This window comes from Chelonia mydas, chromosome 1 (genome assembly GCF_015237465.2).
Source record: "Chelonia mydas isolate rCheMyd1 chromosome 1, rCheMyd1.pri.v2, whole genome shotgun sequence".
Taxonomy (NCBI): Eukaryota; Metazoa; Chordata; order Testudines; family Cheloniidae; genus Chelonia; species Chelonia mydas.
This window is the reverse complement of record NC_057849.1, coordinates 70128457-70272635: the sequence shown is the minus strand read 5'-3', so window position 1 is coordinate 70272635 and position 144179 is coordinate 70128457.

Here is a 144179-nt window from a genome sequence, read left to right as displayed (position 1 = left end):
AAGGGAATGAGTTAGGGAAATGGACAGGATGGAAGAACTGAAGGACCTGAATATTGCAGAAGCTATCTAAAGCCTGCATCCCAAGCAAGGGGAAAAATTTTGTAGAGAAGTGTTGCAGACCACACTGTATGAGAAAACATCTCAAACAGGTAATTAAGAGAACGTGGAAAACATACCAGGCATGGAAGATGGGAGGGATCAGAAAAGACTAATACTTTCCCTCCGTTTTTAATGTGGTTAATGAGGAGCTTACAGATAGTGTTAGGGTGGTTAATGGAAATGAGGATATGGAAGTAGAAATTACCACATCCAAGGTGGAGGTCAAGCTCAAACAGCTTAATGGGACCAAATTGGGGTGCCCAATATTCTCCAGCCAAGAATACTGAAGGAACTTGCACATGCAATTGCAAACCCAATAGCCACGATTTTACATGAATCCATAAACTTTGGAGTTGTACCCTGTGACTGGAGAATTGCTGATATAGAACCTATTTTTTAGGAAAGGTAAAAAGAAGTGATCCAGGAAACCCCAGGCATGTTAGTTTGACTTTAATTGTGTGCAAAGTCTTGAAACAAATTTTAAAAGAGAAATGAATGAAGGACATAGAGGTAAATGGTAATTGGGATAAAATACAATATGGTTTTACAAAAGGTAGATCATGCCAGATCAGATCTCTTTCTTTGAGAAGATAACTGATTTTTTAGACAAAGGAAATTCAGTAGATTTAATCTACTTGGATTTCAGTAAAATATTTGATAAAATTCCAAGTGGGAAATTATTAGTTAAATTGGAGAATATGGAGATTAATATAAGAACTGAAAAGTGGATAAGGAACTTGCTAAAGGGGAGACTACAAAAGGTCATAATGAAAGGTGAACTGTCATGATGTAGGAAGATTACGAGAAGAGTTCCTCAGGGATTGGTTTTAGGATTTTAATTTTCATTCATAACTTTGGTACAAAAAGTGGGAGTGCTAATAAAATATGCAGATGACACAAAGTTGGGAGGCATTGATGGTATGGAGGAGGACCGGAATGTCATATAAGAAGATCTGGACAACCTTGAAAACTGGATTAATAGAGATGGGATGAAATTTAATAGCGCAAAGTTCAAAGTCATGTATTTAGGGACTAACAACTAGAATTTTTGCTAGGATGTTGGAAACAACAGAGGAGGAAAAATACTTGGATGTACTAGTTGATCACAGAATGACTATGAGCTGCCAATGTGATGTGGCCATGAAAAAGGCTAATGCAATCCTAGGATGTATCAAGGGACATATCTTCAGTAGACATAGGGAAGTGTTAGTGCCATTATACCAGGCACTGGTGAGGCCTCATCTGGAATAATGTGTGTAATTCTGGTTTCCCATGTTTAAGAAAGAGGAGTTAAAAATGGAACAGTTTGCAGAGAAGGGCTAGGAAGATCAGATGAAGGGAAAAGCTACCTTACAAGAGGAGACGCAAGGAGCTTGGCTTGTTTAGCCTAACCAAATGAAGGCTGAGGGGAGATATGATTGCTCTCCACAAATAAATCAGAGGGATAAATATCAGGGAGAGAGAGAGGAGTTATTTAAGTTAAGTGCCAATGTTAATTCAAGAACAAATGGATATAAACTGGGCCTCAATACGTTTAGGCTTGAAATTAGATGAAGATTTCTAACCATCTGAGGAGTGAAGTTCTGAAACAGCCTTCCAAGGGGTGCAATGGGGACAAAAAGCTTAACTGATTTCAAGACTGAGCTTGATAAATTTATGGAGGAGATTGTATGATGAGATTGCCTACAATGGCATGTAGCCCATGTGTGACTTCTACTAGAAAATATCCCCAATTGCTGGGGCACTAAATGGGGAGGTGTCTGGCTGGTGGGTGTTGCCAACATGCTGATGATCTAACCGATCACCACATTTGGGTCGGGAAGGAAAGAAACGTCTGAAGGCGGGGGGGTTGCCTTTCTCTGCAGCATGGGGCACAGGTCATTTGCTGGGTTAAACTAGAGTAAATGGTGGATTTCTCTGTGACTTGAAGTCTTTAAATCATGGTTTGAGGACTTCAGTAATTCAGCCAGAGAGGTTAGGGGTGTATTATAGAACTGGGTGGATGATGTTCTGTGGCCAGCAACGTGCAGGAGATCAGATTACATGAGCATGATGGTCCCTTCTAGCCTTAAAGTCTATGAGTCTATAATCATTGTTGTCAGTAGCTGCTTCTCCCAAGGGAGTGTGGAAGGACAATCTGTGTTCTTCCGTCCCTCGTTCTCTGGATGTCAGAAACTTATAAAACATTCTTTAAAATATCAGATCATGTTTTCCACACCAGTAACAGTACTTCTGAGAGTTTAACCATGGTTTAAGGAGGAATAAGAGAAATGACCGATGACTGATACAAACAGTATTTTTGAAGTATTCAGTGCAGTTGCAGCCATGTCAGTCCCAGGATATTACAGAGACAATGTGGGTGAGGACTAACTTCTCCCTGAAGAGGAGCTCTGTGTAACCTTAACTGCTTGTCTCTCTCACCAACAGAAGCTGGTCCAATAAAAAGATATTACCTGACCCACTTGGTCTCTCTAGGATCTAGCATAATTTTCTGTGTTGCATAATTATGACTTCATTTGGAATACTCCTGTGAATAAGTACAGTAGAAACAGGCCCTAAGTAGAGCTGGTCAAGAATTTTTTGACAAAACATTTTATTTTGTTGTGGGTTTTTTTATCAGAAAATGCCTATTCATCAAAATGGAGAGTTCATGGGAAAGGGTCCCTTTTGATGAATTTCCCATTTCAAAATATATATATATATTATATATATATAATGCCAGTTTTAGTTTGAAGCAACTTTTCATTTTGAAATGTAAATTAATTTATTATAGTAAAATGTAATACAAATAAAATAGTCATAATAAAAACCTTTGAAATTATTAAAATAAAATGATTAAACAGATCCAACTGGATTTTTTGTTTGTGGAAAAAAATTGAGATTTTGTCTTTTTGTCCTGATTTGTGTGGGGAATTTTTTTTTTCAAAATCTCAACAATTCTTGCAGATGGAAAGAACAATTTCTCACCCATGTCTAGCTTTATGTGTTAGGAACAGCCATAAGTGGCACTGGATAATTGAACTCCATACAACAAAGAAACAATTTTTTTTGAAAACTGAAAATGTATTGAAAAAAAATACAGGAAGAAAATTTAATTACACTTTATCTTAAGATGATACCCCAAAACATAGTTAAAAAAAAACTACTTAATATTAAGCATCATAACACCATATAGCTTGCCTGATACTTTTCATGAAATATCATGGATGAACACACTGTGCATGGTTTAAATGATACCACCTTTTATAGTGTGCTGTATAACAGCTTTTGATGACATAATCTGGTAGACATTTATAAATAATGCATTTTCTAACATGCTTTATGATAAATTATTAAACAATGTAGCTGCATCCCCTAATTATTTCATAAATATGAATATGAAAACATGTATAAATGTCACCTTCATTTTGAGCTTTGAACTGAAAATGCACTATTCTAAATTGCCAACCTGTGCATATTTGCTTTATCATTCACCACAAAGTTCAGATGTGTTAGTGTTAACCCATAGGAAACCAGCTGGTATACATGGGGAATGGCTTTTTTTCTTGGTTTGAATCCTGACCCTGTCACATTCTATAACATGGAACTGGCAGGAGCTCCATGTCCTGGCTTAACTCCATGAACTCTGAGGGGGAACGAAAGCTCATCAGGGACATCTGCATAGCAGCCATATGGTTTTCAAATCCCACTCCCTGTCCAGAGGCCTATGCTTGTGACTAAACTCCCCCAGCAGACCCTTGGAGGATAAAACCAGAGCGATTGCCAAATCCACCCCAGGGGAAAGGTTGATCTCAGCTGCTGTCAGTCAGCCCTGGAGTAATTTTAAGGTTCTGTGCACCTTGAACAACAGTACAAGCTGATAGGGCCACTAAATGTCCATACGGTCAACATAAGTTCTCCAAAGCCCCTGATTCCTCCTTCTGCAGAAACTCTAGCCCTCACAACACTACTGACCAATGCTGCTTGGAAGATTAGTTGTGGAGCCAGAAGGTATGGCAATTTTCTTTAGAACCTTAATGGCATTTCTTCCAAATTTTCCAGCACTCTTGTGTTTGCCGGTCTAAGAAGTATAATGCACTAGGCAATTTAACTAGCAGAGTGATTGGCCAAAAATCTGATAGAGCAGGAGTCTTAGGGCACAGCAGAGAGGCTGCAAGATTTGCTACTGCCTCTATCTATCTCTAAAGATAGATAAAGTAGACAGGAGCCACAGGGAGTGTGAGAAACAGCAAGGAGTACGGAGTTAGAGAAAAGGGAGCTGGAGTCCAGGACAACTTCACAGGGAGAGTAAAAGCTAGTCTTATGCCTTTTAGAAAGATTGTGGTCAGAGAGGAACAGCTTCCCGGTGTTTGGTTACATTCAGATAAGCATCTGGAAATTTGGATGCGCACCTGAACAAAACCAAACCTCCGAACCTTTTGAAGTTCATCCTTCACTAGTTTACGCAGTAGAATCTTACAGCTCTTGATACCAGTGACAAATGACCTTCATCAGAAGTACTTGCTTTGCATATGCATAATGTAATTTGAGTACTAATGCTTGTGGCTACTGGGAATTCTTGATATAATTATGTTAATTTCCAATATGTTTCTCAATGTTCTTTCAATACCAGAGATTGCTGAAATGAAAGTTAATATATTACATTTAAAATGAAGTGTAAAATTAGATGTACATTGCAGAGTGTTTTATATAAGCTACAGTATATTAGAAAACATGATTACAAATTCTGAGATGTGTTTACTTCTTGTGGTTTATTGGTGTGCATTAATTTTAAGTTCCCAGTCCTTACTCTGATTTACCTCAGAACAAACATACCATAACATTTCCAGGACAGACACATCATTAATTTATTTATACTATATTTGTTAGTCAGCTAAAATCAGTGATGGGCAAGACATGATATACCAGATAGTGGTTATGCATCGAGGCTAATATCATATTCATATTCATTCTGTGCTTTGGAGTCAATTTCAATACATGGATATGAATAATACTAACATCAGCTGCTCCCACTCTCTGCTTCACAAAAAGATAATGTGGAACCCACGTTTTGTAAAACAGACACAATAAACCAGCTCTCCCTCCCTTACAAATAACCCTTCTGGTCCCCCTGAACCTTCTGACCTCCAAATTTTCCTTGTTTCTGGGACATGCATTATATTAAATATTATTGACCAAATCCTTTCCTGAATTACACCTGTGAAAATGCTTTGATTTCAATGTATACTGGACCTTGTGTCATCCACAGGGGCTTGTGCCTTCACCACCACTGATTCCTACTTTTGTCTGTCTAGTCAACTATCATCGAATCATCTGCAGCAAAAGTAGCTGCCCAAGGAAGAATATACTACAATTCCCGGGCACTTTAATAATAGTGTTTATTGTGACTATACCCACTTGCTGATGGAAGATGTAGAAAACTCCTTGACAGCTAGCAAAGGCAACCAAATAGTAGGTGACAGGGGACTGACAGAGGATTGGATGAATAGTTGAAGGGGATATACAGTAACAGAAATTATGTGTCAACATTTTAGCTTATCTCATTCTACAGTGCTCACACAAGTAAAGGTATTTTGGGGATGCAAAGTAGAAATTTGAAGGGGTATTTTGCTGAATGGCTGCAGTTTTTGCATGGAAAATACAACAACATTAAATTGTGATTCAGGAAATTGTTTGCAAGATTAACCAGTCTCTCTTTTTATTCTTTTTCATGTTTGGCTTATTATTAGGATCCAACTCATATTAATCCCAAATGAATCAAGTATTTGCAGAACCCCCCCTCCCCCACCTCCACACACAAACACACCCTCCCCACAGAAAACCACACACACAGATGGATTCATATTCAGATCTGATTGTGAAGTACAAACCTACTAATACGTATTCTAACCTCTGTTATCTGGGCATTTTCCAGTCTTTGGGGATCTAACACTTCCACATAATTTTCATCACCGTAAACTTCACTTACTCAAGAGTGCAGATAAGAACAAAGCCAAACTGGTAGTAGTACGTGTAGCTATTATAAAAATCAAGTTGATAGTGTCCACTGATTTATAGATAGATCATCTAAAAAAGAATACTCCAGGATCTCCAAACAGCCAGTTTTGGAACAGCATCAAAACTGCCCATTTCAATGTAAGATGTGTTTTATCTGCAGATGCCTCTTTTATTTATTTTCCCATACTGTACCTATGGGTAATTCATCTTTAAAATGTAAATATTTTCATATTTTCTGGCTACAAATCTCTCATAACTCTGTCTTGTGGTCTGTACTACAAGAAATGCCCTGTCTAACTCAGTGTTTGAGTAGAAGAGGGAAGAATTGTCAGCATCAATTTCTACATTATAAACTTGACTTCTCTTGATAAACTAATAAAACATAAGGTCATAACTGAGAAGAATTAGATCAGATTCATTTCCAGAGTGCCCCTTTTATATCAACAAATTGACAGAGAACTCATCATTCAGCTGATCACATTCCACTTCAGATTTGCAAATTCCAAGGTGTGAACCAATGTCAGCAAAGTGTTAAAAAATGACAGTTACGGCTACTGGGCAAGCAGAATGTTACATTTTGCAAAAAGAGTCAATGAGAGGGAATTTAACTTCTCAATCTTATAACCTCCTGCAATAAAGGATGTTAGTCATTTTAGTGATTGTTATTTATTTATTTTTCACTTTGTGGATCCATCCTTATTTTTTTATTTTATTTTTCATCTTACAAAAGAGAAATAAAAAGGGTGGCATGAAAGAAGCCTGAGCACGCTAAATTTCAAGAATTTTTAAAATAAATTAATAAATTATTTTTTTTAAATATAGGATTATGTCTGGATAATGAGCACCATCTTTATTAAACTCCCATTGTGCGCCTGGCATGGCAAAAACACAAATACAATCCCTGCCCTGAAGAATTTATGTTCTACTATGTATTGACTCTATCTATCTATCTATCTATCTATCTATATATAGTACCAACAAAATGTCTTATATAAAATACATAAACATATATACATACATATACATACACACACACATCATCATCATCATCAGGGAAAGAAAGTAAGTAAGCAATCTTTTAATCTTATGTTATAGCCAAGAGCTTAGACGGGGAAAAAAAAAATCTTGTCTGTCTCCACTAAGTTGTACAACTAAGAAAGATAATGCAATGATACTTCATTTAATTTAATATAATGACCACGTGGCACATGTTTTGCTGTTGCTCGCTCTAGATTTACAAGGCTTAATTCGGATCATACACCAGGGAATAGGAGTGAGGGAGAAAGAGAGAGAAATATGTTTTGCTGTTATTAGTACAGGCTCAGAATGGAGTTTCAAGTTCATGTGAAGCTAAAGGGTTTGAGAACACTTGCAAATAAAACTGTTAAAGTAGGTTTGTGACACCCTCATGAACTAAAATGGATGGTTTTCACACAATTCAATTTCATTCACCCTTTGACTTCTTAGGACCAGATTCCGATATACTGACTAGCAACTTACTCCATGAGTAATACAATCAAAGTTGATGCAACTAACTGCTAGTAAGGTTCTATTCAGTGTAAGGGTATCAGAGTCTGGACTACATGGTACTTTTTTATACAACATCTCCATCATCTACATTATCATTCAAGTGGAAATATGTTCCACAATTTCCCCCTGCTCCATCCATTTGTTCATTCAAAAGCACACCTACAATTTCTTTCTAACCAGTTTCAAGCTCATCTAGTAAACCCTGTTAATTTACTTAGCAGCTGATACTTTCACAGAATAGCCACAAAAGATGACTGAGGGCACTTTCAGAAGTATTCTTAAAAAACGAGCACACATGCACAAGTACAGCACTCAGTCTGCTTCCAGAATCAGTCTTTTTCTTTCTTCACTCCCACTTGGCACTGGCAGGATTGCAAAGATGATGAACTATGTTGACTCACACACCTTCAGTTTCATTTCCAGCTCCTGTAACAAACACGTCAGCTACTTGGTGACACCCAAAGTCACATAATCACAAACAGGAAAGTAGTTCACAGAGTCACGAATTACTGGGTTCCTTTCAACACAGTTTACTTACACTTTGCTTGAGTTCAGCCACAAAGATATATGCATTGGGTAACCAGGCCCAAATACATCCTCACAATGCTATAGTCTTCGCGAGCTTCAAACTCATACAGTATGCATAGAGTTATCACATACCTGTCTTACTTTTCCTTTTTTCCGAACACCAGTTACTTTATCCCAAAATATTATAAAAATATAAATAATTACTAGCGTTTTTTTTTAAATCTTCCTTATCTATTTCAGAGTAGCAGCCGTGTTAGTCTGTATCTGCAAAAAGAAAAGGAGTACTTGTGGCACCTTAGAGACTAAATTTGTTAGTCTCTAAGGTGCCACAAGTACTCCTTTTCTTATTTGTGTTGCCGATCAAAGACGTTATGGGTGAAATCCTGGCTGCCTTGAAATCAATGGCAGAACTATTATCTTGACTAGAACCTAGGCTTTCACTCCATGGCCTTTGATTACAGCTTTACTCTGGTGTGTACTAGACTCTACAGACTGCTAGGACAGTTCATACACAAACCCCTTATACCAGCAGAACCCAAACTGTGGGTCACAACCCCAAATGTGGTCATGCCATCAGTAGATGGGGTTGTGGGTCTGATGAACCAGACCAGGGTTGGAAGGGACCTCAGGAGGTCATTTCATCCAACCCCCCTACTCAAAGCAGGACCAATCCCCAACTAAATCATCCCAGCCAGGGGTTTGTTAAGCCTGACCTTAAAAACCTCTAAGGAAGGAGATTCTACCAACCTCCCTAGGTAAAGCATTCCAGTGCTTTACCACCCTCCCAGTGAAAAAGTTTTTCCTAATATCCAACCTAAACCTCCCCCCTTCAACTTGAGATCATTATTCCTTGTACTGTCATCTGGTACAATTGAGAACAGTCTAGATCCATCCTCTTTAGAACCTCCTTTCAGGTAGTTGAAAGCAGCTATCAAATCCCACCTCATTCTCCTCTTCTGCAGACTAAACAATCCCAGTTCCCTCAGCCTCTCCTCATAAGTCATGTGCTCCAGTCCCCTAATAATTTTTGTGGCCCTCTGCTGGACCCTTTCAAATTTTTCCACATCCTTCTTGTAGTGTGTGGACCAAAAGTGGGCAGAATAGTCCAGATGAGGCCTCACCAATGGCAAATAGAGGGGAATGATCACACCCCTCGATCTGCTGGCAATACTCCTACTTATACAGACCAAAATGCCATTGGCCTTCTTGGCAACAAGGGCACACTGTTGACTCATATCCAGCTTCTCGTCCACTGTAACCCCTAGTTCCTTTTCTGCAGAACTGCCGCCTAGCCGCTTGGTCCCTAGTCTGTAGCAGTGCATGAGATTCTTTTATCCTAAATGCATGGGATTCTTCCATCCTGATGCCGTTTGCACCCTAACATGTCCAGACCAACTTCACAAACACCGTGCCAGAGGCCTCTATTTTGATCTACAAAATGGCAGCCTCTGTGCAACATGACCTCTCACATAGGTCTGTGCAAGGTCACACAGCACAGATGCTGGCCTTTTGTAAATCAAAATGACAGCCTTCTGGTGTGGTGTTTTTGGAGTAGGTCCAGACAGGTTGGCTGATGCCAACTTTGCCATTTGCCCCATCCAGCTCTGCAAGCATCCATCTGCGATATTTGAATCCAAAAGTTCCTTATCTCTGGGCAACAGCCTTATCAACAAAGCATCCTTTCTTGCTGAGCTGGAAGGAGCCTGTGCTAGCCTTTATTGAGGTGGTAATCTGCAATGGCTTGTAAGCTCCTTAAGGCAGGGTTACCAGCTTCTTTTATACCACCCTGAGTACTCAGTTGGCACTCAATAATGAATCATTGTAAGTCACTGTCTTTGTACTGCTGCTCTATTATCACCACACTGGGCCTTTATAAGTTCTGTTGTTATTTGCTTAACAGTGAATTCCTGTTTCTTATTTATTATAAGAGGCATAATGGACTCATTTTTGTGCAGACTAGCTGCTTCAACCTCCAATGAGTCTACTGATGCAGTTATGAAAGAAAAACAAGAGTGCAAGAAATGTGCTTACACATATGATAAGGCTTTCTCTAGGTATGGCTTCAAAGAAGTTTTTGTCAAGAAGAAAGGCTAAAATGCCTGCAATATGACATGGTGTTATCGAGTGACAGCATGAGACCTATTAAACTTAAAGAACACTTGGAAACCCATAACAAAGAACACATAGGAAAACCCAGGTCATTTTTCAGACCTGAAAGAAGAACTTTAACATCAACAAGTGCAATTCAAGAGACCCACATCCATCTCTGACCATTCTCAAAAGGCATCATTCGAGGTGTGTAACCACATCCCACTGGCCAAGAAGCCTCACACAGTTTGAGAGACTTTCCCTTTTTCTGCTGCAATTGATAAGGTGTGGATAATGTGTGAAGAAACCATGGCAAACAAACTCAATGCTATACCACTCTCCAACAAAACAGTGAAGTGAAGGATAGCAGCAGCTCAGGAAAATACATTGGTGGAGTGTCTGAAAACATGAATGCCTTTGATCTTTAAGTTGATGTGAACACTGAGGGTCATGATGCATATTTCTTGGGTTTTGTGAAATATAAAGGGAGGGTGCAGGTCTTGAAGACATTCTGTTCTTCTCCCTCTTTTTGGACACAAGGTGGTATAAGGAATGTTTGGTGTGATATCTGGCTACATGCAAGACAAAAATATCCCATGTGATGTCATGGTGAGCTTTTGCACAGATAGAGCTCCGTCTACGACAGGCCACAAAGCAGGTCTTTGTACCTTGGTAAAGAAAGTAGCTCTGTCTGCTATGTGGACTCACTGCATGATTCACAGAGAACATCTAGCATCTAAATCTCTGAGTCCAGAGCTAGGTGAAGTTTTGAAGCAGTTTTCCTCTGTTTTGAATTACATCAAGACTCAGCCCCTTCACGCACATCTGTTTGCAAAACTGTGTAAAGACATGGGGTTCAATCTTGACGTGCTCATGTTCTACTACTGGGATGATTTTTTTTAATAGAGAGACAAGGTATGTGCCTATGCAATGGAATGCAAAAAGTGTGAATTCATTGATTTTTTATGGGACCAAAGGAAGGTATGCCTTCTTGTCTATGTCACAGATATAGTTGGGAAACTGAATAAATTGAGTACAGGTCTGTAAGGAAAGAACACCCATATCCTTCAGCGGAGTGATCAAATCACAGGATTAATGAAGAAAAGTGTTTTCTGGAACAATAATCTATTAAGACAAACTATGAATCCTTCCCACAGCTTTGCAAGTTCCTGGCTGACAATGAAATTATTCATCTTCCCACACAGGTGATAGCTGAGCATTTCTGCCAGATGGAGGAACAGTTTGCATCCTTTTTCTCCAATTTGGACAAGACAAAGTATGATTGGGTGCAAAAACCCTTATAATACAAGTCTGATGCCATGGATTTGCCAGCAGCTGAAATCAAACAGGTCATTGAAATTTCCTGTGATCAATTCTTGCGAGGAACATATGCCCAACATTTTTTTCTGGTTCTCTGTTGATAATGAATATACTGCACTCTCTATACCTGCCTTGAAACTGATGGTGCCATTTGTGGGCACATATTTGTATGAAGATGGATTCTATGCACTTGTGTTCATCATATCTCAGTTCTGATCTAACATGGATGTCACATTGCAGATTAGATGTGCAATTTCTCCATCTTGCCAGACTTTGAGACGCTATGATACAACACTCAAGGTCATTTGTCACATTGAGAGCATTAAGTAACATACTCAATGTGTAAATTCCTTGGATTCCTTGGTCGCTATGTAGCTTTGTTGTAATCTGGGATCATAGGGAAGAAGTAAGTCTCAAAATGGGGTCATGCAGACAAAGAGTTTGGGAACTCCTCTCTTATGTGTTAGGATATAGATATTCAGGCCTGTCTGTAAAGGCCTATACTCTAAGAATTTAGGTGTATTCTTATCACTTGACTATAAAAAGATATATAAGAGATATAAAAGAAACAATTAAAATCACGGTCTGCCAGTGTAAGGTCCTTCTCTTGCTGTGACAGTCTGAGGCCCTGTTCTTAGCCTAAAGCCTTTGGCTAAGCAGCAGAGGCAGCCATAAACTGGGAAGCGAACGGTCATATCCTCACATTCCAAACTAGTCATATTGAAAGAAGGTGCTATTGGGCTGTTAGGAATACAATCCTGTCCTGATGATTCCTATCGCCTCCAGAGAAAGGGAAGTGCCTAGAAGATGTAAAGGAGACTTAGTTTGATAGCATCCTGTCTGGCAAGAACTCACTTATCAATAGCTGGGATGTGAAATCCTCACTTCTATATTGTTTTGTCATTATATTTCCCACTTGGCTATTGTTTGTCTGTATAATCTCTGTCTGGTTCCGTGATTGTTTCTGTCTGCTGTATAATTAATTTTGCTGGGTGTAAACTAATTAAGGTGGTGGGATAGAATTGGTTACATAATCATGTTACAATATGTTAGGATTGGTTAGTTAAACTTCAGGAAAATGATTGGTTAAGGTACAGCTAAGCAGTCAATCAGGAAGTGAGTAGGTGTGGAGGGGAAATGGGAACAGGGAATGGGGGTGTAGAATTGGAATCATGTTTTGCTAAGGGAGGGAATGGGAATGGAATAGGGATGGGGAAATTGGAATCATGTTTGGCTAAGGGGGGCGGAAATGGGAACAGGGCCACAGGTAGGGCTCTGTGGTGTCAGAGCTGGGAAGGGGGGCACTAAGGAAGGAAACTGGAATCATGCTTGCTGGAAGTTCACCCCAATAAACGTAGAATTGTTTTCACCTTTGGACTTTGGCTATTGTTGCTCTCTGTTCATGCGAGAAGGACCAGGGAAGTAAGTGGGTGAAGGAATAAGCCTCCTAACATCATGCACTATATTTTGACCAACACAGCACTTTTTGATGTACTATATAAAGCAAAAGCAAAGGACATGTTATGCTACACACACATAGCTACAAAAGTGATTTTAGCCTCCATACTCCTAATGTAAACCTCTCATATATTCCATGTACCTTCCATTTATTCATCTGCACAATAGTTGTCAATAGTACAGATAGAAGATGTGAATGAATTAAATGGACCCAATTTTGCTTTAGCAGCCTCTGAATAACTCCCATTTACCTTAATTGGGGGAATATGTCTAAATAACTGAAATCTCAGGAAGCCCGTGGAACTGGTTCTGACATCTAAGGCAGCTGGACTGACACAGTTTGATACAGACAGATATCTGATCTGTCAAAGGTACACTATATTCAGTACACATTTTCCATTAGGCTATTTTCCATTTCTTCCCTTTCACTACTCCCTTTTTAATAGTCTCTATTTGTTTTTTCCCCTCTATTTTTCAGCCTACATTTTCTCTCTATTTGTTTCTCTCCTTTTTCTTCTTTGGTACTTTTTCAAAATTTCTCTTAAATTAGAATGTGAACTCAATAATGCTCAAGTCTGAGTTGGGCTTTTGAACCTACAATGTTTCAGAGAGTTTAAAATTAGGCAAAACTAATTCACCATCTCTAATTGATTTATATAAGATCTGACTCAAGCCTTAGATGCACAAAGTGCAAGCCAAAAAAAACTCCAGTAACATAATGTAATATTAATGTTATAATTTCTTTTAATTACAAACAATAAAAATAAGAAATAGACATATTTTATTTAGTTAGCTTTAAGTTTCATGGAAGCAGGAAGGTTCTATTTAAATTTACATTCTCTCCTATTTTTCTCCCGTAGAGAGCTTTCACAGATTTTCATTTGTGTTTTCATCAAGATTTCCCCTGTAACATAAAACTTTCCATTTGCTAGAATGAAGATTCCACAGAGTAAACTTCTGAGAAAGACAGTGAGAGTGTTAATCCCCGCTGGCAAACGTGGATTTCCCCTCCCTTTTTGTTTACAGCGTAGCTGAAATGTTCATGACTCTTTTCAGCTTTGCTCGATAACTTAATTGTCTTTGAATTATCATCACAGATGATGAAATCTGGTTTGTCAGTTAAAGCATGCACCCTTTATTGTCTGCTTAGTAGAGTATGCAACACTGCAGAACCTGCACATAGAATTATAGGCCACAATTCTCCTTTGTCCTATACCACAAGTAGTTGTTGAGGTTGCAGGGACAAACCATCCCGATGAGTCGAAAGAATAGTAAATATGGCAGGCGACCAGCTTGGCTTAATGGTGAAATCCTAGCGGATCTTAAACATAAAAAAGAAGCTTACAAGAAGTGGAAGGTTGGACATATGACCAGGGAAGAGTATAAAAATATTGCTCGGGCATGTAGGAAAGATATCAGGAGGGCCAAATCGCACCTGGAGCTGCAGCTAGCAAGAGATGTCAAGAGTAACAAGAAGGGTTTCTTCAGGTATGTTGGCAACAAGAAGAAAGCCAAGGAAAGGGTGGGCCCCTTACTGAATGAGGGAGTCAACCTAGTGACAGAGGATGTGGAAAAAGCTAATGTACTCAATGCTTTTTTTGCTTCTGTTTTCACTAACAAGGTCAGCTCCCAGACTGCTGCGCTGGGCATCACAAAATGGGGAAGAGATGGCCCGCCCTCTGTGGAGAGAGAGGTGGTTAGGGACTATTTAGAAAAGCTGGACGTGCACAAGTCCATGGGGCCGGATGAGTTGCATCCGAGAGTGCTGAAGGAATTGGCGGCTGTGATTGCAGAGCCATTGGCCATTATCTTTGAAAACTCGTGGCGAACGGGGGAAGTCCCGGATGACTGGAAAAAGGCTAATGTAGTGCCAATCTTTAAAAAAGGGAAGAAGGAGGATCCTGGGAACTACAGGCCAGTCAGCCTCACCTCAGTCCCTGGAAAAATCATGGAGCAGGTCCTCAAAGAATCAATCCTGAAGCACTTACATGAGAGGAAAGTGATCAGGAACAGTCAGCATGGATTCACCAAGGGAAGGTCATGCCTGACTAATCTAATCGCCTTTTATGATGAGATTACTGGTTCTGTGGATGAAGGGAAAGCAGTGGATGTATTGTTTCTTGACTTTAGCAAAGCTTTTGACACGGTCTCCCACAATATTCTTGTCAGCAAGTTAGGGAAGTATGGGCTGGATGAATGCACTATAGGGTGGGTAGAAAGTTGGCTAGATTGTCGGGCTCAACGGGTAGTGATCAATGGCTCCATGTCTAGTTGGCAGCCGGTGTCAAGTGGAGTGCCCCAGGGGTCGGTCCTGGGGCCGGTTTTGTTCAATATCTTCATAAATGATCTGGAGGATGGTGTTGATTGCACTCTCAGCAAATTTGCGGATGATACTAAACTAGGAGGAGTGGTAGATACGCTGGAGGGCAGGGATAGGATACAGAGGGACCTGGACAAATTGGAGGATTGGGCCAAAGGAAGTCTGATGAGGTTCAATAAGGATAAGTGCAGGGTCCTGCACTTAGGACGGAAGAACCTAATGCACCGCTGCAGACTGGGGACCGAATGGCTGGGTGGCAGTTCTGCGGACAAGGACCTAGGGGTGACAGTAGACGAGAGGCTGGATGTGAGTCGGCAGTGTGCCCTTGTTGCCAGGAAGGCCAATGGCATTTTGGGATGTATGGGTAGGGCATGGCGAGCAGATCGAGGGACGTGATCATTCCCCTCTATTCGACATTGGTGAGGCCTCATCTGGAGTACTGTGTCGAGTTTTGGGCCCCACACTACAAGAAGGATGTGGAAAAATTCGAAAAAGTCCAGCAAAGGGTAACAAAAATGATTAGGGGTCTGGAACACATGACTTATGAGGAGAGGCTGAGGGAGCTGGGATTGTTTAGTCTGCAGAAGAGAAGAATGAGGGGGGATTTGATAGCTGCTTTCAACTACCTGAAAGGGGGTTCCAAAGAGGATGGCTCTAGACTGTTCTCAATGGTAGCAGATGACAGAACGAGGAGTAATGGTCTCAAGTTGCAATGGGGGAGGTTTAGATTGGATATTAGGAAAAACTTTTTCACTAAGAGGGTGGTGAAACACTGGAATGCGTTACCTAGGGAGGTGGTAGAATCTCCTTCCTTAGAGGTTTTTAAGGTCAGGCTTGACAAAGCCCTGGCTGGGATGATTTAACTGGGAATTGGTCCTGCTTCGAGCAGGGGGTTGGACTAGATGACCTTCTGGGGTCCCTTCCAACCCTGATATTCTATGATACTATGATTCTATGATAGTTATTTAAACCAGTGCAAAATAGATGTAAAAATCTATTACATCAGAATAATTGACATTCACTTTTCACTGGTGCACTTACACAATGATGTACTAGGCCCACAGAAATTAAAGATTGATCTTTAAATCCCAAAGAAACAGTTCTCACAAAAAAATCATTGTTCACTATGCCGCACCCAGACTGCATCTTCAATACTGTGGCTGCTGCATGGTCTCTGTGCCGCTGTAAAGAACGTACTTGGTTTAAATTAGGTTTTGGGGTAACAGTGTCTAGATGGCCCATTTTTAAGTTAGAGTCCCTTTAAGATAACCTGCTTTGATATGGGTGCATAAATGGATTGAGGCACAAGAAACTATATACTCTTAATTATGCTTTAGTTCTTCCCCATATAACATTTACCCCTAACGTTAAGAATAGTATTTTTCTAAAAAGTGTGTGTGGGGGGGACTCCTATTGACTTTACTGGTCTTTTTCAGGCCCTAAATCCACAATACCAAACTCATTTCTGTTAAAGATCTCTCCCTCTCTAAGGCAAAAAAACTGGCAATAATTTACTATGCTTATATTCTTTAGCCCAAACTCATATGCAAGTCACTTGCTATTATCCATTGCTTAAACATGCTTGGGGCTTGTTTTACATTTTTCTCAGCTGACATATTGTTGCAGATCATTGCTTTTTCCAACAGACAATTCTTAAATAACTTGTACTAGTTTTGCAAAAAAGCAGATCCAGGATCAGATTTATTCCCCATCAATCATTTAAAGGGCTTTTCAAGCCCTCTAGAAATGTTGCTTCTTTGCCAGGATAGAAGAATTGTGTGGCATATAAAAGAAGGGAAAGTTCCATAGTAAATTAAAATTCTACCCAATAGAAATGTTTACCTTTTTGCTAGTGTTTACCAGCTAAAATCCAGTTATGCCAATTACCCTGTTAAATGTCTGGGCTTCAAACCAGAGAAGATGTATGTATGTAACTTGAATTATGTGAAGTTTTGTATGGTTTCATAGTAAACTCTTTATATCTTAGTATCACAGACAAAGGGACAAATCAATTACATCACAGACAGGATTATAAACTAAGAATGTATTTACTATGAGAGAGAGGGCCTGATTCTGCTCTTTCTTACACCAGGCTATGTCATGCACAGGGATCCTAGTAATCCATTTGTCACGGAAATATGTGGAATTTGCAGTTTGACAGAGAATCTTTAGTTTTTACATTTTGTGAACAAATAAAAACATATATTACTAAATTTTACTGAAAGTACCAGTGTCATTTATTCCAGTGGTGCCCAACCTTATTACACAGGAGGGCCACATAAACCTAAGCACAACCTTGTGTGGGCCAAACAGATACTATATATTTTTAAAGATTTCAGCTGACAATAGGAGCTCCGCCACCTGGGGCTGACAGCGATTCACCAAAGCTGTGACCCCCTGCAGATGGAGGGAGGAGGTATATTTTCAGGCAGACCTTGGTCTTTGTAGGCCAGTGCAGGGTGGGAGTATGGACTTATCTCCTCCTTTTCCTTATCCTGCTCTCCAGGCAGAGGAGGGTTGATCAGAACTTGAGAGCCCCAGAGTGTAGCACTTGCTTTTGTAAATAGCCCCTGAATTGTCTGACGGTTTTCTCACAATGTGGGCCTACATATATGGATAGACACCTTTAGCTAAAACACCAAGTCAGGTCACTAATTACTCAATCTTTGAGTCCATCATGATTTAACATCTCATCACTTCATTTGAATTTACTCTTTGTCTGTGTCTGCCATTTCCCCAAACAGATAAGGATAGACATAGGGTAGTAACAGCAAGTGACTTGTCACCTCCCGAGTCATGGGGTGATTTTTTTTCTTCCCAGATTCAGAAGCTCATGTCCTCCCAATCAATCCCATCAGATCTCAAAAATGGAACCATCCATATTAATTCAGAAGAAGTGGATACCCTCTTTGGATCACAGGTTTTCAGTATTGTACACAACTCCTCATGACCCTTTTACATAATGAAGGTCAAATTCTGCCCTCAGTTACACCTGTGCAACTGTTAACATGGGTGTAGTTGTATGAATGAGCACACTGAAGGAGTTAAACTTCAGTGAAGAACCAAAACCAATTAATCATTGGGACAATAAAAAAATAAAAATAAATACTTTAAGAATTAAGGATAACATTTTCAAAAGCATTTTATTGAGATTAAGTCACATTTTCAAAAGTGAATTAGGCATTTAGGAGACTCAATCCAATTGACTTTTTATAAGAGATGGGCTCCTAAATTCTGAAATCACTTTTGAGAATGGGACTGAGTCTCCTAAATCATCTAGGCCATTTTTGAAATACTCTAAAATACTCAGTTGCACTCAAGAAAGAAATTTGAAATACTGTATAAAATCCCAACAGTTTGCTTCAGGGATCAACACTGAAATAATACCAAAGATGACAAACAGCAGAGAGATCCAAGAACCTGTTGAGGTTGGCAGAACACCATGAAATACCCTCATGTATTTCTCAGACCTATCTCTCAACCTCTTGAATATATTTTAGAACCAAATTGTTCAGTTTCTTTTTTATATTTTCTACATTTTATTGACAGATGGCACAAGTATACAAATATGAATATTCATGATCTAATTGACATTCTAGACTCCCTACTGGGAACGTTCACCTTTGAATAGATCAGTCATTGCACTTTGTTTACATGATCAAAATATGCAACTATTGTCTTTGGAAAAGAAATATCAAATGAGAAAGCCTGTTTTATATTATGAAAACCCCAGTTCCCTGTAGGGATCTTCTGGAGCTTCCTTTTGAAATGTGAAAATTATTGAAGGAGAAGTTTTTGTTTGTGCAGATACTTTTTCGGGACCTCTACTGTGAAGTCTTGACAAATGTCTCAAAATGTTCATTCAAAGACAGAAGCTAACTTTGGATTTTTGTGAGAAACTTGCAAAGCTTTATAAAGGTTGTTAGAGGCAGAAAAGATACTTTTAGCAAACAAGAATGCCCCCCCCCCCCCCATGCCTCTTGTCATACAATGAACTGAACATGTACAACACATTGTATTAAATTTAGAAGATGACGTTTGTTCCCTCTGCTTCTATTCTTGGTTTCCTGCCTTCCTGACCCTCACTTCCCCTTTAGTTTAGGGCCCTGTGACACCAATCTCAGAAATGTACTCTATGTGGATTATGACATTCACATAAGCACTGAAATGAGGAGTTTATCCGTAATGGCATGATGACAAGTACAGCAAAAAGAGACTTAGTGGTTGCTTCCATCTTCAGCTCTTTTGAGATTCTCAAGGGGGAGGTCAAAAAGTAGGGATGTTCAAAAGTCTTCTTTCATTTGGGCTGAGTCACATACCTCTAGGCTTTGCAGAATTTTATATATATATATATATATATATATATATATATATATATATAATTTTGATGGATAATATTGATGTTTATTTTCCACATGTTTCTGGATTTGTATCAACTTCACATTTTCACAGTTGCAGGAAATAATGGAGGAGGATCAGACACTAATTATTTAATGACAGTAGGTGTTGAAATCAAAACATTAAACTATTAAAACACAAATTGTCCACATCACATGTCAAAATGTTCAAATAAATACCCATAAATCGAGCTCTAATAAGTTCTCAAGCAGCATTTTTCTTGCTTTGCCTATTTGTAAAGATTGAATATTATCTATGGAAATATTTTTAATCAGTTTCTGTGCATGGTAAAATTGACACCTACCAACATTCACCATTAACAATTGAATCTGCCAAGCTCAGATATAACCATATCCAATAGACAGCTGCTTCAGATCATTTATGATTAGCATTTTCTGCTATTGGTCATAATCTTGTATCTGACTTCAAAATGCCATTTATATTTAATGACCTTGCATTGTGGGAGAACATAGATTTCCGGATAAGAATGTCTTAGAAAAAGAGAAGCTAAATGGAAAACCATGCCTAAATATGATATTCCAGTTAGAGCTGGGTGAATAATTGTTTTGGGTTGTTTTTTTTTCAGTTTGACTGCCCTGCACCATTAAGCAGGGGGGTGTTTGGCTGGCTGGCCAAATAAAGGGAATAGAGCTTTAAGGATGGAGCGGCGGGGAAGATGAAAACTATTGAAAAGGGGACAGTGTGGTTGCTGACCCGTCCCCTAGGAATACAGGGTTTAGAAGGGGCACACTTGTGCCTTAAGCTCCCTTTTACATGGAGCAGTCTGAAGCAGGATCCACCCTCCCTCCCCTTTATGTGGTAAAATACCAGGTTTGGTCAAGACATGCTGTGGGCATTACACTAGCCACCCCTTTTTACAGGTTTCAGAGTAGCAGCTGTGTTAGTCTGTATCCGCAAAAAAAAAAAAAAGGAGTACTTGCGGCACCTTAGAGACTAACAAATTTATGTGAGCATAAGCTTTCATGAGCTACAGCTCACTTCATCGGATGCATGCAGTGGAAAATAGAGTGGGGAGATTTATATACACAGAGAACATGAAACAATGGGGGTTACCATGCACACTGTAATGAGAGTGATCAGGTAAGGTGAGCTATTATCAGCAGGAAAGCGGGGAAAAAAAAAACCTTTGTAGTGATAATGAAGGTGGGCCATTTCCAGCAGTTGACAAGAACGTGTGAGGAACAGTGTGGGGGTAAGGGGGGTAGTTGGGAACTAATTTTTCCCTTACCACCATATTGACTTGGGTGCAGTTCGGGTTTTCTTGCCTTCCCCACAGCAGGTTCAGGAAGGGCTCTGTTCTTGCATGGCATGAAGGCCATTTGTCACAACTCATTATTTAAGTGTAGGGTGGATGTCCAGTACAGGTACTCCATAGGAAAGGTATACAATGACTGGATAAATGGCTTGGAAAAAGGACTTAAAAGGTGGTATTCATTAAAGAAACAAATGGGGGGTGGTTGGGTACTCCTATGATTGGTCCCGCAGGGAGTCAACCCCACATTCTTATAGCCCACCTTAACCCTCCTATGAGTGGGGTGGATGGTAAGGTCCCAGCAATGGAATTGCTGGAGGGCCTGGGTGGAAAAAGAGGAGAGCTAGTAAAAGCCCCCTAGTTAATTATGGAATAAACATGGGGTTACTGCACTGTATACTGTTATCTGCTGGGTAGTTCCAGACATCTAATAATAAAGTTGTGGCCCAATTAATCCCGTGTCAAATGTCTCCGGTCCTTCTTTTGGTATAGCCAGACAGTGGTGGCCAAACAAACAAACAAAAAAATCTGGAAAATAGTCACTTCAGGTTGACCTGAAAAAATAATTTTCAGCTTCTCTTGCTGAAATGAAAAATCAAAGTTCATGTTTAATGAAAAAAGTTATGTTCAGTCCAAAAAAAGATGTTTTTAGGGTTTTGGGCGGGGGTGGTGGTGGTGGCAGAATTTTGTGCCTTTTTTGTGGGGGGGGGGGGTTGTTTTTTGTTTGTTTGTTTCATTTTTGTTTTTGCTTTAGTTAAATCTAGCTACATTTCAAAACAAAACACTATTTCAAAATGAAAAGTCAGAACATTTAATTTTTAAAATGTTCCAACTTTTTCAGAATTCCTCCTCTCCCCCTTTTTCAGGAGGGGCAGAAACTATTTGTCAGTTCCACTCAAATACATGAAAAGGATTGGTCAATCCTAAACTGTATTTTTGAGGAATACTTTATTCACTAGAGAGAGAAAAAAAATTCGGCTAGCTCTAATTCCAGTTACTGTTTGCTGCTGCAGTAAAAATGTGTACTATTCAAAAATGCTATTTATATTTCAGTTGCTTGTGTATTTTTCTTCTACATTTATCATAGGGTATCATTGACAATTATCAGAGGCAGTGTGGCCCAGTTAATATAGCATTGGACTGGGAATCAGGAGACCTGGATTCTATTCCTGAGTTTGTCACTGATCTGCTGTGTGAACTTGGGCAAGTCATGTAAACTCCCTGCCTCTGTTTCACCCCCATCCTTTTTTAGTCTTGTCTATTCACACTGTAAGCTCTTCACAGCCAGCACTTTCTCTTGCTATGTCTTCATACAGCACCTAGTATGAGGGTCCCTGATCTCACTTACTGCCTGAGGTGCCACCATAGTGCAAATAAGCCTCTCTCTATATATGCATCCAATAATAGTTTAATTTATTAAAATTATGCACTATATTTGCAACTAACATTAGCTTTACCATAGGATGTAGGAGGAGCTTGAGTTTTGCCTGGTTTGAGTTTTTGTTTTAAAATTTATACTGAGCTTATAGATCATATGCAGATTTTTACAGATTTTCAGCTTCTGTTATTTCTTACTAGGACTGGTCTATAATACAATTGTAACCATTTCAGGGACCAAATTGCAATGGTTTCCTCTGAGTCATTTGAAATAGAGTTCCAATTTGTAATGGAGTTGGCACTTAATCTTTTAATTGTGGCTGAGAAATAGTGAAGTAGTAAGTACCATGCTGCCCTCTGCGCCTGGAATACTGTTGCAAAACAAAACAACAACACTTGCTTCATTTAAATCTCTCTGGTTCTACAAAGTCTACAGTAAGTAATCTAATCAAACTAATTTGCCAGAAATATATACACTAAATGTACAGAAACTAACAGAATCACCCACATGACTGTACTTAAGTAACTCTATCTTACCCTACACAGTCTATCCTTTGTTTGTTTTCACCTTTTGCAGTTTCTGCATGATGTCTAAAATCTAGATTGTAAACTACTGGGGCAGTGACATTTTCTATTATCTATTCTGTGAGACTCCTGGTATATTTTTAGCGCAATAAACATAGTGAATATTATTATTTTTTTATACTTGTACTTTGTGTTCCAGGTTGATTGACCTCACAGCATTTACCATACAACAGCTACTGGAAAAGAACCCCAAAAATAAATTACCAAAAATAATAATTCAGAACATGTTCCTCCCCTGCCCTTCTCACAATAGTCTGTTGCTTCATATCACTACTTATTGAGGTGTTTCCCTTTGTTTCTGAGTCCCTCTACTCTGCTGCTTATGCATGTAAGATCAGATGGGAAAAGTGAACAGATATGACAATGTAGCCAGTGGTTACAACTGGTTAGAAAATTTTCATTGAAAATGCCATTTTTGACTACTTTTTAATGCATGAAATCATATCAATGTTGGCATTTCATTTTGAAAAAGATGGAAAAATGTTTTTTTAAATATTGACATTTTTGGTATAAGAAATTTTGATTTTTTTGTTTTGATTTTTTTTCATTTTGAAATTTATTTTATTTTATATGAAATAAATAAAAATAAAAACTTGAAATCAAAATAATATATTTTGATTGGCCTCAACTGATTTTTTTTTTTTTAGAATTTTGTTTTGTGACAAATTTTGAAATGTTGGCTTTTCAATCTGATTTGGAACCTTGAAATTTGTCACCACTGAAAATCCATTTTCTGTCCAAGTCTACCTGTCATGACTCTGGAAGCAAAGAAGAATCTGGGCTAAAGAAAATGCAAACTCTAGATTCTGATATAATATTTCATCATGATAAGTCTCTCTTTTTTCAGGAGCTACAAACATGTTATAATCATAATAGAAATAGAGTAAGTTTCCAAGAAAATTTGCTTGTCATCATGTATTCATTACTTCATTTTAATCTCTTCATTTCAGTGGTCCATGCTGGTATTCCCTCTTTCTACTTGGCTCCCCAAGAGCTCAGTTCAACTCCAGACTTCCTCACTCAGGCATCTTTATTTGGCATATGGCAGTGCTATGCTGAGTTGATCAGACTGAAAAGCAAGGGGGATGGATGCAGGGTACATCACAGCTCCAAAGTTATACAGAAACCTTCTCCCTTTATATATATTACATTAATATATATATATATTACCTCTCCATGGATCACCACCTTGTAGTGGTGGGAGGCTTGTGTGTCTCAATGGCCCTGAGAGTGATGCTGCCTGGAGTCATGTACTCCCTTAGAGCGACCCATAGCAGAACGGTCAAGGGCAAGGTTCCAGACAAAGTGTGATCCAAGAAGTCCCTAACGGAAGAGCAGACAGAGGATAACTGCACAATGGAGCTTAAACTGTTGTGTAATGTTACAACGGCTGTGAAGGTGGATGAAGGCTGCAGCAGATAGAGGATCTCCAATCATCATGGTGTCCATGCCACTGGTTTTGAGTCCTCTATCTGTCAAGGATAGCGTGGTGACTGTTGTACACCAGTCTCCCCACTTTAAAAGAAGTCCTGCACAGGCAGTTCCAGTTTTGGGAAAATAACATTTTCACAAGTCAAAAGTCCGGTAGCGATCAGTGAGTGGTGACGGGAACAGGACAATGAAATCCGGAAGTTCCTAGTCACAGACTGACACACAGATGGTGAGTGTGTGATACAGTCATCTTGCTCGAGGATTGAGGCGGGTTGAGCATCTCGGCAGCTGCACCCACGACTGAGCAGTCCTCTTTAGGATCCACTCTGCTCACCCCACATTGGAGGGGGTTGGAAAAGATACCCTAAAAATAGCCTTGCCTCTGTTTTTCCTGGCTGTATAGCTGCATCCAGCAGGATCACCACCTCAGCAGCTGAAAATGTAAGAAACTTTTCAACTTTGGAACTTGGAAAGTACGTACCCTGATGGACAACTCAAACAGCGACCACCCAGAGCAGCGTACAGCCATTATTGCTCATGAATTGAGTCAGTTCAACATCAATATTGCTGCTTTGTCCAAAACTAGACGAGCTGATGAAGGACAGGTGAGGGAGGAGAAAGGAGGCTACACCTACTTCTGGAAGGGAAAGTCTATAGATGAACCCTGATTGCATGGAGTGCTCTTTGCGATAAAGAACAAGCTCATAAGATGCTCTCTGAGGTATCAATTGGCATCAATGAGAGGTTTATGACACTCTGATTGAGGCTCACCAAAAATCAACAGGCAACTATTGTGAATGCTTCAGAGTAACAGCCGTGTTAGTCTGTATTTGCAAAAAGAAAAGGAGTACTTGTGGCACCTTAGAGACTAACCAATTTATCTGAGCATAAGCTTTCGTGAGCTACAGCTCACTTCATCGGATGCATACTGTGGAAAATACAAAAGATGTTTTTATACACACAAACCATGAAAAAATGGGTGTTTATCACTACAAAAGGTTTTCTCTCCCCCCACCCCACTCTCCTGCTGGTAATAACTAATGTAAAGAGATCACTCTCCTTACAATCAGAGTAACAGCCGTGTTAGTCTGTATTCACAAAAAGAAAAGGAGTACTTGTGGCACCTTAGAGACTAACCAATTTATCTGAGCATGAGCTTTCGTGAAGTGAGCTGTAGCTCACGAAAGCTCATGCTCAAATAAATTGGTTAGTCTCTAAGGTGCCACAAGTACTCCTTTTCTTTCTCCTTACAATGTGTATGATAATCAAGGTGGTCCATTTCCAGCACAAATCCAGGTTTTCTCCCCACCCTCCCCAACAAACCCACTCTCCTGTTGGTAATAGCTTATCTAAAGTGATCACTCTCCTTACAATGTGTGTGATAATCAAGGTGGGCCATTTCCAGCACAAATCCATGGTTTAACAAGAATATCTGAGGAACGCGGGGGGGGGGGGGGGGAAGGGGTTTGGGGGGGGGTATTGTAGTTGTAAGAATGCTTGATAGAGATCTTGCAGGTGTTTGTCTCTGTCTGAGGGGTTGGAGCAAATGCGGTTGTATCGCAGAGCTTGGCTGTAGACAATGGATACCCACCTGCTGAAGTGAAGAAACAGATTGATAGAGCCAGAAGAGTTCCCAGAAGTCACCTACTACAGGACAGGCCTAACAAAGAAAATAACAGAACGCCACTAGCCGTCACCTTCAGCCCCCAACTAAAACCTCTCCAACGCATTATCAAGGATCTACAACCTATCCTGAAGGATGACCCAACACTCTCACAAATCTTGGGAGACAGGCCAGTCCTTGCCTATAGACAGCCCCCCAACCTGAAGCAAATACTCACCAGCAACCACATACAACACAACAGAACCACTAACCCAGGAACCTATCCTTGTAACAAAGCCCGTTGCCAACTGTGCCCACATATCTATTCAGGGGACACCATCACAGGGCCTAATAACATCAGCCACACTATCAGAGGTTCGTTCACCTACACATCTACCAATGTGATATATGCCATCATGTGCCAGCAATGCCCCTCTGCCATGTACATTGGTCAAACTGGACAGTCTCTACGTAAAAGAATAAATGGACACAAATCAGATGTCAAGAATTATAACATTCATAAACCAGTCGGAGAACACTTCTATCTCTCTGGTCACGCGATTACAGACATGAAAGTTGCGATATTACAACAGAAAAACTTCAAACCCAGACTCCAGCGAGAGACTGTTGAATTGGAATTCATTTGCAAACTGGATACAATTAACTTAGGCTTGAATAGAGACTGGGAGTGGCTAAGTCATTATGCAAGGTAACCTATTTCCCCTTGTTTTTTCCTCCCCCCCGCAAACCACCCTAACCCCCCCATTCCTCAGACATTCTTGTTAAACCCTGGATTTGTGCTGGAAATGGCCCACCTTGATTATCACACACATTGTAAGAAGAGTGATCACTTTAGATAAGCTATTTCCAAAAGAAGAGTGGGTTTGTTTTTTCGGGGGGGGGGGGGGGGGGGGGGGGTTGGGAGAAAACCTGGATTTGTGCTGGAAATGGCCCACCTTGATTATCATACACATTGTAAGGAGAGTGATCACTTTACATAAGCTATTACCAGCAGGAGAGTGGGGGGGGGGGGGCGGAGAGAAAACCTTTTGTAGTGATAAACACCCATTTTTTCATGGTTTGTGTGTCTAAAAACATCTTCTGTACTTTCCACAGTATGCATCTGATGAAGTGAGCTGTAGCTCAGGAAAGCTTATGCTCAAATAAATTGGTTAGTCTCTAAGATGCCACAAGTACTCCTTTTCTTATTGTGAATGCCTATGCACCAACACTGGATGCAGATGAGAATGTAAAGGAAGATTTTTATTCTCAGTTGGAAATCTTTTTATCAGAGACCCCTACAGAAGACAAGATCATCCTTCTGGGGAATTTCATTGCACGTGTTGGAGGGGACTCAGACCTGCAGAAAGGAACAATTGGGAAAGAAAGAGTTGGCAAAAGTAATTCAAATGGAATTCTGCTCCTGACCAAGTGTGCTGAACATGAACTTATTATTACGAACACTCTTTTCCAACAAAAGGAAAAGTTCAAAACATCTTGGAGACACCCACAGTCAAAGCACTGGCCTCTCCTTGACTACAGCATAGTTTGTGCCCGAAATCATAGTGAAGTACTTCTCACAGGAGCAATGACAAGTGCTGATGAATGTTAGACTGATCATCGCCTTATTCAATCCACAATGAAAATTAAGATCACTCCCAAATGGAAGCTGCAAAAGAAGCAGGTCAGGCATAAGTTGAAGATTCAAGTTTTGAAGAACCCTATTAAATGTGACCACTTCCAAGCAGTCCCAGAATGAACCTTTTAAAGTACAAACAGGAGTCAAACAGGGCTATATCATTGCTCCAACCATGTTTGTGTTTTTTATCACCATCATTCTTTACCTAATTGCTGGGAAGTTTACAGCCAGTGTTGAAATCATTTACGGAATGGGCGGAAAGTTGTTCAGGCTTAGCAGGATGAAAGTCAAGAGTAAGATCTCCACAACATCTATTGTGGAAATTCAGTATGCTGATGACAGCGCAATCTTTGCCCACTCTGAGAAAGATCTTCAAACTATCTTGAATGTGTTTGCCGATGCTTGCGCATGTCTTGGTTTCACTCTTGATATCAAGAAGACTAAAGTGCTCTTGCAGTCCTCTCCAAATAAGGTATTATATGCCCCATCTATCAAAATCAATGGAGTGGCACTGAAGAATGTTGATCATTTCCTCTACCTTGGAAGTCATCTTTCATCCAAGACAAATATTGATGCAGAAATTCAACGTTGCCTGAGCTGTGCCAGTGTAGCTTTTTCTCATTTATGGCACAGAGTTTTTGAAGATTACGACATTCAAAGAGATACCAAGCTTCTTATTTATCAAGCCATTATTCCCCCAACACTGTTGTATGGGTCCAAAACTTGGACACCCTATAGACACCACTTGAAAGTCCTTGAGAGGCACCATCAACGCTGCCTTCGTAAGATTCTGAAGATCAAATGGGAAGACAGACAAACCAATATTAGTGTTCTGGAAGAGGCAAAGACCACCAGTATCAAGGCAATGATCATCCATCAGCAATTCCGCAGGACTGGACACATTGTCTGGATGCCAGACCATCACCTCCCAAAACAGGTCCTGTTCTCTCAGCTGAAAGAAGGGTACCGTAACGTGGGTGGACAATGGAAGGGTTATAAGGACAACCTACAAAAGTGTAATATTAACACTTGGGAGACACTTGCCCAGGATTGGTTAAAATGGAGTGAAGTCCTACGTGATGGTCCCCTGCATTTTGAACTTGCTTGCCAACAAGCTGAAGAGGAAAAGAGGCATAGGAGGAAGGAGAGGATGGCTTCCAGTCATGGCCAACAGCCTCCTGCTGAGACTGAAAACATCTGACCACATTATAATAGAACTTGTGGTTCAAGGACTGGCCTTATTTGCCACCCGAGGACCCATAACTCCCATGGAAGATGATCATACTCGGTAATGAGTGATCACCAATCATCATCATCATCACATTAATTTCATTGCATTTGCTATACATTGCATCACACATTTTTGTCCTGGCTTGGTTACTTTTCAGGAACCAATTCCTGTGCAATCCATGCATTGACCATGGTTCGACTTCCTCTTTATCTCATCTCCACATGCCTAACTTCCCTTGTTATCTAGTTCATAGTACATAGTTCCTTGCCTGTTCTCCCTTTTATCCTGATGAAATGCATCCTAGAATACTCAAGGAGCTGACTGAGGAGATATCTGAGCCATTAGCAATTACGTTTAAAAAGTCATGGAGGAAGGGAGACATTTCAGAAGACTGGGAAAGGGTAAATATAATGCCCATCTATAAAAAGGGAAATAAGGATAACCTGGGGAATTACAGACCAGTCAGCTTAATTTCTGTACTCGGAAAGATAATGGAGCAAATAATTAAGCAATCAATTTGCAAACACCTAGAAGATAATAAGGTGATAAATAACAGTCAGCATGGATTTGTCAAGAACAAATTGTGTCAGACCAACCTGATAGCTTTCTTTGACAGGGTAACAAGCCTTGTGGATAGGGGTGAAGTGGTAGATGTGGTACATCTTGACTTTAGTAAGGTTTTTGATACTGTCTTGCATGACCTTCTCATAAACAAACTAGGGAAATACAACCTAGATGGCGCTACTATAAGGTGGGTGCATAACTGGTTGGAAAATCATTCCCAGAGAGAAGTTATCAGTGGTTCACAGTCAAGCTGGCAGGGCATAATGAGTGGGGTTCCACAGGGATCGGTTCTGGGTTTTGTACTGTTTAACATCTTCAAAATGATTTTGACAATGGCATAGAGAGCACGCGTAAAGTTTGAGGACAATACCAAGCTGTGAGGGATTTCAAGTGCTTTGGAAGATAGGATTAAAATTCAAAATTATCTGGACAAACTGGAGAAATGGTCTGAAGTAAATAGGATGAAATTCAATAAGGACAAATGCAAAGTACTCCACTTTGGAAGGAACAATCAGTCGCACACATACAAAATGGGAAACGACTGCCTAGGAAGGAGTACTGTGGAAAAGGATCAGGGTGTCATAGTGGATCACAAGCTAAATATGAGTCAACAGTGTAATGCTGTTGCAAAAAAAGCAAACATTATTCTGGGATGTATTAGCAGGAGTATTATAAGCAAGACATGAGAAGTAATTTTTCCGCTCTACTCCTCGTTGATTAGGCCTCAACTGGAGTATTGTGTCCAGTTCTAGGCGTTACATTTCAAGAAAGATGTGGACAAATTGGAGAACGTCCAGAGAAGAGCAACAAAAATAGCTAAAGGTCTAGAAAACATGACCTATGAGGGAAGATTGAAAAAATTTGGGTTTGTTTAGTCTGGAGAAGAGAAGACTGAGAGGGGACATGATAACAGTTTTCTCAAGTACATAAAAGGTTGTTACAAGGAGGAGGGAGAAAAAATGTTTTTCTTAACCTCTGAGGATAGGACAAGAAGCAATGGGCTTAAATTGCAGCAAGGGGGTTTAGGTTGGACATTAGGAAAAATTTTGTAGATGTCAAGGTGGTTAAACACTGGAATAAATTGCCTAGGGAGGTTGTGGAATCTCCATTGTTGAGGATTTTTAAAAGCAGGTTGGACAAACACCTGCCAGGGATGGTCTGGATCAGGGATCAGCAAACTTTGGCACGTGGCCCATCAGGGAAATCCGCCGGCGGACTGGGAGGGTTTGTTTTCCTGCAGCATCCACAGGTTCAGCCAATTATAGCTCCGACTGGCCGTGGTTCGCTGTACCACGCCAATGGGGGGCTGCAGGAAGCAGCGTGGTCCGAGGGATGTGCTGGCAGCCGCTTCCTACAGCCTCCATTGGCCTGGAATGGTGAACTGCAGCCAGTGGGAGCTGAGATCAGCTGAACCTGTGGACGCTGCTGGTAAACAAACCATCCCGGCGCGCCAGTGGATTTCCCTGATGGACCATGTGCCAAAGGTTGCTGATCCCTGGTCTAGATAATACTTAGTCCTGCCTTGAGTGCAGGGGACTGGACTAGATGAACTCTTGAGGTCCCTTCCAATTCTATGATTCCATGAGTCTATGATCTTTGTTGGCTCAGACATTCTGTCTTCTTGGCCTACTGACCTATTTAATTATCTTATTTAGCACAAAAATTCTATTTTCAACCTGATGATTCATGTTCTTCACTAATTCTCTCTTCCAAAAAATGAGGCCTTCCTTCCTGTGTTAATTACTCATGCTAGGTGAGGGGTCAGCTACTGTACATGGTGCTGTGTCACTGTTTGTCAACAGATGGAAATGATTTTTATTGAAACCTGAAATCACTTTGAATAAAAACCCCAGTGCTACAGGGTTTAAGATTTCTGTACTAAAAACCAAAGTTGACTGTATGAATCCTCATTGGCTTTCTACAAACAGCTTGCTGAAAATAAAGAAGACTTTAAATGGAAAAGACTGTCTCGTTTTTTTCATTTTTTACCTTATAAACTATGATGGAGAGTGATATACAAAAATATTAAATATTCAATGTTCATTATTCACAATACATTGAAAACGAGAATCCATAAATCTTTAGCACACAGCTGCTATAAGTATTTAAAAATACAAACCTGAAATGAAATGTGTGTCAGCTTAATGACTGGTATGAAGCAGAATGATCTTAAAAATACTCTTCTGTGATTTTCACCCTGACAGTTTACAATGATTGATACTGAATGCGTTGGTCTTATTTCCATGAATTGTGAACATTGATAAATAGTATGTCCTTGTGCTCTCCTTCAGGAAATGGAACATTGCTGGACCCTCCCCCCCCCAAAAAAAAAAAAAAAAAAACTTGAAATCAATCATAGAATGAATCTCCATTAGCAGAGTTTACCTCAGAATTTGCATTCAACCATTGAACTTGTCTGTCAAATCTAGTTCCCAGATGCCTTCATTTAGTCACTATTTCACTGAGAAAGGTTTTAAGGTCCTGATTTAGCAACCCATTCCTATTCAATAGAACTCTTTGACTCCAATGGATTTTAAGCATGTGAAAATGCATCATTACTTGTAATCATTTAAAATCTATCTTACTGTAGTTAATAAACTCGTAATATTGTTTTATCTAAACCACTGTGTGTTTGGATTGAAGTGTTTGGGAAACTTCATTTGAGATAATAATGTTTGTGCATATCATTTTCTCTTAATGAAATGAAGGACTTTCTGTGAGCTTGTGTTCTCCAAGAGGGTACTTGGCAGTACAAGACACACATTTTTAGGGACAAGTCTGGGACTGGGAATTTGCTGGTGTCTCTCTGCAATATAATTCAGGAGTGGCTGGCTAAGAATGCTGGGAGTAATTTACATGCTAGAGGGTGTGTGAGCAGGCTAGGAGTGGTTACTTTCCCAGCAAAAATAGTGTAAAAGGCACCCCAGGCTGGAAAATTGAGGGAACACAGCTGTCCATCAGTCCAGATTTTACCCTGGATAATGTCACAATGTGAAAAAAGAAAAGGAGTACTTGTGGCACCTTAGAGACTAACCAATTTATTTGAGCATAAGCTTTCGTGAGCTACAGCTCACTTCATCGGATGAATAGAGTGCAAAATACAGTGAGGATGTTTTTATACACACATACCATGAAAAAATGGGTGTTTATCACTACAAAAGGTTTCTCTCCCCTCACCCCACTCTCCTGCTGGTAATAGCTTATGTAAAGTGATCACTCTCCTTACAATGTGTATGATAATCAAGGTGGGCCATTTCCAGCACAAATCCAGGTTTTCTCCCAACACCCCCCCCACAAACAAACCCACTCTCCTGTTGGTAATAGCTTATCTAAAGTGATCACTCTCCTTACCATGTGTATGATAATCAAGGTGGGCCATTTCCAGCACAAATCCAGGGTTTAACAAGAACATCTTGGGGGGGGCGGGGGCGCGTTAGGAAAACAAGGGGAAAGACTCCAGCGAGAGACTGCTGAATTGGAATTCATTTGCAAATTGGATACAATTAACTTAGGCTTGAATAGAGAATGGGAGTGGCTAAGTCATTATGCAAGATAACCTATTTCCCCTTGTTTTCACATTTGCACAATTTAATTATGAAAACCTAACCAAGCAAACAAACAGGCAAACAAAAAACAGCTAAAGAGAGTCACTGGTGGGGAGAAAAAGCCTGGAAATCAAGACACAGTTTAATATAAGATTTTTAGTGTTAAATAAAATGTAAATACATTTTATAATATTTGAAAAAAGCCATATATATTATCAAATCACATTCTGCTTACAGAATTTACTTCTATAGTCAAAGGAGTGCAAAATAGAAAGTTCATCAGCTCTCCAGCAGAAATATAATGTCATATTTTGCCTCAAATTTATTTTCACAAAAGATACATTGCCAACTTGAGATCTAGTCAACTTTTAGAAAATAACTTTTAAAGAGTTTCAGGTCTCCCTCATTAACTCAATTTCAGTGGTTTTCCGATCATATTTTACTATTTTTAAATGTGATTTTTTATTCCTATTTTGCTAAGTGAAAGTTTCACACATGTAATAGGGAAAACTGAATGTCAGAGAAACAATGAAACTGACTATAAATAAAGTGCTGTCAAATGCACAAACTACCACAAATTCACTGAAAAAAACATAGGAATATATGTTTATTTCTTCCATTGTTTTTAAATTATATTAGTCTTAGGTACTGCCTTTAACAATTGTAGGTAACATATTTTAAGAAAGAGGAATGCTTCTTAAGATGGGTTTCATGTAAGATTAATTTCCTTTTCTCTTTCCATGTTTTTTTCCTACTTTAACCATTGCATTATTTCTAAGACTATATAGCTAGGATTTACCATACTGGCTCTAACCATTCATCCATCAAATCCATTGTCAAGGTTCCTTCCCCACTCTGAACTCTAGGGTACAGATGTGGGGACCTGCATGAAAGACCCCTAAGCTTATTCTTACCAGCTTAGGTTAAAAACTTCCCCAAGGTACAAACTTTGCCTCGTCCTTGAACCCTCTGCTGCCACCACCAAGCGTGTTAAACAAACAACAGGGAAAGAGACCACTTGGAGACGTCTTCCCCCAAAATATCCCCCCAAGCCCTACGCCCCCTTTCCTGGGGAAGGCTTGATAAGAATCCTCACCAATTTGTACAGGTGAACACAGACCCAAACCCATGGATCTTAAGAACAATGACAAATCAATCAGGTTCTTAAAAGAAGAATTTTAATTAAAGAAAAGGTAAAAGAATCACCTCTGTAAAATCAGAATGGTAAATACCTTACAGGGTAATCAGATTCAAAACACAGAGAATCCCTCTAGGCAATACCTTAAGTTACAAAAAGACACAAAAACAGGAATATACATTCCATCCAGCTCAGCTTATTTTACCAGTAATTAAATAAAAGGAAATCTAACACATTTCTAGCTAGATTACTTACTAACTTAACAGGAGTTGTAAGACTGCATTCCTGATCTGTTCCCATAAAAAGCATCACACAGACAGACAAACCCTTTGTCCCCCCACTCCAGATTTGAAAGTATCTTGTCCCCTCATTCGTCATTTTGGTTCAGGTGCCAGCAAGGTTATCTTAGCTTCTTAACCCTTTACAGGTAAAAGGGTTTTGCCTCTGGCCAGGAGGGATTTTATAGTTCTGTACAGAGAAAGGTGGTTACCCTTCCCTTTATTTCTATGACATCCATAATCACAGATAGTGTATAGAAAGAGTAAGCTCAGACGGACTATCAGATCAGCTAGTTCAGGGGTTCCCAAACTTGTTTCATGGCTTGTTCAGGGTAAGCCCCTGGTGGGCCACGAGATGCTTTATTTACCTGAGCGTCTGCAGGGACAGCTGCTCTCAGCTCCCAGTGGCCGCGGTTCGCCATTCCCGGGCAATGGGAGCTGCGGGAAGTGGCCACTGGGAGCTGCAAGCAGCTGTCCCTGCAGACGCTCAGGTAAATAAAGCATCTCGTGGCCCACCAGGGGCTTACCCTGAACAAGCCACGAAACAAGTTTGGGAACCCCTGGTCTAGTTTAACCTCCTCTATATCACATGCAATAGAATTCCACCCACCTGCTCCTATATTGAACCCAATTACTTTTGTGAGACCAAAACAGGCATAAAGATACTGTAACGGTGGTTGCTGTACAAGAATCTAAATAGATATGATAGATATGACAGAGAAAGGAAGAGAGACTCCAGTTGTGGCTAGTACCTGATGATCCAGAGTAAGACAATCCAGAGTAAGACAACCCCCCGCCGCCCCCTCCAGATAAAAAAAACCTGTGAACTAAGCTCTCAAGCTTTGGGAAAGTGTGGATCTACATCTAAAATTTGTTGCTGACTCTAATATCTATAACTGGCAGAAGCGAGGCCCAGGTTTTAACATACCCAAACTTTGGGGAAGATACATTCCTGTATCACATTTTTGGTTTTCAGGTTTAAGGGGCCAAAGCTGAGACCAACTGCATCTTTCCAACCTTATTCAGAGACTTTGCTGTTAACAAAGATAGAAACTGACTGGTAAAGATTGTCCACCCACCAAAAAAAGAAATAATGGAAAGTGAATAGTGGAAATGAATAGTGACTGGATAAATGTAGAAGGTACTTTGTCAATAGCCACATGAAACAACTATCAATTGAACAGTCTAATGTTATCTTTTACAGCCTATAAGAAAAGCTATAAATGTGTTCTTGAATTCATGCAAGCAAACACTACAATCCATCAAACAATTATACAGTTTTCCTGCTACTCTATAGTCTACTGAATATACAGAAGTTACAACATCAACATGAAATGTGGTTTAGTTGAAAAGAGTGAGTTGAGCAGACGGGTTTATTTTCAATCAAGGAAAGCAGTTTTTCAATTTCAAAAACTACTAGCATAGTCCAAAACACATGAAACGAAACAGGTAATCAATAAGCCCCAATGATCAGATACTTCACAAATCACTATAATAAAGCAAACCATGAGTTTATAACACATATAATGCCTTGTTCAGAAAAAAAAATTGCTTCTCTAGGCGCTGGTTATGCAGCATTTGCTGATTCCCAAAACTTAACACAATGCCTGTTTTTCATTCAGAAAATATTTATGGCAGTGGTCAAGAAATAACAACTTTGGTATTTTCAAAAATAGAAGCCTACAGGTAGGCATTTAAATCTATATTTAGGCACCTACACTTATGAAAATCAGGCAAGTGTCTTATTGTAGAATTTAGGAGCATGATTACAAAATCTTATTTTCTGAAAGTTTTGGCCTTGGTTACCATGATTTTGTATACCTTAATAACCACATATGTGGGGTTGCTAACTTTAATTCATTTCAACACTACCGAATATAGTATTTACAGGCGGTCTCCAATGTTCATACTGTGGCAAGAGGAGAGGTGGGAAAGTATCACAGAAAGCTCACTGAGACCAGCAGAAACCAGATGTCTGAGAAGCAGCCTCAGAAATCATTAAAGAACTTTCCTTTCATGTTGTACAGAAGAAATATGATGCCTGCAGTTACATATTATGTTACTATTGATTTATAACCTGATAGATGAAAAAGAAAGGTCTTACGGAAAAAAAGATAAATACATTTTTAAAGATTCAGATCAGAACCCGTCTGGTGTCCAGTTTGGAACAAAAAACAATTACTTGAAGTGGGATAAGTGTGTTACACTACATTCCTATGTTTAGGATAATCACGTTTAAGATTATAAAGTAAATTTCTACTTGGTGTTATCATTCAAGCCTTTCTGTCATGCAGTATAATGGTTTTGTTGCTGGTTCAATTTTAAATTGTACTTTTTAAATAGTGGGATCCAAGTGGTTGCATTAATGACTTCAGTGACAAGGATGGTGATCATATGTGAAAGATTTCTACCAGTTTGAAAGCTTTTCCTGGTCCCAGCAATATTTCTTATACAATAGACCTAGATTCTGCCCATATTTTGTGTGTACGCTATGTAAATGTCAGGCAGAGTTGCACTCCATACATTCTTATGATGTGTAGAGGATTCTCTCCCCTACTTCCCAGTGCCCAAAATGTGATGGGGACATAGGTGGCTGATGAGACTATTCTTTGGGGGACAATTGTGCTCCTGTCCTGTCGGGATCCCTGCTCCAATCTGCTGGCTCACACTGCTTTCAGATTCAAAGGAACCCACCACAGTGTCACTGGATGAAAATGTCCATGCATAGGTGGGGACCAACCCTCATGATGACCTACCTCTCACTCTTCCTGGTGCTGCCAGATACAGGATGTCAGCATCTCTCCCCTTCCCCCCCACAAATCACCTCAGCATCCCCTTTCCCCTGGTTCTGCCCTTCCCCACCATCACTTCAGGATCTCCCCACTTCCCCAGGGACTCCTATCCTATCCCAGAAATCCTTCCTGAACACTGTGCTCAGGAGTTAGCAACCACTGCCAGACTGATGAATCTAGCTCCTGCCAAGAACCGAGTGCACAGGCGGGGCCCTCCCTGCCTGACACCTGGCCCCTCCTGGCTCGGGTGCCACTGGACATGCATATAGGCAGGGTGGCTCAGAAAATATATTGCAGGGGGGCTAGCCCTAATCACCCATTGCCTATGGATGGGGAGGAAAGGAGACAAGGCCATGGCCCCACTCCATGTCCACTGGCAAATAGAACTGGCTAGCCAAGCCTGGAGCATGCCAGAGGCAGAGGCTGCATGCTAAGGATCTCTAGGGTACATTTTTCAGAATGTTCTGTAGTATTCCTCCTGAGTTGCTGCAGCTCCACACCACATCCAAGGATTGCATCAAAATGAGGCATAACAATACAATTGGTAAAATCTCTCAAAGCAGTGGAAATGTTTCAAGTGAGAATAGTGTATAGGAGTGAATGATGGCAGAATTTGTCCCTGGCCAGGTGTAATGTTTGGAGAAAGGAAAACCATGAACTTCCATTGTGGGCCAGTAATGTATATGTTTACTCATATTAAAGAGCACCTTACTACATAAATAGTCCCACCAAAATCAATCTGTTTTGTTTAATATGAAATACACAGTGATAGATGCCTTTAAGGAATATATTGCCAAATATTCTGCAGACATTTTCATGAAATCAATTTCTGTTCTTATAGCTTCATGCCCATTGAAGTTCATGCCACTAAGTTCTTTTTTGAAAAACATATAGTTCTAGATTCTAATGCTCTTACTCACATTAAATTGACTCTGTCCTATAATATTACACACACACACACACAAAATATGTGTGCATGCGTGCACACACACAAACAAAGTGTATTGAACATTTTGCAAAAAAAAAAAAAAAGGAATAAAACAAAAAACAAGCTGTCACTTTAAATTTCAGGGGATTTCCTGCTCCTGCTTTCAGGCCAAGGGACACAGTAGAGAAGTTGCTGATCAGGGCTTAGCAGCACCGGTCAGTTTGGAAAGAGACAGCTTAAAGAAAGGAGGAGTGAGTTCTGTCTTAGGGAGCAGCCTGTTTTTTCTTTCTGTGGTTTTTTTTGTGTGTGTTTTTGTGTGTTTTTGTTCTGAATTCCAAGGAATATAGAAGCATTATTCTTAAACCTTCCAGCAAGAGCATTTATATGTTTTTTATTTAATTTGTTTGTATTCTGGGAACAAAACAATACACACATCAGAGCTAAATTCATGAAGGGGACTTAGGTGCAGTGTCTAGTGATAGTCACAGCTCTGAGTTAGGCACCCAGGCTCCCTGTACAATGTGTGGGGAGACCTAGGGCCTAAATGAACAAAAGGACTTAGGTATTCTGATGCTGAGCATTACACTGCCAACTGCTGGTGGCTAAAAATCACAGGCACAACTTGGGATGCTGAAAGCCTGAGTTAGGTGTCTAGGTTCCCTGTAGAATGAAAGGGAGGAGTTAGGCACCTTAGAAAGTCAAGTTCAAAGGTAACCCAGATGAGCCGGGACCTGCTCAAGCCAGCCTTGAAGCTGGCAGGCACAAGACACACACACACACACACACACCACTCACACACCCCCACTCACACACACTGCTTCCAATGGTTGAGTGAAAAATAGGCTCAGTCAAAGTCAGTTCTAAGGAGCTTCTCATGTTGAAAGCACAAGGACACACGCACTAACTTCTGAAAAGAACTATCTTAAGAAATGGATTCCAAGGACAGAGACTCAGCAGAAACTTACTCCTCTAAAAATCTATAATTTCATAGGCCCCTCAAGATATCCACGGGACAATATTCACCCAACACAACTGCTCCCAGGACTCTGGACATAGAAGCCACAGACAGCGCAGAAGATGAGTTTAGCACTCCCACTCCCTCCGAAGGGAGGTGGGTGGTCCAAGCAAGGGGAAGGGAGGAGAGAGCAGAGCTGTACTGTCACACACACACAGATGCCATATTCCTTTTTCACAGGCTCAGGGACCTGCCAGACCCTGTCACCCTCAATCACATTCCAGAGCACATCAACATGGGTATATGCCCTAGAACTCCCCAGAACTCATCCACACATGGTGAGGACCAGTTTCATACTATGGGAGCCAAAACAGGGCTGCCCTTCCCCTGGGCATCATTACCTCCCTACAGGGCATGGTGATCCAAACGTATTCCAGGGTGCTGCTGGCCACTGGGAAAAAATTAGATCCACTATAAACATTTTCCTCTGCTGACACTCTAGGACCAGACAGCAGCCCTGATCCAGCACTGAAGACAGCATCCCATTCCCCCACTTCACTCACCAAAACAATGCCTGCTCACCCCTTCACCATCCCGAATCGTGCCACCTAACCACTACCCTCCACAACACACAGGTCTAACAGAACAATATCAAAGTATAGAAAACACTTGAAATGCATCCAGAGGCCCTGACTTCCTGAGTTACTGGAGGAGTGCTCAACCCTCACTCTGCCCCAGGTAATTAACAACCATATGCTACATTGCACAGGCAAGGACCACAGCCATAAGGCAGCAAGATTCTATTTTTCTTCACCCTCTGCTGAACCCCCTGCCTTCCCTTCCCCTTCCAAATCCCAGGAGAGCAGGTCTTCAGGGGGATCTTCAAGGTCAGCACTCTGGGGCCTCTGGTGAAGGTGCACACCTCTGAACAGAAAATTGTAAGTAACACTGGCTTTTGTTCACATGCAGCACGTCATGAGGTGACAGCTCCCATCTAAAGAGAGAACCACCCTACACTAGCCAGACTACACTTATCAGACCCTCACCCACACCTGGACCCACACCTCAATGCTCACTGGAACCTCTGGGGGTACGCAGATGTCTTCCAGGGGGTACATCAACTCATCTAGATATTTGCCTTTAACAGGCTACATAAAGAGCCCTAGTGAAGTCAGTACAAACTAGAATTTCATACAGACAATGACTTATTTATACTGCTCCATATACTATACACTGAAATGTAAGTACAATGTTTATATTCCAATTGATTTATTTTATAATTATATTGTAAGAATGAGAAAGTAAGCAATTTTTCAGTATTAGTGTGCTGTGACATTTTGCATTTTTATGTCTGATTTTGTAAGTAAGTAGTTATTAAGTGAGGTGAAACTTGGGGGTACACAAGACAAATCAGACTCCTGAGGGGGTAATTATTCTGGAAAGATTGAGAGCCACTGACCTAAGCTATCCAGCATAAAATGCAGAGGAGACCAGTGTGGCCTAAATCCCACCCCCCTCAAAGGGAAATAAGCATCTACATTGAGGTTGGAGAGAGGTGTCTATTTCCAGTCAGTATTCACAGCTATGAATCCTCCTCTCGAGTTAGATGCCTAAATCATGCAACTTCATGAAGAGAGAACAATAGCCTAGTGGTTAGCACACTCATCAAATATGTAAGATGTTCAGACTCCTCCTCTGCTTGATATGCAGCGGGGCCTTGAACTCAGGTTCTCCACCTTTGAGGAGAATGCCCTGTTCAGTGGGATATAGGATATTTTGGAGTGCATTTTCTCCTGTGAGGTGGAAAACCTGGGTTCAAGTTGCTGTACTATGATCTGAATCTAAGCTTCTGGGGTGATTGCTCTAACAACTGGGCTATGTGTCAGATTAGGCATGCCCTTTGCCTACCAGGTTGGGGGAATGACTAGTTTGTGAATCATGCCAGGGTTTAGGCCTAAAATAGACACACTAAACAGCCTGGCAGTACCAAGACTTCGGTAGTTGTGTGCTTTCTCAGCAACAGAGATGTTGGGACTTTACCAATGGAAACTTAGGTGCCCATAAGCTTAGGAAGCATCTGAACAGTGGTTTTGTAAATGCCAGCGATACCTAAATATTAGACCTAGCTACTGAAAGGGGTAGTTAGGCACATAAGTCCCTATTATGAATCTAGCCCCTAAAGCCTCAGTGGCATAAACAGAGTGACTTGAAGGAATTTAAAACCAAATTGGCTTAGAGGACTACATGGGAATATTTTCAGCTATTTGACAATACGTTTCGTCAACCCATCTATCACTGTATATGTATCAAATGAAACTAAATAGATTGTTGCACAGTTGACATGTGTATAAAGAAATATGAAAGGGAAAATGAGAAGTCAACATTTCAATCAAAGAACAGTCTACAGCGTACTTTAAACCTTTGTATTATTAAATGGTTTGCCATTTCTTTTGTTGACAGAAAGAAAGCCGTTTTTCACACAATAATGTGTATTTTCATGAATTAACTAGTACATAATGGATGAAACACGGACTTGTGTTCAATTTCATTCCTAATGCAAATCAGACATGAGCATTTCAGTGATTTACAGCAAACTAACCATCTCTCTGATATTTGTAGACCTAGCTGACTGAAAGAATTAAAAAACAAATGTAAACTAGAAGAAACCCTAAAACAAAGATTGAAACATTTTCAATTCCTCAGGTCCCAATTCTATCTTTCCACTGAAATTGCTCTGATAGATTGGTTATTACAGCTGGGTGAATTTTTTTGGCTGAATAATTTATTCCTCCCAAAATATAATTTTGGGTCAACTGAAACTATTCATGAATTCACAGCGAATTTTCAGCCAAAAAAAGTTGCATTTTAAAAAAATATTGTTAAAGCTGAAATACGTTATATCAACATCTTCAAATGAAACATTTAAAAATGAATTTAGCTAGATTTTAAAAATACCCCCCAAAAGCAGTTCATTTTGGGTCAAATGAAGCATTACATTTGACATGAAACAATTTTTTTACAAGAAAAAAAATCTGTTTTGGATCAGCTCAATACCATTTTAATTATTTTAAATGTCTGGTTTGGCCACTAAACTAAAAAAAAAAACATATTTGTTCAGTCTTAGTTATTATAGGCAGGACAGAAAGAGATACCTCTGGTTAAGGTTGTCTTACACTTTTCATTATAAGACAGTTTTTTCAGTTGATTATAACTTTGCAAAAAGTAAACTGCTTGAACTGAATTTGGCCATGCTAAGTGACTGTTTATGGCTTGCTTTTTAAGGCAACCTTAATTGACATTTCCTAACAGTTGAGGGCTTGATTTCGCAATGTTATATTCTCTTTTAATGGAGTGGGGTTTTTTTTTGTTAGGTTTTTAGATATAATATCTCAGTACAAGTCATTTTGAGATAGACTTTGCTTCAACCTCATACAGGTGCTAAGTAAGGCATTTTCCATCCCTTTCTTAGTTTGTCCTGGTCTATATAAGAACAAGGCAGAAATGCAGTCTCACTCAGAATGGAGGGACTACTGCCTAATTATTCTGAAAAGTGCAGGGAGTAGACTGAACAATGGTTCCTTACTCCATCCCCTGGCTGGTTGAGTTGGCCATTGGTGCACACCTCATGAAGGAGGAAGCTGTCAGCACACTACCCCCTGTGCGTACTCTTGGCAGCGCTTCCAAGATACAAACATACAAGATACAAGATACAAAAGGAATTTGCAAATAATAATTTCAGAATTTCACAAACCAGTTTGTTCACAAGTCAACGGAAAAGCAAAAGAGGTGAAATTCAACATGTGCATTATTCTGTACATACAATTCATCCAGGTCTAATCAGGATACCACCTCAGTTAGGATGTTCCCATAACAAACACTAGGAATCCTCAGAAACATATGACCTTGCGAATTCAAACAATTCAACAATCTCACCTTCAAGACTTTGGACTAGAGCTGGGTTGAGGAAGCTGGATTTTGGGAGCAGCTTTGATTTTGCTTAGCTTGTCTGTTAGATTTTGGATCTGAATTTCAGTATCCTGATCCCTTTTATTCCCTTTTCTTGCATTTGTTGGTCATACTAATTTCTTGTGTCTTGCCTCCAATCAGACTGTACATCTTTGAGGCGGGTTTCAGAGTAGCAGCCCTGTTAGTCTGTATCCGCAAAAAGAAAAGGAGGACTTGTGGCACCTTAGAGACGAACAAATTTATTTGAGCATAAGCTTTTGTGAGCTACAGCTCACTTCATCGGATGCATTCAGTGGAAAATACAGTGGGGAGATTTATATATACAGAGAAAATGAAACGAAGGGTGTTACCATACACACTGTAAGGAGAGTGATCAGGTAAGGTGAGCTATTACCAGCAGGGGAGCGGGGGGGCGGGGAGGAGGGCATTTTGTAGTGATAATCAAGGTGGGCCATTTCCAGCAGTTGACAAGAACGTCTGAGCAACAGCGGGGGGGGGGGGGGGGGGGGGGATAAACATGGGGAAATAGTTTTACTTTCTGTAATGACCCATCCCCTCCCTCTCATTACAGTGTGTATGGTAATACCCGTTGTTTCATGTTCCCTGTGTATATAAATCTCCCCATTTCTACTGAATGCATCCGATGAAGTGAGCTGTAGCTCACGAAAGCTCATGCTCAAATAAATTTGTTAGTCTCTAAGGTGCCACAAGCCCTCCTTATCTTTGAGGCAGGGACTGTGTCTTCCTGCATGGTTATACACCATCTAGGACACTGGGCCCTCAATCTTAACTTGGACATCTAGGTATGAACACAGTACAAACAATACTAAGAATAAGAACAAAGTAAGAAGTTGTGACTCTTAGTGCACATAAGGAACAGATCTCCTGAGTAAAAAGATGATGCTTTTCCATCATCATATTTCGAAGCAGAACTGTACTTTAACTACTCAGTGAAATTACCGGCAGCACATGTATTTATTTATTTTATCTTTTTAAAAAAACTGGAGGAATGTTTCACTTTTCACTTATCCAGGTTTCTGAGTTCATCATCAAAAGGTTTATCCTGAAGCCCTTATTCAATAAAAGATCACACTGAAATCCCTACATATTCAGAAGTAGATTTCCTGCAAGAAAAGATAAAAGTCTAGTCCTTTCTCTTACTGTTAATAGATCATGCAAAAAGGACAAAAAGGGGGAAATACCAAGTATTCTGCTTGATAAAGTTTCTGAATGCACTGTATATCCATTCCAGATGTAAATGGTTGGGAGTATTTTGACACAGATTTGAAATCAATACTTGGAGCTAAGGACCTAGCATCACCTGCTGTTTTGGGACAAGATATTACATCACTTAAACTTGACTGTATCTGCAAACTCACTGAAATGCTCTTTATAGACAATTCTTGTAAGGTGTTTGGAGCCCTCTAGAATTAGAATTGGTAAGCAATTTTTAAAGCTGTGTAGACAATTCACAGAGAACAAAGTATTCAGTACTTTTTTCCCCTATTTGTCAAGAGTCTAAGAACACACTGACATTTTTTATAAATGTGATAGTTATAAAATATTTTGGAAAAATGTCTTGGTATAAATGAATTTCTAACTTTTGTTTACTTACCAATGGTTCAGTGTTTTCCTTCAGTCATTTAATATCCAGGGTTCAATTTTCCAGTTGAATTATTGGTCATGTAAGTCACTTGGCATCATTTGCACTTCCTGATTGAATTGCCTAACCTTTATCAACTAGTTCCGCCTGGAGCAACGAGTACATTTTGTTTTCTGAATGAACAAAACTTCCCTACAAACTAAAAAACAAACAAACAAACAAAAAACAAACAAAAAACAAACACAAAACACTTTCTTTGAACGTTTTTACAAATAAAACTTGCTGACACAAGTGTTCATGGAAATCAGATAAAGCTGTGGATACAGTCAGTGGTGAGCTGGAGCCGGTTCGCACCAGTTCGCTAGAAATGGATGGGACAACCGGTTCTAAAAGAGCGGAGGTGAGCTGGGGCGGGCGGGGGTGGTGTGCGAGGAGGGCCGTCTGCACAGCAGCAGGTAACACCGGGGGTGGAGACTCCCTGCCCCAGCTCACCTCCGCCCCAGCTCACCTCCACCTCCCTGGGCCTGAGCGCGAAGCCGCTGCCTGCTTCTCAGCCCTCCCAGGCTTCCTGCATGAACAGCTGATTCGCGGGAAGCTGGGGGGAGGGGGTGAAGAAGCAGAGCTGGGCAGCGTGTTCAGGGGCAGAGGCGGAGCGGAGGTAAGCTGGGGCTAGGCATGGGGCGGGGAGCTGCTGGTGGGTGCTCTGTACCCACCAAATTTTCCCCGTGGGTGCGCCAGTCCCGGAGCACCCACAAAGTTGGTGCCTAAGGTGCCACTTTTGATGTGATCAGTGGGGGGAGTGGCCGCTCCCACCCTAGCTATGCTCCCCTGCCCCTAGGAGCCAGAGGGACCTGCCGGATGCTTCCTGGGAGCTGCCCCAGGTAAGCACAGCTCGGACTCCCCACCTCGCCCCCTGGCAGGTCTCTCTGGCTCTTAGGGGTGGGGTGGCCACCCACTACGGTGGCCCATGAGACCCTCCTGCCCAGCTCTGGGGGCAGTCAGCGGACAGGGGAGTGGGGTGGATGGGGCAGGAGTCCCCGGGGGGCGGAGGTGGGCCATGACCCCCTCGTGGGGTGAGGGGGGAACTGGTTGTTAAGATTTTGGCAGCTCATCACTGGATACAATTGTAGCAAAATTGTATTTAGAAATTGCCACTATATATATATATATATATATATATATATATATATATATATATATATATATATATATAATTTTTCCTCACTGTTTGTGTCACTGCTGATTATTGTAGATATGCACCATGGCATTTACAGGGCCAGACCTCTGGTCTAAAATCTATAAGGTAGGCCACATTCTCCTCCACTTCTGCTCTCCCTCCTGCCCCATCCATTTTGTGTGGATTCCAGCATGAGCCACCACCATTCTTGAAAGAAAAAACTTATGCATCTGACTCCAAGAGAGAGTTCCTCACTTTGGATCACAAGCAGAAATAAGCATCTCTGTGGGTGCGCCAGTCCCGCCCAGATTTAGACACCTAAGTCCCTGACTCTTCTGCGTGGCATCTGCTACAGGATACCTTAGATGACTCCCCTCTCAGTGTGCTGACTTTTGTAGATTCCATTTTTAGGCACTGTCTAGGGGTCCTAGGCACTTAACTCAGGGTTTGTGGATTCCACTGAATATGTCAATAAAAATCCCATGGCAGCAAGTCTCAGAACCTGGGTCAACCGATTTGTGTTTGTGCTATGTGACTGAGTAGAACAGTGTATATTTGGGCAGGGGATTCAGAGCCTGAGTTCCAACCCAAGCCCAAATGTCTACACTGCTATGTTTAGCCCTGCTGCCCTACTCCCATGAGATTGAGTCAGCTGACCCAGCTCTGAGATTTCCTGTCACAGGTTTTTGATGCACTGTAGACAGAGTAGCTGGGTGCTAAAAATTGGGAGTTGCAATGCCCAAGTCCTTTTGTAGATTTGGGCCTTGCTAATCATCCAGACAGGGAATAAGATAATGCTATAAATATGTCTTAATTGATCAATCCAGCACAACTACACTTCTCAAGTTTCAAATATTTGTGATCAGGTCATAGTGTAAAAAAAAAATCAATACATTACTTAGGAAATATATGTGAATAATGAATGTTTGAGAGAAATTTTATTTGTGTGTAGGTATTTCTGGAACAGAAAGAGTAAATTTGACAAATAAATTATTTGTTACAAATTATTCTCTTAGCTTTAGTGCAGACACAAGATAATTTTTAAATTAAGGTATTGATCGAATGAGTGATCGAGAAGAAAATCAAAACAACTCAGAACTTTTAAGTTGATACATTGATGAATTTTCAGGTAATCATTGTCACAAAATTGTGCCTTTAGCTGTATCTGAAATATGTATTTAACTAAGTGCTAAATTACACAATTTTAGATTACTATAATTATTTAATTAGGTTTTTTTTTTACTTTCTCATTCTTCATAAAATTATAGTCACGATCTTCAATATGCTACTTTTTACAGAACTTTATTAACGTGTCTTCCACAAGAGTAAATGTTAATTGTCTATATTTTGCATGTCCGGTGTGTCAAGCATGCAAACTTGTATTTTATTTTCTTAACTCTTCTCCAAGCCACTGTTGTAAACACAATGGCTAGACTGAAATATTATGGTTTAGATTTTTACCTAGCTTTCAATATTCAGAAACTAATAGTTTCAGTGTTCCAAAAAAGAAACAGGATTCTGTATACTTTTTTTAATTAGATGAACAGTCTTCCTTTAGGGACAGCAAAGCAATCCTGAAGCAGCCTACTCTCTTATCAGAAATTGATTATCTAGAGATGAGTCTTTTTTTCCCCCCTGAGATTCCTTGGGCATAGCAATTACAGGGGAGCTGATCTTGTGATTTGGCAATGGAAGAAAAATCAAATGAATCCGTTATATTATATTTTAGACTTCACACAGAAAATTAAAATCAATGTAATTGGCAAAAGAAAGGCCTATATGAGTTCTTTTATATTCTATATATTAGTGAATTATTAAACTACCCTTTGCTCTTACTAAAATTATTTTTGAGACAAACTGTAACAATTAAAATGTCAGTCTACGTGACTCATTGGACGACTTTAAAGTTAGCAACCACAGTCTTATCTAAAATGAGGAGGATTTGGAATTCATGCAAAATAGGCTTAACAGAACAATGGGGCAAATAGTGCAAGAAATTATTCTCTTGCATTTTATTAGTTCTGAATTGCATTTCAATTCAGCCATGCTCAAGGTTCTTTATATTTGCTTTTCCATCAGCTTTCATGCAACATTTTTTGTTTGTTCATAATATTGTTCAGGGAAGGTTCCTGTGCCTCTGTTAATATTTATTCTTGTGAGATCAGTATATTTATGAACATTTACACATTGTCATGCGAAAATATAAACTCGCATTTTATGCCCTCGTCTAGCCTTGGGGCATAGAGGTTTGGGACTGAGGGTAGTAGGAGGAGTCTGTGACAAGGAGTACTTGATAGTTAAAACAAAACAAAAAAGATAAATCTGATCACTATAGAGCTGACTCAAAAGGCACTGAAGTCAGTTGAAAGAATGAAGTAGACTTCAGTGAGCTTTGGATAAGGCCATATAAGAAAAAGGGAGGAGACAGTGGGAGGAAAGAGGGCTAGGGGCATGAGTACTTCAAAAACAGAAAGGTCTCTTACCTGAGGCCCCCCTGCCCATGTTCCAGCTGCAGAGAATATAGTTAGATATCTGGGATAGAGCTATATTAAGTACATTCAGATGGAAGCATCAGCAGAATAGAGAATTTCAGACTCCAGATCCAGTATCTTTCACAAATACCAATATCTCTCACAGTACTTAGTCAAAATCAGACTCGAATGAGTATAATCTGTCAGACACTTGTAGTTACTATTAATTGTTCATTTAAGTAATATTATCATGATTATAATCCTCATCATGTAGACCTGCAAAATTAACTAATTGTGCGTCTACATTTAATCTGGATATTTTATAAAAAAGTGTCACACAAAATAGAAGCATATGTTTACTCATCTTCATTATTAAAATGATGAAAAGTTGAATAATAAGTAAGACCATACAATAAAAACATAAAATACACCAAGGTCAAATATTTATATATGGCAATAAAGATAAAACTTCCAAATCCAGTATTTCATATAGTAACATACTGATCACTATTGAAACCTGCCTGTGCTATTATATGGGTTTTTTTTAATAAAATTATCTTCAAAACCATTATTAAAGAATGTTAGGGAAAGGAAAATGGGTGGTCTTGCCTAGTGGTTGTAACGGAAGTTATGCTTAGTTGTCAGAGGAGGCTTCCAATGTCGGGAAACAGAAGTGAGGTGCAGTACCAGAGTCAGAGATCAGATGCCAGAGCCAAGGTTCAAGGCACAGTCAGAATCAGAGGCAGGAACGAGGCTGAAACACAGAAGGAGCAGAAACTAAGGTAGCCAAGGGCAAATGCTCTGAACAGCCAGCATGCTGCTACTGCAGTTGGGTTTAAAGGCAGGTGTGCTCATCCTCTCAGCCAATCAGGCAGTTGTGCCAATCAGGTAGCTCAGTTGGGGCCCAGCTAGCAGGTAAGAAGACTGTCTGTGGGCCCTTACTACAGACGAAGGATATGTTAGTAAAGGAAGTGTGGCCTGCTGGATGGAGCACTGGCCTGGAGCTCAGGAATCATGGATTCTTGTTCTGGCTTTGCCACAGGCCTGCTGAGTGACTTTAGGCAAGACATTTCACTGCTGTCTGCTTCAGTTTCCCCATATGGAAATGGGGATAATTATACTGACCCTCTTTGCAAAGCACTTTGAGATAACAGTATATATGATCTGAGTAATATTACATATTGAAGGAGTTAGACAACTAAAGATTACACTTTTGTCCACCACATTGAAAGATACACAACATAATAATAAAACTAAATCTTGCTCAAACAAATGTCAAGTAAAGAAAAAAATTATGGAAGGACAATTGTGTGTGCATTAGTCATTAGTTTAATATTCCAATGCTCTATTACTGACTAACATCTTTTGTTCATACAATACAATGGTATGATTATATAGTTATTCTATTTAGCACTGACTGGGACATAACATAACCTAAATATTGCTAAGAGCCTGATCTGATTTAAGTCAAAGGAATAGCTTCCATTGACTCTAATGGGAGCAGCACCAGGCACTAACTGTGCAAATGGGTAGCACAGAAATATATTTTCTCCAGGGCAGTTTGTGCTCCAGAGCAAGGTCTCATGAATAACATCAGTGATAGCTCAAAGACTATGGCTTAGCTTGTTCCACATTATTATTGTGCATCAGAGTTCATCAAGAAAAGATAGCTAATGAAGATGCAGTTGTTAAAGAAAGTCATTCAATTGTAAATACCAGGTGACCAATATACACCCATGAGAATTCATGTCTTCTCATTGACATATCTATCTTACTCACAGAACCGATCCTGGTTAAAGACCAGATTATTTTCTGCAAAACCAGTCATCCTAAAACACTATAAAGACATATGAGAAGTAGATTTCATTAGTAACTCATATGGCAATATGTCAGGGAATGATGTGTTAAGAGATCAGATCTATTTACGGGTAGGAAGAAATCATTCATGAAATATATGAATAGAAAAAGACCTGATTGCAATGATACACAAAAATAATAGGTTATTTTGAACCAGATTTTCAGATAAATACATAAAGTTTGAAGGATATGCGGGGACTCCATTGGTTGTAAACTGTCGGTTGTGATTGTTAACAACATTAGATGTCATACATCTTGTTATAAATGACAGAGTATAGTATATTGCTTAGAGTCAGGGATTGTGCATTCTTTTCCTCACATTACTACTCACTTGATGTGTGTCCTTAGGCTACCCACCTAACCTTTCTCACCCTCTATTTACCCATCTGTAAAATGGGTGTAGTTAGACTTACCTACATATTACAGGCACATTGCAAGTATTAAATCAATATTTATTTTAAGGATGATTTGATATCCTTGAATGAATGGTGCAACAGAATTGCAATATGTTGTTATCATAAAGAAGTTCTGAAAATCTGTCGTAAAGTACATGAAGAGTATTTTCTAACTAAGAAAATGAAAGTTTGTTCCCTGGGGAAGAGTTCTGTTGGCTCATTCAGTAGAGCAGCTGCCTATGTATCACAAAGATAATAGGTTCAACTCTCACAGTGATAACCTGCAAGATACAAATATGGAATAGTTATTCCATCTACCTTTGGGGACTTTTAATTAGATACAACCATTCTAGTGTTTAGCCAACAGTTGGGAGGTAAAACAGCTGACAGGAGTATGACCTGAAATAACTTAAAGGCACTTCCAAAACATGAAAATAAATGACAAAACATTCTTAACAAAACTAGTAATAGAAAATTATGTATTAGTTGAGATAGTCATGCTGGAAAGCAACAGAAAAAAAAAGAAGTTATCCGACTAGTATCTAAGTGTATGTCTACACTGGGGGATGTGATTGCAGCATGCATAAACATATCTTAGTTTACTTTAATCTAGCAGTTTGGGTATCAATAGCAGTGAAACTGTGGCAGTATGGGCTTCAGCACAGCTGAAGAAATCCAGCCCACACCCTGAGTGCTTACTTGGGTAGCTAGCCCACGATGAACTCTGTGCTGCCATGTCTTCTCTACTATTGGTACTTGTTCTAGCTGTTGGTACACATAGGAATCATAGGGTTGGAAGGGACCTCAGTAGGTCATCTAGTCCAACCTCCTGCTCAAAGCAGGACCAATCCCCAATTTTTGCCCTGATCCCTGAATGGCTCCCTCAAGGATTGAGCTCACAACCCTGGGTTCAGCAGGCTAATGTTCAAAACATTGAATTATCCCTCCCCCACACATGCTGCAATTAAGTCTCCTTCTGCAGTGTAGACATACCCATAGTTGCTTTGTCACAAGAGAGCATAAGCATGGCATAATATGAAAATATATAATGCTGACTAACTTTGGATAAATGCTGTTGGATTTGGTTCTATATGTTCTCCCATTTTTTAAAAAAATCATCAAATTACAGAGCTTCAGTACTTAAAGTTACCAAACTTCTGAGATATCAATGTGTGACAAAGACAGGACTAGACCTAAAAATGTGTGGCAAGGGCTCACAGAGTATGGTATTGCTACCATTAAAGTCAATAGAACTTTGCCATTGATTTCAGGGGGAGAATTATTAGATCCATAATGAGAAACTGTGTATAACAAACAAGAAAACAAACAAACAGCAGAAGAGAAGTTTGAAAGTGATGTGCAGTTCATTTTGTAGTACTGTATGAAAAGTTTTCATCCTTTCAATGATATCTACAATGGTATTAAAAATCAAGAGATGATGGTCAATTTGGGTTCTGAAACGTAGTCCCTAATAAGATATAATTTAGAGTCAAGCTAGCTGACAATTGTGGTATTACTTGGAAAGGTTAGAGTCACTGTTCAAGGTGTCTGATAAAGGGAATATAGCAAGGAGGTGACAGTCTGTGTGAACAGGAAGTAAAGAAAGTCTTACCTTCACTCTGACTTTGGTGTCATTGGTCTTTGTAATTTGTACACCAGTTATTCACCACATCTCTGTCGGCCCCTGTGCCATCCTGCTGATGTCACAATGTTGGATATGGCCTCTGGAAGATAATTCTTTTTCACCATTCTATCTTATTTGGAACAACTGTGTTTTCATCTACCTGAAATTAACAAGATGAAAAACTAAACAAATGATAATTTCACTGGCAATTCTTTTCATGAAAGTTCTCAAATAGGTTATTGCTTCAAATCATACCCCTGCCCCCCACCATATTGTCATTTAAGATGGGTTGATATTTAAATTCTCTACTGCTCAATGTGTCTATAGGTCCATTTAATCCCTTCACATTCCATTTTACTGGATAAAGTGTATATGCTGCAAAGAGTCCTATTCACATTACAGTTCAAATTCTGATCACACTTACATTGGAGTAAATCTAAAATAACTCCACTGAAACTACTTCAGAGTTATACTGAGGTAATTGAGAGAAGAATCTTGTCCCACATCTTCCTAATTCACTGAGGCATTTTGAAAAGAAGGGCGCCTGGTGGGAATAGTTTGGCTCTGACAGGGTTAATAACAGTGTCTGATTTGCTAGATTGATTTTATTTTAAACTCAGGACAATAGTTTAACTGATGCAAGCAACTTTGTGGCAACTTTTTTTTTTTTTTGCAGTTTTTTAAACAGTCTGTTCCCTCCAGTGATTTCACATGCTTTCCAGTGGGAAAAGCGTTAGCAATTTAAAGCAATGTGAATTCGAGCAATCAGAAAAATATATTGGATGATATGGCTGCCATTATAGAGAGTCACTGAAGGACGAGTGTAATGAATCATTCTGATAAATTGTGATTGGCCCTTAAAAAGACAAGGAAAAGAAGTAAATTCAAATCGGTTAGGGAATGCTCACAGTACTAGATAATATTAGATTGTAGCCTTCTACTGTATATCCTTCTGTGAAGCTGATCGCAAAGTTGGGATGTCATCAGGGAAAAGATACGTTTTCTTTCAAAAGTATATTTTAAAAAAAACTATTTACAAAAAAGTAAGTTGTGGCCTTAAAGTGAAAAAAAAACCCAAGTCACTGGTGACAATAACAATATTTATAATATAGGGCACGGTCATCAATTCATAATCTGTTCACAGAAGGGGCCGCTCCAAGAGCAGATCTACTAAACACTGCCCACCTGCGCAGGAAGGGAAGCAGTTACCTCACAGAGGCTGCTCTCCCGACAGAGCTGCTAGCGATGATACAGATAGTGTGCGTAACACCGACAGACCCCGGTCATCGTCAGGATCGAACCTGGGACCTTTGGAGCTAAATGCATGAGCCTCTACTGCATGAGCTAAAAGCCATGTGGCTGTAGCAGACCCATTAATCTCTCTCTAAGTGGTCTTGGTGCCACTAAAATGGACAGAGCACCACACTCAGGAGGTGTGTGGGTTACACGTGCACTTGGCAGTAAGGAGGTGCTGGCCTCATCTTCCCCTGTGCTAGTGTGTAGGGCAAGTAACAAGCTCATCCATCATTATACGACAGCTTTAACCCAAAGACTACTAAACTATTTTATGAACTCAGGATCAGGTTGAGGCTCTAAATCACTGACTACCATGGGGTATGGGCCACCAATGAGGGGCTGAACACCAGTGAGAACCTCCAGAGGAATACTGGCCAGAGTGAGCCTTGATTTTTATTGGGTGGATCGATATTCCCTACTCCAAACTTAGCTGACTAAAAACCCAGCATGGTCACATCTCTGTGCACAAGGCCAGTTCAGGATTTTAGGGACAGGTAGCAAGGCTATTCTTTGTAGGTATATCCCAAACTTTACTGACTTGTTTTACATGAAAAGCATGTGTGATTGGAGAATGCTTAGGTTTCATCCAGAAGCTTCTACTGGAAGGGGAGCTCAGCTGTCCTGTGTTGTGATCAATGTGTAGTTGCCAATGCCCCCAAAAAGTTTTGAAATGGACATTTGTACAAAAAGCTTGGGGAGCACTGTGTCTGCGGCTCTCTCCAATCAAGGGGGGGGGGGGGAGGGAGGGATTCTGTTTATTCTTTTTAATTTTAGCACATATGCTGGTGCCTTACTTAATCTCTATGCCTATCTCTGTGTCATAGGTTAACTGTATTTTTCCCATTATACATCAAGCTTATATGAATTGGCCAGGGCCACAGGAAAATACACTACCAGAGCTGACATTAGAATACAGGAGTCCCATGTTCTTAGTTGCATGCTTAGTCTACTAGACCATATATCAAGAACCCTTCTCAGATAATTTATTAACAGGAAAAAGGGGCCAAACTGACAAAAAAGAGAGGAAAAAGCATTGCAAATTGTTCATTCAACTCTACTCACCTTTGCTACCTCTGCTGATTTCTCTGCAGCATATGTTTGCTAGCTGCTCACATATTGAGATATTTAAACAGAATGGAAAGGACACTAGGAAATATACTGGTAACAAATATCACTGATAGGGCTGTGAGGAATAGAGAGATGACTCATATGCCTTCCCCATTTCTGATTCCTATCATTCCCCAGTTATATGAAGTGAATTGGAAAACCAATGAATAAGAAAATTCACAAAAGGATTAAGGGATATTAGCCTTGATTCTGCAGTCCATCTGAGCTGCAATCAGGAAATGTGGATATGAGATGCCTGCAGAGAGTTGGTTGTGATCCCTTGCTTTAGGACCTACAGTACCAGTGCAAGGGTTAGTCTTCAGGGATTTTATGTCAGTGGAGTTCTGCTCTACCATGCCCCCTCGGTTACCTGATCTTTCCAGGCTCCTGACATTCTGGGGTGGGGGGCAAGATTTCGGCAGGCAAAAAGTTCCCCTGCCAGAGTGAATTACCCACTAGTAATTACCCACTAGTTATTACTGAATTATCCACTAGTTATTTCTGGCTAGTTTATGGCCACTTTTACTTTTAGACAAGCAGAGTCCAGCCCAGAAGACACACACAGTTTACTGCTCTCTTTTTCTCTTCTCCCTTTTCACCAGAAGATGCTGATGTAAGATCTAAGTCACTGCCAATCTAGTCATAGTAATAATACTTGATGAGCTTGCTAAGAATTAGTTTCCTACCTTCCTCCTCACACCTCCTTTAGGTTATATTTATTTGCGTGGAAGGGAATACTTATATTTTACAGACCTAAGAAAAATGTGTAGTGAAATAATATAAATGTATACTGATATGCTATCTCTAGTCAAGGCTATCAAAGCGCTATACAAAATAAATTTAGCTTTGCAGAACACTTGTGAGGTAGGTAATTATTATTATCCCAGGTTTAAATTTGGAAAAAAACCACAAAGGAAGAGAAATTGTTCACAATAGAAGTTCTTGACACAGCCAGAAATAAGAATCCAGATCTCTTTTGATTCCTAGGTTTTGGCTTTAACCAAAATATCAGACTTCCTCTCCTCATAGTGCTGGACTTTTTGGACATTCCTGCCAATAATATTAATGAACAGGTGACAGCCCAAATATGGCCTACCTTTATTTGTTTTGCAGCTATGGGATGGCAGGGTAAATCATCCTCTTTTCTCAATAAACACATGATATTTTCGGTTCTTGATATACACCATCCTTCTCAAGTAAGTAATCATTGATATCAGGAACCTTTGCCATTTGTTGGACTGGTCTAACTGAAGCTTGCATTCATTTTATTTTTGTTTCTTGCTCATGGAGGTAGAGTTAGAAATATACTCAGAAATATATTGTGATTCTCAAAGAATGGGTAAATCTACAGATCTCCTTAATTCCTTTTAAGAAATGACCAAGTGTGGTATTTAATAGCTATATAATGTAAAACTACAATATGTGGAGGGATCATTACTTCAGAATGTTTTCATAGATGAAGGGACAAAGAGACAGACTAAAACCTATTCAAAACTGTATTGTTTTTCTCTGAGTAATTTATATTCATCAGCTCCAGGTATTTAAACAGTAAAGAAACTAATGAAGCACTGGTGACTGAACACCTGTTGGTATGTTCCTTATTATTTTTCTCCTTAAACCTTAATGAGGTGTAATTGCTGTTTCTCGTATTTTGTCTGGGACATGCATTATTATAACAAAGAGTAGTGACAAGTAGCTGTGTCTCACTTCATGAACAGCAAACTTACTGCAAATATGTAAATGAGGAGCAACAAAGAAGAGCCTGGAGATATTAACATCTGTGTGAATGAAGCAACCATTTCACAACTCAGTGGACCTTAAACAAAGCAGACACTGAAATCTGTTCAGTACATGGGGTGGATTTTTAAATATGTTCAATTACTGCTTGTCGCCCAGCTGTCACTAGAGCACAGCGTCAGTAACACTAGGGATTCTGCTTTGATATTACCAGCATATAAAAATGGTGTTCTTGATAAATAGTTTTCTGGCATAGTAAAATTCCCATTTTTCACTCATGTATATGAATTAGAGCTTTACTATTACCATTATATCTCTGGCAGTTTAGGGAGTGGAAACTGAGAAGCATCTGCTCAGAAGAAAATAGGTATTTCTCACCAGACCAAATAAGTACCTGACTAAATAGTAGAGCTAGTTGAAAATGCTGTTTTTGTTTAATCAAAACAGTATCATTTTGACAAAAATTCTGACTGGAAGGTTTCTCAGGTCCAGGATGGAATTTCTGGTTAGAGAAAGAGAGAGAACCTGGGTTTCCCACATCCCCAGGTGAAAGCTCTCACCACTGGGGAGATTGGCTTTTCTAGGGTGGGTCGTTCTCTGCCTCTGTTTCTCATTCTTTTTAAGCAAAAAAAAAGAAAAAAGAAAAAGTGTTTTTACATATCAATAGACAATGTCAAACTGGGCGATTTTTTTGTTTGTTTTTTCACTAAAAAAAATAATTTTTGGACCCTGAAACTATTTGCCAATTTCAAGTCAAATGAAACCTTTCAGTTGACAGAAAACATTTTTTTTAGATTGATGACAAAATTAGGAAAAATAAAAACATTTTGAATGAAAATTGGATTTATTGGGGAGGCAAACGGGGATTCCACCCCTGCCTAACCATAGAATCACAGAATCATAGAAGAGTAGGTTTGGAAGAGACTTCAGGAAGTCATCCAGTCCAAGCCCTGCTCAAAGCAGGACCAACTTCAACTAAGTCATCCCAGCCAGGGCTTTGTCAAGCCAGGCCTTAAAAACCTTTAAGGATGGAGATTCCACCATCTCCCTAGGTAACCCATTCCAGTGTTTCACCACCCTCCTAGTGAAATAGTGTGTCCTAATATCCAACCTAGACTTCCCCAACTGCAACTTGAGACCATTGCTCCTTGTTCTGTCATCTGCCACCACTGAGAACAGCCAATCTCCATCCTTTTTGGAAACCCCCTTCAGGTAGTTGAAGGCTGCTACCAAATCCCCCCTCACTCTTCTCTTCTGCAGACTAACCATTACCATTACTTGTTGTTTGTGATTACAGATGGATTTTTTTCTGTTCCCTGACTGGCTGGCTGAAACATTTAAAACAGAATAATAATGAATGACAAGTAGCAAATAAAGAAGAGTGAATATTGGGCACTTTAGTCTGTGCCTTAGAACACTTGTTTACAAATGAATATGGACAGCAAATGTAAAATGCAAATTGGATTTCCTGACAATCTTTGGAAATTTAGGGCTGGATTCTCCCATCCAATAACTTCACTTTGCTCCGTGTAATTGTAAAGTGCCCAGAGATGGTCAATGAAGAATTTCCCTTGTGTAAGGGGAATCTGAGTTGGTATAATGCTGGCATATGTGGCCTCACTGACTCCTGTGCTGAACTTCCTCATATCCCTGTGAAAGGGTTGCAGGGAGTGCAGAAAGGGCATTATTGGGAACGGGAGTAATGGGGAAGAATGAGGCTCCACAACAAACGCCTTTCACTCAGGCATCTTATGTTAACTGTGTAGGGCAACCCTCTCTCCTTCCCCTTCTGCAGTTTTAACTTGTACTCAGATCAGTTGGCTGAGAATCAAGGAGCTATACTCATGGGCGGCGGGTATCATAGGCAGGGGTAGACTGTGCCTTCCCAAACAGCCTAGCGTGGCACCGCCCACACTCCGCTCCCAGGCCAGGGAAGGGGAGAGGGAAGGCCTTGGGCACAAAGGGAGGGGCCGGAGGCTAGCCTCCCCCAACAGCCAGGTCACTGGCCACCCATGGCTATACTGTCTTCCTGATAGTCTCCCCTCTGAATTGCACCCATGAGAGTTTGGGTACAATTGAGAATTAAGACCACAATTTCCTGTTATAGGCCTGATCTGAAAATTAACTGAAGACAATGGAAATACTCCCCACTGAGCATGCCTTATACAACCGGCACTACTCATATGTGTAAAGACACAGGAATTGGCCCATAAAACAGCCTCTTCTTTTTTTTCCTGGTTTTATATCACAGGCTAAGTGAAATAGAATAACCCATGAAGATTAGGTAATTTTCTTTCACCTGTCTACAAAAGATATTTTGACACAATACATCTATCTTTCCTGAACACTTCATTATCAACCAAAGTGTCAGTCCTGCAATTTACAAAGGTATTTGAAAGCACAGTTTTCTCTACTCTTTTTCCTTATAATTGTGGCACTTGGTAGTAGTGCCACAAAAGCAAAGGGGATGACAATGGAATTATAAGAAAAATGATTTCCAAGGGTTTAAAACTAGGCATCCTAGGAAATGAACTATTTATTTTCCTTTATAAACCAAATTTCAGACTTTATGTAGTATTACTGTGGACTATTGATTTAACTCACATTTCAAATAACATATACTGTGTTTTATGTTTTACATAGTCTCTATAACACTTTTTAAAAATATGTTTCTACAAGATATATTGAAAAACCTCTGTGTAAATTATCTCTCTTTTAAAATTCACTTCAGTTAATTGTGAAATCCACATTTATTTCTAATGAAAGGAAATTTAAAAAAAAAAAAAAAAACAAAGCAAAACTGACGCTCTACTATACACTACAATGAAATAGGGCAAATTATTCATTAAATATAATATTCATTGTAAGTGTAGCTTTTTCCTATTAACAAAATATTTGCAAACTAATCCTGTTTTCTGAAATTGAGATAGTTATGTGTAAGTACATGCCAAATACTCTGGACAAACAATCTGCAGCCTGCAGGTTGGTTGCAAATTGTTCTTTTTTAATCTTTACCATTTGTTTTTTATCAGTTGTGGTGTGAAATTCGCATGTTCTGTTTCTGATCCCTGATTGGATGACTGGACACCTCCTCCCCCTTTTTTTAAGCAGGAAAATTGTGACTAATGAAATCTGAGCAACAATTGAGGAATAACAAATGCCATGCTTCTGGCTTGAATTTTTGGATGAAAATTTGTGAGACTGCCTAGCACAGAGGGCACCCAAACTTTTCGGAGAACTCTAGGAGCTATAGTAATATAAATAACCTTCAATATTCACAATATGAATATTAAAATTAATAATGATATTTATAATCTGTGTGAGTCTTTACTCCTTCTAACACATTTCTTTAATGACTTTCTTGGCCTATTAGCTGTCTTATTTTTTAATTCCTTCAATATGAAGCATTTTTATTTCAGGCCTTTTGTGGATTGTTAAATTAAATGAAAGGTTTAGTGAGAAATCAGTTGAAGTTAATAAGCTGAGTAAAATTTTGGAGAACATGTGTAGGCAATGCTGGATTTCAAGGGCTTTAAACTAATCATAGTTTCAGAGCTGCAGCTGTTGCATGTGTTCTGTATGACAGAGAGGATGAACAGCTGATTTGTGAGACAATTAGGCACCAGTACAATATACAAATTCCAGCTAGCTAATAAAGGAAAGGGTATTGGGGGGGGGGGGGAGGGAATCATAAGCTACTTTAGGAGGTGTCCATGTTGTAAAGTTTCTGATGTATGTGTGTTTTGGGGTGGGGGAGGTTTCCCCATGGATCAGTGTAATGAAAATATTGCTGGAAATTAAGAAATTGATATGGGACCAATCAGTGTCTCCTGTAGGTGTGTTGAGCATCATCTGCATTTCAAACAAAGCTCTCAACATCTTTGACCCAAAAGCATAAAATGTAATACTGTGGCATTCATTCATTAGTGGATGTATTTCTTTCTGATTAAGAATGGTTAATAGAATTTTGAGCTGAATTCTGCACTGAAGGTAGGATAGCGGATACAGGCCTTAATACTGCAAATAACTTAAAGAGGGGCCTATCTTTAACCTTTTGACATCCTTGGGACTACTGACTTGATTAAAATTAGTCATCTACTTAATTACTTTCCTGATTCAGAACCATAGCAAAGCAGAATTATATCACTTACCTATATATAGCCAATTAGAGAGTTGAGACTGACTAAATCATACATCTATTGCATGAACCAAACCAGTTAAGTTGCAGATTTCTTTACTAACCTACAAAAGATAGAGAGTAGAAGATGATTAAAAATGGTAATTAAGATTAACTTGGCATTTGGGCAACAAATAGTACAATATATTCACATTAATTTCAAAATCTCTGTGCATGAGTAGTAGAGGGAAGGAAATTGGCCTCTGTGAAACACAATTCCCACTCTGCTTCCCTCTTGTTCTGGGGTCTTTGGATTATTATTGGCCGCTGGTTTAGACTAGCAACATATTAGAGCATTTCAGAAGACCAGCTCAGCTGCATTTGTCATCTCCTTGGTAATGTGGTCTAAGGTTCCTCGCTCTTCCCTACTCACTTGTGCAAGAGGGGAGAACACACACCATGTAAAACTCTCAGAGAAGTTTAAAAAGGTGGTGCTTTCTTACTTCCCCTTACTAAATTTGCCCAATGGCCTGGGATGGGATGTGAGATGGGGTGGGATCTGAATTACTACAGAGAATTCTTCCCTGGGTATCTGGGGGGTGAGTCTTGCCCACATGCTCAGGGTTTAGCTGATCACCATATTTGGAGGAATTTTCCTCCATGGCACATTGGCAGAGGCCCTGGAGGTTTTTTGCCTTCCTCTTCAGCATGGGGCACAGGTCTCTGGCTGGAGGAATCTCTGCACCTTGAAGCCTTTAAACCATGATTTGAGGACTTCAGTAGCTCAGACATAGGTTATGGGTTTATTACAGGAGTGGGTGAGTGAGATTCTGTGGCCTGCGTTGTGCAGGAGGTCGGACTAGATGATCATAATATGGTCCCTTCTGACCTTAAAGTCTGACTATCCTGGGCAGCCATATAATTCAATTCAAAATGTAGCCCTAAGAAATGAAATAAGATTACAGAAATTCCACCTTTCTAGAAAAGAAATCTGAACGTGATCTCTGTTCCATTAGGGGAACATTACATATACACAACATCCAAATCTTACCCCAACTATTTGGTTGCTCTTGGAGCTGCAAATTTAAGACAAGTGGTTTACAAATATGAGCTCTTGTGACATTTCTGGTACTTCTATTTCTGCATAAATCATGTATTCTCAAAGAACAATCGACCTTTCTACAGGCATTTCAAAACTTCCACTTCTAGTCTTTGTCAGAACCTGGAAGTGGAGAAGCGCGCGCGTGCGTGTGTGTATGTGTGTGTGTGAAAGTAGTTCCAGTTCTACCATGGCAAAAAGAATCTCTCACACTATCTTTTCCTCAACTTGTGCAAGCAGAGGGGAAATTTTTGACAATTGTCTCCTTTTAATTCTGTTCACAGCTTGCAATTGGTAGAGGTGAGTTCAGAGTAACAGCACATCTGTAGAGGTAGTGCTGCACTTTTGAAACGGATGTACCTGCTCGTAGTTTAATAAACAAAACAAACAAATAAATAAAGCCTTTTTGAAGGTTCCTTTGAAAACCTACCCTTTGAAACAATAGTCAAACAATAATTACAGAAGGACTCAATGTTATTGGTGTGACATGGAGAAACTAATAGAAAAAAAGGCATGTGAATTCCAAAGGCATGTGAATCAGTGATACTGACACTTGTCATTCACAGAAACTTCAGCAGCATCATAAAATAAGGCTCTTTGCACAGATTAGGTTGCTTTCTTTCTAATGTAAACTTCTGTTTAAAAATGGCTTGTTCTAGCCTTTCTGATGTGAAGATAATCTTCCCTGCTGTTGGAGTCTCTCTGACTGCCCACTCAGAAAGGCAACAACACTAAGGGAGGCAAGAACGTCTTCCATTCACACATAGCGCTGTTCAAATATTCCAAAAACAAACAAACACATACATTCCACCACTGTGCAGTCACCTCAGTTTGCAAAAGAATTTGCTGGCACAAACGTTTGCCAAATTATTGAAAATGTTTCAGAATAGTTGCTGTAAGTGAATTCTGGGGGAGGTTAATTCAGATGCAGTGGAATTTGGGGCCTGATGGCAAGTTGACCTTGAGTCCCTGATTCTCAGCTTCCCAAACCCAGCAGCAGGGGATCAGTTTTAACTTATTCTCTTGCCAGAAGAAAATTGCTAGTAGTGGAACCTTGCTCCAAACCCTTATTCCGCCTCATCCCTCATAATACCCTCTCCCTACCACTGTTATGCTCCTTACATTTATCTTGGATAGCACACATCCAGTATAGGAAGCAGGAGCATAAAGATTCTCCCTACACAAGGGGTATCTTCAGCTGGTCCAAATTCACTTTGTTCATAGAAGGGCTATGAGTTTTATCCTGAGTTACCTCCATTGCAGACACAGAGAACTGTTTCATATAGAAATGAATGGGATAAAGAAATTAATATTCTAGCATAGCAGAGAGGCAGGCAGACTAACTCATGAAATGGCAGCACTGACTTAGAGATCAAACATTTTAAAAATATTTATTCTTCAATCCAATCAGGGAAGGTTTGAGGAGATGCATGGAATAAAGGAGGGTAGGGAATGGGGAAGGCGGATAGTATATTGTGTATTACCACTATAAAAGTTAACTATACCTGACTGGCATCTGGGTGTTTCTAACTTAGAGAAGGCTCCAACTGTGGGCTGTGTCTGAGGAGTTACAGAGCATGCCTGTTACGTCAGTTCTAATCAATACTATATACAATGTGTTCAACTGTATACTAGTGAGTCCTTTCTGAGTTCCTGGTGCCATATCCTAGGCTTCTGTAAATTGGAATAACACAACTGACTTCAGTGGAGCTACACAGATTTTCACCAGCTGAGGAGCTGATGCCTGATCTCTAATCACTGCAGCAAGTTAACTCAGGATATCAGCATACAAGACAGGATGCAGGGAGAAAGCAAGAATATAAGACATCTTTTAGCAGACAAAATCCTATAGCATTAAGTGTCTTTACAATAGCACCTAGTGTATACATGTATTTCTTTCTATTAATAAATGTATTTGTGTAAAAAGATATTGGGTAAAATTCACTTCACCTGTATAGAGCTCATGCAAGTGGAATGCAAGGAATTGCATGGGAATGCAGTACAGCCTCTATTTGGATGCTACCTGCAACTCCTTTCCACCTCGGTTAGGACTATTGGATCCACATAAATTCACATGCCATGGCCCCAGAATGGACTGATTTAAATCACCAATATTAATAATGATTTACCTCAGAAAGCCTAAACCCTTCATTTAAATAATCAGTTTTAATCCTGTTTTCTTTTTGTACTCTTTAGTTATTGTCCAGAAGAACTGTTCGTTCGTATTTGTTGGTATAACCATTAAAACACGTTCATTTGATTGTTTACAATTAAATAAAGTTTTTACACTAGATTTGCTACTTCTGTTTGCTAAGCAGGGTGATACTCTATAGCTATACACTTTTTATTTAAGAAATTATATAATTTAACACATACGTATTAAGAGTCTCCCCCCCCCCCATTATGTTGTAAAATGAATTTTTTTCTTAATAAAGAGTTAATTTTTTACTCATGATTTCTGTCAAGTTGCTTTTGGATGGAAGCTGAAATTGAATTAAAACCAAGCATTAATAGCATGTTTAATTGTTTTTTAGTTAAATAAAATGACCTTTAATGTTTGGTCTACATGGAGAAAAAAATCAAATTAAGTATATCTGCTAGCCTTCTCTGCAAGTACTGACTGCAAATACTGGCATTTGGGAGATGAGGGAAGAGCAAATACCAGCATTCATTCCATTGTAAAGACTGAAAGTGATATTGATAGTTACTTAATATAGTTCATGACATGTTGTACCATAATTATAAAGCTTCATCATACAACCAGTACCTAATAGCTGGAAGCTGATATCAGACAAATTCAAATTAGAAATGAGGCAGATGTTTAAAAAAAAAAAAAAAAGGAGGAGGATGAAACCACTCGAACAAATCTATCAAAGGAAGTGGAGGATTTTCCATTTCTTGATGTCTTGATATCAACACTGATTAACTTTCAGGAAGATATGCTTTAGCCAAACACAAGTCTTGATTTCGTCAAACAGAAGTTATTGGACTCAGTACGGGGGTAACTCCGTGAATATTAATCGTCTGTGAGATTGAGGAGCATAGACCAATTGATCTAATAGCTGCTTCTGCCCTTAAACGCTATGGCTCTATGAAAAGAGTTCCCCTCTTATTCTGGTTGTTTCCTCTCTGAGTCAATATATTAAAAAAAGCCTTTAATGCCTTAAAGTTTATGGGGAACGCTGTTTCGATTTTAATAGATTATAGAAAGTTTAGGCCCTTACATAGGTTTCTAGATATACTTTTAAATAGGTTTATTTTGAAAAATAAAAAAATAAAACTTTTTTTAAATCATTTTTTTTAATTTGAGTTACATAAAACATATCTGACGTTTTATTTTATGATTTTTTAAATCACTGATTCTAACCCAACTTGCATGGCCCATCCTCTGATCAAGCCCCATTACATCTCCACCATTTCCCCATTGCTGTTATCTATACCAGGCTGATAGGGGTCGGCCTGAGTGCAATGGATGGGGATTTCCCACATCATGGCCATGAGTGAGTCCCCACACTGCCCCAGTTTAGATCCTAGGAGTACAGAAATTCTTGAGCTGGTCCTCCACATGGGGGGAAAAATAAAAGGAAAGCACAGGGGTTAAGCATGCTGAAATTCCAATATAGGATTTACATGGGACTTAAGCTATGTACTACCCCTCTGCAGAAAACTGAATTTCAATCTATGCTCTTTTTCATCTGTAAATAGTATGTCACTCGTGAAATCACAGAATATAGTTTATATCAGACACTGGTATTCTCACCTTAATGAATCTTGTTAACAGAATGTTTTTATGTAAATCAGGACCACCACACTATGTATTATTCAGGTGTAGGAAATGTAGTTCTTTCTGAACATGCTACACTGCATCAAAAGGTATCAAATCATAAATAACCCTTTCGATGTCAAAATAATGCAGCCCTTTACGAGTATTTAAAAAAAAATGTTTAGGAGGATGTACTGTACAGAAAGGCACAAGCAGGCTTTGAATGAAGTTTGGACTATGAATCATCCCTCCTCCGCAAAAAAAAAAAAGACTATGGACAATAAAAATGAATAATCCAAAATCAAACAATGGATTTTTCATTCCTGCTCTCAGTTAGGCCTAATTTCTGCAAACGTTTGTTTTCTTTTGAAATATGTAAAACTCTTTTGGTTATCAGAAAGAAGAGGAGCTGACAGATAAGAGGAGGGAAGGAAAGGAGCTGAACAAGAAACATGATAAATTGAGAAATATGGTAACAAGAAAAACAATCCGAGAGTGCTAAAGGAGTTAGTGGATGCGATTGTAGAGCCATTGGCCATTATCTTTGAAAACTCATGGTGATCGGGGGAAGTCCCAGACGACTGGAAAAAGGCTAATGTAGTGCCCATCTTTAAAAAAGGGAAGAAGGAGGATCCTGGGAACTACAAGCTAGTCAGCCTCACCTCAGTCCCTGGAAAAATCATGGAGCAGGTCCTCAAGGAATCAATTCTGAAGCACTTAGAGGAGAGGAAAGTGATCAGGAACAGTCAGCATGGATTCACCAAGGACAAGTCATGCCTGACTTATCTAATTGCCTTCCATGATGAGATAACTAGCTCTGTGGATGAGGGGAAAGCAGTGGACGTGTTGTTCCTTGACTTTAGCAAAGCTTTTGACACGGTCTCCCACAGTATACTTGCCAGCAAGTTAAAGAAGTATGGGCTGGATGAATGGACTATAAGGTGGATAGAAAGTTGGCTAGATTGTCGGGCTCAATGGGTAGTGATCAATGGCTCCATGTCTAGTTGGCAGCTGGTATCAAGTGGAGTGCCCCAAGGGTCGGTCCTGGGGCCGGTTTTGTTCAATATCTTCATAAATGATCTGGAGGATGGTGTGGATTGCACCCTCAGCAAGTTTGCAGATGACACTAAACTGGGAGGAGAGATAGATACTCTGGAGGGTAGGGAAAGGATACAGAGGGCCCTAGACAAATTAGAGGATTGGGCCAAAAGAAATCTGATGAGGTTCAACAAGAACAAGTGCAGAGTCCTGCACTTAGGATGGAAGAATCCCATGCACCGCTACAGACTAGGGACCGAATGGCTCGGCAGCAGTTCTGCAGAAAAGGACCTAGGGGTTACAGTGGACGAGAAGCTGGATATGAGTCAACAGTGTGCCCTTGTTGCCAAGAAGGCCAATGGCACTTTGGGATGTATATGTAGGGGCATTGCCAGCAGATCAAGGGACGTGATCGGTCCCCTCTATTCAACATTGGTGAGGCCTCATCTGGAGTACTGTGTCCAGTTTTGGGCCCCACGCTACAAGAAGGATGTGGACAAATTGGAAAGAGTCCAGCGGAGGGCAACAAAAATGATTAGGGGACTGGAACACATGACTTATGAGGAGAGGCTGAGAGAACCGGGATTGTTTAATCTGCGGAAGAGAAGAATGAGGGGGGATTTGATAGCTGCTTTCAACTACCTGAAAGGGGGTTCCAAAGAGGATGGATCTAGACTGTTCTCAGTGCTAGCTGATGACAGAACAAGGAGTAATGGTCTCAAGTTGCAGTGGGAGAAGTTTAGGTTGGATATTAGGATAATCTTTTTCACTAGGAGGGTGGTGAAACACTGGAATGCGTTACCTAGGGAGGTGGTGGAATCTCCTTCCTTAGATATTTTTAAGGTCTGGCTTGACAAAGCGCTGGCTGGGATGATTTAGTTGGGGATTGGTCCTGCTTTGAGCAGGGTGTTGGACTAGATGACTTCCTGAGGTCCCTTCCAACCCTGATATTCTATGATTCTATGAATCTCTCTGTGAATGTATGCCAACATTTAAGTTGTTCTTTAGACCTTCCCAATCCAATTGTACCTTAGTTAAAGGTGCAGTGGTTTCAGATCTTCCCAATGAAAAGATTTTTACATTTTCCCTAGGGAGCATGTCTGCTTCCCTAACTGTGCCAGCGTGGGCCCACTCTGTATCACCTTGCACACCCAGTATCAACCTCCAATGGGTCAGACCCTACAAAATTCACCAGGGTCCCCTCACGGTCCTATGTTTAAGACTAGCATTAACATAAATGTTTAACATTAACCTCAGCTGGACAGGAATTGAATTTGGATTCCCATTGTTTACAGAATTCTCTTCTCAGTGAAGCCACATGAATAGTAATTTCGGGGGACCCTCTTCTTGGGACAGGGACCAATAATTAGGGTTACTCTGAGGAGTCTGGTATTAGAGTGGAGAACTCTTCTCTCTCTGACCCCTTCTCTTATTCCCAGGGACAAAATGGGGAGCTGCTTTTACTCCAGGGTTTTGCCATTCTCTTTATGGATTTTGCTCCCTGATAAGACTTGCCTGTATGTAAAAAGTCAGCTAATTCAGCAGTAGCTTCTGCTGATCCTGGACTTCTCTCCCACACTGCAGTTCACACTTCTTCACTGCAAACCTCAAAGAACTGCTCTTGAGCAATTAAATCAACCAAACAGTGTTTGCCCCTTTACTCTTCATCCACTTTTTCAAACAATCCACCATTTTATGCACAAATCCCCCATGATTTATCTTATCAACCTTTCTAAAGTTCCTGAATTTGAGGTGATATATTTCTGGTGTAATCTGAAACAATTTTAACAGAGACATTTTTAAAATACCATATTTCATTGCTTCACTTACATCCATGTCATTAAACACCTGTAAGACTTTATCCCTCAGCTTAGAGATCAGGACAGTCATTCTTTGGCACCCAGGAATGTTCTGAATGCTGCAGAGTCTTTTAAAGGTGGTCAGATATTCCTCAGTACAATCAGTTTCCTTATAACAGGGCACAATTTGTCCCAGCTGACTAGGTTTTGGAGAGGATTGATTAATGCTTGAGGGTTTTGAATCTGTGCCTCCAACAATCTGTGTTCATGTTCTCTTTCCTCACATTTAATGTCTTCCAGCTCCAGAGCTCCTTGGTGGGCTGCTTCTTGTACTGATCTCTCAGCCTCTTTCAGTTTGGCTTTCGGTTCAGCTTCTCACCTCAGGTGTTCCTGTTCCTTGTCCCCTTTCTCGGTCTCCAGCTTCTGTAACTCAATGTCAGCCAGTTTAATTTGCATGGCTGTCTGGCCAGGGTCTGTGTCTTTGACCTTGAGTCCTTTTGATAGATCAAGTTGTTCTTTTTGCTCTTTAGTAAGCATACTTACCTTTATTTTATTTTATTTTGTTCATTTCTGTCACCTGTAATAAACATAACAAAAATAAACTAACTTTCTTTTATTTGTTCCCAACCGTCTCATTTTTGAGTCTCTTAAAAATCTACTTTATCAGTGCTTGGAGTGTGACATTCAGCTAACCAGAAAACTATATATATCTATAACTATAACTATATAAGTATAAATCTTGCCAAGACTACACCACTGTGACACTTTATTGGCGTGTCCAGGTCTGTGAGTCACTGTGAGTCACATATTATATAATGTCTTCTGCAGCTTCCACAGTATGCATCCGATGAAGTGAGCTGTAGCTCACGAACGCTCATGCTCAAATAAATTGGTTAGTCTCTAAGGTGCCACAAGTACTCCTTTTCATTATGAAACAGCAGCTCTCAGCCTACCTTCTCTAAACCATTCATTATTGTCAATATATTTGTCATGTCCCCTTTCATTTATCCATTTTCTAATGTAAACATTCCCAATCTTTTAAATCTCTCTTCATATAAGAGTTTTTTGTTTTTTCCTTCAGGCCTTTGATAATTTCATTACTCTTCACTGATTTGAACTTGTTTATTTTACTAACCTGTCCCTGCCCCCATCACAGAACTTTCTTTATCAGTCACCAATTCTGATGCGCTTCTTTCCACATATTCACTTTCAGGTGAACAGGACAGAAATTTATCAAGCTATCTGTACTCCAATGGATAGGACCTGCATGGGTCTAAAGATAGCAGTCTTTGATTATAAATCTCTGAAAGAGGAATGCAAACATTTATTAGAATGTTTTATTTTCCCTAAAATGGTATCGACTGTATTTCTGATTACATGTATTCTGAACTCTAATTCTTAAGTGGACTTTCTGAGATTAAGTGAATAATAGGTGCAACTAACGTGAAAATAACTCTTTACTTGTGTATCAGAAACAGGTTATTTCTCTGAAGATACTTTGTACAATTCTTATCATTTATATAATTACATTTAATTTACTCTCCACAAAATATATTTTTAGAGAGCAGGTAACTTTTTTAGAGCATCAAATGGCGCTAATCCTAAATCCCCAATAATCACATTCCTGGGTTTTGTAAAATTCTTCTTGTTCTTGATTGAACTAAGGACTAAGGTTTCAAAAGTTATTTTGAACAGGTATAACAAAATTCTAATGTCATTTCAGCAACCTTGCACATTATACTCATTATAACATTCAATGTCAAAATCATATAGAAAAGGATTTAATGTTAGGTCACATTATTTCAGATTTTTCATATTAATGTAAATTTAAGGCTCAATTCACAAATAATATTAGTTTTACATGGGCACTTACTGACATATAAACAGCATGGTACTAAGTAACTTAACTGTGTCTGTAAATTGGACAAGATAAAAAATGAAAAATTAATGCAAATAGTTTTAAATTATGTTTCACTTTGAAATCTTACCTTATATGACCTCATTTTTTGTTATTTTAAATGTGATCTTTCTGCTAATCCTTCCTCACCCCTGCCTTTCACTCCTGTTTGCCACTTCCATGGAATGACTGGTCACTCTGAATTGGAACAAAAAGTTGAAATTTCAAAATTGACTGGAAAATGAAAATTCCAAAATATTTAGTTTGGGAAACCAACAAAACATTCCATTTCAATCTTACCATTTTGACTGTTATGTTATTATAAGTCAAAATAATAAAGTTAAAATGAAATGTTTTGACCTTATCAAAATGAAATGTTGGTAATTTCCCAACAAACATTTCAATGAAATTGATACAGTCCTGTGAATTTTTTTGATTTGCTAGAATCAACATTTTACAAAAGAAAACTCCTTTGGTGAAAATTTTCCAACCAGCTCTGCTTAGCATACAGTTGTCCCATGATCACCAAAGTACTAAGATTAGCTTTATGTCACCATTGCACTTCACCCCAAGCATTCTGTACACTCCTCAGCCATAGATGATATTCTAATCCACTGAGTCTTGCTTCCTTCCTCAACCCTGAGGTGATGTTTGATGTTTTATTTCATTTTATAAAATCAACTACAGCACAGATGACAAAACAGAGGGGGACAGCTCTTAGCGTAAATTTAACTAAAGAAGACAGATTCACTCACAAAATGTGTTATTTCAACTTGATTGTTATTAAAAATAGCAATTTATAGGGTAAACAAATGTACAATACAAAGATGTGCAAACACATTCAGTCACAATGAGGTCTAGCAGGACAAAAAATTGCTTTCTTTATTGTAGTACTCCCATAGACAGTAATATGTTCATCTGGAAATGGCTCCAGTAAATTGATAAAAGATTGCAGTATTCTTTGTAGTTAAATTATGCATCAGTGAAAAGGGAAAGTCTGGAAGTCTGGAATTAGTTTTCTGTTCTAATTTTGCAAATTATCAGCAGGAATATGTTTTCTATTGGATTTGCAAGTACTATAAATTTATGCAATCAGCATGGAGCCATCATGCACAAAACAGCTGAGAAGCGCAATAACTTGTAGATTAATGTTCAATATCACAATTTCATCTAATTTTTCCTTCTACATAAGATTCATGCTTAGTAATACTTAATCAGCATCTGATGTGTTTTATGGATGCTGTCTCCTGAAGCATCCCTTTTAAAGAACTGTTCATTTAATCTCCAGTCCTCGTGGGGAATTATAATTCTATTTTTGAGAACACTGGAAAAAAAAAATTCAGCTCCTACTTAACAGAATCCTTTAATGTTTACAAATGTTTTCAAAGCATTAACATCCTCCATGGCTATTTATTTAACACTGTAGATGTACTTGTGCTAATGTTTCCATCTAGGTGGCACAGTTCAAGATTTCATCCCGTTTGAATGCAGCTGGTGTACTTGAAAATGTTGCCTAACTTTTGCACATAACTAAATTCAGTGTGTGGAGTCTATGGCACATTACAAAAGGAAACAGGATGTTTACAAGGGTACTGCAGCATAAACGTATGTTTTTAATTATCTATAAATGAAGGAAGATTCTTTCAAAAGCAAGGCCTGTGTCATGCCATCAGTTCTTGAGCAAAACCCCCCATTGAGAATTTTGATTAAAAATTGATAGCATTATATGGTCTCCCCTACATATTACTTGTTAATATACTAAGTTTTAAAAGCCTATGCAAGTATGCATAATAAATAGAAGTGGGTGAAAAAACTCTTAGCTTGAACCACAAAAGCTGGGAGAAAGCAAGAAACAGACTGTGTTAAGTTAAATTGGACTTACCCAAAATATGTAACTTTTGGAAAACTGGATACATATAGGGCTAGGACCTCAGTTGGTGTACAGTCAATAGAGTGATGCTGATTTACACCAGCTGATGATCTGGCTCTACCTTTATGTAATTGTGAAACAACAAGATGAAGCAACCTCACCATCTGAGTTGTTCTGTGTTGGTAGTTTTGTATTTGTTATTGTAGGCCAAGGTTTATCAAACTACGGCCTAAGAGGCAAAACTAGTCCACTTCCTTTTTAAATGTTGCCTGTATGGTGAAGGGAGCATAATCCCCCTCTTCTTCCACCACCGTTCCCTTCCCTCCCCCCCCTTCCCTCCCCATCTTCGTCCTCCTCCCGACCCCCTGGCATTTTCACTCCTGCTTACATTAACATTGGTCCACAAGCACCTTCACACTTTTTCCCATGCCATCCCTTATGCCTGGGAAAAGGTCTCAATTTTTATAAAGCCAACATCTTATTTACCATCTAGTCCCTCCTCAAACCTTACCTCTGCCATCATTCATAGAGAAAACTATCATCTGATAACAGCTAGACTGGGGGCAAGTTGAAATTATTGCTTTTGGTTGGCTAACAGTATGCCCACAACGTGGGCCGTCCTTAGGATTTATGGGGCTCTATGCAGTATTATTAAACTAGTGCCCCGATGGATGACGGCAGGCCGGACTTGCAGCCCAGGGGGTGGGAGGGACGAGCCAGCAAAGGATAATGAGTGACCCGGCCGGCCTCATGGCAGCGGAAAGCCACTGTTTCCCGCAGAGACCCCCATACCTTCTCCCTCACTCAGAATGTGTAGCGCCGACACTCCACCCCTACTCTGCCCCAGGCCCCGCCCCTACTCTGCCCAGGCCCTGCCGTCCCCTCCACTGTCTCCCTCTTCTCTTGTCTCCCCCTCCCTGTTCACCCCCTTCCAGCCTAATCCCTGAACCCAAATGAAACAAATGATATTTGAAAAAAAAACACTCTTCTGCAATTTCTTTCTAAAGAAAATGGACCATGTTTTCCACTGCATGCCAGATGGTGAAGACTGGACATGCAGACAGTATAATTAAAAGCACTAAATTTGGGAATAAAAAATGTCAGACACAGGTTTTTTGATATACCCTGAGGTTTGTCACTGATTTATTTGCAAAAACTTTATATTAAAGTCAGCTGTCCTGCTGAATACAACATTAAATATTATAGAATACATGATGCAGCTCTTCTGTTTTACATTTTCTTAATCAGTATTTCTAAACTGATTTTATATTTTAAATGTACTCTTTAGCCTTCATAAAGTAATCATTCCAGATTACTATATATTTAACTCACTGGAACAAAGACATTACTTTAAATTAATCAGTTACAGAGGTTTAGTGTGTTCATAACAATGTTCATTGCTTTTAGAAGAAGGGAACACTAATTTTCTTTGTGTGATCTCTGTAACAATAGACATGTTTATGAAATTTTGCCAACTTTGAAAAATATGTTTCCAAAGATTTTAGGCATAACAAAGGATTTTATATCTTACTAAGGTATTGATTTTGCTGGAGGGTTCTCTTAAAACTAGTTAATCAAATAGTCAGAAGTAAAGAAGGGGAAAGGTGTTTGTCCAGCTATCTGGAAGGAAAGCGGTGTTCTCCCTTTAAGGGATCTCTTCAACAGGGGGGTGAAGGGAGAAAGGGACGGACAGAAAGGACAGGAAGACTTTGAAGCAAGTTTTTTGTACTATAGTCATTAAAATTAAAATGTGTTTTAGATAAGGGTGGTCTTTTGAAAGATTTATTTAAAAAACTATATGTTTGAAGATCCAAGCATTTAAGGCTAAAGATGAATACTCATATTGTGCATCTAAAAATCTATGCAAGGATTTTTTAGAGATGTGATTTTATAATCTTCGGCAACACATTAATGAAATATTGTTTAAGCAAATTTTAAACTAAGGTCCTGTAGACTAAAATGTTCTGAGTAAATATTACAGTAAGGCACAACTGTTTTTGTCAGTAAAGTCAGAAACTGACAGTATATACCTGGGGGTTGGCAAATGCCTGTTAAATGGCTTCATTACCACTTGAATGGCTCTTTAACAGTTTCAGTGGTGTGCTAATAGGTCTGGCAGGCAAGAAGCCTTTTTCACTTTTTTAAGTTACTAGATCCCCTCTGTAGGTGCCACAAGTACTCCTTTTCTTTTTGCGAACACAGACTAACACAGCTACTACTCTGAAACCTCTGTAGGAAGACTCACCAGGCTGCAGCAGCTAACTGCGGGAGCCTGCAGGAAGGGTCAGAACAGCCACGTATGCTGCGCAGTCTCAGGACAGCCGTGCACACAACTACCCTGTGTTAATTCATATTTTTGGTACCTCTCCTTTCCTTACTCCCACCTACTTGTTTGTCTCATCCACCTGCTATGTCTTGTCTGTTAGACAGTCTGGTCTTTGAAGCAGAGACTCTGATTTACTCTGTGTTTATAAAATGTCCAGCACTACAGGATCCTGACCTTGGGGATGCCTCTGGATGCCCCCATGATCAATTAATAATAAAAGTAATTGATGAAGCAAAATAATGTTTTAACATAATAACAATTATGTCAAGAAAACCAATACAACTGTATGACAGTGACACTACCATAAAAGAAAGAAATATGTGGAAGGAGAGTGTGCATCAGGAAAAAGGAGCTTGAACAGGGCGTGTGCTCCCCTTCCTTATAATTTTAGTCAAAGCACATGGGGAAAAGCGGGATGAAACAGGTGCTGAAAAAGTTGGGGAAAGTCTGAAACCAAACAAATGAGGAGGAAGAGGAGAAACACTTTAATATTAAGGCCATCTTTACATCACAGGCTACTGAAGACCAACCGCAGAAAATTATTCTTCAAGATCTCATACACTAGACCTGGAACAACAGAGAACATTGTGTCACCATCCTCTCGAACATCTTGAGATTATGCAACAGAATTTGTGTTTTAAAAGGGCTCTGAATTACCTTAATCTTTGGTTTTTGTCTGCTGCTTTCATAGGCATATCACTAGATTCAGATATGGGAGTTTTCTAATATTTCATCTCTATGTGTTGGACATTCAGCTAGTGAAACTGCACCAGGAATTAATTTCACTTCTGATTCAGATTTAGCCATTGGAAAAGGATATATATCTTGGTGTCTAGTAGAGTTTTGAATTTAAGTTCCCAGGCTTACCTTTTGAAGGTGTTGCACAGGACTCCTTTGAGCACCGGTGTTGAAAGAACAGATATGGAGAAATTGCTTTGTGAAAAAGTGTTGACCCACAGGTGATGGGGTGTTTTTGTCTTTTATCATTTTTCTGTGTGAGTTCATTCAAGAGCATAGATCATTCGAGATTGTCTGGTTTCACCCACATAGCTATTATTGGGACATTTGATGCACTGGATGTTGTGATAACCACATGTTGAGATATACCACATGTGTAGGGCTCATGAATCTTGAAGGGTGAGTTCTGTTGTGCTGTGTATCTTCCATCAACAGAAGTTGCTCCAATAACAGATACTACCTCACCTGCCTTGTCTTGCTCATACCCTGGGGCAAAAGTGGCTACAACAGCTGTCAAGGTTCCTTCCCCACTCTGAAAGCTAGGGTACAGATGTGGGGACCTGCATGAAAAACCTCCTAAGCTTATCTTTACCAGCTTAGGTCAAAACTTCCCCAAGGTACAAAATATTCCACCCTTTGTCCTTGGATTGGCCGCTACCACCACCAAACAAATACTGGTTACTGGGGAAGAGCTGTTTGGAAACGTCTTTGCCCCCAAATACTTCCCAAAACCTTGCACCCCACTTCCTGGACAAGGTTTGGTAAAAAGCCTCACCAATTTGCCTAGGTGACTACAGACCCAGACCCTTGGATCTTAAGAACAATGAACAATCCTCCCAACACTTGCACCCCCCCTTTCCTGGGAAATGTTGGATAAAAAGCCTCACCAATTTCCATAGGTGACCACAGACCCAAACCCTTGGATCTGAGAACAATGAAAAAGCATTCAGTTTTCTTACAAGAAGACTTTTAATAGAAATAGGAGTAAACAGAAGTAAAGAAATCCCCTCTGTAAAATCAGGATGGTAGATACCTTACAGGGTAATTAGATTCAAAACACAGAGAATCCCTCTAGGCAAAACCTTAAGTTACAAAAAAGATACACAGACAGAAATAGTTATTCTATTCAGCACAATTCTTTTCTCAGCCATTTAAAGAAATCATAATCTAACACGTACCTAGCTAGATTACTTACTAAAAGTTCTAAGACTCCATTCCTGGTCTATCCCCGGCAAAAACAGCATATAGACAGACTGAAACCCTTTGCTTCTCTCCCTCCTCCCAGCTTTTGAAAGTATCTTGTCTCCTCATTGGTCATTTTGGTCAGGTGCCAGCGAGGTTACCTTTAGCTTCTTAACCCTTTACAGGTGAGAGGATTTTTCCTCTGGCCAGGAGGGATTTTAAAGGGGTTTACCCTTCCCTTTATATTTATGACAACAGCACTGCAAACAAAGCTGAGATATATTTAGAACGAAATATTCATATATGACTTGGGAATATGATGGCAATATTTTAGGATGAAAGAATTATGCAGAGCTATGGTTTAGTAATGACAGATGCATCATCAGAAAGTGTAGCACACACAGCTGGATGATCCTGCAAAAAGCAGAACCCCTCCTCAGCTTCAAGTGACTGCAATGGGAATTAAGAGGGCTCTGAACCTTGCAAGATTGGGCTCTGGAAAAGAGGAATAATAATCTAAATTTAGAGCTGAAGATTTGCCATTCCTAACTCTGTTCCAATCATGTGGAAGACAATAGAAAGAGGCATGAATATCTAGGTTCAGTGAGCAAGGGATTTTTATGGCATTTGCACTGCAAAGATAAGATCAAGAAAAATATATTTCCCAGTCAGTAGATCAAGAAAAATTCAGAATGGAAAAAAGTAATCATCCTAAATTTTGCTGCATCCTTTGATTTTTTTTCCCTGTTGCTTTGCATCAAGGTAACTGAAAGTTCATATGAGAATACAAGTTGCTGTGTCCAAACATGTACACTTCTCATTTTCTAAATGTAATCTCTTTGAATTTAATGTCAAGTCAGAAAATGTCAAGAGAGAACAAAAGAAGACAAATAAGTTGTGCTTGCTTTTCCTTAAGGAAGGAATATCAAAGAAGGGGTAAGAAACCCTACTATCCCTAAAGAAAGGCAAACAACACAAAATGGTAAAGCCGGTAGTTTTTGTCTTGTATGGCAAGAGCTCAAAAATCTGCTTTTGTATCAAAGTGTCTCAAGACAGCAGACTTTAGTATTGTAACCCAGACTTTGGAAATGCTTTCAAGGGCTCTTTTTCACAATAGTGTTGTCAGTCTACATCTGAGAGTTCTTCCCATATTTGAACAGCATGGGTCACTTGGTGCATACGAAATTCAATCATGAATATATTAGCACACTCCACCATTATCACTTCTACTACCAATAATTATTTATTGAGTGCCAGTAGAGTGTTTGGCCCTAAACAAACCAAGAGGAAAACATGGTCCATACCCTGAGGAGTTTACAATGTAATGCAAACACAGACAATAGCGTTTATTATCATTATCATTATCATACATGCAATGTGCATTCTCCCAAACTTATCATACATTAGGGATGGCAGGAAACATAGATTCAAGTTCTGAGTCTGATCAGAGCGCAAAAGGAGAACCAGAAACCTGTAATTTAGCACAGAGGTAACAGACAGACAGATAGGTGTGTCCAGCTTTAGGTTGTGCTAGGTGTCTCCTATGAGGTGCTAAGTACCATCAGCTCTCACTGACTTTTTATAAGGAGGACTTGTGGCACCTTAGAGACTAACAGATTTATTTGAGCAGAAGCTTTCGTGAGCTAGAACCATGACTTCGTCCCCAGTATGTCTCCCCATCTGCTGGCCTGCAAAACTGGTTGACTGTGTGTAGGGAGGTGTGCTTTACTCCTTAAAGAAAGGTTACCTATTGCTCTCCCAAAGCAAAACCAGAATACTGCAGGAGGCAATCTGCCTTTATGAGACAGAATACTTCTCCGTGCTCCCCTTGGAGTTAAGTGGCTTCACACCATCCCTTACTACAAGCTATGGCTACCTACCACAGTCTATCCTGAAAAAGCCTTAAAGCAACATTCCATTATGTTATATGCTATACAAACATGTAGGGGGACAGCATCTCTGCCCTGAAGATCTTACACTCTAATATAATCCTTGGAGAAATGAGCTAAAAGTACTAGACTCCGATCCTGAAACTACTATTTGGAAACCAAACTCTTCAAATTTTTGACGAAAATCTTACTTCAAGCCCATCAGCTTCTGGAATCTTAATTAAGTCTATGGAGAAATTGCCAGAAATGGAAAGCACTTAAATGTGCTACTTTTGCTCCAGGCTGACAAAGTTATTATTTTGCCTTTATTTGAGTAATTCTCAGATGAAGCGTGTGAATCAAATATACAAATAATGCTGTGTTCAGGTTCGACTTTCATCAGCATGAGGTGAGTGGCAGGAAGTTTGCAAGTTTTTTTCTAAGTGTAATTACAATGACTTGGTCATCACAGCTAAGATCTCTAGAAAACAACCTCACTGTCATTCTAGATAGCACCAAATTTTATAGCAGAAACAAAGACAATTTTAAAACACACACACACCATTGATATACCTGAGGGTAACTATTTCAGTGTAATTGTTCCCAAACACTTTTAAAAACTGTGATTTTCACTAAAATGATTCCAGACACAAAAATTAGAAACAGACCTTCTGTACTGACCTCTATTTTTTTTATTTGCTTGAAAAACCAGGATCTCACAATTCTCCCAACATGCTCTGTGAGACAAGGACCTCTGATTGAGAATCATCTACCCATTTCCTTAAATCACCACTTCTCACAGATTTCAAATGAAGTGAATCTCCATATTGTTTTCTCAGAGTAAAGGATTCTTGGAAGTAATCTACTGACTCAAAATAGCTGGTAAGATCATAAATATGAGTTTGTGATCACATTTCTAATACGTGAAATTTAGGACTCAAACCTTAGGATGTGTTGAGTGCCTAAGATAGGATCACAACCTATGACAAGCTAGGGATATGATTACCAGCTTGCATACACATATTCACGCTAGCTAAATAAGAGCTAACATAAGTATGTGTATATGTGCTGGGAATCACACTTCTAATTCATAATGTAGATATTGCCTTCCTTGTTGCTGACATCTTAACTCATAGTGTCCCAAAAGAAATAAGGAACACATACTAAAAGGGTCCCTTTCATTTTCTGCAAAGAAAGCATGACAGAATGTAGCTCAGTATATTAGTTATGATAATATTTGGAGATGCTTATTACAGAGAAATTTTAATAACATCAGAAAGAGATGGAGTGTCTTAAGCCTACCTCCCAACTATTTTTAAGAACATGTAAAGCCACATAGGACTTTTTTCATTTATTTAGCACTGTATAATATCTAGATAAATATGATTTCAAATACATTTATTAAGAACAAAGAAAGCCCAAGCAAATGAAATAGTGGAAGAAAAATCAACTTAATTAGTGCATATATAATAATTCCAATACCAAAAATAGTTAATTTACAGTAATGGTTGCTCAAATACACTTCTTTATCGAGACAATCATTGAAAATTCAGGGAATCGGTAACTGAACCAAGATTCCCCTCCACAGAAACCTCAACTCACATATCACCTCCTCAAACACACTCAAAATCTCTGCTGTTCCTGTAAATAGGCCCAATGGCCTGTGATGGGATGTTAGATGGGGTTGGATCTGAGTTACTATAGAAAATTCTTTCCTGGGTATCTGGCTGGTGAATCTTGCCCATATGCTCAGGGCTTAGCTGATCGCCATATTTGGGGCTGGGAAGGAATTTTCCTCCAGGGCAGATTGGAAGAGGCCCTGGAGGTTTTTCCCCTTCCTCTGTAGCATGGGGCACAGGTCACTTGCTGGAGGATTCTCTGCTCCTTGAAGTCTTTAAACCACGATTTGAGGACTTCAATAGCTCAGACATAGGTGAGAGGTTTATCGCAGGAGAGGGTGGGTGAGATTCTGTGGCCTGCGTTGTGCAGGAGGTCGGACTAGATGATCATAATCGTCCCTTCTCACCTTAGTATCTATGAATCTATGAATCTATAAACTCTTTCAGTTGTAGTTTTCTACTCCACATAATACACACATCAAATATCCATAAACATACTCAGATGAATTCTGATCTAACTAATTTAAAACAAGTTATCTATATACATACATGTAATGGTGAAGTCTGTAATATGTTATTTTTAAAGGAGAAAACATGAAACTGGAGTGAAGGTTCAGTGAATGTGAGGAACCATATATGCATATTTTAGAACTGAAAGGGATTTTCTTATACTCATGGAAATGTAGGGCTGGAAGAGCCCTTGAGAGGTCATCTAGTCCATCCTCCTATGCTCAGGTAGTACACAATTTTATTGTTTAAGAATAAAAATAAGAGCTCACTGAAAGTTTTTGATTGAAAAGTTGCGGAGGTTTTTTTTGTTTGTTTGTATGTGTTCTTTATTTCTCAAAAATGAAAAAAAAAAGAATTATTTTAAACACAAAATTTTTAATATTTGGAAAATTTTCAGATTTCTAGAAAAAAATCCTTCTGTTTTCTTTTTGGTATTATCACTAGCAATATCAAAAAGGTTATTGAAATTTTCCATTTACTAAAACTGGTTCTCACATTAAACAAAAATCTTTCATAACAATTTTGATAATATATTCCAGTAGTTTCAATACTTTTAATTGCAAAAAAATCTGAAAAAAATGAATAATTGGTCTTCAAGCACTTTGACATGAAATCAACTTCAACATTTTGTAATTATTTCACAAAAATAGGTTTTTATCTTTCAACCAACTCTAATAGGAGTCCAAAAATATGAGTCTCTCATAAAATATCAGAAATAAGTGACCCTGAAATGCTGATAGTTTTAACAATAAGTAACTTCTGAGTTTAACAATACTTTAGAAAGTTGAAGGATGTTAGAAATGTTTTAGAAATGTTATAAATTTGGAAAAATCCATGTTAGATTTCATGTTAATTTATGGAATGTAATCACTGTTTAAAGTGGAAAATGCAATGCACTATGATAATAATGAAACAATAATAACAATTAGGTCTTATATTGTGATTTTCCTTCACAGGTCTCAAAGTGGTTTACAAAAGAAGGCAAGTATCATATCAGCAAAATGTCCAAACACTTGTCCAAACACTCCAAATCCAATCTATGTGTACAAGTAGCATCTCCAAATGGTGACAAGCATAACAACCCAGATGGACAGAAAACAAATTATAATAATTTAGAATATTTGCTATGTGACCAAGTATTCATGACATTGATTTGAGATACAAAGCACCCAACCCAGTAGATACTATCATCTAAGAATGAGCTAATATATTAAATCAAACAAAACAAAATGAAGATAATAGAGTACACTTATCAGTCTTGCCCACATGTAACACTAAACCTCAGAGATTTACAAGTCTCTAATAAGCAATGAAACCCAAATATTAGGCTTAAAATATTATGAGAGAAGGTTACTGGAGTAAACATCAATTAGATAGACTGGGATAATATATTTATAAAATTCAGGGATGTTTCATGGAGCAGCAGATAACTATCGAGTATAATTTAGTGCACAGAGTGTAATAGACATTTTAGTACTCCCAAATTGGGTGCTAATTAGATTATAATCTCTTTGGGACAGTGACTGTCTCTTATTCTGTGTTTGTACAGTGGCAAGAAGAATGGGGCCCCATTCTCAGTTGGCTCCTAGGTGCTGCCACAATAAACACTATTAATAATAAAGTATTAACACAAATAGCTGGAGATGTATGACATTCAAGACTACTATTACATACATGGTTTGTGATAGTCCCCAAATGACTCCTTTTTAGAAAGTCATTAGAAGATAAGCCTTGATTCTTGAATTTTTAAATATCTGTTTTTACATGGAAAAGTGGTTTTAGAGGGTCATAGTGATGGTTAAATGAACTTGTATGCATGATTTGGGAATCCAAATCTATTCCACACATGAAAGCTTGGATCAATGTTGCATGCATGGTGCAAATGACAAAAAAACAAGTTCTTCTCTTTCTCAGGAAACAACTGGAAGGCTTTGTTCTCATATGGGACTGGATTGTGCCTGGCCCTTCCCTCAAAATGCAATATGAGGATTCTATCCCCACTCCAGTTCAAAGTCTGCATTATTGTCAAACAGAATTTCAATCCTCACACTTAGGAGGGTGGAGGGCTGCTTCAATTCCTTCACCCACTGCACCAGCCCAGGACTGAAATGCAGGGCAGAACTACCTGCGCCCCATAGAAGGGAAGAATAGTAGACACATTTCCCCTGCCAGGCCTTTCTGGGAGGCACTATGCCTCAGGGAGTCCAGTATCCTGGTGCTCATCCCCTGTGATACTGAGACACCATGTCATTTAGCAACCTCTGTGCCCTGGGAATCATTCTGTGATCCCTGCTGTGAGTAGCTAACTAGTTATTGAGTGCTCTATACATGCAAAATATTATTGCTATAACATTTTATATTTGGTGTGAAAATACAGATATAATTGAATGTTATTTTTATTAAGGCTATAATATAGTATCTGACAGACATTTATCTATTCATCATTCAATGAAGTTTCTAGCAAATTAGAACAGTCAGACTGCTGTTTGCCATAGTTTTAAAAAAATTCTCATCATTACCTGAAACTGGTAATGCAATTGATCTAAAGAACTGTGGTCCTCATTATTATATTCAGCTGGTAATGTAGTAACTCCTCATGACAGATTAACTGCATGTGTACTAATGACAGCTTTGCACACGTAATTGCAGAAGTCAAAGTTGTTTTACACTCTTTTCCCTTTCATTTGTGTTTCTTGCATTTAACATATGGAAGGAACAATATTTCCCACCCTAAGAGCACCTGCATACTTCAGGTGATGGTGTCAGACAAAGGAGAAGATTACTGTGGGTGGGCAAAGCTGCAAAACCATACACAGCCACAGACACACTGCAAATTGGCTGCTACATCTGCAGGTGGCTGCTCTTCACTTTCCTTTCAAACTCCCACTTGTCTCCCCTAAGGAAACTAGGTATGGAAACAGCTCACATGTACAGGGCTGCAAGCTCAGTCAGCAGACCATCCACCCAAGATTCAGTTCTCAGCTACCCACTAAGCCTTATGTGGAACCAAAGGATTCCCATCATCTCAGCAGCAGCTAATCTTCCTGTGAGTTGTGGTTGGGTGGTAGGAGAGGAGGAGTCAGAGCTAACAGATGCAGGTGGGAGAGGAAGAGTCAGTGTACATACACACACACACACAGAAAATCCATCAAGAAAGAAAATAGAAGGGGAAAGGGAGGGGAGAGAAAATAAACATAAAAAAGAGATAAGAAAATATAGAAATGGAAATGAGAGATAGAGAAAACAGGCAGAAAAATAGATGGCAGCCCTGACTCAGAAACTCTAGTTTGATGGTCTCTGGATCAGCACCTCCAATCTGCTGGTCAGGAATCAAGGGAAAACGGTTGCAATATCAGTGACTCAGCATTTCCACCTTACTGGGCTGATGTCAAGACCTTTGTGAGATTGTGATCTCAGTTCCTTTAGCTCTCTGGGCTGATGGTGAAGCAGGGGACTTTCTGAAGTTACTGATTCAATATTTCTAGTATTCTGGTCTGTTGTCAGGACTCCGGATTCTGTGAAGTCACTAGCTCAGCAGCTTTCACATGCTTAGATGATGTCAAGGCACAAGCCTCTGAAATTACAGGCTCAGTTCCTCTCTAATGTTGGAATGATGCCTAGGCACAAGCTTCTGAATGGTTTCTTGGCATGAAATGATTTTCTCATCCCATTAATATTCTTGGGATTTCAGAAGAGTTTCCTGGTCTGTACTGAGATGAAACTGAGACATTTTAAAGTATTCTAAAAAGAGAGACAGCCCCAACCTGAAATACTAGGATACTCACCTGGGATGTGGGACACCTAAGTTCAATTACCTGTTCCAAATCAGGCAGAGCAGGAACTTGAATCCAGGTCTGCCCTCACCCCAAGTGACTGTTCTATCCACCAGGTTGTAGGCTAAGTGGCTCTCATGTTTTAATCAGAAATTCCAACCTGAGAAAATTTTCCAGACAAAACTTTATTTGAACCCATTACGGTCACACAAAAAGTTTCACTTTTCACAAACTGGAATTTCCCCATTAAAAACGAAAACAATAAAACATTTAATCAACAATTTCAGGTGAGCTACTCTAGTAACAAGTGTTTGTGAGGTTACTGGCTAAACATCTATATGTTTCTGGGCTCTTTGACTTTACTGGTATCTTTAGTATCTGATGTTTCAAGATTTAAGCCTCTTGAGAATACTGTCTCAACATTTCTATCCTGCTTTGCTGATGAGAAGGCACAGACACTGGTTGGCTTACTGGTTCAGTACCTCTAGTTTCTTTAGACAACGTCAAGACACAGGTGTCCGGGAGCTCATTGGTACTACAGTTCTAGTTTGTTGGTTTCTGTAAGTTCTCTGGTTGAGTATCTGTAGCTTCCATGCCTGATGTCAAGTCACAGGCTTCTAACACTCGCTAAGCATCTCTAGCTTGTTGGACTGATTTCAACACACAGTTTTCTGCAAGGTTACTGGCTCAGGCTCAGCGTCTCTACTCTTCTGTGCTTTTGTAAAATTGCAATACTCTATGAAGCTATTAGATCAATACTTTTAATTTGCTGGGCTAATGTGAAGCTTTTGTCATGTTTTTGGCTCAGTACCACTAGCAGGCTGGTTTGCTGCCAAGGTACAGTAACTTGTTAGGTTGCTGGTGCAGAACCCCTAGCTTGCTGATATATGAAGTTTAGGGACTGACCTTTGTAAATCACTGATTCAGCATCTCTAGCTGGCTGGCTGATGATCAACAGAGGACTCTCCAATGCTACTCTTGTAGGGTGACTTGGGGAGGGGCCTACTCCAATCCAAAAAAAGTTTGGAATCACTACACTGCCCTTGCTAATTTGCATTAGTGACTGGGAAACTTGTTACAAATTCTTCACAGACACATTTACCAGACCCTTAAACAGGTACGCATGGCCACATAAGAGTCAGTCAGAATTGCAGAACTTGTAGTCAGAGGAGCACATGTTTGCTCCCTCCCTGCTCCCCAGGGAGGTGTAGAAAGGAGACCCAGCCATGGCTCCACTGATCCCTGTTCATGCTATGCAGCTGGCAGACAACTGGTAGATAGTAAACTGTACCCCATGAACGGTGTAATAGTAGGAGAAATAGTTGGAGAGAAACCACTGCATACCTCCCGGTACCCTGTTTGTAAGAATGCCACAGTAGGCCGATGTGAGATAATCTGCCTTCTTATAAATTCTCTTCCTGATCTCTAATAGTTAGAGGTTGACTTAAATAAAGGCCTCATAATATTTTTTTGTATTATCCACAAATCCCATTCTTCATAGACTCAAACATCTTGTTCATTTTTTTCTGACTGCAGCTGCACACTGAGCACAGGTTTTCCTTTGGCTGTCTACAGAGATGCCCAGGACCCTTTCTTGGGTCAATACTGTTAACTTAGAACCTTGTAAGGTGACTGAATAGTTTAAATTTGCCCCCCACCCCAGTGTGCATCAATTTGCATTTACTAGCACTGAATTCCATTACCATTTTATTCACTTGGCTCACTGAAGTTCATCACCGTTCTCTCTTGTCCTGATTAACCTAAAACCAATTTTGCCATCTGCAAATTTTGCACCTACCTATTCACCCCCACCACTTTTGAGATTGTTAATAAATATATTAAACCACATGGAACCTAGTACAGAACCTCAGGCCCCCCACTGCCAACTTTTTGCCAAGATGAAAATTGATAATTTAATCCTACTCTCTGCTTTCTGTCTTCTAGCCAATATTTGATCAAAGACAATATTTAGCCTCTCATCCCATGTCTGTTTAGCTTCTTTACTGTGGGATCTTATTAAGGGTCTTTTGAAAATCAAAATAAATTATGTCAACCTGTTCACAATTATCCACTACATGATTGACATGTTCAAAAAAATGTACGAGTTTAATAGAACAAGATTTTCCTTTTAGAAATTTGACTGGGTAGGTCCAAACAGATCATGATCTTCCAAATGTTTTGTTATTCTGCTTTTAATTATCATTTCAACCAATTTGCCATATCGAGCTTTAAGACTTACAAGCTATAATTATCTGGATTACACCAGAGACTTTTAAAAAATACACACACAAAATTTCCTACCCTCCAGTCTTCTGGAATTGTGGCTGTTTTTAATGAGAGACTGCAAATTTTGATTAAAAGCTCAGACACTTTGTACTTAAGTCTTCTCCATATTATTGGACGTATGACATATGGGTTGGAAGATTTATTGCTTTTAATTATTAGTTTGCTCTTCCTCTGACACCTCAGTCTTTGATAGTACCTCATCTGTGTTACCAGGAAAGATTAAACCAGAGCAGGAATCTCCCAAACATCTTGAATGGTGAAGACTGACACATAGAAATCATTTAGCTTCACAGCAATACCATTATCATCTTTAATTGGTCTATTTAATCCCTGGTGATCCAGCGGTACCATCGTTTTTCAGGCTTCCTACTTCTAATATACTTTACAAGAATCTCTTGATTGTTTTAAACTATTAGCTATTTATTCTTCTCACTCTGTTTTAGCCCTTCTAATTTCCTTCTTACAAATTGTAATATCGGCTCCTGTTTATTGATATCGCTCGGATCAGATTTCCAAATGTGGAAGGATTTCTCAAACCTAGCCATATTAGTTTATTCCTTAACTTCATGGGTCCCTTATTTTTCCTTGTCTTCCTGGGTTCCTTTACATTATTCCATGATGGACCATGCAGTACTAGAAAAAGTAATGTCTTCTGCTGAGTAAAATGAATAAAGTCTTACTAATATGTGACAACACTACAACATTCTACTATTAAATCTTCAAGGGAAAGAGAGAGAGAGAAGACTCTTGCGGAGATTATAAATTGTACAGACTATCAACACTCTACTGTATTATGTGGGGTTAGCAAATCTACTTCTCCATGAAGTCCATTAGGAACTTCAACGTGGTCAATCTGTTTTACATGGAAGGTACTCAGATAATATGGTAATGAGTAGTATTATAAGACCATAAAATAGATCATCTATTTAACAAGTCTGTAGTGAATTGAGGTTCTCTTATGTTATCAAGGTTCTTAGAGTTATAGTTTTTAAATAGACTTACAATATTATAACAAACAAAAAAACACATTTCGAGAAATGGCTGATAGCTGTATAATTTCATTTCATCTACAATTTTTAAATACCCAACAGCATAGAAAAGCAAATTATTTTAATGCCTACACCATTAAATTATAAGACTATGGGAGTTTGATTGGTTTCATTTCTTGATTAACTAAGCAGCAGGGAGTTAACAGCTGTAACTCTGTGAAAAGTATGAGTAGTCCTATTATAAAATTAACATTTGCTGACTCTGATAATGTGGTATACTGTAGGTCAAATGCATCATCAGTCTTTAGCTGTGTGCAATAATTGCTAACTCTATTCAAAATCATATTCTAAGCAATCTACTCTGTTAGGACCTTCATTAGGTGATGCACAGAAAAATAGCTGCGACTTTAGAAAATTATGGCTTTAGGACAAAACAATAGTCAGTTTGATTTCAAACAAAAAAATGCAAAATATAAGTATAATAATGCTTTGCACTTATACAGGAGTGTATGTCTGAGGATCTCAAAGCACATTAAAAGCATTGATTAATTAAGCTCCTTTACACTTCTGTCAGATAGATAGAGTAAATGCCTTTTAAAAATCAATATACTACATTAATATTAAATTAAAGCATTGCACAGTTCCCACAGTTGTTTCTTATTCTAAGAAAGGAAAAAACAAATTTCTTGTATCTCAGATAACTTGTGAATGCACTATGGAAAATAATGTAAAGTGGTAGAATCAATCTTCAAAATAAGATTGGACAAATGGGAACCATACAAGAGGCTATCTATCAATATTTGTCTAAATCTAGGAGCTATTTTAAATAGGGGACAGGCTTGTTAGACCATTGTCTGCAAACTAGAATGCTTCCTTCACCGCTATCCTCAAAAGAAACCATACACTGCTAGCTAAGGAAAAATTGAAAATAAAACTCCAGCAGCATGTGGTTAGCTCATGGAGATCCCATATAACTGCTCGAGTGGGCTAAAATGACAAGCATATAACAATAGTGCTTTCTTATATTTACATATATTGAATATTGAAGGTAGGCAATACATCATAAGAATATTATTAAATCGTTATCATTTATTGAATATTTACATATAATTGAAAGCTAAAAGCAACGGAAAATGACGTTTCGTTGCTTATGGGCATTTAGGCACTGAAATACAAATTCTATGTGTTTAGCAATATTTTTCAAAGCAGTTCCAGGCTGTTGGTTTCTTGTATGTTTTGGCAGTGCATTCTTCCAGACAGAGCACTTCATTTCTGTATTTCACTTTGAAAGCCTTGGCATGCAGCTGACCCTTTGGTAGTTCTATCACTCTGCTGGCTCTGAGCCGCCTGATAAGCAGCAAAAGGGACTGAAGATTTGATTGCCTGACAAAAGACTATATAATGTGAATGCTGTCAAGCATCAGAAGATGGAGGCAATAAAAAAAGACTGAGATTAAAAGCTTTGCCACATATTTCTGGCCCACTGGGAAAAGAAATGCTAACAGGACATAAACCAAGTATATAATCTAGGGCAAGATATATAGACTCCATGAAAAGATTATCTTGACAAGTTCCTCATCAGCATCATTTTGAGATGAGAACCAAGAGAATCTATGAGTCATTGAATCCAAGCTTTCTCCAGATTAAATCTACTGGTCTATAGAAGATGATAAACATCAATATACAAGTTCTGTCATATTTTGCCTTTTAAAATTGGTATAATATCCTGTTAGTAGAGATACGACACATGTTTTGAAAAATGTGGCAGTATTGTCACTTTTATCGGTGTAGCAGTCTGGAATTTTCATTTGTAAAACTAAGTAACCTTTCCAAAAATCTAACAAAGAAGGACAATTATGTTACAAATCAAATTAACAAAGGAAACATTCTCATATCATTATACTATTTGTATTGGAAAACATTCATGTGAGATGAAAACAAGATATTGCAATGTAACATTATTAATTTCAATGTTATATAAGAGCCTATATTATTTACACATACCACTATATGAGAGCTCGTTTGCAGGATGTAGTGGACTTGTCAAAGAAAGAGTTGAGTACTTCTAAGTTTGGAGATGTAAGAATTTTTCCCCCTCCAAAAAGGGAAATTATCTTAAAATAGCTGATTGTCCGGTAATGTTGGAAGGAGGGCAGAACCACGGGATGTGGTTTAATTAGGTTGGAACTTTATTCCTAAATGTCTGGGAGTATCCAAAAGATAAAATTGTACAGTGCAGGTAACTCCATAATAATTTACATATGCCTGAGGAGTAGCTGGCTGCCCTCCCCCTTACCTATTGCGGAACTGCGGAACTATTAACTGGGTTTGTAACATGTCCTTTAAATCAGCTTCTGTACCCAATGACTGGAAGATAGCTAATGTAACGCCAATATTTTAAAAGGGCTCTAAAGGTGATCCTGGCAATTACAGACCGGTAAGTCTAACATCAGTACCGGGCAAATTAGTTGAAATAATAAAGAATAAAATTGTCAGACACATAGAAGAACATAAATTGTTGGGCAAAAGTCAACATGGTTTCTGTAAAGGGAAATCATGTCTTACTAATCTATTAGAGTTCTTTGAAGGGGTCAACCAACATGTGGACAAGGGAGATCCAGTGGACATAGTGTACTTAGATTTCCAGAAAGCCTTTGACAAGGTCCCTCACCAAAGGCCCTTATGTAAATTAAGTTGTCATGGGATAAGAGGGAAGATCTTTTCATGAATTGAGAACTGGTTAAAAGACAGGGAACAAAGGGTAGGAATAAATGGTAAATTTTCAGATTGGAGAGGGGTAACTAGTCGTGTTCCCCAACGGTCAGTCCTAGGACCAATCCTATTCAATTTATTCATAAATGATCTGGAGAAAGGGGTAAACAGTGAGGTGGCAAAGTTTTCAGATGATACTAAACTGCTCAAGATAGTTAAGACCAAAGCAGACTGTGAAGAACTTCAAAAAGATTTCACAAAACTAAGTGAATGGGCAACAAAATGGCATAATGTAAATTGAATGTGGATAAATGTAAAGTAATGCACATTGGAAAAAATAACCCCAACTATACATATAATATGATGGGGGCTAATTTCGCTACAACTAATCAGGAGAAAGCTCTTGGAGTCATCATGGATAATTCTCCACGCAGTGTGCAGAGGCAGTCGAAAAAGCAAACAGGATGTTAGGAATCATTAAAAAAGGGATAGAGAATAAAACAGAGAATATCTTATTGCCCTTATATAAATCCATGGTACGCCCACATCTTGAATACTGCTGTCATAAATATAAAAGGAAGTGTAACCACCTTTCTGTATACAGAACTATAAAATCCCTCCTGCCCAGAGGCAAAACCCTTTCACCTGTAAGAAGCTAGGATAACCTTGCTGGCACCTGACCAAAATGACCAATGAGGAGACAAGTTACTTTCAAAGCTGGAGGGCAGGGGGAGGGGAACAAAGGGTCTGTCTGTCTGTGTGATGCTTTTGCCGGGAACAGAACAGGAGTGGAGTATTAGAACTTGTTAGTAAGTAATCTAGCTAGAAATGTGTTAGGTTTCCTTTTGTTTAAATGGCTGATAAATAAGCTGTGCTGAATGGAATGTATATTCCTGTTTTTGTGTCTTTTTGTAACTTAAGGTTTTACTTAGAGGGATTCTCTATGTTTTGAATCTGATTACCCTGTAAAGTATTTACCATCCTGATTTTACAGGAGTGATTCTTTTACTTTTTCTTCAATTAAAATTCTTCTTTTAAGATCCTGATTGCTTTTTCATTATTCTGAAGATCCAAGGCTTTGGGTCTGTGTTCACCTATGCAAATTGGTGAGGATTTTTATCAAGCCTTCCCCAGGAAAGGGGGTGTAGGGCTTGGGGGGAGACATCTCCATGTGGGCTCTTTCCCTGTTCTTTGTTTAACATGCTTAGGCAGCATAGGGTTCAAGGACAAGGCAAATTTGTACCTTGAGGAAGTTTTTAACCTAAGCTGATAAGAATAAGCTTAGGGGGTCTTTCATGCAGGTCCCTACATATGTACCCTAGAGTTCAGAGTGGGGAAGGAACCTTGACAACTGCATACAGATGTGGTCCCCTCATCTCAAAAAAGATATACTGGCATTAGAAAAGGTTCAGAAAAGGTCAACTAAAATGATTAGGGGTTTGGAACGTGTCCCATATGAGGAGACATTAAAGAAGCTAGGATTTTTCAGCTTGGAAAAGAGGAGATTAAGGGGGTATATGATAGAGGTGTATAAAATCATGAGTGGTGAGGATAAAGTGTATAAGAAAAAGTTATTTACTTGTTCCCATAATAAAAGAACTAGGGACCACCAAATAAAATTAATGGGAAGCAGGTTTAAAACAAATAAAAGGAAGTTCTTCTTCACACAATGCACAGTCAACCTGTGGAACTCCTTGTCTGAGGAGGTTGTGAAGGCTAGGACTATAACAGGGTTTAAAAGAGAACTGGATAAATTAATGGTGGTTAAGTCCATTAATGGCTATTAGCCAGGATGGGTAAGGAATGGTTTCCCTAGCCTCTGTTTGTCAGAGGGTGGAGATGGATGGCAGGAGAGAGATCACTTGATCATTACCTGTTAGGTTCACTCCCTCTGGGGCACCTGACATTAGCCACTGTCAGTAGACAGGTTACTGGGCTGGATGGACCTTTGGGCTGAGCCAGTATGGCCATTCTTATGTTCTTATGTTCTATCCCGGTCCCAGACAGCCCACTGTTGGGAACTTGTCCCCACCCTTGAATGAGAGTAAAGGGAGGGGCTATGAAGGAGGGGTGGGGTTTGACTCCCTGCTGTACCAGTCATAGGAGCCACAACCCTCCATTCCCCGTTTCCACTTCTTTAAAGAATATATCTCCTTTATATCCTTTCTATTTTATCTGATCACTGTATCCATTTTCTGTGGAGTACAAGCACTGGGCATCAGCCACAAGTAGCCATCAGCAATTTGCTTGGCTGCCTCCAGTCTCTATACCTAGTTAGTGTGACAAAGTTCCTCCTCTGCCTTGGTGGGTCCTGCACTTTTTGGCGGATTTGCTCACCTCAGAGATTCATGGCAGCCCTCAGTTTGGCCGCTTCCACTAGAGGCTCAAACCTGCCGTTCACTCAGCTAACCTCATCATTGGCCAGCATGGAGGAAATGGAGAACAATTTCTGCAGTCTCTGTTGTCCCACCTAGTGGGTCAGGGACAGGCCAGATCCCTTTACAAATTAGGCCTTCCCTTCTGGTGTTGCTCACAGACCAAGTCAACTCCTCCTGTGTCTGATCAGGAGTTGGGGGGATGAGGGGAACCGGGCCTGCCCTGCACACCAGGTTCTAGCCCAGGGCCCTGTGGATAGCAACTGTCTATGTCTCCTGTATCACCTGTGTGACAGTTACAGCTACAACTCCCTGGGCTACTTTCCCATGGCCTTCCCCCAGCAAATTTGTCATATTGTAAACTCCCCCTCAGTTACTTATTTATCTTCACCTTCAAAGTTGTGCCAATGGAACATCCAGGAAATGAACAGCAGAAAATGCTGAAGCCCTCTGAGTAGAATACAATATATGTTTCTTTACTTTTAAAGTCTTTTATCATTTGTTGTATCCAAGATCCCAACTCTGTAATCATTTACATGTGCTTAACTTTTGTGTTTATTTTTTAAAGTTGAGCATGTGTATAAATGTTTACAGGATCGAGGCATGAGTTGAATAGTATGCAAGTGATAATGTTGGAATACATTTACAATAAATGACTTTTCCTGCTAAAAGTAATCTAAAACCTCATCCACACTTTGGCATTCACATGACTACAAAAATAATCTTATCACCTGGCATATTGCAACAACATTAACTTTATCCTTTAACTCTCACTAGGCTGGGAAAAGAAATAACATTAGCTATTATTTTATAGTGCTAGGTGAACTGCAAAATTAATTCTAGGTGAATTCTTCTCTTCACCATTGCAGATTCTCCCCCCAACCTACACACATATGACCACCAAACAAATACCTCCTAAATCTCACCATCATGCTGGCTTAGTTATCATTTACTTAAGCTTTCCAGCCATCTCCTATATTGGTGAATTTTAATATTTTATCCTACAGCACCTTGCTTGTGAATGATCTGACATTGGTCCAACTCCCACTGAAGTCAATGGGAGTTGAATCAGACTCTAAAGTCCAAATTGAACTCCCACTGAAGCCAAAGACTGGATATCTCATAAATTCCCCCCCGCAAAGCTGATATTTCAGACTGTTACTCCCAAAGATGGTTTTTACTCATGGAAGCAGTCCTATTCACAATATGAAATAAGTAACTTCACGGGGCTACTTGCATGAGAAACAGCAGTCACTTGGCTAAGGGTTTACAGGTCCTGTCCAATAATTAGTAGTGTTCATATCATTTTAAAATCACTAATAAAAGAAAAAGTTAAAGTTATGAAATGCATATCCAGTCCAAAAACAGTTTAGATGAGATAAGCCAATGAATGAATTTTATTTCAACTTAATTGTTGTATTCAACAAATCCTCTATATGTTCTCAATCCCACGAGGTGTAAAACACCCTAACTTTCCATTGAATGTAATGGAAAATGAGACCAGTCACCACCTCCCAAGGCAGGCTTTATATGTGAGGCACCATAACCCAGTGGACTGAATGAGGGACTGTGATGCGGTATGATTGAAATATGACCATGTATATCATTATTAGTACCACTGTTATACAATTGCAACAAATCATATATAAAGTATGTCATGTAAGGTATCAACTATGATTATCCTGTTTATATGCATGTATCATCTTTGTACGTAAAGTTGTGAATATTGAGTATGTACCTGTACTTCAAATGTGGTTTGCTCCTGGGGTAACATCTACAAAGTAATTTACATCCAGACTGGCCAGCACATTGTGACTGGACTATTCAAGCTGATGGACCATTAAAGAACAGTTAACGCTCACAATAGGTCACAGAAGAAGCTTGTCCCCCCTGGTGTGCCTGTGGATGCTTTTGTAAGAATATGGGCAATGGCTGCTCCTGTGAGTCTTCAAAGCATGGAAGTGCATGTGACTTGCTCATGTGACCCTGGACTCTATTTTGTGCCTGTTTTCCACAAACTGTATTGTGGGCTTTGTTTGGGACAGTAAAATTTCATCTACAGGGGAGAGAGTATAAAAGACCCTGGGAACATCTCCGTTGTGTCTTCATTTCCTGCTTCATTTCTCTGGGCTAGATTTCTAGCAAGGAAGGTTTAAACAAGGAATGATGACCCCCAAGCTGTTTGAGTAATTTCCAGAGAAAATTTTCCAAACTAGTAGTTTATTATATCACTGCTTCAAATCTGATATAAAAACTGTGTAATTGCTTGCATGTATATGATTTCCTTAACCCTTGTAACTCTGTTCTTATTTTCTTCTAAAAATAAACCTTTAGATTTAGCTACTAAAGGATTCACAACAGCTTGATTATTGGGGAAGATTTGAGATATATATTGACCCGGCTATGTGGCTGATCTCTTGAGATCAGAAGAATCCTTTGTTTGATGAAACTGGTTTCCAATAACTACACATCATAAAGTCTAGTGTCTGAGTGGTGAAATAAGGGATGGGATGCCTAAGGAGAATGCATTTATGACTGCTTGTTTCCCAGTATGGTGAGACAGTATGGTGTTACTGCCTCGGTATATCTAATGGTAGAATAAACACCAGTGTGCCCTTTTTCCTCAGCAGTTTGTCCTGAATCTGGCATTCTCAACTGTGACCCACTGAGGCCTGGTGACAGGGACTAAAAACAATAATATCTGTTCTGTCACTAATTTACTTTGTCGCCTTGGATGCTTCATTTACCTGCATCTAGGTTTCCTCACCTGACCTAATGATAATACCACTTACCTATCTCACAAGCATATTGTGAGAATTATTTAACATTTGAAAGCACTTTGGAGTTGTGAAGCACCATAAAAGTACTATATATTATCCTTAACTGGCTCATTAGAATTAATCTGCACACTCTTGCTTGCATGAAATTCCCCAAATTGTTTGTTTTGTACTCACATTCCATACAGAAGAACAATCATCAGTTGCAGCAAACTGTAACGCAAAGGGTGACTGAATAGATAAATCGTCCTGCTTCAGGCCTACCATATGTGCTTCTTCTAATCTTTGACACTGAGGCTCAACTCAATGTGAGGAACAAAGTGAATGATTTATTTTATTTTTTTTTAATTTAATTTGCAAAGTGTACTTGGCGTGCTCACTGGTGCAGGAACAATTTAAAAACAAATTAATTGCTAGAAAACCAAACTAATACAATGTTAAATAAAGATCTCAACAACCTCACGGGGTACAAACTCCATTCCCCAAGAACTTCTTTAAAAAGATGCTTTATAAATAGACAGACCTTGCAGCATATCAAACTCAAGTTATCAGATCACCTGGAGAATAAATTTCCACAGCCATCCAGGACTAATCACTAGGGATCCTAGTTTCCCATAATTAAAAAATAAAATGCTCTAATAAAAAAAATCTGTGTTTTTCCATGATTAATATGAAATGATGAACTTTAGTTTCGCTAGCCAAAATATATATAGGTATCACTTGAACACAGTGTTTTATTGATATAATTACCATTTTTAAGCTGACAGCAAGAGCACTGCCCATTCACCTGATTATCCAAATTCTTGATTATCTGGCTCCAGTCCCAATTAGATCATATAATCGGTGTACTACTTACTATATGTGTTTTTATTGTTTCACAAAATGTAAAAACTAAAGATTCTCTGTAAAAATACAAATTCCAATTTTTCCCATGGTAAATGGATTTCTCGGATCCCTGGTAATCACTGAGAATATCCTGCTTCCCAACATGTCAATATGGGGGCTGTAAGGAGGAGTGACTCAGCTAATCTGAACTATTAGGATTGCACATGAGTGGAGAGGAAATATCTCAGACAACCAAGAACCAGGGCCTAACCCATACAGGCTTGAACTGAATTGAAAGCCAGTGAAGTGCATGGAATGTCAGTATAATATTGTCCATACCAACCTAAGAGACACCGCTAAATAACTGGGAAGCCTTATTCTTCACTAACTGAACATTGTCAGCCGTCTTCAGGTGTAGCTCTACTCTCATATGCTGCTGTAATCTAATCAGAAAACAACATCTGTGACAAGGTGTGAATCAGCAAGGAAAGGATGGAATTTCATCATTTAGCAAAGCTGGAAAGAAGCATTTTTGGCTTCTGCTGCAATTTGGTCATCTTTATAGCATCCAAGGCTATTCCATAGGGATGTGATAGATTACAAACCCAAATAAAAGAATCATAGAATCATAGACTATTAGAGTTGGAAGAGACCACAGGAGGTCATATAGTCCAACCCCCTCCTCAAAGCAGGACCGACCCCAACTAAATCATCCCAGCAGGGCTTTGTCAAGATAGTTATACCCATTCCATCAAGGGGGAAAGATAGCATATTAGGGTATTTCTACATTGCAGTAAAACACCCTCTGCTGGCCTGTGTCAGCTGACTCAGGGCTCAGGCTGTAAGGTTAAAAAAAATGAAGTGTAGCCATCAGTTCTTGGGCTGGAGCCTGGGCTCTAGGACCCTATGGGGGTAGACAGGGTTCCAGAGCCTGGGTTTCAACACAAGTCCCAATGACTACACTGCCATTTTATATCCCCTCCGTCTGAGCCCCGTGAACCTGAGCAAAACTGACATGGGTCAGCCACAGGTATTTTATTGCAGTGTAGACATACCCTTAGTTGTCGAATCTGTATGATATGCCTAGTCAACCATAATCCAGCTAAATCCAGCTAGCCTTCATTCACATGTAATGAACCGTGGCTCTTTACATACAAACAGCACAGTCATCCAAATGAATAAAAATAGAGAATATCAGCATCAAAAGCCCAAACTCCTATCACTGGAGGGAAAAGAGTAATTCTGCCAGCTGTCTACAGGCTGTTATTATGAATTATTATTTATTTGTATTATGGTGTGCCTAGGAGCCCTAGTGATGGACCTTGACACTATTATGCCAGGAATTGTACAAACAAAGAAAAAAAGACAGTCCCTGTCCCCAAAAGCAGTAAGCTCTTATCCTGTCTGTGGTCAGCCAATAGGAGGACACATGTTCACCTTTATTATGCTGGTGCATTACATGAGAACAACATATTTCAGCTAGACAATGGATAAACTGAGAGAATGCTCCATCCAGATTCACTAGGATTCTCCTAACCAGTGACTGACGCTCAGATATATGGTAATGTTTTATATATTAGAAAAAACAAAAACAAAAACCCAGCTTAGACCATGGCTGTTTACAGAATAAAGTATGGAATGAAACAGATGGAGAAAAAAACCCTAATATTGTTTCATCAGTGCTTCTGCTGAGAGTTGGACATTTTCTAGATAGCACATTAAGCAGCTTGAAAATCTCCTTATCAAACAGCTAACAGCAATCATGCACATTGAATGGCACAATAAATTTAACATATAAACAAACAAGTATTATCACACATTTGATTTAACACAGAAGCTATGCTCCTCAAATTCAAATTGTGGTGGATGGCACATGGGATACATACGATTACAGACACCCCCAAAATAATGTTCTGCTCTGAGATAGCATCTGACAAAATAAATTTAAGTCAAGCAACATATGTAATTCAAAGAGATCTTTAAAATCCACCCCCAAACTTGGTACTTGCCCTTAAACTCTCACCTGGGAAAAAAAGTTCTCAAATCTCCAATGGTATCATTTATGTATGACAATATTAGAAGAATCAGTTACTCATACTTAGTGATTAGGGTGCTCATAACTTCCCAGGACTGGGACCATAATGTCTCCATTATCATAGTACAAAGAAGTTCTAATGAAATAATTAGAATGAAATATTAGCCCTACTGAAGTCAGTGGGAGTTTTGCCATTGACTCTGATGGAGCCAGGATTTCTGAATGTGCATCCCAGTAGGTAGAGTGAGGTCTGAAAATTTTAACTGTTTGGGAATAGTCTTTTCTTAAGTAAATTTTAGAGAAAAAGAAAGGAAAAAAACTGAACACAGACCCAGCCATTTTGTTTCCCAAATGAATATTGTTTAGTGTTTCCTTTTACCTTCAAACTTTATATCTTTTCTATGCTTATAAACTTGCTTGTTGACCATTGCACAGTGGTCATATTTTTTTCTGTACTTCTTTTAAGGGTATCTCCTGCATGGCTGGAGAAAGTCTGCATCATTGTGAAAATGTTAACTACATGTCTAGAAGCAGTACTGGATATGTAAACCAACCATATTTCTTTTTTATGAGCATATGCTTCCATTGTATCACTGGAGATTATTATTTCAGTATGACAAGGAAAGAATTCAGAATTCTAAGGGGGATTTAAGTACTGATTTTGGTAATCTCTATACTTTGTCTATTATCAATTCTTCTACTTCTTTCCTGCTATATTTCCTCGATTCTATCAGGAAAATAAAACTTTTATGCTATTTTATTTAGGTCATAGAAAACATGAACACTTAAACCAAACATTTTTTAATCAAAGTTTGCACAGGAAAAACACAGGTTCCTAAGAAAATATGCCTAATTTGCTAGAGTTAGGTCAAAAGGAGACTGAAATGACAATGCCCAACTCATGTTCATTTGCTAATACATGGACACCACTAAAACACAGATAAAGTGGAGAAAGATCTTCCCTTCAAAGTTTTCAGGTTTATCCATTTAAGAAAGGCAGAAAATGACACATAGAAGCTTGAAAGTCAACGTCATAAAACAAGTCTGTAAATACTTTAACTGTGCATCTACTATGAACAAGCATTTATAAAAATAGTAATTAGGGGTTTCATGTTTCCGTTGCCAATGACTTCTAGATTAATGGTCCAATCCTGCAAAGCTTCAATGCAATTCTTGGTTTATATGAGTAAAGATTTTCAGAATCAATCCTCAAATTTGCCTAGTTTATAAGAAAACTTATTTTCTGGGTTATTTTCTTGTTACAAACACACTTATTAGCAATAAAGATTTCTCAGGATAAATTCTGAACACAGTAAGTCCAGGAAAATAGAATGGATGAAAAATAAGAAAACATTTGTTGTGAGAAATATTTTTTTTAAAATTGAAGTTGTTTCCACATTACATGGTTTGAAATTAAATTATTTTCTGCTTTTTGAAATGTATACCATTTCTTTCTAATTATTTATTTCCCAGTTTTCAGTAAGAAAACACAATTTTAGGTAAACAAAATATTTTGAAATCAGTTTTGAACAGGATTTTTTGTTAAAATGTCAGTAACATCAATAATGTTCATTAAAAAATAAAAGTGCTTGAAAAAAGCCCTTTTTCAATTAAAAAAAAAACCTATCTGAAAAAATGTCAAGCATCTCTAATAGGAAACCAGCCCTTGAAAGAATCAGACTTTGATCAATTTACTATGCTGTCTGATCAACCTCAGGGAATGTATGCACTCTGTCCAAAATGTACAGTAACATGTTTTATAATTCCACTTATTCAGTGCTTTGAAATAAAATGCAATAGAAGTATATAAATGTATAAATATTGGGTGGAACTGTGTGATATGCCTCTATGCTATGCTACAGTCCTGCCCCTCCTGCCTCCATGTACATCCCTGGTACATCCTGTGATGTTATTGACATGAACTGTGACCATATAGATCATTGTTGCAACCAGGGTCCTATGGTTGCACGAGAACTTGTACAGAGGAGGTCAAGTGGGGTGTCTATGGAAAGGTTGTAGTTTGCTAGTTATGATTATACTGTCAGTTTGTGTGTATCATTTTTGTATTTGAAGTTATGACCATTGGCTATGTACTTGTTTCTCAATGTCTTTGATTCTAAATAGCCTAAGTGAAGCATTTGGACAGCTTCTTGAGATAGGACTATTCTCAGTAAGTGCCCAATCAAGAAACACTTAACTGACTTTGGGAGACGCCAATCGATGTCTGAGCTTTCCTGGGAACGTTCAAATTAACATGTAAACAATGGTGTTAGCCTGCAAAAAGCTGAATCATTCATGGACATGTGACTTGACCAGGTGGCTACAAACTCGATCTTCTTGCTGTGACTTTGCACAGAAGAACAAAGGGGTTTCTGCCCACAAGACAGAGAATATAAAAGGCCCTGGAAGCCTCTCCATTTTGTCTTCAGCTAGCTGAAGAAATGGCCTCTCCACAGCCAAGAGATGCCTGAAAGAAACTGGAACAAAGGACAGTAACTACGGGGGTGTGAGTGATTGCTGGACCCAGACTAGAAAGGAGTCTAGTCTGTGAAAGAAGCTTATTGGAACATCTCTGAACATGAGATTTACCTGTATTCAGTTTCTTAAATGTATTAGGCTTAGACTTGTGGGTTTTGTTTTATTTTGCTTGGTAACTTACTGTGTTCTGTCTCTTATTACTTGGAACCACTTAAATCCTACTTTTTATACTTAATAAAATCACTTCTACTTATTAATTGATCCAGAGTAAGTAATTAATACTCGCGGGGGGTGGGGGGGGAAGGGAAGGGGGCAGCTGTGCATATCTCTCTATCAGTGTTATAGAGGGAGGACAATTTATGAGTTTACCCTATATAAGCTTTATACAGAGTAAAACGGATTTATTTGGGATTTGGATCCCACTGGGAGGTGGGTGTCTGGGTGCTAGAGACAGGAGCACTGCTTAAGCTGCTTTCAGTTAAGTCTACAGCGTTGGGACTCGTGGTTCAGACCCTGGGTTTGTACTGGAGCAGACTTGTGTGTCTGGCTCGACAAGGCAGGGTTCTGGAGACCCAAACTGGCAGAGAAAATGGCCTCAGATGTAGTCTCAGCACATCAGGTGACAGTCCCAAGGGGGTTTCTATGATCGAACCCATCACAGATCCCCCATACCAGGCATTGTGAGGGTGCCTTCACAGGGCAGCCTGTCTTATGCAGTGCCCAAACTGGACAAATTCTCCTCTATGAGGCTAGGAAGTTTTATGATGCTCTATACACCATTGAAGCTATACAGAAGAGTAGTAGTAGTATGTAGAATTCCATCACTGATCAACTGATTTTTCATCTAGTTGACTTTCCATTAATATTGGACCCAGGATCTTAACCCCCTTTTCCACCCAAAAAACTGGGTAAAGGTTAGTATTAAATACCAATAATAATTTTATGATGCTTTATACACCATTGAAGCTATACAGAAATATAGCTTTTCTATCCATAGATCTCTCACCCACAGGCTTCTACAACTGATATGATTTTCCAGGAATTAGTAATAAATAAACCATTAAGGACCTAATCCTGCATTTCTTGTGCACACAGAACTCCCTTTAAGCTCATGCATGAGGAATCTAGAATTAACCCCTAGATGTTTGCCACTGCCATTTCACAAGGTGGAGCTGAGGTTAAAATGGACAAGATGGTCACTGGACTTTACCCATATTGTGTGTAGGGGTGGCTGTGAGAGAGAGAGAGGATCTTCTTTTCTGCAAGGGGTGCAGTAAGTCATATTTACTTAGCTCAGACAGCCCAGGGGAATGCTTTCTGAATCAATCCCCAGTGTTGGAAATTGCCCCCAAGAAGACAGGGAGGATGGCAGGCATACCCAGCACTCCCCATCACCCCCCATTGGCCTATAAGGATGACCAGACACAGATGGGTAGGGCACATGCACTAGCCAGAGAGATGAGGCAGAATGCAAACACACGTTGAGTTACAGAGAGATCAGCAAGAGACTGCCAAGTGCAATCCCTCTCTCACCTCCCTTTGGGATGGTGCAACTTCACAATGCCCCCAACATGGGCCAGTACCTAACTGTCATATTTGGCTCAGTGCTACCTACTGATTGGCACTGCTTCTTTCATGTATATATCTATTCTTAAGTCCCTCAACTTACACAGAATATAGAATAATATTAATGTCAATCGTTAATTAGAAAGTAAATTTCACTCTCTTAAAAAGTGTACATAGCAGTGTACAACATATATACATAGTATTTTAATTTCCATTAGGAGAGTTTATTTTAATTTCCCCAAACACCTATTATGAAAGGTGGCAAAGTCTGCAGCCTACATGCCCCATACAGAGCTTCTAATAGAAAGAGCAGATAACAAAATGATTCCGAAGAATTGAAGTTTACCCAGACCAATTCCAACTTTGGAAATTACTGTGGCAGATGCTTTGCCCATAATCTCTGGCAGCACTGAAACATAGTTTGTAACTCAATTTGCTTCTGTATACGTCATACTTTCCTGGCATTATGACACACGATAAACTCCCAATATAAACAAAATAATTATTTTCTAAACTGCCAAACTTATATTTAATTCAAGTGTTATAGGAATGACAACACATTATTTGGCTACCTTTGCTTTCTATTTATTTCCTCTCTGATTAGATGCCTATTCTAGTAATTACAAATAATTAGAGTAATTCCTTGTGGAATACCCTCAATTTTGTGCTATACTGCTTACCTTGATTATGTCAATCTGTTATGGGACACTCCATTTACAAAGAATGGGACTTTAACCTGATCCATTTCTACTGCACATGACCAACTCCAATTAGGAATTTAGTCTACCATCAGGGAGGCATAGATTATCAAAATCAGTGATTACACCCAATGCTATAGATGATGCTACATATATTTAATACATACATACTCTATTGGCAGTGGCTTCCAAAAAATTAAACTACACGTTTAAAATACAAGATGATTTTAAAAAAATCTATTAAATATATAACAATACAATTATGTTATATTTGATTGCTATAAACATCCCATTACTAAGATACTGTTCATGGTAGTGATAGTTTTCATGGTGTATTTGTTCTTTCACAGATTGTGATATTATACTGAAATGGCCTGTCACTATATATAAATAATTATTTTGTATCATCCATGGGGATAACATGTGTTTTCTTTTTACTTCTTTATTGATTGCAATGAAATTTAATGTTGACATTTATAGTGCAAATGGTGGCAAATATTCATAAAAACATCAAACCTCCAAGCTTCATAAAGGGAGCTATAAAATGAAAATTCACTAGGGCCTCAGGAATTTAGTTTGCAACTATTTATGTAGCAGATACAAATAATCTATTAGGAAAAATTCAAATGTAAAAATGGTTGCACTTTGTAGAAAAATAATAGGTTCTTCTGGATTCTACAAAGTTCAGCTATTTAGAATGTATTAGACTTCCAAAGCACATCCTAATACTGAAAGAATAGACAGACCAGAGTAATGTTCCAGGAAAAGCTGTGACAATCAGGGTTGTTTTATTTTTTTCCCTTTTTTAAACTTTTGACAATTATGTTCCCCTAGCATGTAAAAATGTGCCAGGAAAGCAAAGTAAACTTTGCTCCTATGGGTTTGGCAAATGACTTACATTCTTCTAAAAAAAACTACAGGACTGTCCTGGGGCATTGCCTTCAAAATGAATGAGGGGCAGGGACTAGTTGGAAAAATGACTCCAAACATTGTTGAATGTCAACCAGACGTGCAGAGGTTCTCTAACCCAACAATACACTCATGCCACACGGCCTCCAGCAATGGTCTCTGTGCTACTGCTGGTATCCATATCACCGCTGCACTCTGTTTCCTTCTCCATTGGGACCACAGATCATACAGAGAGAGAGTTCTTCCCCAAAGAGCAACAGTTAAACAACTAAATAATTGGAAATATTGTCTTTGTAGTAAATCGGCCTGCTGATAAAATAGTAAATTATATTTACTGCTCCTGGTCCCATGACATGGGTCATAGTTACCCCATTGTTCTCATGTGGTAACTGACACAGTAGATGGCTTTGTTCAAATATTTTTCATCTATATGTAACCCTTCTGCCAGGTGGAGCCAGCAGCAACCAGGGCCGGGTTCAATATCTAGGGGTTCCTTTTCATTGATACAACACAGAACCAGCTCAAGCCCCCCACCCAGTAACCTGAGAAAATTAAACACCACCACTGGGCGCCTCTGAGAGGCAATACTTCTCCACTCACAAACACAGAGTCCGAGTGTAGAAAATAAACTTTTCTCCTCAGGTTCTTAAGTCCAGCAACCCAAAAGTCCCTTTCATATGCCTGACCCTTCTCTGCACTCCACTCATAGTTGCTGTCCTTGGTCAGTGACAACCCAGAGTTCAGAGGTGTGTCTGCAGAGTTCACCTCCCACCCTGGGTGGGGGGGTAAAGAGGCATCTTACTCGCTCTGCTGGCCGCTCACCAGCCACCTGCTCAGTGCTCTCACTGCACCCCTCCACCAGTCACACAGCTGGTGGCTCATCATGCCTCTCCGCTACCGCCCTGCTGGCTAATCGTGCCTCTCTGCCACCCCCCTGCTGGTCACTCATTCACCAGCTGCTGTCAGTCATCTTCTGCCTCTCTTCTGTGACCTCTGAACATTACTGTCTCAGTGATTTTCAGCTCTTTTGTGGGCTGGGCAGAAACACAGCCCCATCTCAAGTGATTTCAGCTCGCAGTGATTTTAGCTCTTAGCAGGCAGAGCAGAAAAACAGTCCTACCACAACTGGTTTCAGCTCTGATTGAGCAATTAAAATAACAAAATAGGCTCCTAATGAAGCCTATTAATCTCTATTCTTTGAACAGTGGGGAAGAATAGGTTAAGCCAGTCTAGAGAGAACCTGGGGTGGGGTGGAGGGTTGTGAAGCCTCCTACCCAGGGTACCAGGACTCCTGTCCCCACCCCTCTTACTTTCACAGGGCTCTGACATTTGAGCACCTGCTTAATGAAGTTCTTTCAACTGAGGGTACCCCCTCATTTGGGACAGGTTAAGCACAGTCCTGTTTTCCTGTATTCCTACAATAATTACAACATCAGTAACCATATTTCTCTACCCCTGCATTCATTACTAAGGTCATGTATACCCAACAAACATATAATCTGGCAGTCTTATAGTACATTTGTGGGTTGTCTTGGTTTAATTCTGATGAGCAGTTTAGATTGAGGGCAGCAATACAAACTGGGATCCAGTAGGATATATCACATCATATGCTGTGGTTGGAGTGGATGACACTGTAGGGACTGGTAGCCCATACAGACAGTGGCCTATACATTCCATACCAAGATGGGTAGGGTCTGAGTCACATAATAATATTTTCTGGGCATATGACAGCGATTGTTTTCACAGTATCTGTAAATGTGGGCATGCTTGCAAAAGGTGTTTTGGGGCCCATTCAGCCCCTTCTTTCCAGAGTGGTAGGTGAAGGTCCTTTTTTCGGTATAGCTGACAATCCTGTTAATCTGTTGATGTCTTGCATGAATTATAGCATTCTTGAAATCTTTCAGTGACTTTGTCTAGCAGTTTGCAGTCGTCTTCATGGGCCCACTGGGATGTATTGTCGATATCTAATCATGTCTTTAGAGCTTCCAATGTAGTTGTATACACAATTTCATCCTCTCTAATATATCTCTAATACCACTAATACCACTTGTTTCCAGAAAACTTGTACAACTGCCTCCTCAGTTCATGGTTTCCTTCCAGATTGAGGCCTTGTCTACTCTGCTGGGGTAAGTCGACCTAAGTTACGCTACTCCAGGTACGTGAATAACATAACTGGAGTCAATGTAGTTGAGGTCGACTTACTGTGGTGTCTACACCTGCACTGCATCGACGGGAGAGGCTCTTCTTGTTCTGGTGGAGTACAGGAGTCTACCAGAGAGCGCTCTGCAGTCGATTTAGCGGGTCTTAACTAGATCTGCTAAATCAACCCCTGCTGCATCGACTGCAGCAGTGTCAATTCCTGGTAAGTGTAGGCATGGCCTGAAGGATTCAGGTAGCTTAATTTGCTCTGTCACAATGTGCAAATTTCTATACGAACTCTGTAGGGTTCAGTTCTCGCTACAACTAAGCTTAAGTTATGTTCATGTTAGGAACATAACATCATAATAATATTGGTTGTGAAACCCCATTTTGCATAATTTATCTTCAAACTTTCAGTAGAAAAATTAAGTAGAGACACTTTGGTAGTTTTACCCATTTATTGCTATATTATGGGAAAACTGAAGCCAACAGGTAATAGAGGCAGGCTGTTTGGAAATTACAATATTCAGAGTTCGGAATTATCAGATATAGCGGGTTTAATATTTTCTGACATTCCCTTGTTTATATGTTAACAAAGGCTGCACTTTCATTAATTTGGCATGAGTTGATCTATTGTTTATGCAATTTAATACAGAGTAATGTAAATATATGTTGATTGGGTTGAAACATTTTTAAAGTATAGTCACAATTAAACACTATAAGGAAAATACTCTAGGGATAGCAATAGATAGAAACAAATGCTTTATGTTTAACAGGCACTAAAAGAGAAATAGAATTCCCATGTCACAGATCTCTTACTTTTCCAGCTTTGGGACATAGCTGTTCCAGTTTCCCTACCTTTACACTTCATTTCCCCCTCAGAGTGATTTGGTGTTGTTTAGCTCTCCAGTGAAACCATTAAGTCCTCCATTTCCTGGGTAACAAATAGTCCAAATAAAACAGAAGATAGTCCTTCATCCTCCAGGGCCCACAATCCTCCTCCCAGGATCCAAACTGTCTCCTACCTTGAGGCAGTGAAACCTTTCTGGAACCCTAGACATGGGATTCTCAAATAAAAATGGATGCTCACAACAAACCTACACTACTTTTCTCTCTTGTCAGGCCACACAGTCCTTCTGCTTTCACAGCTGTTTTAAATCTTCATCTAGTTGTCTTTATTCTTCCACTCTGATGCAGGGCAGATAGTAGTCATTTGCTCTGGCTGGTCCAAATAGTTCCTTCATTGCTTGCCTCATTAGGCCTCAAACAGCTTGTATTTCCCTGGAGTTCCTGTCCCTTTAGCCCCCCTTCATTAGACTCCTTTCCCCACCTCTTTTAATGGAGGGTCTCATACATATCTTCCTATCCCCGATCTCTCTTCTTAATGAGGAGCAGGAATTTACTCTTCCCCACTCCTATAATTCCCCTTCACAATAAGCCTTTGATCTCCCTTAATGGCCCAGCACCCTGTTACTATCAGGATGTAGCACAAGAAGGAAAGCAACATATCAGATAAGGTTATGACAACCTACCTGGAATATTGTGCATATTGCTGGATGAACTTTTATGTAAATATTATGAAAACTGAAGAGTTGAAATAATATAACAGAGCATGTTGAATGCTAAAGAGTCTCATAGGTATTTGGGGAGGTTAGGAAAACTAGTTTTGTATTCATTAAAAAATGGAGATGAAGAGGCTATTTAATTGAGGTGCACACAATTCTGAAGTGCATAGAGAAGGTGGAGGCTAAAAAATGTTTTCAAAGGTGATAAGCTCAAAATAAAAAGGGCATGAGCTGATTCTGTAAATTATAGGTCCTTAAGGGCCTCTGAGGAACGCTGTTTAGCTAGAGAGTAATTAATGTGTAGGAGTGCAAAAGGTAGCAACCTATTAATATATCATATAAAAAGATACACAGAGCTACTTTAAACACACACTACAATAGCTAGGCAGTTTGACTGTGGTCCCTATTCCATCCCAAAACATTGCCATGTTACTACAAAACTGCATTTTTTCTTTAAAGAAACATGTTGGTTTAATCTTTTATGTTGTCGTGCCTGTATTTTATCTAAGATCATAAACCTTTTAAACCTGATATTTAAGTACAACTTGATTTGTTTACTCAAAGTACACTGAGGTAATATGAAAACATAAAATGAAAAACTTCTGTCATTTTTCATAATATAAGAAAACATGCTATAATATGAAAATAAAGGATCAAGCAGGGTCTGCAAAGGGTGCCTGAAAAACTGGCACCACAGAATAATGAAAGTTACCATCAGCCTGGGAACAAATATCAGTTTTTTATATTATCTGCTTTTTAAAAAAGAATATACAACACTGCACTGACCTCCATAGATATTAGAGCTAGTATGTTCAGGCAGTGTACATATAGCTCTGTTCAGCTCTTTACCAAATGTTTAGTGAGGGGCATAGATTTGTGATGACAGCTACTCCAGGATTTTGCAACCTGAAGTACTGTTATTTTAGCACTAAAACAATTCTTTGAAGAGTTTTGCCTCCAGGTCCTTGCAAAATATCATATTACAAACAGGAGATGATGCACTAGTTAGCTCTCTGAACCAAGTTCATCCCAGAGTAACCATCACTTTTAACAGAGTTACAGTGAGGATGACTTTGCCTCTTTTACTTTATCCATAGCAGGTTACAGAATTCAAATAGGTAATGCTAGTTAAACCTTGTCAACTGTGACAGCTTATCATTTACCCCCTGCTCTATGTATTAATTTAGACATAATGGAAGCCAAGTCTTTTTCAGTGTTCCAGGAGAAAGTAAAAAATTACATTTAATGCTTCAGGTCCTCAAATGCACCTGAGTTCTGCTCAGTACATCTGAGATGGGTGGGAATTAAAGGTGACTCTAAGACACCTTTATGCTCTTTTAATCCCTGGAGGTGCCAGTGAGAAAACTTAGAAGAGTCTCAGGGTCCCATTCCTGGCCAATGGGAGCTATGGGTCCCATTGGCAGCCACTGAGAGCTGTGAGCGGCATTACCTGCGGATGCTCAGGTAAACAAAGCATCTCTCAGCCCACCAAGGGCTTCCCCTGAACAAGCCACAAACCAACTTTGGGAACCCCTGCTCTAAACTATACCAGTAATTAAAATCCACCATGTACTGTTAGGTCACCAGAGATTGCAAGAGTACAGCACATTCTTGCCAGACCCTCCCCTACTCCCAACACATCTCTTCCCAACACCAATATGCTCCCTGTGCTAAGGAGGAGTGGAGGGTAGGGTAGAAAGTGATGGGTATACTCATCATACCAATCTCAGTGCCAGAGATTTCCCCCATGCTGGAGTTATGTCAGTTTTAAGACTGATTTCCTGCACCATTTTTACCACTCCAAAAAAGTATAAAACTATTTTTAATGGAGGCCTGGCTCCTACATTTGTGGGAAATTCTTTGATAATATTGGCTAGATTGTTGCTGTCTGGATGTGGTGAGAGAAGAGGTCATGTGACAGCATGAGGAACTGGAGAATTCTGACTTACTGAAATTCCCATACATGTACAGGTCCATGTTCTGGGCCTCCATTGAAAGTTCAGTATTTTTGCCATTTTGTTGGCAGTCACAAATTATTAACAAAATACAAATTGGAAAAATAACATTTAAGTAATATGGTCTGGTCTGAGATGTTATGAGATTGACTTCTGATAATTATTCTTATAACAAATACTCTGGTGCAGTAAACAATCAAATGTAATACACAGATGCAATCATTTGTTGTTCTCTACTTCTAATTTGACTTTGGCCTGTTCAGCTGAATCAGATCGTGTACAGTCCTGTTTGGAATAGTTGTTACAATGATCAAAATAAATAAATAAACAAACTATATTCCTATAAAACAAGTGGATTGTTTTTTTAACCTTTTAGTATTACTTAGTTTTACCTTTTCATTTTTGCATATGATTACATTGTTGGGCTAACTGAGAAAATATATTATATTAAAATGGTTTGAACTTGACTATTCCCAGGTATAATAGTCATTTGTTAATTTCTCAGAACATTTTAGTTCTTGCATGCAGAATGAGTGGAGAGTCGAAGTGTTCCCCAAATCCATTAGACCTTTGATCATTATCATTGCCACTCACCATCTGTTTTGTCATATTTCTTGTCCATTCTTTTGGGCATTGGGTGAGATATTACTGAACAGATGGGCAGGGATCTGTGCCACTAATTTCTGTTTGGTTAGCAGATTCAGTAGCAATTTAAAGTCCTGAAGAAAGTCATTTCTTGTTTGCCATTGTCCCAGATATTGAAGACATGCTATTACTTCCTGTCCCTTGTAGACCATTAGTTTATAGAATATTGTGATATATGATGTTTCAGTGGGAACTGTTGATACTCATCTCCTCTGCAAATGAGGCTTTCCATTTAGTTGCCTAAATATGCATTTATGTGGCTAGATTTAGACACCCATGTTTCAATATGTTGATCTTTGCCTCCAAATTTTCCTGCAGTAATTTTTACATGTGAAAGCTTTTTCTCCATCTAGCTGGTGGGAGAAAAAAAACACTATGCAAGCCTTGTATGTTTATGGAGCTTTAGCTCAAACAAAGTAAATTTTAAAATGCAGTCAACCACACAAAATGACCTCTTAAGGATGCCTTGTGCTCCCACATCCTACTTTGCTTGGTCTGTGGTCACTACTAAGTTATTGTTGGGCAAGATGAGAAGTATCTAGCGACAGTTTCAGCAGAGGTTCATAGGTTCAATTGCACCCATAGAAATCATGAAATCAAGGATGCAAAAAAAGACCAAAATTTACTTCTTCTAGCCCAGTGTGGAGGAGAGGACCCAGGTTGGGGTGGCAAGTAAGGTTGGAGAGCAAGCCCGTCCTGAACTCACAGTGTCATGGCAGCTCCTGCCCCATGGTTCTGGGCCCAGGACATAGTTACCTGGTAAATGAAGTTGCAGTGCCATTCACTCAAAACTGGCCAAGCTGCCTATCCATCACAGAGGGGTAGCCAGCCCTGAGTGTTACTGCTACTCTGTGCATCAGTTCACATTGCCCAGATTGGGCAGATGGACCCAGACCCATGGGACAGGAGCTCCTGTTACAGGGTGAGTATGGGGTGAGTTTGGTCTTCAGCGCCCAGTGTTGCTTCCCCTGGGGCCTCATCACCATACTGGGCCAGAATTACGGTTGTGGTGACAAAGTAGAGTGAGCTGCTGCAGGTGGTTGGTGTCCCCTTGGGAGTTAAGTATAGTGCATCCATTGAATCAGGAGCCTATATCTTCACCATCTTGCACCTCTGAAAACTAAACCTACGGTATCTGTGCACTTTTGCAGCACATTGTGAGTGGTTTTAAAATACAATGGAAATTGATATTAAAGATGGATACAATAATCTTTCTGAAGACTTTTAAGCTACTATTATAGACTACTCTAATATTTTTAAAGGGAATTAGAATACCACAATAGTATGAATATTTCTTACTGGCTCCAACAATGGATTATTGCTATGAAATATTAACAATAGCAACCACTTAATGTTTTTATAGTGCTGAAAGTCTTATTCTCATCCAGTATTTTGGGAAACACAAGAAATGCATGTAAGGAAAAAATTATGCATGTAACTAATCCATTTGTTAAAGAATATATAAGATAGGCACATTTTCATTAAACTTTCTTTGACAAGCCCTGCCATGCTACATGTGTGAGGAAATTTAGGAAGTCATATAAATCAGCTAATTCTGAAAGAACTATTCTAGCTCTGATCTGTTTTACGAGTGCTTTCTGTCAATTAAGTATCTCAGCAAGTGCCATTATTTACTGCATATAATATGTTTATTCCCGTAAAGATTTATCAGTGCTCAAGCAATGACAGAAAAGAGATTTCTTTCTGCAGCTGGTACCCAGAGTCCAATTCTGAACTATGCCAGCTGGACTTTCAGCTTAGCTAAGTTTATTTCCTGGCAAGTAGTATATGAAACAGTGTTGTTATTTCTACCTTAATTTGAAATAGTGCCTAAGTAATCTAAATTACTTTTATTAAAATTACATTTTATTTCTGTATAGGTACCTCAAGTCCTTTTAACTTATTAAAATCTACATTTTTACTTAATCAATATCAACATCTTCTTCAGGTGTATATTTACATTCTCCTGAGAATTTGCAAATGATTAAATGTGACTTTGAATTAAATTTAATACTCATTGTTACATATTACTAGTGTTTATATCTTGGGGAATAACACTAAAGAGTAAATGTATAGTAAATTACCACAGATTCTGGCTCATTATGATTACTCACATTGTGTCAATCTGCTTCTATACATTGATTGATTGTGGATAGGTGATGTAGTATCCTGTATTGAACTTGAAGGGAGGAGCATATCCTGCAGAAGGGAAGAGTTCGGAGGAGGCACCAGGAAACCAGTCTGTGTGCACATGAATGTGAGCTGTGGGTGCAGCAGCTAGACCAGGGATCGGCAACCTTTGGCACATGGCTCATCAGGGATGGTTTGTTTACCTGCATTGTCCACAGGTTCAGCCCATCGCAACTCCCTCTGGCCACAGTTTGCCATTCCAGGCCAATGGGGGCTGCGGGAAGTGGCATGGGCCAAGGGATGTGCTGGCCGCTGCTTCCCACAGCCCCCATTGGCCTGGAACGGCGAACCGCAGCCAGTGGGAGCCATGAACGGCTGAACCTACAGATGCTGCAGGTAAACAAACCATCCCGGCCCATCAGCGGATTTCCCTGATGGGTCGCGTGACAAAGGTTGCTGATCCCTGAGCTAGACTGTAAATAGATTGCTTAATAAAGAGCCAGTTCAGTTTTACAAACATGGAGTTTTACAAACATGGTACATGAAAAATGGTGGCAGTGGCCAGTCTAGTGAAACCCACAGCAAGGGCAGGAGCGTGATTAACTGGAAAACAAAGCAGCAGCTAGAAACAGAGCAAACAGGTAGCATGAAGGGTCTCAGATGACTGGAAATGCTGGATTTCCAGACAAAAAACCTTGCACAGGTATGGAAATAGTAAAAGCAAGAGTTGAGTCTGTATACAGAACTGACCATGGGGGATAAAGATGAGAAAATGAAGATAAAACTTTTTTACTATTTCATTGAAAAAAAAGGATGAGGAGTGAGTGAGATGCTGTTGCCAGGAATACTTTCCTGTAAAGGTGTTTGATGAGTACAGTGACTCCAGGCAGAATGAAACAGTAGAGAGTTACTGGTTTTTTACCTGAAATAAAGAAGCAGTAGAGGGACTTTGTTATGTTTATCTGTGTTTGTCTATGGTACAAAGCTGAGAATTCTGGCATTCATGTGCAACTTTGGAGACTTTAAAGATACAGGATCATTTGTGGGACATGTGATTCTATCTTACAGAAAAGATTGTTGGAAAAACAGATCTAACACTCAAGGAATTCCTCTAAATTACAAGACAAATTGGGTGAGGTAATATCTTTTATTAGACCAACTTCTGTGGTTCAAGAGACAAGCTTTTGAGCTTCCACAGAGCTCTTCTTCAGGTCCAACTAGCAAGGGTAGCTGAACCGTACATGGAAAGGTTTAAAACAATAACAACCACTAGAGCAGAAAAAGTACACAGAAAGCTAAAGGAACCCAAGAAGCAGAGTGGAGACAGACCAAATGAGAATGCTGGCATCGTGGTCCAATGCATTGATTGTAGAGATGATTATTATTAACTGTGGCTATTAAACCTGCTTTGCTGAGAGGTAGATACATTAGCCAGGTTAGTGGGTTATCTCCCACAATATTTGGAATTGTCATGCAATACTTAACTTTTACCTGGACAGCCAGTGGAGATGAGCGGAAAAGACCTTATCTTAACATTGTGTCTCATGATGGTATCACCAATACAATCAAATCCAGTCCCCCTCCCCGCACATGCACTGAGTTCAGAATTGCGGAATCCAACACCTGCGATGGTACTCAAGCCTAGATCCATCTGTCCTACAGACAAATAAACAAGCAAGTCAGACTGTCAAATTCAACGACAAAATTATTACCTTCACTCCTGCCCCTTTCCCACACAAGTTGTCCAAAAGTAAAAGAGATTTAACACAAATGAATCATTCCTATCAAACTGCGTATTTTTAATAAACAACATAAAATTGGCTTTCCCCCAACAACCAATTTTTGCATGAATCTATGTGATTTTTGTATCTCCCTTCACAGTATTCTATTTTTAGTCTACCATGTCAGTGTTTAATCTATTTGAAAAAGTCTCAGATCCCTGAACATCTGGAAATAAAATGTTTTGATTTAACCATCACATTTTCATCAGTTTTATAATCTGTCATTCTTTGAGAATGGCTTTTCTGTCTTTCCAAGAATAAATCTGTTAATACCTCTTGTGCTTTTACTCAGTTCTTCCTGACATTTCAAAAGTTTATGCAATATTCCTTCTGATGAAATTTCACTGTGTACGAACAATTTCTTTACAATACTTAGTCACTACAGCTTGTTTTCTTCTGTTGCATTCATTCTCCTCTTGACAAGAACTCCCTCGACAGTGGAATTTAAGGCTTAGCAGTTGTGCTATAGCATTCCCTTTGTTTATGTTGAAATGTTTCCAATTTATCTCTCCCTGGTGAATTTAACAGGCTAGGCATCTACTCATCCTCTTGAATGAGGAAATCTTCTTGTTCTTCTCTGCTTATGTATTAGCATTAATGAACAGCTAGCCCCTGCAGTATCAGTTGTTCCTAAAGGCCAGTAAAACACAGCTCAGGGAGTAATTCACAAAATAAAGTCTCATTTTCTGCTCACAGAATAGCTGAAAATACATAAAAAAATCTTCATGTTATTCATTCTTTGAAACTATTCTTTTAAAAATAACTATTGTGATTTTTGCTGTGAGCATTTATTATTTGCAATACAAGCTGTGTTGCTTAGATTGGCCAGATAAGTCACATTGTATTTGTTTCCAGTAACATTCAATTGTATGAATGTTTGATGGAAATGAATACAAAAGGGACACCAGCATGACTGCAGTAAATACACTGAAACTTTGAGAGAATACTAACTCCTGCCATCCCAGCATTCTTTTAGGTCTACCAAATACAGAACTTTGTAGTTATACCTGGTTTTCTTCAACGTAGTGCTGAGTTTGTGTTGCATTCTCAGACATTCCACTGCTTTGATTGTGTCTATGTCAAAATGTAATAATATATTAAAAAAACCTTACCTTCTTGAAAAATCACGGAATTCTCAGTGACAGTCAATTATATATTAGTATCTTGTAAATTCCTTGTTTTGAAAAACACTGTTTAATTTTGTCACTTAACTGATCCCTCTTCAAAACATTTTGAATACTAGCCAGCAATGAGCAGAGAATCACTTTTGTCAAACAAATCTTGAGAAAATGTTTGCCGTGGTCTATCTTGAGTGGGATGATTAATTAAAGGATATTTTTGCTGCGGACTCTTGCAGATGATATAGGCTTTTAGACACAGTGCCTGCTGTCTAATGATTTATCCCTAGGTAAAATTTTAAAAAAGGTTGTTTTCCTTCCCTTGCCTTGTCTGTGACTAGATGATTCTATCCATCTGTTTACAAGCATTTCTAAATCCCCTAGGTGGTGTACATGATTACTGAAAAACAGAGAGATAAGTCCAGAGAGGTCAGTCATTTCACAGATTTCAAGGTCAGACCTCCATCACGGGCCAAAAAACTTTCCTGGAGTAATTTCTGTTGGAATTAGAGCATGTCTTTTAGAAACAAAAATCCAGTCTTGTTTTAAAAATTGCCAGAGATGGAGAATCCAACATGACCCTTGGAAAATTCTTCCAATGGTTAAGTAAACTGCCCTCACTATTAAAAATTTACACCCTTTTTCCAGTCTGAATTTGCCTAGCGTGACAGGGTCAGGCCAGATGGCTACAGGAGAGTAATTTTTTTTTATTTGCATAACACACTTACAAAACAAAACAACAGCTTATGCAATGTGTAACGCAGCAACCAATCACAACTGTTTTCTCATTAGCTTCAGGGGAGGGAAGTGTTCAAGGTTGCCTGGGCCCAGAGCTGGGGTGGGGGGGGGCTTCCTCGACTCTCATGGTCTTCCACCCTTCCGAGTTACCTGGTGGTCCAGAGCAAGGGGGCTTCATCGACTCTCAAGATCTGCCACCCCTCGAGTTACCTGGCGCCACACCCGAGTGTCACCAACAATTCCCTCCTCTGAAAGCACCCATCAAAAGGGGCAGGCTGTGGGGTGGACAATCCGGGGGGGGGAGGGCACGTGCACCCACGTGTGAAAGGACCCCTCTAGGGTGGTGGTGTCTGCAGCAGCAATGGCTGGGGCTGGGGTCCCTTACTCTTTCCCCCAATCAAAGGGTCAAAACAAAGGGAGCCGGAGGGGGACACCGAGCAGAGAGTCTCAGACAGCGCCCACCGCTCCTCAAAAGCATCAAGGGAGTCGGTGGACGCCGCCCAGAGGAACTCCGCCCGGATACGTGAACGGACCGAGGATCGGAAGAGGGCCCCACAGTCACAGGAAACTCCATCAGCTAACCTCCTCTCTCTCATTTTATAGATGGCCATTTTAGCCAGGGCCAGGAGGAGGTTAACTAGGAGATCCCGCAACTTTGTGAGGCCACGGATGGGGAGTGCATAAATAAAAAGGTGAGGGGAAAAATGCAACCAAAAACATAATAAAAGATTTGTGAGGAGCCGGAACAGGGGCTGCAGCCTGGCGCACTCCAAATATACGTGCGCCAGGGTTTCCCTCACACCGCAAAAGGGACAAGTATCTGGGATGGGGTTGAACCGCACCAAGTACGTGCCCGTGCTCACAGCTCCGTGAAGGAGCCCCCAACTAATGTCCCCGATGGGCCTCGGAACCAAGGTGGAATATAGGCTGGCCCACCGGGGCTGCTCACCCTCCAAAGGTGGCAGAAGGTCTCGCCACTTTGTGCCGGGGCGGGACACTAGGGTGAGGGCGTGAAGGATGTGGAGCACGAACATGTATAGATGTTTCCTTGGCGCGGTTTGGAAGCATACCATCTGCAGTTCATGCAGCCGGCTCACCATAAAGGGGTGAGGGGGTCGATTGGGTCTACGGGGCACGGGTCCAATTAAAAGGTCTGGCGGGCCTGGGATAGAGGGTGGGCGTGGCATGCCCTCGAGCAGGACCCGATCGAGGTAAGCTCTAGCAGCGGGCAACAAAGTGGCCTTAACCTCCTGAAGTACGCGCCGGGGGGTACGAGGTCTGGAGAGCCCCATGCGCCAAGCGAGCATCAGGGGATCCAGCCAGTCTCCCCGGTCGTAGTCCAGGAGGTCTCCGACTCTCGTGACTTCTGCCAGGATCAAGCTCTGGCGCACCGAGCGGAACTCCGCCACTGCACACGGAGCTGGGGGTTGTGTAGCAGGGGCTCCGCGAGGAGATCTGCCCCCTCGGTGGCCGCCACGGACCTGGTCGTTAAAAACCGTTTCCAAGTCTGGAGGAGGTCCTGGTAGAAGACTGGCAGCCCGGAGAGGTCTCGTGGAAGACCTCCTGAACAGAGATAAAAGAGCTGCCAGTCATATCGGAGCCCTTGGATGCGGCGCAGGATGGCGTGCGCCAGTATGCTCCACGCTGAACTGCCTGCACTATAAAGGAGCCTCTGTAGGGCCTGGAGGTGGAAGACGCAGACCTGAGTGTGCAGAAACTTCAGGCCCTGTCCTCCTTCCTTCAGGGGTAGATGAAGAACCCCTACAGGGGCCCAGTGCATTCCTGACCAAAAGAACCCCAGAATCGATGTCCGAAGGTTGGTCAGGAAACCCGGGGCCGGGACCAGGGTGTTGAGCCGGTACCAGAGCTTGGACAGGACTAGTTGATTAAGCACCAGCGCTCTCCCATGAAGGGAGAGACATCGGATTAGTGCCGTCCATTTCCGGAGCCGCTCTATCACCCTGCCCTCTAAATTTTCCCAGTTCTCCGGCGGAGAGGGATGCGTGGCAGAAAGGTAGACGCCGAGGTAGAGCAGTGGACTCGCGCTCCACCGGATGGTCTCAAGCGCGGGTGGGAGGGAGCTCGCCTGCCGCCAGTCTTCTACCACCAAGCCAGAGCTCTTGACCCAGTTGACCCAGGCAGAGGAGGCTGCCGAATAGATGGCCTGGCAAGCCTCCACCCATGCCAAGTAGCCCGAGTCCTGGACCATGAGGAGCATGTCATCAGCGTACGCCAACAGGACCAGACGCAGCTCCGGTTCCCGCAGCACCAACCCTGTCAACCTCCTATGGAGGAGGCAGAGGAAGGGCTCGATTGTCAGAGCATACAGCTGGCCCGAGAGGGGGCACCCCTGCTGTACTCCTCGCCCAAAGCTGACCGGTTTGGTCAGAGTCCAGTTGAGCTTAACCAGACACTCTGCGGAGGTGTACAGCACCAGGAGAAAACCCACAAACCGGGGTCCGAAGCCAAACGCTCGCAAAGTGTTCGGGAGGTACCCGTGGTCCACCCTATCGAACGCCTTCTCCTGATCTAGGGACAGGAGGGCGAACAACAGACCATCTCTACGCCCGAATTCCAAAAGGTCCCGAACCAGAAATAGGTTATCAAAGATACTGCGGTCCGGGACGGTGTAGGTCTGGTCTGGGTGGATCACGTCCGCCAGCACAAACCCTAGCCGCAGAGAGATTGCTTTTGCTACGATTTTGTAGTCCGTGCTGAGGAGCGAGACGGAACGCCAATTTCGTAAATCGCGGAGGTCCCCCCTCTTCGGCAGTAAGGCGAGCAAAGTTCGCCTGCACGAAAGAGGGAGGACCCCACTCTGCAGAGACTCAGCCAAGACAGTAACTAGGTCTGTGCCGAGGATGTCCCAAAACACGCGGTAGAACTTCACAGTCAGCCCGTCCATGCCTGGAGACTTGTTAGTGGGCATACAATGGAGGGCTTCCGAGAACTCGGCCAGAGTGAGAGGCAACTCTAGCCAGTCTCGGTCGCTCGCGCTGACCGTAGGGAGCTCCTCCCAGAGCACTCTGCGAGCACCAGGGTCGGTCGGATCCGGGGAGAAAAGACTTGCGTAGAAGGCTCGGGCTCTCCCACACATCTCCACTGGTTCCGTGAGGGGGGTGCCATCTTCTGCCAGGAGGCAGGTGATGTGTTTTTTTGTCCCCCCTTGTTTTCTCCAGGGCATAGAAGAAACGGGAACCGCGATCCATCTCCCGAAGGAGGCGGATGCGGGATCGAACAAAGGCGCCCCGGGCCCAATGGTCCTCGAGGGCCTGGAGCTCCTCCCGCTTCTCCCGGCACGCTCCACAGAGGAGCGGGTCCTCGGGGCTGGCGGCCAAACGCCTCTCCAGCTCTAAGACCTCCCGTTCCAACTGCTCTATCACTGCATTTCTCCATCAGCTGGTGCCCTGGGTGTAGTCGTGGCAGAAAAGCCTGGCGCGCACCTTCCCCAGGTCCCACCATCGCCGCGCCGAGGGAAAGGCATGCCGCGGCCCTCGCCAGGCCAGCCAGAATTCCTGGAAGGACGTCACAAAGCCCTCATCCTCCAACAGGCTGTTGTTAAAATGCCAGTAGGCCGGCCCTGGCCTCTCTGCACAGAGGGAGGCTGTCAAGATGGCTAGATGATGGTCAGAAAATGGGGCCAGCCGAATGCTGGAGGAGTGGACTCGTGAGAGATGGAAGCGTGATAAATAAATGCGGTCCAACCGGAAGTGGCTCGACCGATGGGCTTCCACCCGGACAAAGGTGAACGTGGAAGTGTCATCCGGGTGGTGGTCGCGCCAGATGTCCACTAGGGAGTGATGTTCGACTATCTCCCAGAGGGCGTCTGCGGCGGTTGCTCTCTGCTCGGTCCCCGAGCAGTCCTGTTCCTCGAGGTTGGTATTAAAGTCCCCTCCCAGGATCAGGCACTTGTGAGAATCTAAGGTGCTGAGGAAGGCGGACGCCCACTGGTAGAATTGCAGTCGCTCCGGGCCCGATGTCGGGGCATAGACGTTAACGAGGTTAACCACGAGCCCCTCCATATGGACCCGGTGATGCATCAGGCAACCCGGCACAGCCTCGGCGACCCCTAGCACCTCGGGCCGTCGGTCGGGGGAGAACAGGGTCACCACTCCAGCCTGTTGAACCATGGCATGGCTAAAGTAGACCCTGTCCCCCCACTCCAGCCGTCAACTGTCTTCGGCGGTCGGGTCCGTATGGGTCTCCTGCAGGAAAACCACAGAGTACCCTCCCTCCTGAAGGAAGGAGAGCACCTGGGACCTGCAGAGAGCCATCCTACAACCCCGGGTGTTCAAAGTTGCAATGGTGAGAGGTGTCATGGGGAGGGTCGGGGGGGTCCTCACAGGCAGGGATGCTCGCATCTCCGTGCAGCAGTCCATGACCCATCCCCTAGATGAGTAATTGTTCACGGAAGATGCGGACCCGCCAATAGGCCATAGCATCCTGCTTCCCCGTCCCTTTACCTGCCCCCATGAGGGCCCTTGTGGCCCGGAGGATTTGAAAAAAATTCCCCCATCGCTGGAGAGCAAGCTGTACCTTGTTGCGGGAGCCATGGACATCCTCTAAAAACTTCCTCAGCTCTCCTCGCAGCTCATGTGGGGGTGGGGTTATGGTTTCCCGGTTGTTCCCCGGCGGGGCCCTTGGTGCAGCTCTGTGGTCCACTAAAACACACAAGCAGGGTGCAGACCCCCGACGGGGTGCCTGATGGGCTGGAGCTTCTAGGCCCACCTCAAGCTCTTGGGCGATAGGGGGCGGTGGAGCGAAAATAGCAGCTCCTAATGGGTCAGGGCAGGAGAACACAAAGGCCGCTCCCTGCGGGTCATCAGTTGGGAAAGAGAAGGAGACAGCCCCGGGGGCAGCAATGACATTGCAGGAGGTAAACGGAATACTCCTTTTCTGAATGGATTTTGAATGGGATCTGATTGGTAGACATGCTCAGAGGTTGCCTACAAGACTGGGTCCCACATGCAACCTAAGCAGCTGAATGACTATCTTCCCCTGTGAATCACTCTGGGGTTTAGGCAGGAAATAGACATCTGAGTGCCTAGAGTGAGGCAGCAATGTGCATCCACAGAGGCAAAAACCTCGGCATCTAGGAAGTAGAACATTAGGCTCCAAGTGAGTTTAGGTGCCTATAGGCTCGAGCAGCAGCCAAGCAGGAGTTTTGAGGATTTCACTGTAGCTGCATACAGGGACTTAGGCACCTAATTCTGGAGTTTAGGTGCCTAGGTTATATAGACCTAAGATCTGAACACCGCCCTCCACATATTAAACCAGCCTTGGGTGAAACTCAGGGAGTTCACCACTAAAATTGAAAAAAAGGAATGTTCTGCAGCTGATAAAACACCCCCACCTCAGGAATGTCCCTAAGAAGAGCTATAACCACCAAGGTTGTAAAGACGCTGGGAAATTAGGGAGGATACAGAAAGAGATTCAACAAATGGTAAGATAAGCTCTGATCAGTGTTTTATGCTGGCCATCTTTACAAATAGAGAAGGTCACAACTAAGTTACAATGTGGTCATGAAAGATAAAATGTAAATAACTTGGGCAGGAAGGAGGACACATAGGTGCCAGTGCATAATTGATTAAATTTTGTGTTATTTAGGAGTGTGGGATAATGTGATAGATTTAGAAAATTTGAAGGCGGGAGCTAGTTTTACCTATATAATGTAAATGAAAAATGTTCTTTGGGAACCATTTCCAGACTGCATTTCAACATCAAGCTGCTAGAACTCTGACCCGTCCGCACGACGGTGACATGCAGAGGCATCGCTGGGAACCCCCAGATGAATGAATCCTAAAGGCCATCAGGTGAAATTTGTCTGTATATTGGGAGTGGTGAGCATAAGAGATTTCCTTGATATATATATTCTCTGTGTGTTACTAATAAATAGATGTTTAGAGCACAACTGTGTAAGGTTTTTTCACTGAGAAAAGGTTCCACAGACCCATAGAGCCCTGAGCCCTGAGGGAAAGGGCGGGTACTTAAATTGACCAGATTTCTTCCTGAGCCCCACGGGTAAGGATAGGTGCCTTACACCGAGTCCTTGAAAGGGAAAGGGGGGGGGTGCCCTAAATTGACCAGGTCACACCTTGAGCCCACGGTAGGGTATAGGCGGCTTGCCTTAAATTGAGCAGGTAAGAGTTACTTCATGAATTATGATCCTGATGTCTAAAAGTAATTACTTGGCATGTCCCCAATGCTGCTTAGTATCACCAGTCAGTATATGCCACCAGCTGAAGGTGAGATGTTTGTGTTTCTCTGGTGGTAATTTTTTAAAGTTCCTAGAGGTACCTGTATTATTCGCAGGTGTGATCAAGCACCATACTGATAAATATATTTATACATACCTGGCTATTTAAACACACTAATTACTTCAACCTTTCCCAAATTCAGCTTGAGTTAAGCATTGTTGGATCAGGTTTATATTTTCTTCATTTTTCTTAAACAGATGAAAGACCATGCTGTCTGTGCTGGATGAGACTAACACAGACCTAACTTCTCAAAACTGACTAGTGATTTTTGTTGTGTCAATACTGAGATGCCTTAAAGCAGGGGTGGCCAACCTGTGGCTCCGGAGCCACGTGTGGCTCTTCACAAGTTAATATGTGGCTCCTTGTATAGGCAGCGACTCTGGGGCTGGAGCTACAGGTACCAACTTTCCAATGTGCTGGGGGGTGCTCACTGCTCAACCCCTGGCTCTGCCACAGGACCTACTCCTACTCCTCCCCTTCCTGCCCCCTTCCCTGAGCCTGCCATGCCCTTGCTCCTTCCCCTCCTGCCCCCAGAGCCTCCTGCATGCCACAAAACAGCTGACTGGGAGGTGCAGGGAGGAAGGGGGAGGCGCTGATCGGTGGAGCTGCTGGCCGGCGGGATGGGGGGAGAGCTGATGGAGGGCTACTTATATATTATTAAAAAGAAAAGGAGTACTTGTGGCACCTTAGAGACTAACAAATTTATTTGAGCATAAGCTTTCGTGAGCTACAGCTCACTTCATCAGATGCATTCAGTGAAAAATACAGTGCGGAGACTTATATACATAGAGAACATGAAACAATGGGTGTTACAATACACACTGTAACAAGAGTGATTAGGTAAGGTGAGCTATTACCAGCAGGAGAGTGGGCGGGGGGGAAACCTTTTGTAGTGATAATCAAGGTGGGCCATTTCCAGCAGTTGACAAGAATGTCTGAGGAACAGTGGGGGGTGGGGGGGAGAGAATAAACATGGGGAAATAGTTTTACTTTGTGTAATGACCCATCCACTCCCAGTCTTTATTCAAGCCTAAATTAATTGTATCCAGTTTGCAAATTAATTCCAATTCAGCAATCTCTCCTTGGAGTCTGTTTTCTACATACCGCACAGACTATGCTGACAGCTTGTGCCACATGCTCTCAAAGAAACTGTGGAACTACCTGATCAACATCCTTTACAGCAAACAGGGAAAGATTAAGAATGAGCTCTCAAAACTGGATACTCTCATAAAAAAACAACCTTCCACACACTTCCTCGTGGCTGGACTTTACAAAAACTATACAAGCCATTTACAACACACACTTTGCTTCTCTACAAAAGAAAAAGGACACTAAACTATCTAAACTACTACATGCCACAAGGGGCCACAACAGTGGTTCCCTTAACCCACCCAGCAATAGTGTTAATCTATCCAACTATACTCTTAGCCCAGCAGAAGCAGCTGTCCTATCTCAGGGCCTCTCCTTCTGCACCTCCACCCCCATGAACATGATACAGTTCTGTGGTGACCTAGAATCCTATTTTTGACGTCTCCGACTCAAGGAATATTTCCAACACACCTCTGAACAACATACTAACCCACAGAGACCTTCCTACCAAGACTACAAAAAGAAGGATTCTGGGTGGACTCCTCCTGAAGGTTGAAACAACAGACTGGACTTCTACATAGAGTTCTTCCGCCGATGTGCATGGGCTGAAACTGTGGAAAAGCAGCATCACTTGCCCCGTAACCTCAGCCGTGCAGAACACAATGCCATTCACAGCCTCAGAAACAACTCTGACATCATAATCAAAAAGGCTGACAAAGGAGGTGCTGTTGTCATCATGAATAGGTCGGAATATGAACAAGAGACTGCTAGACAGCTCTCCAACACCACTTTCTACAAGCCATTACCCTCTGAGCCCACTGAGGGCTACCAAAAGAAACTACAGCATTTGCTCAAGAAACTCCCTGAAAAAGCACAAGAACAAATCCGCACAGACACACCCCTGGAACCCCGACCTGGGGCATTCTATCTGCTACCCAAGATCCATAAACCTGGAAATCCTGGGTGCCCCATCATCTCAGGCATTGGTACCCTGACAGCAGGATTGTTTGGCTATGTAGACTCCCTCCTCAGACCCTACCCTACCAGCACTCCCAGCTGTCTTCGAGACACCACTGACTTCCTGAGGAAACTACAATTCATCGGTGATCTTCCTGAAAACACCATCCTGGCCACTGTGGATGTAGAAGCCCTCTACACCAACATTACACACAAAGATGGACTACAAGCCGTCAGGAACGGTTTCCCCAATAATGTCATGGCAAACCTGGTGGCTGAACTTTGTGTCTTTGTCCTCACCCATAACTATTTCACAATTGGGGACAATGTATACCTTCAAATCCGCGGCACTGCTATGGGTACCCGCATGGCCCCACAGTATGCCAACATTTTTGTGGCTGACTTAGAACAACGCTTCCTCAGCTCTCACCCCCTAATGCCCCTACTCTACTTGCACTACATTAATGACATCTTCATCATCTGGACCCATGGAAAAGAAGCCCTTGAGGAACTCCACCATGATTTCAACAATTTCCATCCCACCATCAACCTCAGCCTAGACCAATCCACACAAGCAGTTCATTTCCTGGACACTTCTGTGCTAATAAGTTATGGTCCCATAAACACCACCCTATACCGGAAACCTACTGACCACTATGCTTACCTACATGCCTCCAGCTTTCATCCAGACCACACCACAAGGTCCATTGTCCACAGCCAAGCTCTACGATACAACCGCATTTCCTCCAACCACTCAGACAGAGATAAACACCTACAAGATCTCTATCAAGCATTCTTACAACTACAATACGCACCTACTGAAGTGAAGAAACAGATAGACAGAGCCAGAAGAGTACCCAGAAGTTACCTACTACAGGACAGGCCCAACAAAGAAAATAACAGAACACCACTAGCCATCACCTTCAGCCCCAACTAAAACCTCTCCAACGCATCATCAAAGATTTACAACCTATCCTGAAAAATGATCCCTCACTCTCACAGATCTTGGGAGACAGACCAGTCCTTGTTTACAGACAGCCCCCCAACCTGAAGCAAATACTCACACACCACACAACAGAACCACTAACCCAGGAACCTATCCTTGCAACAAAGCCCGTTGCCAACTGTGTCCACATATCTATTCAGGGGACACCATCATAGGGCCCAATCAAATGAGCCACACTATCAGAGGCTCGTTCACCTCCATACCTACCAATGTGATATATGCCATCATGTGCCAGCAATGTCCCTCTGCCATGTACATTGGTCAAGCTGGACAGTCTCTACATAAAAGAATAAATGGACACAAATCACATGTCAAGAATTATAACATTTAAAAACCAGTTGGAGAACACTTCAATCTCTTTGGTCACTCGATTACAGATCTAAAAGTTGCAATTCTTCAATAAAAAAAACTTCAGAAACAGACTCCAAGGAGAGACTGCTGAACTGGAATTAATTTGCAGACTGGATACAATTAACTTACGCTTGAATAAAGACTGGGAGTGGATGGGTCATTACACAAAGTAAAACTATTTCCCCATGTTTATTCTCCCCCACCCCACTCCCGCACTGTTCCTCAGACGTTCTTGTCAACTGCTGGAAATGGCCCACCTTGATTATCACTACAAAAGGTTTTTTCACCCCCGCTCTCCTGCTGGTAATAGCTCACCTTAAGTGATCACTCTTGTTACAGTGTGTATGGTAACACCCATTGTTTCATGTTCTCTATGTATATAAGTCTCCGCACTGTATTTTTCACTGAATGCATCCGATGAAGTGAGCTGTAGCTCACGAAAGCTTATGCTCAAATAAATTTGTTAGTCTCTAAGGTGCCACAAGTACTCCTTTTCTTTTTGCGAATACAGACTAACACGGCTGCTACTCTGAAACCTGATGTATTACTGTGGCTCTTTGGCAATGTATATTGGTAAATTCTGGCTCCTTCACAGGCTCAGGTTGGCCACCCCTGCCTTAAGGGTTAATGATTTTCAGAGAGCAAGCGCTCATCATTTTCTGAAAATCAGACCCCTTTAAAATATCTCCAATGGGACAACCAAATGTGAATGCATTGGAAACCACTAGTCATTTTTGAAAATGTATGAGCCAGTTTTGCAGATCCCTTAAGCACATGCATAACTTTAAGCTTATAAATCCATTCCTATTCAGTAAAGCCATTAAACATGTGCTTAACTTTAGGCATATATGTAAGTTTGATTGGGTTAATTTAGCTACTCAGTTGGACTACTCATATGATTAAGCACTTTGCAGAATAAAGCTGGACTTACACGCTTACAGATGTTTAATTGGTTTGCTGAACAGGAACCTTAGGCCACATAGCTTTGTGTGTTAGCTGCATACTGCTGTCAATACAGGCCAGGGTATTTCATACTTCCCCTAGTTAAATAGGAGTAGTAAAAGGACTGGCTCTGTAGCCATCTTCGTATGTGAGAGCTTTTGTGGAAGAGGAATCCATCATGAATGTTTGGGATCTGTTACTACGGAATGATCATTATCAACTTAGCATGACCCCTTTAATCCCTGCTAGAACATACAGCCTTGTGACCTGTGAGCTTGTGACACATGATTGATGTATTTCCATTTTATACAAAAAGAAACAACTTTTTGCTTATGGCTAACAATTGAGTAACAATTTGTTCACGTAATTTCAATATCCTTGAGTTTCAGGTGGAGGTGACCAAATAGCAGGGAAAAAAAATGTTGAATATATTACATAGTAAATCCCTTTTCTACTATTCAGGTAAGTTTTACCTATTCAGAGCATATATTATCTGATAAATTAACAAAACATACAAATAGACACATCTATTTTAAAACTAAAAAACAGGACATGTGAGCCCATCTCTTAGGTTCAGCCCCTAAAATGTATAAGCTCTTTATAAGCTTTTTGTTTTGTATTTGTACAGCACCTAGCATACTGGGGTCCTGCTCCTCCTAGGTATTACGATCATTCAAATTAAAACAAACAAATAAATAAATAACTGTCTGTGTATTTTACCCTCTGACATTTCCTCCTTTCTCCTCTGCGTGTACTTTTCTCCTTGTGAAGACGAGGGACATTTCCCAGGAGTAAACTATTTTTCACTTATGATTAAAAACTCACATAAGAAAAAGCTGTGTTTCTACCTTTTTAAAAAATGTTGGTACCTACAATTTTTCTGAAAGGAGCTTTTAAGAGACAGAGATCAGAATTAAGAACTCTATCCTAGGATTTTAATAGAAGCTTAGGGAACATGAAAATAAAATTTAATTTCACAGATAAGAAGGATTATTGTAAGAATATTCTAAGTATTAGGCTTAGTAATACATTTGTCTGGTAAGATATTCTTTGTATCCACAATAAGAGATATTGTCTAGAGATATTTCCCTTTCTTGTAAGTTAATTTGTTTTAAAACTAAAGCAGAGTTTAATAAATGGCTTTCAAGTGATTTTCAGGAGATGTTGATTCCACATCAATGTTTCTTCTTCTTTATTGATACTCTATTGGATTTAGGGGGAATAAAATATTGTTTAATATACAGAACAATAGTCCTATGATGGTCTCAATAAGATTAGTGAAAACAATTTCAAGATTATGCTTCCAATTATTCTCCATAGCTAATATATTTTCTTGCAGTTCCATATTTCAAATATGTGGGGAACAATGTAAAAGAAATTATACAGAATTATTTTTAATTCTAACCTGAGAACTAGATAAGCCCCTTAACCACTCTGCATGATAAAACATTACAAAATGATTATAAAATCTAGCAATAAGGGAGGTATGATAGCAGATGGAAAGAAATAATGATCAAATTCACCCCAAGACAGTGGTTCCATGCATGGTGCTACCTAACCCTTCTTAATATTTTTCTCTATCTCTCTATAACCATTTTAGTTGTCACTTTTAACAACATTATGTACAAAATTCACAGGCAGAAATATGATATTTAAACTGACGGTGTCTTTTTAAACCTTTCATTAATAAGTAGAGCCTGCTGCAGTTCGCCAGCACTTGTGTGACTTGCATCCATCCTTTATAAGTGTTAACCATTATTTTTATTTAATTATTCATGTGTGATGAACAACAGACTCAAGTTGCTGAACTACTGGAGGGGAACTCTGAGGGGGAGTTGCCTCTCTTTCCTACCCTGGTAATGGATTGGGGAGATTAAGCCAGACAGTGGGCAGCAAGACTGTAAAGTGTAAGACTTGCTAAAGGCTCAAAAAGTTCAGTCTCACTAAACCCAGGAGGAATGCCCACTATCTCTGTCACTTCTGGGTTATTATTTTCCAAGCCCTCATCTCTGTTGTAATCAAATGTGCATCTTTCATCTCCTGATTCACCACATCATGGCATTCTCAATACATGCGTATAGAGTTCCAACAAATGGGAAATCATAATTTAAGCATCTAACAGCTTTTATACTTTGTTCTTTTAACCATGGTGTTTTAATAAAATTTGGTTCAATACTTCTAAAGTTTTGAGCATTACAAATTAATTAGCCCAAGCACCAGAGACGGTTCAAGTTTTAGTTGCCCCAAATTTTAAAGCAATCTCACAGCTGAGATATTTCCTCAGCCCAGATACAGTGAATTACTGCCACTATTTTAACAAGGGGCTCCTACAAATAATGTTTCCCTTACCCTTTGATTGTCCTGCATGTCAGGATTATGGAAGACTGGAGAATCTATGCTGCTATTTAAAAAAGTTTCTCATAATTCAAAAAGAAGGAAGGACGCATAATCACTTGGCAAAAACACTCCTAGTAAGTGCATTTGTTGGGAATTTTTATGGTTTTCTCCTAAAATTATACTGAGCTTACTGATGGTATGGCCCAGGGTTCAAATCATCATTTACAGTTCAGGGTGGGACTGAAGATCTCAGAGTGAGTGTCTTTGACTGGGATATTTATTTATTTTAATATCTGGCATCTCATGCAACCTCCCATGTATTGCTGTAATTTTTTATTATTTATATTTCTATAGCACCTGCAGACTCCACCTGAGATGAGGGTCCCACTGTCATAGACACTGTAAAAACACGCAGCAACAGTCTCTTCCCAGAAGATATCACAATTCAAATAGACAACACGGCAAAAGGATTGGAGAATGGAAATATTATTATCACTAATATACAAATGATTTAGCAGTGTCCAACAGAGACATGGGGAAATTGCCTCAACTTCTCCTGTGATTCAGTGTCAGAATTTTAATAAAGGACTCACTGCAGGATATCACTGTGTGAAACAATCCACTATTGAATCTATTTGAATCTTTCCTTCAGATTTTGAGATATTCAAGAGACTGAGACGATCTGAAATCCCAAATCTGAAAAGGCCAAGGATTTAGATAGCCCAATACTCTAAACCACTGAAGCTTTGATTCTGTCTTTTAAAAAAAGTCAAATGAAAATGTTTCAGCTTGCTAAATTTGAAGATTCAGAACCTGAAATCTAAACCACATTTATTCAGATGTGACTTGTTTTCTAGTGCTTTACGTTGTATATTAGCCAGATGCGCTCAGAACATCTTGAGAGAGATCACTGAAAATTAAAAGTCAAGCTAAACCAGAAGAACATATGTACTGAAAAGTGACTTAGAGCCTGATCCTGGAGGGTGTTAAGTACCTGCTGGAAGGGTCCCATAACTCCCACTGACTTTTGAAGTAACCTGTCCCCCAGGTATGAATGGAAAAAATCCCCGCTCATTTCTCCTTCATATGATTCCATCCGATCACCCTTCCTGTATTAAATAATAAATATTATATTTTAAAAAACAAGTTTTGTACTTATTTTTGTCCCTGCAACTGGGATTAATTATTATTATTACATGCATATGACATTCAGAGAGTGAAAGCTGACAATGAAACATGGTGGTTTATTCTGAGCTTTGTTACAATTCACCATGAACTTTCTTCAGAACTCGTTTCATATTCACCCTTCTCATCATGGGAATACAGAATCTTTTTAAAACCAAATTTTACCTCCTAAAAAAAGGCTAGGGATAACCTATTATTAAACAGAGCTAGGCAAAAGGCTAGGGACATTTCATGGCAAAATTGGGAATTTTCTGTCACTTTGTTGCAATCTAGACTTGGAGTAACCACTGCTGGAGTGAAAGGAGAGTTAATTCTGCATGGCCCATTCATTCTTGCAGCTCTCTGCTTAGTACTAGTGTCCAATGTGGTGGACGTGTTTTAAGATGTAGACTCCACTACGGTCTGCATAGAAATCATCAACTCACTCTACAGAGGCCACTGACTAACCATCACAAGGCAACACATTTCAACCACAACTCAGAAGTTTTGACTTAGAAGTGAAAGACTCCATTACCATTTACCTGAGCCACCAAATGAACCCATTTTTATTTCCTTAGCGTATTTTACTCCAGACCTTCTTCATTCTCAGATCTGTTTTTTTCAGCAGGAATTTAAAACAAACAAACAAAAAACCTCATCAGGGTTTGCATTTTTTAATTCACTTCACGGTCTTTCAGATGTTCATGGAACAATATTCCCTGCTAACACGTGTTGTTTACCTAAGTGCAGTGTATCATGTGAATCGCTCGCAAGGGCCATCAATCAGGACTGTGGTGAGAGATCCAGCACAGCCAGAATTATTATACTAATATTAACTAGGCTTACAATTAAAACAAATTCACTTGTAAATACAATTTAATTTATTTCCTCAATTAAATTACCATTTCACACAAATATATTAGTATTCCTCTATTGGGATATTGCTTGCGGAAAAGGCTGTAGAGTCATTTTAGCTAATCACATTAACAAAGCTTACTAATATATATAAAACCTTGTTAAGACCACAGAACAAGCAATATGTTACCATAGTATATAAAACCATTAAAATCATTCAGAGCCCCCTGCCATAAGTGACAAAGTTTGCCTGTTATAGTCTACGAGCAACCTCTATTTTTTGTTGTTTGGTTTTTTTTTCTATTTATTTTATTTCGTAACTTCACTTAACAAATAGTTTAACTTAAAACAAGAGTACCTTTCTATTTTTTTAATTCAAAACCACATAGAATGGACCAGATCTTCAGCTGATGTAAGTCAGCACAGCTCCATCTCAGTCAATGGGAACTGATTCTGTTGGGAAAGTCCAGCAAAAAAGCCATTATTAATGTAGACATCAGTTAACATAACTACTACATAGGACGTTTAGATAACACTTCACAGCATTACATTTGAAGGATACATACAATGATGCTCAGAGGATGTCAGCACTCATTACAAGTGAGTCTGAACTCAAATTATTTTAATGCATCTTATAGTCAGTGTAAAACATGGGCTGTCTACATATCTGGACTTTGAGCTGAACGGAAGCTGCTCAGTGCATTTGTGTGTGTAGTGTTTATTGGCCATTTTTAATACTACCTTTAAAAAAGCTTAAATTTAAACCACAATAAGGTAACATTAAGGTTGAGAAATGCACTAAGGAAAGGAAATTCTGATTTATGTTCAAAACATTGCCCTGAATTCACTCCATTGTGTAGAAATATTGAATAACAAAAGAATAAATGATCTTGCATACTATACATGCTGCAGTAGTATGCAAAATGAGGTTAGTTAAGTATGGTGTTTCAACCTTAACTTCAATTTCCCTGCTTTTATGGATTTAAGCCTGACCATTAATGCACTTTTGTGATTTAATTTCCCCCACAATCATACTTAAATGCTTACCATGTCGTATAATGTTCAATAAAGCAAAGCAATGAAGCATAAAATATCAGGGCCTCTTACAAAGGTTAAAATGAAACTCTTATTAGGGCAAGAGTGAATAACACTTCAGTGCTAATTACCATGGTATAGCCAAAGCCCATAAACAGTGAAAAAGCTCATTAAGCTCTATTAAAATGTACGCTTAGAATTCATCTGGTCAGATAGATGAATAAAAATTAGTAGTTATTTTATCCCTTAATACCAACGTTTGCTTCTCAGCAGGGTGAATTCTCAAAGAGTTTGGATCACTGAAATAATGTGCAGTGAATGCAGTTTCCCTTGCCAACTTCAAATAAGAATAAAATACGGTATGTCAAATCCAGATAACTCAAAAAGCAAAAAAAAAAAAATCCCCTGATATTTTTATCTGGGCTTACAGAAAAAGGTGCTGGTGAATATATGTTTAATTAAAGAAATATTTGGGAAGTATATGGATAGGGCATAAAACTGAGTCAGGAGACCTTTAGTGGGTTATTCCCCCCCCGCCCCCCCCCCCAGTATTGGGTAAACGGCTTAATTTTTTTTATGTCACATATTCCCCCATCTATACAATGGAGCTAATGGAGCTTATCTAGCTTTGCACATCACTTTGAAATCTACAGAAGCAAAATATTGTAAAAATGCTAAGTATTATTAATTAATATCACTTCACTCTGTGGCTCAGTTTCCTTGAACAAAATGTGCTGCGGAAGTACAAATGCTATATATTATTATTAATTCACATTCCTTAGTACTTTCAACACCTATTTTCCCCCGATAGAAGGTCTATGGCCTAGGTCCTCTTCTTCCCATCCAAAATTTGCCAATGAGGATAATTTACAATAAAACTTCCACAATTTGGAAGTTCCAGAAAATCAGTCACATCTTCCTCTCTGTGAGAGAAGGCTTGCAGTGATACTGAAAGGACAAAAAGAAAAGGAGTACTTGTGGCACCTTAGAGACTAACCAGTTTATTTGAGCATGAGCTTTCGTGAGCTACAGCTCACTTCATCGGATGCATAGCTATGCATCCGATGAAGTGAGCTGTAGCTCACGAAAGCTCATGCTCAAATAAACTGGTTAGTCTCTAAGGTGCCACAAGTACTCCTTTTCTTTTTACGAATACAGACTAACACTGCTGTTACTCTGAAAACTGAAAGGACAGAGGTGCTTGATCTGGCAAAAGTGTAAACCAAAGGTTTGTGGGAGAAAATGGTGAATTGTAGGCCAGATGTACAGATAGGCCACAATCCTGCAAATACTTATGCCCATACTTAACTTTACACAGTGAGTAGTCCATTGACTTGAGTGGAACTACTCACAGTGGGAAAAGTTAATCATGTGCAAGGCTTTGTAGGGTAAGGCCATAGTCTCTGCATACACTCCATTCCATCTCTTCCCCAAATACTAGTAGTACAGATGACTTCATTGCTATGCTGCCATTGTCTCTACTCGTTTGTGGAAACACTCATAATCCCTTTAATGGGGGCTACAGAAAGTATCTAGGGAATTAATGCTGCATTTTACTCTGGAAGTGAACCTGCAGGGATTGGCTTGCTGCTTGTGTTCAGACACTGCAGTGTTCAGACAGTCCTATTTTTACCAGCATCAAAGTGTTAAAAATTAGCATGTCCCTCTTGCAGCAACACTACTGACTGAAACCCCAATCCTACAAAGACTTACACACATGCTTAACTTTACTTACTGTGAGTAGTCCCATTGAAGTCAATGTAAAATTAAACACATGCAAAAATCTTTGCAGGATCATGGCCCATGTTGCCATTGGCTAACTCTATATACCTGCCTCGTACCCATCTTTCCAAAACAAGAAAGTGTTAATGCATGGGGACAAGAGGGCAGAAGGTGTGCGGGCAGCATTACTTTTCTTGAAGCTAACCTCTTCCTGTATGCTGAATACTAGCCTGTCCCCGCCCATTCAGAGTTAACGTGAAAGAGGTTCTGGGAACTTCACAGGTGCGGCACATTGTCCTTCCTTTCTATTAGCTCAAGGATGATACTTTCTGTGTGTTATTCCTCACAATGAGAAATAAATTATGTACCTTAAAGAAATAAACTTCACCACCAAACGTATAACAGAGTCAGACCCCTGGTGTCCTTTAGCTTCATGAAATACACATTACTTTTGCATTTTATAAAGGAAAAGAGTTACATACAGTATTCATGTAGGCTGTTTGACTTTAAAAAGCTCCTGTTTTGTCCATTATGTAAAAATTTAAAATACAGCTAGTACTATATGTAAGAACCAGGTTTTTTCTCCTTTTCTTTGTGTACAACAACAAAAACCTATATAAATGTAACTATTAGTTGCATGTGCTTCAACATGAGAAAAAGTTCATAAACCTGGAGAAATTTTCAATTTTCAGGATTTCAGTGAAAGGAAGATGGAGTACTTGATCCTGCAGATTGCTGAGTAACACCTGAAGGTGCCAAGTACTCTCATCTCTTACTGAAGACGACAGGATTGAAGAATTGGAATAAAGAGATGATGTTTAAAAATGAAGTCATTTTTAAGGTCACACAATTGAATGAACTGAGGTAATAAAATATGATTGTTTTGATTTAAAAAAATAAACAAATTTTTACTTGATCCTGACTCATTTCAGAATCTCATGTATTCAGTGATTTTTCCATCAGGGAATATGATGCAGGATCAACTCCTGGCCACAGAATTATGCTACAACATTTACACTTCCAGGATTATTTTTGTTTTTTGTGTTTAAATTCTAGCCAACACAAGCAAAGAAAATGCAAGGAACCTCCTTTATGCTTTTGCCAATTAAATAGACAACAGGGCTCAAGCTAACCTGTTTTCATATTCTTAAATTTGGTAATTTAGATAAATAAGTATGAAATGTGGATATTTAATTCAGTCAACACCTATCCACCACTACTTCACAATAAAAAAAAAAATCTTACAATTTGATGTTATTTGTTCTTCATGCAGAAACCACATTTTTTTGTTGATGAAGCTGTATTTGTTTAGAAGTGAGCAACAGCACCCTGTAGATTCACAGAGGAGCCTTTTATCGGAAACAGCCTTTAGGCCGCAGTTTGCAATCAGTGAATATTTATATTAGTAGCAGTTGCACCCGACAGTAATTATCTTATCACAGAGGAAAAGGTTAGAAAGAAGCTTCTCCACTGGACACCTGCCGTGTGAATAATTAAGTATCTGCATGGTTTCTTTCATTACTACATTCAATAATAGTTAAATACCAGGGAATCCAGACATAATCAGACATGATTTGATGAGATATGAAAAGAGACAGGAACAAACAAAATTATTCTCTAAAAAAACCCAAAGGAAATAGCAAATGTTTCTATAATATAGGTTTGTCACCTATTAGTTTCAGAATATATTTGAGCTATATGACCCAATGTGAATATGAGAGTTTAATAATAACTTACAACTTTCAGTACAATGAATGAAGATAAAAATAAACGTAAGGACAAATTACCTTCTCTAAAAGCACGTAGTGAAATAGAGTTTAAAAAATATTTAAATCTGATTATATTTTTAATATCAATCTAATATGTAGAAATAAAATGGAAAACATCATTTGAATTTGCTCACAGTTCTCTTTTTTAGATAAAGATACTTTTGCATAGTGATTCAGGAAAAAAGAGTTTTGCAATCAGAGGCAGTTACTTAGAAAGATTAAACATTGCCAGATGCCACTGTATGCTATAAACTTTATGGGACAGGGTGGCCAAAAGTTTCAAACCTTGGTTTCAAAGATAGGATCCCAAATCCATATGTGGGAATCTAAATAGAAATGGCCTGATTTTCAGAGATGCCCACACATTAAAAGTCAGGACAAACTTTTATTTAAATGTTATTTATTTTATTTAGATTGGCTGTGCAACCTTAATTCTGTCCCTTTATTCATGTACATTATGATACAGACATTATTATTTTTTCCTGCAGTACTCATGCACCATTCAGTGCATAGGATGGACTGTGCTCAAAGGATGAGGCTGTTGTTCAATATTTTTATCCTCATTCAATGAGCAGATGCAGACCCTGCCTTATTTATTGTACATAATCCAACATCTGCAATGTATAAATAATTAGTGATTTCCTCATGTTTTTTTCTAAAGCACTCATCACTGTAATATCTGCGTGCCTCATAAATATTAATTTATCTTCACTGCACAATAAGACAACATTGTTATTCCCATTTAACAGAAGGGGAAATGAGATAGAGACACTTCTGAGGCTGCACAGTGAAGCAGTAGCAGACTGTGGTATTTAGATGCTGCTTGTAATTATCAGAACTGGGAGCACTGGCTGTTGGGAGTCTGAAAGGACAGGAGGGGGGGGGGGAGTTGAGGAGGCGGAGTGAGAGCTACCGAGGGTGCAGCAGCAGGTTGGTAAAGAGATTTCCACTTTAAAAATAAAGTTGAAGTTTGTTAGTACCTTGCTTGGTTGCTACAACATTTTGGCAACGAGGATGGATTGTCTGCCTCTGAGCCCACCTGCATCCTTTCTGCAAAGCCCAGGTGAGCCTCCAATTGCTTTTACTGCCTGGATTCATATGTTTGAGACTTATCTGCTTGCAATAACTGCTACAGAGATTTCTGAAGTAAGAAAGCGTGCTCTGCTAATCCACTGCCTTGGAGCAGAAGGGCAGCGTATATTTTCCACTTTTCCCCTTGCAGATGATAAAATGAGACTGCACTCACTGCATTAAAGAACTTTTTTGTGCCAAAAGTGAACATAGTAGCTAATCGCTACAGATTTTGCCAGCGTAAGCAGAAAATAGGGGAGACTATAATGCAGTATATTGCTTTCCTGAGGAGTCTGATTGTAACTTGTGACTTTGGGAATATAGCAGATGAGATGATTAGAGACCAGCTCCTTGAGAAAACAACCATGCTTCGTGTAAGAGAACGCTTACTTCTAGAACCACAACTTACACTAGAAAAAACAATAACCATTGCTACTCAGATTGAGTCAGCTACAGCTGAAGCCAAAATAATGAGCATGGATACAGGAGGCACAGTACAGGCTGTGACTCCTTTGCAGAAAAGTTCACTATCTCTGCAGACAAACGATTAAAAGAGGAAAACTAAAGGAAAACCACCAAATCAGCAAATTCAAAATACAGTAAAACCATGATTTCGCTGTGGATCCCCACAACACCTTGCAAGCTACACAAGATGTCCGGCAAAAGTGCTCAGTGCAATCATTGCAAAAAGATTGGGCATTTTGGTAAAGTATGTCACAGCAGCCAGTTCAATCAACAGGTGCATGCAGTTACAATACCAGATGTTACTGTGCTGAGCGTGGACAAAATCACTACTGCACATATTCCAGAACAAATAAAGTGCACTGTAAACATTTCTGTCATACCCTTAGGCAAATCACACTCTATTCAGCTAATGTTGGACATTGGCTCCACAGTGTCTATACTACCTGATTCCATCTATTTGCATTACTTTAAAGATGTGCCTCTTACTGAACCCAAACTTCACTTGATGTGCTATTTGAAAAACCATATTCCAGTACATAGCTGCCTGCTAGCAATACTTACTTTTGATGATTGCTGTGTAACTGCAGAGTTCTATATTGTCCACAAAGGCACTCCTATCCTTGGCAGAGATTTATTGGCTGCTTTAAATCTCAGGGTAGTTAATGGATGAATTGATCTTCCTCAGCAAAGCACTCTTGTGGTACACACACCAGTTTCAGCTGGGACCAAACACATGGTTGAGGAGAAACTCAGCTGTGCTTATGGGTTTCTGCATAAAGTTAAAATGCGGAATAATGTGATGCCTGTACAACAGAAGTTATGGCACTTACCATTTTCAGTAAGGGAAGCTGTTTCAGAGGAACTTAGAAAACTTGTTCAAAAGGACATTATTGAAGAGATTGACTCCTCACAATGGGTTTCACCTTTCGTAGTGACACAGAAGAAGGGTGGAGGCATTCGCCTTTGTGTGGACTTAAGGGAGCCAAATAAAGCTATTGTGATTGACAGCCATCCTCTTCCTCACATCGAAGAAGTATTTGCAGAACTCCATGGAGCAAAGATGTTTTCTACTCTTGATTTGCAGACCGCATACTACCAAATTATGTTGCATGAAGATAGCAGAGACCTCACAGCATTTATTACACATGAGGGACTATTTCATTTTAAACGTGTTCCATATGGTCTCGCATCTGCCCCGAGTGCCTTCCAAAAAATGATGTCATTGATTTGAAGAATCAACATGGAGTTCAGTGCTATCTGGGTGATATTATCGTGTTTGTAAATACTTCTGAGGAGCATGACAATAACCAACAGTCTGTACTAAACTGCATCAGCAAAGCAGACCTCAAGCTCAGTAGATCCAAATGCAAATTTAGACAAACTGAACTCTCCTTTCTGGGGCATACAATTTCACAGGCTGGACTAAAACCTGATTCAGATCATATCCTGGCAATTTCAAATGCTCCTCCTCCAACAGATTTGCAAACCTTACATTCCTTCTTGGGTCTTACCTCTGGTATGCAAATTTCATTCCCAGTTATGCTTCTGTCATTGAACCGTTACGAGAATTACTACAGAGAAGTTCAACCTTAGTGTGGACAACAGATGCACAAGCTAGTTTCAAAATGGTGAAAGACTTGATTGTACATAGTCCAGTACTTGCACTATTCACTCCTGCATTGCCCACAATTGTAACTACTGATGCTTCTGATTATGGACTTGGGGCTGTCCTCACACAACTTCATGAGGACAACACAGAGAGGACTGTTGCACTTGCTTCAAGGACACTAAGTAATGCTGAGAGAAAATATTCTACAGTCAAAAAAGAAGCACTTGCTTGTGTCTGGGCTACTGAAAAATGGAGAACTTACCTGTGGAGCCGCACGTTCAAGTTGCACAAGGACCACAGCCCTTTGACGACTGTTATGCCATCACTTTAATAGACTATTTCAGTAAATGGCCTGAGGTAGTGTTTACATCACAAATCTCTTCTGCTACAGTAATTAAGTTCCTCTCTTCAGTTTTTAGCAGGGAAGGTAACCCCAAAGAACTGGTTTCAGATAATGATAGTCAATTTACTTACCTGGAGTTTGAAACTTTTCTAGCACAGACGAACATTTTACACAAAAGGTCATCCCTATATTACCCTCAAGCCAATGGGGAAATTGAACGGTTCCACAGAAGTTTGAAAGAGAGTGTGCAAACAGCTAAACTGGAAGGGTGATTGTGGATAACCTTCACAGCTGATTTCTTGCAAGCATACCGGGCTACACGACATGACACAACACAAAGATTACCAGCAGAGTTACTACATGGGAAACAGATGAATACTAAACTGAACATTGCTGGATTGTTAAAGGCATGACCTGATGCCCCAACCGAGGATGATGTGAGAAAAACAGTTGAACAGAACCAAGCAAAGAGTAAGGCTTTCACAGACAAGTGGCGGGGTGCTAAGGAACCAAAGTTGGAGTGTGGTTCCTTTGTTAGAACATAAAAACTGGAATTTTATGCAAAGGAGATCATAAATTCACAGCTCCTCTTAAAATCATAGAGAAGAAGGGACCTTACACCTATCGACTTTCTGATGGGCGGGTATGGAATGCTTCTTACCTTGCACCTGCCTATGCACCAAGAGGAGATTATGCCAACACCCAGTCTGCATTGGATAACTTCACCATAGTACCAACACAACAAGACATTGCACTGGAACCGGGCCTTGAGAGATGGCGTGTCAGACCCAGATGACCACATGTCTGGACTAGACTATGTTATGTAGTATCTACAGTGTTTTCAGTGTAATATTTCTGCCAACAGTATAGTGTCTTGTTTCATATTTGTTCCTGTGGTTAGAACAACAATGTTTATTTTAATTGGGAGAGTTTCTTAAGAGAGAAGGGAATGTGGTGTTTAGATGCTGCTTGTAATTATTATAACTGGGAGCACTGGCTGTTGGGAGTCGGAAAGGACAGGAAACAGGAAAGTGGGGGGGAAGTTGAGGAGGCGAAGTGAGAGCTACCGAGGGTGCAGCAGCAGATTGGTAAAGAGATTTCCACTTTAAAAATAAAGTTGAAGTTTGTTAGTACCTTGCCTGGTTGCTACAACACAGACTCCATATTAGAACTCACAATCAGGACTCCTGCCCCATGCTCCGTCCTCCAGACCACAATGCCTTACTGTCAGATGTGAGGCTCAACATCTTCAGTTTTCACTGATTTCTATTGCCACTGTGAGTAGTCAGCACTTCTGCAAATCAGGCCCCAGGTTTCAATTTGGGAACCAAAAAAAAAAAAAAGTTCCACACACAATTAGATGCCTCCTGCCATCATTCTGACTTAAATGAGTTGCTCGGGAAGACTAGCAAATGCAAGTTCTCCTACGTGATATTCATCAGCTTTACCACAAAATCATCTTTTCGCTTCCTGTAGACGTATGCCTTGTTCTTTTCACACCTATGAATCTATAGCAAATGAGTCAGGTATCCTACAAACAGCTTCATTCTCTTCACCACTCTGATTCATTTACTGAACACCATCCACTCTGTGCACAAAATGGCGATTTTCAAAAGTTTATATACTGTGTCAGCCAAACCAGAATGGAATTTCATGGGACAAAGAAAAGGCACTTCTCTGGCCCAGGACTGTCTCTCTGCTGAATGTCAAAGACCTGGTGCCTTCAATGGAAGTGTTAGAGAATCTTTTATAATGGAAAGTGGTAGGGAACCTAAATATTAGCGTTGCTACCAGCTCCCTGTAATAAAGTGTCTTAGTACAGCTTATGCTTCTGTTTTAAGATAAAGCTAAAGGGGTAGAAGTCCAAATTTCATATTTCAATTAAATTAAGCAATCTTGTTTCCTGGGGAAAAATATCAGTCTCTTGCTGTGCAATAGAAACCAAGAAAAACAACAAAAAATGTGTTGTATCTAACAACCATTATACAACAGCTACACATCAAATACTTTTTGATTACCCACTTCAGGTTCTAAAAGTGGTCCATTAACCTTCAGCAGTCCTCCTACTATAATTAAGTAACAAAATGTCAGTATTTAAATCATACTTCCTTGGTGGTATAGCAATTTCACTGTCAACGTACAGTACCAATAAAAATGAAAGGTTTTGTTTTTGATTGCAATACCTATTATTAAATATATTTAAAATGTGTCAAGAGAATAGAATCAGATATGCTTTAAGTCATATGATCCTGTAACTGCCTTACTAAACAGATCCAAATATGATATAAATAGATCCAAACATGAGATTGAAAAAGAAAAAAAACAAGACTTAGATAAATATTTCTACCTATCTGTCAGTCATACTTACTGACAGATGTGAGGTTTACTGATAGCCTTCAAGAGAATTAGCTGCCTTTTCCAGTCAGAAACTGAGCTTGTATCAAACAAAGCACAACACTCTCCTCTTCATTTGGTAGAATGAATATCAATTCAGATATTCAATTTTTTTCACTGAACACAGTACTGAAGATGAGATCAGCCATGATGATTCAAAGCAGAATTTTTCCATAAATAATGTACTTGAAACAATGGTGAGCTTTGACCCAGCAGAGTCAAAATCCAGCCTGTAAATAATAAGGATTGAAATCATTAAGCAGTATTCCTTTCAAGAATGCCCAGACCCCTTAAATGCCCAGAGCATTAAAGGTATCTTCTAGATAATCACTTTTTAAAAATTGATAACAAAGATTACAAAATGGAGTTAATGTTGATAGTAAGGTTAGCTATTGTTACCGAGAGTGAATATGGTAACAGAGTGATGTACTACTTGCACTAAAGTATGTGGTAAATGTCTGTGAGCAAGCCAAGTGTGCACTAGAAGTTTCCAAAAGCCACATCAGACAAAACCATAGGCTCCTGAAGCTTCAGAATTATGCCTTCTTATAAGAAAGATGACTGAGTCTGAGAGCATTACTAAATATTACAAAAACACATGATGTCAGAAACAGAACTATGCAAATGCTAGAGCATTCTCTTTCTTGTGTACTGAAGCTGTGTTACAATTACAAGGTATCACTTTATTTGTAAAGCATTTCCAGTTCCTGCTTGCAGGCTAGAGTTCTCTGTAGTAGGCAAGCATAAGATCAGAGTCAGGCTGCAAAGAGCCAACTTAGATAAATAAAGTGGTTTAGTTGTACCTTGCTGTTTTAGGGAGAAGCCTGCTTTCTCTCTGCCTTGGAGTTCTTGTTATCATTCTGAGTGCTAAGACATAAAATAGCATTAGACTTCAACCTTTCATCAAGGGTATTTAATATTTTTATCCAACTTTTATATGCTATGAACAGAACACGGTTCATGAGCTGAACCGTGCAGGTTTGGAATGCGGGATGGGAAGGAAATCAAACCAAGCAGACAAATTTGAAAGTTCAAGTTAAACTAATCTCACTTTACTCCCAATATAGACAGTTAAGGGAGGTCTTCAGGGATTGCAGATTGTATCTGTGAACAGCCTCGTCCACTATTCGTGAAGTTTTTGCAAACCTAGGCTGAGATTCACAAAATGCCTCAAGACTTTAATCAAGGCTGGACTCAAAGCTCAGTGCAAATAATTTGCATAACTCCAAGCAGAACAGCGCATTGCAACTGCAAGCTAAACTTGCAAAATATGTCAGTTTTAGCAACATGGACATATTCTTATTGCTAAGAGAAGCCTGCACATAGCAACAGAAACAGATGATTATGCAAGGCTCAGTACCACTGGTGGTATACAATACTTTGCATGGAAAGAAGGAAATTAAAAGGATTTGCAACAGTTTATGGATTAATTTGAGAGGTACTAAGATCTTAGTGAAAATGATAATTGAGAGACATTTAGGTTTCTTTATCTGAAAATAAGGACAACTCAAGCTAGCTGACCCATACATGACTAAATTAAAGCTAAAATAGGTGAATTATACAAAATATTTTGTAGAACAGAAAAGGCCAGGCAAAAAGCACACTGTTTTGAAAACTGTTTTAGCCTTATTCCAAATAATAGGTACTTTGCATCTGATGCTGGAAGGTTCTGAGTGCCTTGTACAACATGCTAAGCATGTCCAGTTCCTTTGAAGTCAATGAATGCTGAGGGTAGGTCCAGCATTCATTTTACTACCACTGGCTCGGGATTCTTGAATAGGGAAATGTGTTTTTATTGTTGTTTGTTTTTAATTAAACTGTTTTTTTTAAAGTACTGTGTGATCTCAGATTAACCAATAAATGTCACTGCTTGGTTCAAAATGATTGTTTACATTATAGACAGTCATAACATATTATTTATTCATACTAGAGGATCCAATCAAGATTGTGTGACGTGCCATACAAATATGTACTGGGAGAGATCCCCTTAACCACAAGAATAGCCTGCCTTCCTCTCCTGGTTAAAATTCTAATAGTATCATACTTAATTTATGTGGGACTGTTAAAATATTGTATAAGTATACTTTTTGAAAAATATTAATTATAGATGCATTAAAGTGCCACTTTATGTGGCAAATAAATGAGAAGAATTTCTGTGTTTCTTAGTAAACATTTAAATACTTGAAGTGATTTTTTCCACAAAGAAACACAGAAAAAAGATTCTGATAGTTGGGCCATGTACAATGTTCGTCTTTAGTATTATTAATATTTTAAAATGTATTAAGTATATACATGTAAATGACCTAGGCATGTATTATGGATAACATATTCATGGCCATCTAATATCTTACAAAAAAGAGTCATATGCACCTCAAAAAACCTTCTCTCAAAGAACTTTATTTATAGGATTGTGTTTTCATAATTTTTATTAGCTGATTCTCTGAATTTAAAGATATGTACTCTTGTTTTGGCAGAGAGAAGTACAGATGACATAAGTGCAGTTCCTTTTAATGTCCTTCTTCCCATTTTCAAAAATGGCCTCTGATTTGAGGTGCTTTAATTCTGAATGCCCAACATGGTACTTAAGGCCTGATTTTCACAGTTCCTGAGCACCTACAATTCCCATTGCACATAACAAGAGGTGTAGGTGCTAAGTACTGCTGAAAATCAAGCCCAAAGTGTCTCAAGTTGAACACCTAAAGTTTGAGACACACAGAATCTAAAGGGTGCTCTAGAAATGTCCTGTGTAAATGTACCAGTCTCATCTTTGTAATTCTATATTCAGACACAAAACAAGAGTAAATATCTTAAAGCTCAGAGAACCAAGCACTTCACAATGATTAAAATATAATTATAAAATGTTAAAACAGTGAAATTCTCGGACAATTCCAACCCTTCATATGTGAAAAATTCCTCTCTCAATTTCCACCATAAAAAATCTACACATGGATGAAATGGTCACTCAGAAGAGCAGTGGTGTTGGGGAATTCAGAGTGGAACTGAAAATCAAGCTTATAACAGGAAACTAGTTGCAATCTTATGGATGGTGAGACTAGAATCAGTCCATAATTGTTATTTTGCAATCCATTTGCATTATCAGTAAAAGCATTATCTAATGAATTATGGTGCCAACTGCATTTGCATCAGGATCTCTAAACAAGAAAGAAAACAGTTACATCCCAG